The sequence below is a fragment of the Protopterus annectens genome, chromosome 17.part0 (genome assembly GCF_019279795.1).
Source record: "Protopterus annectens isolate FY-2018-M chromosome 17.part0, PAN1.0, whole genome shotgun sequence".
In the NCBI taxonomy this organism is placed as follows: Eukaryota; Metazoa; Chordata; order Ceratodontiformes; family Protopteridae; genus Protopterus; species Protopterus annectens.
Window position 1 is genome coordinate 638,221,161 of NC_056751.1, and position 144,179 is coordinate 638,365,339.

At 39.7% G+C, this 144,179-nt stretch overlaps 1 protein-coding gene across 1 annotated transcript; it reads left to right on the forward strand.

Annotated features, from left to right (window-relative positions):
- The first annotated feature begins 5,957 nt into the window (after nucleotides 1-5,957).
- LOC122791484 (extracellular calcium-sensing receptor-like) lies at nucleotides 5,958-114,523 on the forward strand. The gene is made up of 5 exons (XM_044059227.1): nucleotides 5,958-6,059; nucleotides 9,809-10,645; nucleotides 29,059-29,286; nucleotides 38,233-38,356; nucleotides 113,328-114,523. The coding sequence occupies exons 1-5, from the start codon at nucleotides 5,958-5,960 to the stop codon at nucleotides 114,221-114,223; spliced, it is 2,187 nt and encodes a 728-aa protein (XP_043915162.1). The 3' UTR covers nucleotides 114,224-114,523.
- The last annotated feature ends 29,656 nt before the right edge of the window (nucleotides 114,524-144,179 follow it).

Consider the following 144,179-nt stretch of genomic DNA (forward strand, 5'->3'; position numbering starts at 1 on the left):
TGTTTGCTGCTGCCACTGTCCCCCTACTTTGTCTCTGGAGGTCTAGTCCCAGTGTGATTTATACCCCCACATTCTTTTTGTTCTCTTTTTCTCTCAGACCCTTCCTCAGTTAATATTTAACACCAGGACTCTTGTGGTGCAGGTGCTGTACTTTGCATTTTCTGCATCACAGGTCCCAAATGTCCATGACTATGAAAGAATGACCCACATTTTTACCCATATTGTAGACTGTTCTAAATAAAATTTACATTTTTTATATAATAATAATAACAGACTTTTGGGTTTCAGACTTCGTGTCCTTCAGAAAATGTATGGTAATGCAAAACCTATTATGTTACCAATTTCCTAAGTATATATTCAAAATCTATTCCTGATTTTTGTACCTTTATTTCTTATTACCTTTGCCTTTGTCCCTGGTTCTTGAGTTAAGAGGTTGAAAGTAATGGCCTGCACTTTAACTCAACTGCCTCCTTTCTGCATACTTGGTTAGACTTTAAAATCTTTCCTTAGAAATTCTTATTTTTCCACTTGTGCAAGTGATCTATGTCACTTTTAGACCAACAATGTGAACCCTCCCTCCTGTATCACTGCTTGTCCCTCCCTTCCTGCCTAGACTCTTTGTAGTGTAAAGTAATTCTATCCAATCATGCTCCAAATCACCCTTGTTTATTTCTCTGTTATGTTTTGCTTCCTTTTTTCCTCTATCTCATGCCTGAATACTTACCTGAACTTCTGCTTCTATGATATTATACACTCACTTGTGTCTTAGTTTAAATGTGGAGACTTTCATATATCTCTGCATCCCACAGCTTGTTGTAATTTGGAGGGGGGGGGGGAGCTTACATGAAATCTGTCACTGGAATTAGCTGGTTTGTCTAGCATGTCTTCCCCATCCTCATACTGTTCTAAGATCCTTCTCCCTTTTCCAAAGGTCATTCTCCCCAGCCAGTCATTTTAATCCCTAACCAGCCTTTCCTCAGTGTACTTGCTAATCATAAAGTATTACCGCTTAGAATGCTATGTCATACCCCCATTTCTCTCAACACTCTGAAGTTCTTTGGCCTTATTTTCAACCACCACTGCTGTCTTTTCTGACAGGATATTGATACCTACATGCACCATAACTTTCAACTAACTTTCCCACTTAATGATAGCCTTGATCAGTTCTTCTCACATCTTATTAGGTCTAAGGTTTCAGACTGGTTTCAGTGTAATTTGATCATAGGATCATAGGAGGTTACTAGGCTAATGGCCCTGGAGCCCTTACAGGCATAGCCAAGAGTTTATCCCCAAAAAATAAACCTCAGTCATCACCTGTCACTCCTGTCAATGAGAGACACAGGTGGAACCCCTGAGACAAATTTGTGGTTTCCCATCCACTCATCAAGGTTGAGCTTGAAGAAGGTTAGTGAGGTACTCTGTTTGACATGTGTAGGAGGAAGTCTATTCCAGAAACAGGGCAGAGACAAACCTGTCTCTCCAGCAGGTTTTGTTGATGTTGCATATTAGATTTAGGCATTTTGGATGGGTAATGCACGAGGAGTTAGACTTATGGATATAGAGCATCTCTAGTAGGACAGGGTCCGATATTGCCTTGTAGGCAAGACACAGGTCACCTCTGAGCAATCTGTTCAATACCAAGTAGAGTGATAGTGATTTGAGCCTGTCCACATAGGACAGGTGTTGGAGGCCATGGGTTCTCTTTCTGAGGTATTTCTGAGGCCTTTCCAGTTGGTGCAGGTGTTTGGAGAGGTACATACCAAATGGAGCATTATACTCAATTATTGGTCTAATGAGGGAGAAGTAGAGAGAGGTAATAAACTCCTTTTTACTGGATGCAATCCCTTTACTTATGAGATGAACCAAGTAAAAAGCTTTTTTGACCATTGCCACTACATGATGGTCAAATGTGAGATTGTTGTCAACCTGAGTACCTAGGTCTCTCATTACAGGTTGTGTGCTTAGGGGGTTGCCATTGATGTGGAAATCAGTAGGGGCTGTGTTTTTTGTGTTTTTGCTGAATGGTATGATAATATATGTTTTTGCATTTAACTTAAGGCCATAACTTTTTCACCCATCATTTTTTGCTGTGAGACCCACTTGCAGTATGTTAACATCATTTGGAGAGTCAATGACAGCACCCAAATTACAGTCATCCACAGACTTGGTGAGCCACAGGCCTTTTGTCTTTGCCTTGACCTCAGAGAAATAAGATGCCAAATAGTATGGGTCCCATGACTGATCCCTGAGGAACCCCACTAGTGACAGGTCTGCTGTCAGAAGTGGAGGTGACTATTTTGGGTTTCTATCATATGATCAAAGTCTTACAACTTCGAATCACTAAAGAATGAACTTTAATGATCGAAGTTGTAAAACGTTGAAGCATATAACGGAGATTGCCATAGAGCACGGAAAAAGAAGATTTCCCCTCACTGCAATGTACGATCTCGAAGTTGGTATATTTAAGTAGCAGGGGATGTAGGGGGTGCAGGGGGGCTTGCCCCCCTGCATAGAGCGTTTTTTTTTTTTTTTTTTTACTCTTTTTACTTTTTTTTTATGTGTGTTACGAGACTTCAGTCATTAAAGTTCATCCTTTAATGATTCGAAGTTTTAAAACTTCGATCATATGATATAGACCCCCTATTTTTACCTTGTGGGTCCTATTGGTGAGCCAGTTGGCCATCTACCTGATGAGATAGGGATTTACGCCAAGTTGTGTTAGCTTTTCTATGATTCTTGAGTGGGGGATTGTGTCAAAGGCTTCAGTGAAGTCAAGGTAAGCTGTATGTACTGACCTTTCCTCATCCAAGGCCTTGGTGACAGTCTCAAAGAAGTCAACCAGGTTCAGCAGGCAAGATCTGCCCTTGACAAATCTGAACTGGGTGGGGTCAAGTGCATGGAGATTGCCTATGTCCTTGTTTATGAGATCCATAATAATGCACTCCATGGATTTGCAGATTGTACTTGTCAAGCTAATGGGGTTTCCAGGGTCGGTAGTGGCACCACCTTTGTGCAAGGGGATGACAATGGCATTTCTCCACTCTGCTGGAATCAAGCCTGTACTTAGGCTTTGGTGGAATAGGGTGCTCAATGGCAAAGCAAGTTCTTGCTGGAGATGGTGCAGAATACATCCTGGGGTACTATCTCGTCCCATGGAAGCTGTGTTCTTTGCCTTGGATAGGGCCTTTAATGCTTGATCTATAGAGATGTGAGGTGTGGGACAAGTATCGGGGATGCTGAATGGGTCTTTAGTGAGGGATAGGGGGTTGAATTTTGCACTAGACCTATCTACTATCAGGTTATTTAGGTCAACAGGATCAGTGTAAGTGGTGCCATTAAGAACTAATTCAGACCAACACTGAGCTTTGCCATGGAGGCTCCTGACATAACTGAAGAAGGCTTTGTGGTTTCCCTTTGTTTTGGAGGTTAGTTTCAATTCATAATTGGCTTTGGAGGTTTTTATTAGTGAGCTAATTTGCTTGTTGAGGCTGAGGAGGGAGTTTTTCCAATTTGGAATTTTTTTCTGTTTTACCCTTGGACAACGGTTTCTTCCTTTTGTTGTAAAGTCTGTTGATAGAGGATGTCTACCAGACAAGTTTGCATTTCCTTGAGGAGCATGTTTTAGTTCTATTGGGTATGGCTGAGTCCATGCAGTTTACAGGTGCTTGTATACTGTATTGGCATACTGTTCAGCATAGTTGTCTGCACCCTCTGAGGGGGGCGGTGGTGTGAAGCTACTGATACCCTCCCTTAGGAGGTTGTAGTCAGCCTTCAAGAAGTTTTTAGCCTGGCTATGGCTGGGGGGGGGGGGGGTTGGGTGTCATTGAAACTTCAGATGAGACAGACCGATGATCTGATCTCACCAGGGAAGAACATACTATGGGAATGGTGTAGTGGTCGCCCATGTTGATGAGAACCAAATCCAGAATTTTATCTCCCCTTGTGGAGGATGAGATGAGCTGGTCTAGTGCATTAGAACTGACGAAGTCAAGGAATCATTGGGTAAGTGCATTAGTGCAGGAGTACTTCACCCAGTCTACGGCGGAGTAGTTAAAGTCAACAAGGATTAGAGTGTTAGGGGCTACCTTGATGAAGTAAAGTAAGTCCAGGTAGGAAGAGTGGGTGTTTTGAGTCATGGAGGGGGGTCTAAAACTGGCTATATCTTGGATGGGTGTCTTGCCAACTGTCAGTTGCACCTGGGGTAATTCCAGTGCATCATGCCAGCAAACCAGTCTAGAGGTGTGCCTGTCCGTAATGAATATAGAGACTCCACCACCCTTAGTCTTCCCGTCTTCATTTTGGGGTTAGAATGTGTGGAATGTGGTATAGCCTGGTAAGGCAGCAGTGTTCTCAGCAGCCCTGAACCAAGTTTCTGTGACCTCACAGACATCAGCATCTTCCAGTGCAAGGAAAGCCACCAGTGAGTGTATTTTCAGGTTAAAGCTCCTAGCGTTAAGCAGCATGACCTTCAGGTTGCTTTTTGACAGATCTTTTATGTTGGAAGATTTGTCTTTGGGACATAGCCTAAAAAAAGCACAATGGGGGAGGCAAGACCCTTGGCCAGGATCTGGAATCCCAGGTGTAACAGGTGGAGCCCATCTCTGGCAAAGCATCAAGGCGTGTCAACCATGTCATCCCAGGCAGACAGATACTGGATCCCCTTGGAAAGACACCAGAAACTAAGGCAATTGTTGAAGTCAATTATTTTTTGTTGGTATTATGGTATCATTCTTGGTGGAGGTAGGATGTCGCTTAGGGCTAGGGTCATATCTGCCTGGGATACATACTCTGAGAGTTCAATCATGTCTCTCTTCATATATTCCAGGGAAAGTACATCCCAAGTCATTCACACCAACATAGACAATAATAGAACTATACTTGTACCTGTTATAGAGAGACTTAACTCATATCTGCCTGGGATACATACTCTGAGAGTTCAATCATGTCTCTCTTCATATATTCCAGGGAAAGTACATCCCAAGTCATTCACACCAACATAGACAATAATAGAACTATACTTGTACCTGTTATAGAGAGACTTAACTGTGTGCGTGATGTGGCAGATTCTGGCACCTGACAGACAACTGACCATGACCTTCACCTTGTCGAGCCTGGTGAGGGGGACATCGGTGTGTCTCACAACTGAGTCACCAATGACTAGTATGTTTGGTTTATTTTTATGCCTTATGGGCTACATTGGTTTATTGTTATGCCTTATGGACTGTTTTTGTGAAACACTGGTATATTGTCTGCTGTGTGTGATATGTTTGGTGTTGTATGTGGAATGTTTATGAGTGTGTTTTGGAGGTCTCTGATATTTTGATAAGTTTTTATTGAGGACCTCTGCTATGTGATGTGGGTGGTGTGGTGTTTGTTCTGGCAATCTCCCCTTTTTCAGGAGTATTGACTGTGGTGTGAGAGAGTATAAATTCCAGGTTACTGATGTAGATGCATTTCTCACAAGTAGAGGAGTTATGTGCTAGCAGAAGAGGGCTGTCAGTGGACATGAGGCAGTTGCTATGCTGTCTCAATATGCCCATGTTGACCAGGCTGGCAGGAGAAACTGATGGTAATTGTCCAGACATGATGTTCTGAATATCTGGGCAGACTTATGGAGAGAAGGTTTTGATAAGGGTTTGTCCACAAGAGTGTAGACCACAAAAACCTTCTTAAATGTAAAATAACTGGCCTGAAGCACAAGTGCTAAAACCAAAACTAAGATGCATAGAATAGCAGATAAATTTAATCAGGCTACTAACATACAGTAATAAATGCAGCAGAATAAAAGCACACGAACACTTAGAGCACACAGCAAAGAATAAGTTAATAAAGTAGGAAGAGCACAGTTAGAGTAAGAGCAACTGGAAAAGTGTAAACATTTTTTTTTTGTTAAGTGGAGAGGGAGGAAACAGAAGATAATTCAAGATTAAGAAACTAAGGGGGGTTGGCCTTCCCAAATGTACTCTCTGTACACATTAGACAGAGATGATGAGATGGAACTGGAAGAAGTGTCAGAAATGAAAGAAACAAGGGGGCAGTCCTTCCCAAATGATCTCACTGTACTCACTTGAGTGAACAAATGAGAATGTGCTGGGAGGAGTATCCAAAAATAAATTTACAGCAGGGGCGGGCAATAATATGCATTGAAGCTTCCTTGACATGGAATCAAACCCAGACTGCAGCGGTGAGAGCTCTGAATTCTAACCACTAGACCACCAGGGACTCCGCTATCCCTCCTTTCTCCTTTTTCAATTCATAATCCTCTTTCTGATTAAATCTCCATTCAAAAAAAACTTTTTTTACCAGTCCTTCAAACAGCTCTCACCTCCTTCACTTCTAGTCTGCACTTCTACATTCTCCTATTTATAGTCTTTTTTCTCTACTCCTACCACCTGCATCCCTAACTGCAGTCAGTGTTAGTTGAGTCATTTCCTGTGATGCATATAATTCCTTTATTATCCCTTCTGTTCTCTTCCTACAAGTCACATTCAGTTTTATATTTTGCCCTCTGTGCCCTCTCTTGTGTTCCTCTCAGTACACTAATCCCTTTTCCTTCCATGTGATGCTGGCTCTTGTATGATGTTCTAGGCTCTGGCTCCTCCTTATCACTCGTCCTTTCCTTTGCATCATTGCTACTGTCTGCACCAGCCTTTTTACCTTGGCTTATTTCTCTGTCTTCCCTTGTCTGGCTGCATCTCCTAATTTCTTCATCCATCTTACTCTGCGCCACCTCAATTGTTTATGATTCCCTTATAGTCTCTGCCCATGCCTTCCTGCCTTCTGCTTTTCTGCCCTCTACTTTTGACCATGGCTTCTGGTATCTCCTCATCTAAGAGATAATTTAATCCATTCTCATCACAATTATCTCTAGCTTCTGTATGCTGGGCACATCTCAAACCTTTATCTCACTCTCCATCTCTGTTCTGCGTTCTGTGCTGCTAATCTTTCTTTTGAGTTATAGGAGATATAAATGTTTAAATAACTATTATCTTAGAGATTAGCTGATAAATAAGGAACAGACTATGTGGTCCACCTGGTCCTTACCTGCCACAAAATGTGTGTTTTTTGTTCAACTAAAGAACAAATAAAGTAAAAAAGTCAACTAACAAGAATGGTTAAACATCTCTTATTGTTTTCAGTCTTATACAAATTATTTAGGGGTGATGTATGTAGGTTTCATTGTACTAACTGATCCATTTATTTTTGAATGCCTGTTATATAAATGACAATTCCCATTTTACCAAGACAAAGCATCTTCAAGGCTACTGAATAAAATGTCATGTACAAGACATGTAATAGTTTAAATGGCATTAAAACCTTCTTGACATTGATATATATGAGACAGAAGGTACAGAGAAGGAGTGATATCTTTCTGGCTTCTTAATGATCAAAGTTCATAAACTTGAACTAAAACTGTAACACTTATGGATAGCCAGTGTGCTCAAAGAAAGATGAACAAAGCAAGAGCTTAAAGTCTGAATATATAACAGATGTTGTCAAGGTTTTACAGCTCAACCTTTTAGTGCAAGAAATCTAGACAAAGTCTAAAATAATAGGGAAAAAAAGGCTTAAAAATATGGGCAGGTTTTAGAGATTGCTCTTATAAATTTAGAAAGTTGCTAGAATAACAGGATTTGTGTTAGTATGCATTTTCTGAAAGACATGAAGACTGAAATTCAAATGTATGCCATTATTTAGTAACTTCAATCGACAGTGATTTACATCAAAACCGCAAATTTTATGAGGAAGAGATCAAACATATGATGCAAAAATCTGGACATTTTGCAGAAATCTGGACATTAGAAAGTTATGGTCAGGGTACACATCATATTTTTTTCTGTAGATGTTTGAGTATAAAAATAGGTCTGAATTAGAGAAAATTTGGAGCTGTTAATTGGCTAATGGCTTGTGCTGTAAAGAAACATGATTCAGTCTAGCCATTATGTAGGGAATTTTATTGATGTAAGAAGTTATTAAAGCTGGGAGGGATTGACTAAAGGGAATACAAGTGCAGGGAAAGAAGGAAAACAGAGGTGGAGAGTGAGGGAGTCAGTTGTGGGGTCAAGTCATTGAAGGCTAAAGTAAGAGAAGGGTGGAAGACATTTACTGTGCAAAGTCAGAAGTTTTGGATGAAAAATGACAGCCCTACAAACACTGAATATGTCTGGAGGAAGGGATGTCAGTGTGAATAACAGAGACATGGCAAGACAATAGGAAGGACTGTGCTGTGGAGCCAAATGTTAAGGTCTCCATGAAAGAATGAGTATAATGAAAATGGAGGAGAATGAATGAAATATACAGGGAAGTACGCAGGAGGAGATAGGGAATGTAAGTCAGGATACACCAATGATTGAGTACAATGCCCCATTGAATGTATCTGACCCATACACAGGTTAAAGTCAGCTACCTGACATTAAGGACTGGAAGGAGGAGAGCAGAAACCAGATGCAGAGGCCATTATTAATTCAGCATTAACTGCATTACCCAGTGTAAAATGTGTTATGCTAAGTTGATCACAGAAAGGAAAATGAAATGTAGAAATAAGAAGATGGAAGGAATATGTAATTAATACTATCAATGTAGTACATCAGGAAGGATTCAGTCAGAGGGCAGAAGAAAAAGCCACAGGGGAAAGGCATTATTTTGATATAATAATTGCACACTGCAGCAGGCCCTTGATATGCTTCAAACAGTTCACAGGTGAATTATAATCTAACTGCCCTGAAGGACAATTTGAAGCCTAACCGATAACCAGAGGTTAGAATCAAATCTTGTACTTTGTGCCTTTGAGGTGAAGATCTTAGCTATTATATCAAACCCATATCCAAAAGGAATGCATACATTTCCACATAGGTGATTATTCCTCATTGCCACAAAAGAAGTAAATGATAACATTATCCCATATTTGGGACACAAATCCAAGACCTCCAGCGCTGGTGTCACAGCTAGTGGACCAACAACAGCCCCTGCTGCATTCAAATCTGGAATTCCTTTAGAGGGACAGGCAAGTTAAAATGACAGATAAGGTTCAAAAGAAAGACAACAAGGGATAAAGGGCTTAAGGGGGCAGCACAGCTTGATGCTTTGCATCCTAAAATTTAGAGGGACAAAAAGAGGAGGAGGTTGATCTTTGTGCACAAATAGTTCACTTGGAGTGCAAAGAGGCTAAATCAGAGAGAAAGGAGGAGACATATGCTGCTGATAAGAAGATACAGTTTAGCCTGGACCAGCATAAGTACTTCAGTGAAAGGTTGGTGGGCAGATGGGATAAACTAATGGAATGAATGATAGGAAGCAAATTCATGGATTATTTAGGGACTTGTGGAACCAGTGGAGTTAGCAGGTAGAAACAGGTAACTGGAATACACTTTCATTTGTTTTCTGCTAGCTCACATATATCTGTGAGCAGGAAACCCTTAATGTTTCAGATCAGTGTTCTTAAAGAGGATTATCCAACTGCTGAACCCAAAACATCAGGAATGCAAACATGAAATTAGCTCATGGAAGCACACAGTATGAAGCATAAATAATTTTCAGTATAAACTCAAGTCACACCTTAAACATTTGTATTATTTGCTCTAAATCTAATTACATTGAAACGGTCTAGATATTATTATTTTTTTTTTAAATGTTGCAACTCACTGGAGATACATAAAATAAAATCATTTAGCGTATTCATAAGAAGATAGTTAATTCAAACAATTTAAACATTTACATCTTTATTTTAAAAGCTTATTTTTTGTCAACTGCATTCCTAAATAATTTAAATTAATGCAAATTATTTGATCATACTACACTTTTCTTTCAGCTTAGCTATGGTTCAACTGTTACCCTTCTGAGTGACAAACTACAGTTTCCATCCTTCATTCGTACTATCCCTAGTGACTATTTCCTCTTCCATACTATTGCCCAGCTGGTTATTACATTTAATTGGACATGGGTTGGTCTCATCAGTGAGGACACAGATTATGGCCGATCTGGCAGCCAAATGTTAATGCAACAGTTTGTTATTGCTGGTAGGTGTATAGCCTTTTCAGAAACTATTCCAGCAACATTTTCTATTACTAAAATCCAGAATATTGTTTCTGTAATCAAGGAATCCTCAGCAAAAGTAATAGTTATCATTGCATCTGATGAAAGGGTAATTCCACTCATGGAAGAGCTTTCACAGCACAATGTGACTGAAAAAGTCTGGATTGCAACTGAAGGGTGGGCTCCAACTCCAATGTTTTTAAGGAAAGACTTGTCAAATGTTTTAAATCTCACTATAGCATTTGGAGTGCATAAGGCAGAAATGCCAGGATTTAAAGCATTCCTTCTAAAGATTCATCCTTCAGACTCTCACAACTACATTTTTGTAGATTCATTTTGGAAGGAAATCTTTGGTTGCCAATGGTTACATTATAACAGAAGCGTTGAACCATATGCTTCATATTTTAATGACTCAAATACCTGCACAGGGAAAGAGACACTGAGTGCAAATGGCATAGCATTTTTCAATGGCAATGATTTAAGATATGAGTACAATGTTTATAAAGCTATATATGCTATAGGGTATGGTCTACAGAGCATGCATACATGTATTTCAGAAGGTATAAAGACAAATGGAAGCTGTGGAAATATCAGTGACTTTAAAGCTTGGCAGGTAAGATGGACTGATTTTTTATAGCTAATTTTTATTCTGCCTCTCTTGTTTAATAACAAACAACTAGTTTCTGAGATCCGGCATTAGAATTACCAGTGAAAATCGGGAGTGTTACTAGTGAGGAAGGTGATCACTCTCCAGTCACAAATGAGCTGCACTTTGCTCTTAGATAATTAGGCACCTCATACAGATTCAGAATGGAGAGTTGATAAAATCAGCAAGAAAAGTAGATTGCTAGGACTGAATACATCCTCATGTCTTGGTGAGTACCTTTATGAGGTGGACCCTGTTTTTACAACATCTCACTTTTATATATATATATATATATATATATATATATATATATATATATATATATATATACTGTATTTTTATAGTATATATGATGACAGAAGTAAGTTAAAAAATAAAAAGACTGCTTGGTGCACAAGTTTCAGGATCAAAAGGTGCTCGAGCCTGGAAGTTGGACTGTTACCAGGACTGGAAAAAAATGACAGTGTAGAATCCTCAAGACACAGAAACATTCCTGCAATGGGGTTAGGCCAGACTCAGGGGGAGGATGGTGCCCCTGTTGTAGAAGGAATTAGAGGTCCACAAAAAAACACAAAAACTGACAGTCCAGAAAAAAAGCCATACAGATGACAGAGTAGACTACTGAAGATGAGAAAGAAAGAAAGAGAGAAAGAAATGTATTGCTACTATTATGTAAAAAGCCCAGAATTTCCAGATAACAGACATTGAAAAAGAATAAGAGAGAAATTAGTGTAAAGAAAAATACTTGCACAAGAAAAACTGCCAAAAACTTCAAATGCAAATGTGTGTTCATTAATACAAAGGATCCATGAAGAACATTATATAGACCTAAAAACTTTAGGCTGTTTGGAAAAAAGAAGCAACTGAGTAAGTGTGAAAATGAAAAGTAAAAATTCAAGAGATTTTTAGAAGTATAAAAAAGAAACTTGGGCATGGGAAAAATAGATCTGATATGGTGCAATATTTATGTAAAGGAGAAAGCCAAACTAATCAATACAAAAAAGCAGTTCTAAAGATATTTGAAGAGAAATACAAGTAAAGACACACAGATATAGAAAATGTCACAATACAAAAACAAGATCACAAAGGGGGAATGTAGAACCTAAGATTAGTAATGTAGAAGTTAAACAAATAGATACTGAAGTTATGGAATACCTGTGATGTGACTGGTTCAGTGTTGCAAATCTAACTCTAATAATGTCACAGCATGTTGGAACAATGAGTCCCCAAAGTAAGGAGAAACAGGTGGAGTGGGAGGCATCTGAAGAAGAAATATAGACAAGGGAAAGAAAAAGAGATTTGATATGGTGCAATATTTATGCAAACAAGAAAGCAAAACTAATTGCCACAAAAAAGCAGCACCAAAGATATTTGAAGAGAAGTATAGGCAAAGGCATCCAGATATGGAACATGTCACAATTCAAGAAAACAAAATGTGAAGTAGAAAAGAGGATTAGTAATTGAGAAGTTAAAGAAACAGAAACTGAAGTTATGGATTACCTGTGAAGTGAAGGATATAGTTTTCAAAGTCCACCTCTGGTAACATCACAGGATGATGGAACAATGAGATCCTGAATTAAGGAGAAACAGATGGAACGGGAAACATATCTTCAAGGGCCACATGAAGATACTCTGTAACCTTCAGTAAGAAACCAGTACAAAAATTCAGTTGACTTGCACAACATGGGAAAGAGCAAGAAACTTTGGCAACTCTGATGCAGTCAGTCTTGTGGAGTGATAGGCCATTGAGTTCCCATATGAAAGAACACAGGATGGTGCTGGATGCAGCTGAAGAGAATATTTCACGGGTCGATATCCTGGATCTTTCTGTAGATCTTTCTCCTATCCACAGGAAATGGAGAACAAGAATGTGCCCTTAATTTAGAATAAAATGATCTAAGGGAAGAGTTGCTTGATTTAACAGAGATGGATAGACATATTAAGATCAGTGAAAGAAATAGATTACAGAATGTCAGTAGGACTCAAAATGTTAGAAGTTTGATAAAACAAATGAACACAGTAATCAACGTTATTAAAAGAATTCATGTTATATGACAGAAGTAAATAAGATATATTACTGTGGAGCTAAATTAATAACAGATGAAGTCTTACCACAAAAACACAGGGCAATAAGGGAGAGGAAGGAAAGAAATATAATGCCATTGTGAAAGTATTGAACAGAGAAAATTATAAAGCAATTAAGAAGTGTCATTGTTAGAAGAGTACAGAAGAGGAAACAGATCAATGAAAATACTTAAAAAGACAGGTGTGAGAAAAGCAATGCATAGTATCAGAACACAGCAGGATCTATTGTACACTGTTGCAAATAATAAACTAAAGATATCAATACATTCAGAAAAACATAGAAGATATGCAGATAAATTTAAAGGAAAAGTACAAAATAAGTAATTCATCAATAACCCCAAAAAAGTTTTATAGAGTACTGGGAAACAAGGCAAAATTCATAGAAATGCCACCAAAAAAGAGGAAATAATGAAAGTTTGGAGAAATGAAGATACTATTGAACATAACAAAGATGCTGAATGGATAGAAGAAGTAAAAAGCAGCAGTAAGATGTTCAAGTGTACAAGATATGAAATGGGATGAAGTAATATCCAGAGAAATTGAAATAAAATTAAGAAAAACTCCTAACTGGATGCAGTGCCTAACTTCTGGGTAAAAGTATTAACATTGTTACATACAAATTTAGCCTTGAGTAAGAACTACTTATGTGCACACCCCAAAGAGATAACAACCTGGTTAACAACAGGAAAAATTATACTCCTCCTTAAGAGTGAACCTGCAAGGTATCTGGAATTGATGCTGATACAGTTTATAGTCATTTAGAAGAAAACTCAATCATGGCAATAGAACAAAAAGGTAATAAAATAAAGTCATATAGAACAAAGGATCATTTGTTGTTAAATAAAGCCATAATGAAGAATTGTAAAGGGGAAGAATCTAAATATGGCATGGATAAACTACAAAAATAAAATTGACAGCATCCCACATTCGTGGATAAAGGAGTCCTTTCAGATGTATAAGATGGGTCTATATTACTTAGCCAAAATGGTATTCTGGCGAACACCTATTCATCGACACCTAATCAGCAAAAATTGCTTTAGCGTTTTATTGAATTTACTAAGGGCAAGGAAATACTTGCTCACAACACAATGGACCAACATCTACATAAAATTGAACCCACCCACCCCCAACTATATATACCAACTCCAAGATCGCTCTACAGTGGAGAAAAAGGCAAAATTCTGTTGTTGGCCAACTACATCTTTGCCCTTAGTAAATTCATTGAATCACTGATGCGATTTTTGATGATAAGGTGTTGATGAATAGAATAGGTGTTCATTGGAATAACATTTTGCTGATGTAATATAGACCCATCTAAGATGCACCCTGCATTGATTGATTATATTACAGTGATCATGAAACAGTGGCAAACCACTCTGCAACTAAGCCATGATAAAGGACAAATTATTATCCCAGGGATAAACATTCAAAGAGGGATATTTCAGGGTGACTCCTTGTCACTGTTGCTCTGTTGCCTTGCTGTTAACCCATTAAGCTGTCTACTTAACAGATGAGGTCATGGTTACAATTTGGCTCCCAGAAAACAACAAACTTCTGTTTGTATATGGTTTAAAACTGTATCGCTCATTAGATCAGTACTGAAAGCACAACTGCAAGCAGTCAAAACTTTCTCAGATTATACAGAAAATGTCATTTGGGCTTAACAAATGTCAAAAACAACCTTTAAAGCAAGAAAGCTGCAGCACCGATAAAATATCAGCCTGGGACATGAATGGGATATAAAGGAACTTGAGTAAGAGGGAGTGTCTAAATATCTGGGAATTGATGAAGGATCAGCAATTAAGGATGAACAAATGTGAACAAAACTTCATAAGGAATATTTTATAAGAGTAAAATTAATACTGAAAACAGCCCTGAAATCCAGGAACAAAATCCAAGCTATAAACCAATTTACTCTTCCTGTTCTTACAGTTTTGGGGTGATTGACTGGCCCCAAAAAGTATTGGATCAGCTGGACATGAAAACAAGAAAAATGTGTCATGCTTTTCAAATGATTTATAAAAATCAGTGTATACCAAGATTATTTATTCCCCATTCTGAGGGAAGTATGGACCCCACAAAATTGATTACATGTATAAATCTGCAATCATAGGATTAAGTAACCTCACAAGTCCCAAACATAGTGAAAGTTTTAAAAAAATGAGGAGAAAAAAGTCTAAGATGATTTCCCTTCTTGGTTTAACAGAAGCATATTGGCGTCAAGCAGGAATGTTAGTTAAGCCAGAAGTAGACAAACATCAGGCAGCAAATAAATGTGCAAAAAAGCAAAAGAAAGAATATAAGGTGAAGGATCAGATAACAATGCAAGAAATTTGGAAAAAGAAAGTACAGAAAACTCCTGGAACAACTTCATGATCTGACAGAGGAATGGTTAAGGAGGTATGAATTTAAACTTAAAGGTGAAGGGTTAATACTGGTGGCCCAAGATAGTGGGCTATGTACACGTTGATTTACAAAGTCCATTGAACATGTGGGAGAAACAGACAAATGTAGGTTTTTATAAAACAGAATTGGAAACAGTTGCACACCTTGTTGCTGGTTGCGACATACTAATGGCAGAAGGACTGTATGCTGAAAGGCATAATAATGTGGCAAGACTGTTGCATTAGAGATTGTGCAAACATTACACTACTGAAGTAGTTGAGAAGCATTAGAAACATAAGTCACAAAGCATTACAGAGAATGGTGAAGTTTATATTATATGGGATCACATATTATGAACAGTTTAAAAAGTAGATGAGAGAAAACCAGATATAGTTGGCCATAGATTCATAGATTCATAGATTAGTACTAGGCTAACTGTCCTCAGAGGCCATTTTAAGCCTAGCTAATTACCCCATGTGAGAATCAAACCCTGCACCTTGTGTTTCTAAGGTAAGCACTGTAATCATTACACCACCCTCCCACCCCTTACACCAACTTCCCACGCCATGAAAAGAAGACAAATGTAGCATTGAGCAATGAAATTGCTACACCTAGTAATTACAATGTCTTACATAAAGAGAGATAAGAAGTCATAAAATACCAGAATTTGCATGCAGAAATGAGAGCAATGTGGAAGAAGGATACCCATACAGTTCCAATAATAGTAGAAGCAATGGGCCTGATAAAAAGAATTTATAGTTATATAGTTATATTTAGATGTGCTATCTATACATGAGTGTGAATGGGCCTTAAATCATTCCTCTAGAAACATACACGCACACTCACTCACACACAACTTTACATTTGACAGGACTGAGTTTACAAATGCTACATGAATACTTATTTGTACTATAGTGTTACACAGTTATCACAAGCACCACAGACACTATAGGGCTGAGGGCTACCAAAAGGAATGTCTACAGTGATTGACATCAGCACATCATGTGATATAGGCCAATGGGATGTGTACTGGTTGGGACAGCCTCATAATGGAATTTTCTCTGTCACTGTCTCTCTCTTCCCATCTCTCTGTGTGTATATGTTTGACATATTATTGTCTGTTGGCCTTAGATATGTGTGAGTATTCCTATCCAATGTGTGTGTAATGCATACATGGTGTACAATTTGGTGTGTGTGCACAGACATCTGCAAATGACAGATATGTATAGTCCACTGTGTTGTCAGACATGGGCTTCATTTCTCTCTGTGTAGGAGCATGCCCAGTATGACCTTCTGTATTGAGTGTGTGAATCCATTCCAGGTAGGGTTGTACTCCAGTCCAGGGTTTGGTGTTTTACACCTACAGCTAACAACCTGTTTCTGCAAGATAACTGTAGATAGGTTGACAATATGGAGTCACAATGGGTGATAGATAGGGGGATACTGTAACTATTGCTGTCTGTGCTGCTTGTGTTACATTGTTGTTGTTAGCAGTTATTCAGACATATGTACTGTTTTACACTGTGATGTATTATGTCATCAACTACCATATTTCCCTTAAAATAAGACCAGGTCTTATACTTTTTCCCCCGCAGAAATACGCATTAGGGATTATTATCAGGGGATGCCTTATTTACCACCCCCCCCGTACAACAATCTACATTGATTCATTTATTCATGTACAAAAATTGACATTTATTCATGTACACAAATTGACATTTTTTCATGTACACAAATCAACATTTATCCATATACAAAAATCAACATTTATTCATGTACACAAATTGACATTTATTTGGTACTTTTCCATTATTAGGCAACAGTTCTAGGTAACATGTTAACAGTTGTGTGAGAATTCTACATAATCAGTGCAACAAACAATTCAACTTCAGAATATCTATACCTTGGCTTTCACAGTGCAATATTTCGTGCTTAACAGAAAGTGCAGAAAAATCTCAATACATGTATATTGGAGGAGGGTAATAAAACAGGTGAATAACTGCCACTTTTTGAGTGGTGATGCTTTCTTTATTCCTTACCCAAACCATAAGAGAAGAATGATAGAAAGTCATTAAAATGAAGTCTGGGAACTAGTGGCCTTTACTTTGTAATTACCCCTTGATAATAAAACATTACCTTAATACAATAAAGTCAAAAAACTGACGAGCTTACTGGCAGCTGAAAGCAGAAGCAATCCATTTTGTTGCCCCGATAATGGAAAAGTTATTCAAATACAGTCATGTCATCTTCTTCTGGAACATTGTCGTAAGTCTCCAACCCCCGAATTCTGGCCTGAATTTCTTGCGACTCCATTTCCTGTAGAACCACTGGCCCCAATCTGTCATGCCTAGCAATAGAGCTCTCCTTAAATGAGCACTGCTTGTCTATGTAGCCTGCTCATAGTGCATTGGCAACACAGCTGTCAGTGATTTTATCCCATGAATTCTTCATCCAAGTCCTGAACTCTTGCAGGCTAGGCTTCACAAAGTTTCCATGCTGATTTTTCTCCATTCTATTTTCAATGTAGTCATTGAGTTCCATGCACAAATGGCTTGTTTATTGCAATATCAAGAGTCTGGAGATAGGCAGTCATTCCTGAGGGAATCATTCTTTAATCTATTTATGTCTGTGCAAGGAATTTCTTCATGTCTTTAGCATGGTGAGTGCTGGCTGAATCCCAGACTAGCAGACCTCTTTCACCACCTTGCAAAATAAGTGGCAGCATTACATCAACCCACTTCCTTATAACTGCTTGTGTGCACCAGGCTTTTTCAGTTTCAAGAATGTAAATGCCGGAAACATGTTCAGTCTTATCTTTCTTGCCCTTACTAATGATTAGAGGTGGGGTTTTATTTCCATCTAGATGAATTGCCAAAATACAGGTAACATGTGCACTTTCATAACCATTGGAGGAAATGTAGATTGACGAGGCACCCCACTGATCAATTGTTGTTTGAGATCCTTGGCCCATAAACACTGCAGTTTCATCCATAACAATCATGTTGGAGAGTTGGTATTTAGAAAAGTCAATGCCATCAACAAAGGACTTGAATGCAAGTGCATGCTTAAAAACTTCAGTATCTTCCAGCTTGAACAGTATTGTTGATCTTTTTAGAGACAATTCATATCACTGAAGGAAGCCATCCAGCCAATGTTGTGATGCTTTGAATTCTTCTGGGGATATTTCTAACTGTGATGCCATTGCAAGGACAAATACTTGAATATCAACCCTGCACACAACCAAAGTCTTTTCTCTCCTGTTAGCAATCCATTCACAGATGATGTCTTCCAGCTCAGGATATAATGGTTAATGACCTGATCCACACTTGCACTTCTTAACATTTCCCTCGTCGGCCTTTTGACTGAGGTTATCGTACGCTGCTCACCATTTTTGGACCATTCGGAGATCCAACTTCTTCTCTTTGCAAAAAGCCATCAGATTCTTTCCCTGGGAGTCCTCCATAATTCCTTTCTTGTACTCTATGGAATAACTCTTTCTTTTTGCACTCATCTTGTCTGGGGGAGGGTTAATTGAAGACTTACGAGACAATGAACAGGTGTGGTTGTGTCTTCTTAGTCATTGCCATTTTGTGTTGCCACTCCTATCAAGTGCTCACGTTTTACGTGCATTGTCTGTACTTTGACCAATCAAAGTACACTTGCCAGTGTTTATGGGTCAAGGATCTCAACCATCAAGTGTGAGTGAGGATTAGGGTTACAGTAAGAATTGTGGAGGACTCCCGGGGAAAGAATCTTACAACTTTCTGCAAAGAGAAGAAGTTGGGTGTCTGAATGGTCTGAAAATGGTGAGCAGAGTATGATAACCTCAGTCAACGGGTGTCAATAATATTATTGTTTATAATTACACAGGTCCGTCGTGTGTTGTTGCCGATCTTAACTGGGGCTTATTTTTGGGGTAGGACTTATATCATGACCACCCTGGAAAACCATGCCAGGCCTTATTCTCTGGTTAGGTCTTATTTACGGAGAAATACAGTACTGACAGATATAATTATTTGCTCACAGTTATTTACTGGGAAAATACAAAATGAATGAAACTGAGTCCAGTATTGTGGGCTGCAGCTTACACATTCTTGCACACTCCTGCCATTTTGGAGGGGTAGCTACAGACACTTGCTGATGGGTCTGTGTAAATGGTCCAGCACCTTGGTAGTATGGTGGCTGAGGATCCCCTTCTTGTACATATATTGACTTAACAGAATGGCCATATCCTGCTGTGGCCATACCTCTCAGCCGTACAGATTCACTCAGGTTACCTAGAGGCAGGACTCATATAACTGGTCAGTTCCCCTTCATATTGTGGTTTACAAGCAGGTTTGTAGCCACCCATTAATGGGTTTGCAGGCAGGAGTAGTATGGGTGCACATCAGAGTTTCAGACTTCACACACTCCATGACATCCACGCTTCTACACCCCCCTGTTATTCTATCCTCTTCCTAACATTATGCAAACAATATCTGAGAAGTATCCCTATAGTTGGCCCTTCATCCCAGCAGTATTTATAGACTGGTCCACAGTTCTTGCAGTAGGACATGGGGGGCATGCTAGTGGGATTTGTCAGCATGGCCTTGCATTTGTGCTCTGTTGACTGTGTTAGATTGTTAGTTAGGACCCCATGAGATACCATACATTGACACTATGGGTGATGCACAGTCCTTTCACATAAGACTGTAGGCTATTTGGTAGTGATGCGGCCATCTGTAGCAAGCCAGTGCATTCTATCACTCATACATTCCCAGGCTGCGAGCCAGTGGATTCTCTTGGGGTGACAGGGTAAGTTGTGAGGTGTTACTGGCAATACTTCCTGTCCATATTGATCCATTAGTCTGGATGTAGGCAGGGTGCTGCTTACAGCTAGGGATACACCTGTATAGGACACCTCTTCAGCATGCTGCATTCTGTAGATATTCCCATACAGAAGTGGGGTCATACTGTACTCATTCCCAACAGCAAGGATATGACCTGTGATAAACCTGTGGCTGATGGTGGGGTGAGCTGAGTGCATGTGTGATATAGAAGCTACTGGCAGCTGACTCACAGATATACCTGGGAAACTCCCCTTATGTTGCCTTGTGCATGGACATAGGCAATCTCTCATTACTTTATAACTGCCTTTTGTGGTCTGCCAGTGATTGGCCAGACTACACTAGTATTCCGTACTACATGGACAACTAATGCGCTGCTAACAATTCCAAAGTTGTGTGCAGTTGACAGATACATTATATGCACTCTGTCTAGGATACTTCCACCTGTGTATTGTGTGTATATAGGGGCCCACATTCATGACATGTCCATCTTTCAGATGGTGACAGATATTGACATCTGGACAGTGAGTATGGACGACTGCTAACATGGGTATCACTGAGAAACATTGTGGTTGGCACTGCAGTTGTCAGAACATGGCCCTGTCGACCACAGCAATGCCCATAGGCCACTGAGACAACCCTCCAGGCCTACATGCTGACCACTTCCAGACAATATTAAACACACAACAACTTACCACACAGATCCCTGTATACTGTACACATGCAGCAATCTATCCTGTAGATTGGGGCAGCTCGGGCAATCTGTGCTCCACTGATATTACTCCTCACACTTACATGCTACTGCATTTCTACGTAAGATTGTGGGGTGGGGGGCACACCTGATGACCTTAAACATTTACTATGACTGTACTGGTATTTGAGGTACTCATCTTAGGTTTTATTGACCTACATTTCAGTTTCAGATTTCTTACCCTTCAGAACTAACATACAACTGCCAGACCTGTTGTAGTCTGTGTGTGTAGGAATGGAGAGGGTCTGTTCACCATTGCCATAATTTGGAGGCCTTAGCCCAGCCTTTCTTTATGGTTGTCTACACCTGTCCTGCTGGCTGAGGCCGGTGATGGGTATGTGAGCTTCACTGACATGCATGTGTGTGTCCTATGGACACCCACAGTTATTTGGGCCACCACATGTACTGAGGTGGGATTTGTTACCTTGTCTAGTACTGCCTAGTATGTTGACACCAGTATTTGTTATGGAGTTCATGCTGCCCATATAGGTGTCCGCTATCTACTGCTATCCCATTCGGCAACCCGATTCCCTTGCATGCTTGCGTCCATACCATAGATACAACTATCAGAACATACTACCCTATTCAGTAATTGATAGGAAGAGTGACTTACTTTGTGGCTGGTCCAGTATTGAGGATGGCGCTGGAGGGCTGACTATGTCAGATGCACATAATACACGCCCTATACATGGTAAAGCACAGGTAGTGTCATGTTTGGCATCCATTTTACTGTATGTGCTAATCAGAGAGAGGTATCAGTCTCTGGGCCCTTACAGTGTCATTGCGTGTGCTCTGCATTGCCTCTTTGCCAAGGCCAGGGCATACTGTGCATGCCTCATCTGCCTACAGGGGCAGGGTCAGGATGTTCCTCCTCCAAGTCCCACTGTGCCTGTTGTGGCCTTGGTAATGGTGGGGGTTGGCCCCTCCCCATTTTGTTCCTGCTGCAGCTGTTTCCACAGGATCATATTGTGTAGCATGGCACATACTATGAACATTTGTCCACATGTAGCTGGAGAGTACTGGAAGGCTCAACTGAATATGTTGAGGCAGCAGAACCGTGACTTGAGGATCCCAAACACATGCTCTACAATGATCCTGGTTTGTACGTGTGCCTAATTATGGTGTTCTTGTTCGGGTGTGTGTGTACTTCTGATGGGTGTCATCAGCCACAGCTCCAGTGCATAGTTAGCATCCCCCAGTAGATGGCCATATGAGATGTTCCCAGTGGCAAACACCTGATATAGCTGTGAGCAATGCCAGATGTGGGAGTTGTGATAGCTTTCAGGGCTGCCCACACACACATTCATGATAATACCCTGGGCATCGCACACGACCTGGCAGTTGATGGAGGGGAAGCCCTTGCGATTTATGTAGACCCTACCCCACTCACCGGGTGGTGCTTTGATGTGGATGTGCATGCAGTTTAGAGCAACAACTACATGAGGGTATTCTGCTATATGGTAGAAAAGACGCATACTTCTGGTCAATGCCTCATGAGTGGTGGGGAAATAAATATGCTCATTGGCATGTGGTGTCATGGCATCCAGAAACTGGTGGAGTACCCTGGATGCTAATGCCTGTGAGACCCCCATGATATCCCTAGTTGATCTTTGGAAGACACCTGTGGCTAGTATTCTTAAGCTAGACATACCTTGGTATCCACTGGGATGGGTTCCCCTCTATTAGTTCTGTGTGTGAGGCGTGGCCGGCACAGCTCACCGATTTGCAGTAGAATGTCCCTGTCCACCCTATAGTGCTCCACTATCTCCAGCTCATGTAGACCCTGGTAGGTTACTGGTCTGTACACTTTTCCCCTCCTCCTAATTGTGGGTCAGTTGTCAGCACTCTCCTCCACACCACCCTCAGTCTCTGGCACATATTGATGGAGTAAAGCAGCAGCAGTCTCTAACATTTTTAGTTTTGCCAGTTGAAAATCTTTCATCTGTGTAAACCAGTGGTGTAGAGTTTGTGGGCAAAGCCAGTCTGTAGGGTGTTTGTATGGTTTATAGTATTGTGCTGGGCAGTTGCATGTGTATTTGGCTGATTCTGATACATTCCACCTGCCAGCTATGCTAGTTCTCCTGGATTGCCTTCCTCCTGCTGTTTCCCCTACATCCAGTCTGTAGGGTGTTTGCATCATTTATAATAGTGTGCTGGGCTGCTGCATGTGTATTTGGCTGATTCTGATACATTCCACCTACCAGCTATGCTAGTTCTCCTGGATTGCCTTCCTCTTGCTGTTTCCACTACATCCAGTCTGCAAGGTGTTTGCATGGTTTATAGTAGTGTGCTGGGCTGCTGCATGTGTATTTGGCTGATTCTGATACATTCCACCTGCCAGCTATGCTAGTTCTCCTGGATTGCCTTCCTCCTGCTGTTTCCCCTACATCCAGTCTGCAAGGTGTTTCCATGGTTTATAGTAGTGTGCTGGGCTGCTGCATGTGTATTTGGCTGATTCTGATACATTCCACCTACCAGCTATGCTAGTTCTCCTGGACTGCCTTCCTCCTGCTGTTTCCCCTACAACCAGTCTGCATGGTGTTTGCATGGTTTATAGTAGTGTGCTGGGCTGCTGCATGTGTATTTGGCTGATTCTGACACATTCCACCTGCCAGCTATGCTAGTTCTCCTGGATTGCCTTCCTCTTGCTGTTTCCCCTACAACCAGTCTGCATGGTGTTTGCATGGTTTATAGTAGTGTGCTGGGCTGCTGCATGTGTATTTGGCTGATTCTGATGCATTCCTCCTGCCAGCTATGCTAGTTCTCCTGGATTGCCTTCCTACTGCTGTTTCCCGTTCCCATTTCCTCCTCATTTAAGTCCCGAGGTGCACTGCACATACCCAGCGTTCAGATGTGAACAGTGCTGCTGTTTCCTGTTTTTTTAAACCCAGTGCACGGAGTGCACACCCATTTAAGCAAGGAAAATAGTGCTCAACAATGTGAGACACTCCTCCTTCTTTAGCTGTGCTTAGCTAAGGGCAAACACGGGCCACAGAGCTCCAATAAGGTTACAGCATGCATGACACAGCCCCTTATGAAGTCATCCACTTCTTCTACTTATACAACCGTGTTGCTGCACCTACAAGGTTGGGTGCAATCTAACACTGAGAGGAAATCTGTGATTCAGTATCAATCCCCTCATTTGCATAGACCAGAATGCTAATTCATAGTTACCACACTCACACTGAGCCTTTCCTCTTAGCAACTACTATTCCCTGGTATTGTTCTCTTATGCGTGCCATTGACTATTATGGCAAAATGCAGATTTGGGTATAAAAACTTATTTCCCTCTTTTTTTTATTTTCATGATGATCCCGTTTGCACACCACTGCCCTATACTTAAACGGCTGAGATTGGCCAAAAAAAATAAAACTTGTTTTTTATAAAATTTCAGCTATTTTTATGCCAATGGCCATTGGCATGCCTACTACATAGAATACATGCTTTCTTTTGAGCTGTCATCCCTCTGTTTTATAATTTGCAGAAATGTATTCGGTTAGTAACCGACTATTCATGCACAGACACCTGCCTGCTTCCCGGATCGCTAATTCACCTCATTTCATGGTTTTCACCTGCAAATGAGGTAATTAGCATGTGGCAGTGGTGTCCATGTTGGAATAGTGTAGGGGTGCTCATTCACATCTCCAGGGCTCGATCCTGGATCGCTCATTGGCCATATTGTGTGCAGCAGCTCTGGCACTATTCAGACACTCCGTGCACAGCTTGGTGAATCCTGGGGTATGTGTCAGTCTTGGTGTCAGAGGTGTAAGACATCTCTGGCAAAATATGAAGTGTTACCTATCATCTTATCCCAAGCTGACACATACTGGATTTCTTTAGAATCCCACCAACTACCTAGCAAATTGTTAACACTAATTATCATGTCTTTGTATCTGGACATCATTCATGGACAAAGTGTGATACTACTTATGACTAGTGTATTCCCTGATCACAACACATGATGAGTAAGTTTTACTATGTGTCTCTGTATATCCCTTATTTTATTTTATGCTTGAGAGTCTTGCTTGTCAGGGTCAACTGATGCTGACTTCAGATTCCCCTTTACATACATTTTTTTCAATCTCCTTTGAGCCATTATGTTTGGGCACCCCGATATCTCCATCTTATGGATGAGTCCCATTTGTCTAAGTGAGAAAATATACTATTTGATCATGAAGACTTAGATTCCCCATGAATTGGAAGAAGAGAAGATGTGCAGGGGGTTATCATACTCCATCTTGCTGTTAGGCACTTTTCTTGGTGTGCCACAACTTACTTTATCTTGCTGTTTAGTGGAGAAGTGTGAACTCTGCCAGTAGACAGGATGTGGAATATTCTATAATGCTCAGCAAAAGAAGAGGATGTAAATGTTTTTGAAAATGGGTAATGTTGTGCCAGTCATGAATAAGACCTTAGTGCAGTTGATAATAGAAAATGTATAACCCTACTAGGGTATACAAAAATAGTATTGAGTGCTACTGGTCTACATGGGAATAATGGCCAAGTGAAACAGGAGTCACTGCTATGGCCTAGTAAAACTGAACACTGTATTAAAACCTAATAAAATAGAACAGAGTATTATGGCCAAATAAAACTAAAGACATGGTTATGCATGGATATGTTGACTTTTTAATTGGTTCTCATCACTCTTAATGTGAATAAATGGTGGAAGCTGTACCTGAGGACAAATAAGTCTTGCTACTCCACACAGAGGAGGTTAAGTTAAATAGGCTTGAACCTGACCCATGCAGAAGGCATGTTCTGTGAGAAGCAAGACATCATCTTGTTTTGGCTGTTCCTGTTAGGAGTCATCACAATGGATCATCCGTTTCTATTTCTTCCTGTTCTCTGCATCTTGCTCTGTCACACCAACCACCTGCATGTCCTCTCTTACCACATCCATAAACCTTATCTTAGGCCTTCCTCTTTTCCTGTTACCTGGTAGCTTCATCCTTAGCATCTTTTTCCCAATAAAGTCAGCATCCCTCCTCAGCATATGTCCAAACCAACTTAATCTTGCCTCTCTCGCTTTGTCTCCAAACCTTCCAACTTGGGCTGACCCTCTAATATACTTAATCCTAATCCTGTGCACCCTTGTCACGCCTAGTGCAAATCATAACATCAAACTTTTAAAAGTCAAAAAACAAACCACAATCCAAAAATCGGCCTTGGTTGCAACAAGATAAAGAAAGATAAAAAATTCTTAAATAAGCAACTAAGAAGTGCTTACAGCAAGAACTTTAATTTAACAAATAAAAATAAAAATAAAAATAAATCAGATACATCCAATGAATCACTGGATGTATCTGATTTATTTTTATTTTTATTTGTTAAATTAAAGTTCTTTCTGTAAGCAAATCTTAACATCTTTAACTCTGCCACATCCAGCTCTAACTCCTGCCTTTTTGTCAATGCCACTGTCTCCAACCCATATAACATAGCTGGTCTCACTACCCTCTTGTAGACCTTTCCTTTCACTCTTACTGGTACTCGTCTGACACAAATCACTCCTGACACTCTTCTCCACTCACTCCACCCTGCCTGTACTCTCTTCTTCACCTCTCTCCCACACTCACCATTACTCTGAACTATTGATCCCAAGTATTTAAACTCATCCACCTTTGCCACCTCTACTCCTTGCATCCTCACAATTCCTCTATCTTCCCTCTCATTCACACACATATATTCTGTCTTAGTCCTGCTGGCCTTCATTCCTCTTCTCTAGAGCATATCTCCATCTCTCCAGGGTCTCCTCCACCTGTTCCCTACTCTCACTACAAATCACAATGGCATCTGCAAACATCATAGTCCACGGGTACTCCTGTCTGATCTCATCTGTCAACCTGTCCATCACCATTGCAAATAAGAAAGGGCTCAGAGCTGATCCTTGATGTAATCCCACCTCCACCTTAAACGCATCTGTCATTCTGACCGCAGACCTCACCACTGTCACACTACCCTCGTACTTATCCTGTACCACTCTTACATACTTCTCTGACACTCCCGACTTCCTCATACAATACCACAACTCCTCTCTAGGCACCCTGTCATATGCTTTCAAGTCTACAAAAACACAATGCAACTCCTTCTGACCTTCTCTGTACTTCTCCATCAACACTCTCAGAGCAAACATCACATCTGTAGTGCTCTTTCCTGGCATGATACCATACTGCTAATCCCTAATCATCACGTCCCTTCTTAACCTAGCTTCCACTACTCTTTCCCATAACTTCATGCTGTGACTGATCAATGTAATCCCTCTGTAGTTACTACAGCTCTGCACATCACCCTAGAAGCCAGACAAATTCACAAAATCACTTTCTATTGAGCCACAGCTCACTAATAGTAAATCTGTGTCTGAAGAACGTTATAGAAAATGGCAGCCTTGATGAAGAAGAGTTTTCTTACTTCTCTAAAATCCTGTGACCTTGGAGTTGCAGTAATCAGTTAGGGAAGGAGTGGATTAGTAAAGCCTTGAAGATGGTCAAGAATGTCTAAAATTTATTTTTAACTGTATTTTGTCAAATCATTGAAATGCCAGTTCCAAATGCTGCTTTGTGCAACCTGCATTATAGAAAGGTAACTCTGAAAGTGTTGTGAACCCGTGTGGAATATGGTGATTGGGAAATGGGTGAAGGTCTTGCAGTCTTAATTGAGGGCCTCTATGTACCTGTATACATTCAAAGTAGGAGCGGGTAGACAGCTTGACAATGGGAACAATATGACTAATCTATTTAACCTTTTGAGTGAAGATGCAAACAGTGAGCCATGAGCAGTTAAGTGGCTAAAAGGAAAAGTGAAAACAAAAAATCAGGAAGGTTTAACATGGCTCACACAGTTGGCAAAGTTTAGATGGGTTGACGAAAGAGAAAGCAGGCTGCAAGTTAAGTTTCCGTACTATTATAGAACTGAATGGTATGGTTGAAAGGGAAGAGAGAGCATCTGAGAGTGTTACAGTGGGGCATGAAAGTCTGTATTTCTTCTATCCTAGGCAGGCCACAAACTGTCCACAGGACCAATAACTTTAAAAAGTAGTCAGAGAGTATGTAAATGTAAAAAGTCAGTGTTTTTTTTTTCTGTAATGCTTTGCTGCATATCTTTTGAAGTGCATTTATGTTTTGTTTTATATACAAAATATTGTAGTATTAGAAAAGGAATTAGGTGTAGTATTTCATTTCCCTTTATAGTTGGGTTTAGGATTAGGGTTAGGTTTAGGTTTTGGAATAGTTGTAGGTTATGTAATGATGTTCTGTCCCATAACTTGGTCAGTGAGGATACCTTCTCTAAGAAACACAAAATATAATTCTCTGTATTTATTTATTTACTTGCTTGTTAGTTTATTTTTTGAAAAAAAAAATGGTTTATCAACTTTTTGACTGTTTGATTGTTGCTTCATGTTGCTAAGAAAAAAAAATTTCTTGCACAGACAAAAATGTTCGTCTCATCAAAGTTCAGTTTTGGTCAAAAGTAGCAATAATGACAACTTATGATGCCTGTGTGCAGATAATTACAATTTTATAAGCATACATTGCAGAGTTTATGGACTTGAAAATAGCATTCATTGTAAAGGTCTTATACTGATTTACCTATTATAGCAGCCTGCAGCTATTGCTGAAAGTACACTATATACACTGCAGTGCATTAATACACATGCTAGGTACTATGAATAATATATAATATATAGATATTACTGGTAAGCACTAAACAACTTCAGTACTAAAATTTAGAATAAACAGCATTTTCAATAACAAATGCTCTCTGATTTGCAGGTGACATTTCCTTTTAATTAATCAGTCCTGGAAAGTCTGTCCATATGTGTATATATATATATATATATATATATATATATATATATATATATATATATATATATTTATTTATTTATTTATTTAACGTTGTCTTGAGTCAATGTCAAAATCATTAGCTGTGTTATGCCCATTGCTTGTGTGGATTGGCTGTAGGACAAATGAGAAGTGAAGCATGAATGAATGTGTAAGCAGGTACATGAAGGGAGCATTTTTCCCTACAGGAGTATTGGGGTGGTGGTGAAATGTAGCTGTGAAGTTATGTGGTAGTAGTAGTAATAATGAAATGTGAATGATAATAGCTTACTTTTTTCTAATTGAAACTAATGATTCATAGCTAGTATGTTATCCTGGATTTTAGCAAAGTATGATCACACACACACACACACACACACACACACACACACACACACACACACACACACACACACAAATACCCACACAAAAACGCACTTACATACACACACTAAATCATTCCTGGCATGCAAGAATACAAAATTGTTCTTACTCATTGCATCACATTTACAGCTTCTTCATCATGTAAAAAATGTTCATTTCCGAACCAGCGCTGGTGAAGATATGTACTTTGATGTGAATGGTAATCCTCCTCCTATATATGATATAATTAACTGTCAGCTGAGCTATAATGAGGCCCCAAGATATATTGAAGTTGGAAAATATGATGCCACTTCCAGTCCAGGCCAAGAGTTTAGTATCAATGAAAGCTTAATCTTATGGAGTGGCGGAAGTTCAAAGGTGAGACTTTATTCCTTATGGTGATGGTACTGATGATGATGAAGATGATGATGAATGAATTGGGAACAGCTGATGTAATAAGGTGAGATGTTTGGTAATGGATATTGTGCATGCCACTATCTTTTTACCTGTCATAAAGATCAGATGGAAAGTCCAAATATTGCCTTTTAACTAAGTTCTCCAAACGGACAGGCCATAATAGTTACTTTTTCATAACCATATGCATAGTGAAAGTTATTGGTTAAACGTATAAATGTTCTTTATTTACATTTCAGGATCATTTATACCATTAATTTATAATAAAAATGCATTTGCTGATTAGTGGTGTGACATGCTACTTGGATAGTCTTAGAAATTGCATTATTCATTGTAATTTTAAGTTTTGTACCAAATAGAAATGATAGAAAATGACACCAGGATATGAGCTTTACTAATTGTAATATTTAGCCTACCCCAGTGTATAACACAGTCTTGAAATGTGCTGCAACCTTTGGAATCATAAATCTTTTTTTCTGTTTATATTGGAAAATCTGTGCCATTTCCAGAGTATTTAAGATGGCACAAATGTGAGCCATTGTTCTGTGCATTTCCATTCAACTATTGTTTCTCCTATGAGATTATTTATTAAATAGTAATACATGTGCTGCTTTCCTGTTACCTGTTTGGAAGATTCCTACTAACATGGTGATATCCCAATGCATGAGTGCACACTTGTACTGTAGGAGTCAATCACTGTCTGTACATAAAATATATTAATTCTCTAATGTCTCATCTTGCACTGCACATAGTGGTTACAGTAAATTATATGCAAACCGAGCAAGTACTGTTTCACTGCTAACATTTCATCAAAACAGCACCTTGATAATAACATAGCAAACAGAAAAAAATATTTTCTTTAGAGTCATAGCAGAGCATATTCATGCACCTGCTGGGATGGTCTCCCTGCACCATCAATATGATCAGGTGTGTGACTGTCACATTAAGAAAAGGCCAAAGTCTACAACATAATGAGTATGGAGATGTGTAGTTACTGAGTTGTGGTAAATGAACTACATCACCAAACTGTGACTTGACTATGACAAAATGCCATGTCCACTATGTAGTGTTGTGTTAGTTCATGTGTGCATCTTACATGATTGTATCACTTTCTTGCTATCTTACCACATGGCTCTTGTATTCAGTGAAGATAGTCTGTCTGCATAAGTTCTGCTGACCATGGCTGTGCATTTGTACAATGTCAGTGTCATCTTCCTCTTTCAGTACTCAGTTATATAATGAGAATGGCTCTCATACAGCCAACATTGTTTCATAAAGTCTGTGTGCTCTGTGCTACCAGACCTTGCCATATACTACACATAGGAATTGCATTCTACATTAAGATTTCGATTTAAGAGAAATGATTTAGTGCAGGTATCCAATGAACAGAAAAACATGCTACCAGAACATACCTCTGGTGTGTGTAAGTCTGTGAATTCACTGTGTGAGAAGAATATCCTCAAACTGTCAACAGACAAAACATTACTTAAATATATAAGTAAACCTGGGATCAACAAACACTTCTACACATTTGTGCATGATGAAAAAACTGTGATTTTTTTTATTTTAGACTCATTTTAAAATCAGACAGAAGACATAATACTATACATATCCATGACAACTTGAATATCATCCAAGGAGCAGAAGCAGAATTTACAATGCAGTCTGCAGTTTGTTTTTTTTTCCCAAATTTTTTATTGATTTTCCAATAACAATCATTTAAACAACAAATTATAATAAAACTATATACAAATTTTACAAAGGCCTCAAGCACTATATAAAATGTTATAAATGAAAAGAAGGGTACAATATTCATTCATTCATACTTTCAAAACGACTAATTTGATGAAGACAAATCTAAATTCAATGACTGAATAAGGGCTGAAACTTTTGTCCAGGGGTTGTTAGTCCATTTTCTGGGATATATTCTTGCTTCTTTAACTTTTATTTCCATTGACGCTACTTCAACCAGGAGGATCTTGAAATCATGTAAGGTTGGAATGGAGGATGACTTCCATCTTCTTGTAATACATTTTTTGGCTACTGCTAGAATTGTCCAAAGAAGATACTCATTTTTGTTATTCAATACAATAGATTCATTTACATTGAGAAAAATTAATGATTTTGATAATATAAAGGAATCAGTAAAGATGGCTTGGAGAAAATTTTCAACATCATTCCAAAATTTCTTAATGCAAGAACAATCATAAAAGATATGAGACCAATCGGCCTTGCATTTTAAAGAACACCTCCAACACATCTCCTGCTCTGAGGAGCTAAATTTAGCAATCTTACTAGGCGTGTAAAAACCTCTATGCAAAAATTTCCATGAGAAAATTTTCCATATTTGTTAGTTTAAGAGAATGTAAAATTTTTGATTTAGTCACAGAAATTAGGGACAATGTGCAATCTTTAGTGATAAAATCCCAAAACCTCTGACTAGGAGTAGTCGATGGAATTCACCATGAAGTATTTCATTCATAAGAGTTATGCATTTAGGTGGAGAACTAAAGGAAGAACTTTGTATTGTTCTGCATAAGTCTTGAGTAAATGGAAGCAGACTATTTTGAACTAGCCAGTCTGATGATGGTAGGTCATATTCTTTTATCAGAATTTGTGTATCTATGGTAACTAAATATTTTGTACAATGTAACCAGCATATAATTTTTTTTCCTTTCTCAATAGCTGAGTCTATCTAAACTTATATTATCAAAAAATTTTTTTGTATCTTTAAAGGGGAATAGAAGCTGGATCCATATTTTAATGTCAGTATTGTTATTTACAAAGCTTCTAAAGGACTTATAAATCCAATTTAAGTAATCTAGATTAGTGAATTTAATAGTATTATACTGTATATTAATACAAAGTACATACCAAAGCTTGTTACTTAATTCACTTAATTGTAATTTTTTTATTAGTTTATTTCATTTAGGATGATACTTGTATGTAGCATTTTCCAAGCCGAAGAGTAGTTGGGATCTATCCAATTTAATATTGTTTTTAGGTTAGAGGCATTGATACAGGATTCTAAATCTGGAAAATTTATTCCTGCAAGCTCCCATGGTCTGATATGATTGGTTAGAGCTATTCTATTTTTTGGGGGTACCATAGACATTTTAATAGAGTTTTGTTTATTTCTTTTAAAAAAAATTACTGGGTAATACAGAAATAGAAAGAACTATGTAATTTATTTTTGGCAATAAGATCATTTTAATTAATTGTAATCTATCTTCAAATTTTAGATGCAATTTATTCCATTTTTCTGTGAGAGTTTTTAGTGAGTTTATAATGTTTTTATAGTTTGTGTTTAAAGTTAGGTCTATATTTTCACATAGGTCAATCCCTAGATACTTCAAAGAAGAAACCTGTTTCCCAATTATTTCATTATTGGTTGAATTGGTATTATCATTAGAATTTTTTTATTCAATATCATATGATTAGATTTAGAACTACTAATTTTAAGGCCAGAAATATAGTAAAATTTTTTGACTAGTATATCTAATTCTTGTAAGGATTCTTCGGAATTTATTAAACTAAGCAAGATATCATCTGCAAATAATATTATCTTGGCATTAAATTGATTATTTATATTTAGGCCTATAATTTTAGGATCTGACTGAATTGCCAAAGAAAGAGGTTCTATTGCTTAAGCGAATAAAATCGGAGACAATGGGCATCCCTGTTTGGTACCTTTAGTAATTTTAATTTGCAGTCTGCAGTTTGTGAAGACAAAGTGAGTGAGATAAAAAGTGGAAATGAAAGCTTTAAATATTACTGCTGTCAACTCTGGTTGTGAAGTATAACAAGAATATAACTGGTACTGTTATTAAACATTGCACAAAATGGAGTAGATCTGGTATGCAGTAGAACTAAATACCAAAGCCCTACATGACTAATGGGAATTGGTACAAAATTGGGTAGCACACTATACAGAATCTAACCTCATTTTGTAGGCATAGTACTCCATACATAGAGCAGACAAGTAAATTGCCCTCTCCAGGCCAGTACACTAGTTAGAAAGATTATACCACCTGCATGTGGGCTGCTGCCAATGGGATAACTTTTGAAACTTAAACTGTGTTCCTATAATAGTGTAATGATTGGGTCTATGTCAGTTCTGTGTATGCTGACATTGCTGAATGGCAGTGCATCAAAAATGCAGTATCTTGAAACCCCATACCCCCCTGCTAACTATATACATCAACTCCAAGATCACACAACAGTAGGGAAAAGGGAACATTTCCTGATACCACCATAATGCAATCTCCATCAGAACGGTCCAAGATACTGCATTTTCGATGAAGTGCCATTCGGAGATGTCACAATTTGCTGAATTGACATAGACCCATAATGATCATGTCTGACTGAACCCTCTTCCTCCCTGATGTGCTGTTCAGCTATCACAGCTGTGTACCAGGTGGGCAGCTAGTGTGCAATGCATGTGAAGATTAGCTTCACAGGAAAACAACAGCATTCTCACACTTCAGACAAAAGTACGCTGTGTCTGAAAACAACAGCATTCTCACACTTCAGAGACAAGTACACTGTGTACCAAGACTGTTTGCTGGCAGTGACAGAGGTGCACTAACACAGTGGAGTTAATTGGTCTCCTTTGCATACATAACTTCAAATCCTGTCACTGCTACTCTATACAACAAGGTAAGCTGCACATATGAAATAATACAACAGAGTACAGTACACTTGGTAGTTCTCATATTCAAGCTGCCATCTGTTGATGCAGTTCACTTAAAGGAATGCACCTGTAAATTTAAGCCGCAATTTCAATGCACACACACACACACACACACACACACACACACACACACACACACACACACACACACACACACACACACGCACGCACACACATGCAAACAAACATGCATGTGCACAATAATACACATTATCACATGTCGAATGACACACACATATACTGTTAGATACATATGTTGATATAGATATAGATACAGATATAGGTTGTCCTTAAGGACTCATTTGCATATTGCACATGTGCCTCCACTGCAGGAGGTTTAATATATTACACAGTGAAGACTCTAGCTTGGCTTGGTCGTTCTTGCAGTTTCTATTAAATGGTTTGTTTGTATGACCTTTTTAACCTTTGGTTTGGTTATATGTCTATATAGATAGATATATAGAAATATAGATTGATATAGATTCAATAAATATATATCTATATTAACTATAAGGATTTCCAGTGCTCAATGATATAAATGAAGATTATTGAAGTGAGAGCTTCACCAAGGCAGACCAGTTTCACTAAATTAGCATTATCAGCATTATCTATACATAGATAAATTGATGTGTGTGATTGATTTTGAAATATTTTAATGACTCACTTCATCTGATTAGAGGAAATATAGTAGTCATTTTTTTGTATTACTGATATTTGTTAGGTCCCATAGTCAGGTATAATTTGCCCCAGATATTAACTTTCAGATAATACTTGCTAAGTTATTGCCTTAATGTTGAATGACACATCTATGCACTGTATAAGAAACAGAATCTAATGACATATTTTGAAGGTTTTCTGAGTAATTCAGGTTTCCATCCCTGTGATTTTTCTATTAAGGAATCATAATACCTTTTCAAATTGTTTCAGATGGAGTACAACATTGAAAAGAATTGCAGAATAGAACAGTGAATTATTAAGAGTCTAGAGATCTATCTGGAGTAATTAAACATGCCCTTTTGAATTAGATATGTTACAGAATATGCTTTAATGTCTTTTGCATGTTTTATTTATTTATTTAACATCTGTTAACTGGGAAAGTCCGACTTGGAACAAAGCCAATTTTCAACAGAGGCCCGGGGAGAAAGCTCCAGATGCTTGGCTTTGTAATGTGGGAGGAAACCCACACAAATGCAGGGAGGACATGCAGACTCCACACAGAAGGCACCCCAGCCAAGAATCGAACAGGAGAACCTGTTGCTGTAAGGTGACAACGCTACTGCTGCACCACTGCGACAGCCACACCAGTCAGTGTTTAAACTGTTGCCTACTATTTCTCATGAGCTTTATTGATGGTGGCATTTTTACTTCTTGGCTATTGGTTTTGTAATCAGACTTGATCTATAAGATACATACTACAATCTGCAAGATACTCAATGCACATGCACAAATCCATGCAATCCTCTTGCCCATAGGGACTATATATTGGGTAAAATCTAATTATATTGGTGAGGCTTGCAAGGGCCATTAAGCCTTTTGCCTAGTAATCTTTTATGAACCTATGAACTTTATGTCCTTTGTTGCCAAGTACCTCAGTTCTAAATAATTGGTACTGCATTAGCTTTTTTTTTTTGTACATTGTCTTGGAGATCTTTAGAATTTTTATTGAAATAACTACATTATCCATTTTCCAGTCATTAAAATTGTGACACTGCCAGCCCGGCTATCTAGAATTTTGTAAATAATTCTATGCCATTTGTGAATATTGATATAATTTATATAGAACAGTATATGCACTGAGCTTAAAAAATGTAACCACAGCATACCCTGCTGGAACACAGAAGATTAACTTGCAAAGATTTAAGAAAATAAGTTGAAATTAAGTTGTTTTATGATTGTATTTCAAAGTTAGTTTCAATGCAGCAAGGAGACAGGATGTCAAACTAGGGTGCCTTCTGCATTTTTTGTAAGTGTTTTATTTTTTATGACTTTCAGGATTTGCAAACTTCTGAAGGCTATGTATTCTCACAGAGAGCTGTTAAATTCTGTTAGTTTTGACAAAAGGGGTTTAGCTTGGAAACTGAAGTCAGGTGACAAAGAGTGATGCCATCCAAGCTAACCCAGCAGTAATGTTTGATATTAATTTAAGAACTATTGTGAATTTGATATTTTGACTTGAACCTAGCAAGAACATCCACTCATCATCATCTGCACTTGCTTTGCTCTGTAAGTAAGTTATTTAGGGCATGGTGTCTCATTTAGATATAGACAGAAATATAGTAAAAATTAGTTTAGATGTTTTCTGTGTTTATTTGAGACTTGTCCTGCAATGTTGTTTTAAGATATTTCCTGTGATTTTGGACTCTGAAGTAACTATGTTGGATTTACTGAGTATTGTCTTGTTCTTTTACTATTTATTATTAAATATATTTAAACATGTCTTTGTGGCTGATATTTGTGAGACATATTTAAGCTCTTAGAGTACTTGCATATGTATTTGGTGACATTGTACAGACCACTCCTGACAGCCTGGCACTTGGTCAAAGCTACCATTTGGAGTATTAGTAATATTACATAGTAGGATTGGATACCCTTGGTTAAAAGCCTAGAGTAGCTGATAAGAGTGGTTGGTGGCAGTGATAACTACCTTATAGTCAGGGCTGTAGGAGGCATAGCTAGTAAACCTGTGCCAGCCTTTCCAGGTGTGTGTGTGTGTGTGTGTGTGTGTGTGTGTGTGTGTGTGTGTGTGTGTGTGTGTGTGTGTGTAAATCAAATCTCAAAGTGTGTGTGTGTGTGTGTGTGTGTGTGTGTGTGTGTGTGTGTGTGTGTGTGTGTGTGTGTGTGTGTGTGTGTCAGCTACTTGGGCAGGGACATGAAGCACTGGTTGGACTTAGAGGGTGCTGGGTTTTTGGCTTTACCACTCAGCTGAGATCTCAACCCTATAGCTGTGCCAGTGGGGAGTCTTACTGGGGATCTGGAGAAAGAGATAAAAACCAGACCCAGACTAACTGTGGTCTCTGTGTGCTCTTAAGGGAAATTGCACTTTAATATTTGTGTACTTGTCATCCTCTCATTGTGTACATCCCTCACTTTTGCCAGTGGTGAGGATTGAGGATCCTTGATTACTGGACCAGTACAGGCGCATCACAAACATATTTGGTTATCCACATGCCATTTTCTACTATGTGTGGGATTCAGACAACCACAGGCTGATGCCCTTTCCAGTTCATAAGCAGACCCATTGCAGGGATTCTATACACTCTGTATCACCATGGTGATCCATCTCCATGGCAATGACCAGACAACCAGTAGCTGATGCCCTTTCCAGTTCATAGGCAGGCCCAGTGTGGTGATTCTACACACTATGAATCACCATGATGGTCCGTCTCTATGGCTATGCCAAGTGATAATAAGGCATACTTGGGAAATCAGTCTACAGTAATTAGCAAGATGTTGTCTCCCAGAAATGTCTGCAGTAAGGGATTTATGCCTGTGAGTGATTTAGAAAATTCTTCAGACATGTAAATTAGCACAGCCAGCCATGACAATTAACACATAACACAGCCAAAATGCCAGGTTCCTTCATCACTTTCATTGTGAAAGATCACATTAAAGATAAGAATCGGGGAGCTTAACAAATATGTAGTGATAGTGGGGTATGAATGGCATTGTATGTGTATGAGTGAGTGTGTGTGTGTCTGTGCGTGTGTGTGTGTGTGTGTGTGTGTGTGTGTGTGTGTGTGTGTGTGTGTGTGTGTGTGAGCTGTTAAGCCTCTGCGAGCCTTTAAACATCAATCAGCCTATTATAAATTAGAGAAAGAAAACTATGCCACCTTTTTTTGCTTAATTCCAGCTGGAAATCCAACTAGATTGATTTAATTTTGACACAAGATATTTATGCTTTTCTAGTTAGCATCTTTTAAAATCATTTCCCCATTCTTTTATTGGGTGCAGTACAGGCAGACTGTCTTCTACATAGTTTAAAATATGTTTGTGCTTTTTTCACTGCACTTAGCTTTTAATGTGTATTAATTTACCCTTCATAGTATGTTGCAACTTAACTCTTTCATTGATGATGGAGCTTGCATATCTCTGTGACACCTGTACAGATGCTGCTGGTGTAAATCCTGTAACAATGCAATGAACAGCAGCATATAAGGAGTTCTAAACTCAGATTACATTGTTCCTTAGTATGTGTTACTCTCTTGATTGCTGTTTAGGTTCCCAAGTCTATATGTAGTGAAAGTTGCTCAACTGGATATAGAAAAGCCACCATGGAAGGAAAGCCTATATGCTGTTTCCTCTGCATTCCATGCTCTGAGGGGGAAATCAGCAATGTAAGCGGTAAGTAAAAAAATATGAAACAGCTGAAAACATCTATTAATGTAGCAGAAAATTGCATGTTTGGTTTTCGCAGTTTAGTTTGCAGAGTAAATGAACTGATGAACAATACATTTACTTCTGTACAGCTCATTTGAATTTTATAGATATACATTTGCAAATGCAGTGACACCTTTTTCCTCCATTATCCTACTGTTAACAAAGCTTTGAATTTCATTTCCTTTTCAGTCTATTCAGAATGCAGCAATTAAGACAATTCTGTCTCATTCATTTGGATGGTCAGATTTGGTATTCATGATCATATATTGTTTCTTCACGCTTTCTCTCTCTCCCTCTTAATCCATTACTAATAACCTTCTCTCCTGTCTTTCATCTCTGTTTCTCCCACACTTCTTACCTCTACTGCTATCTCTTTCAACTTCTTAAACCTTCCTTACCCATAGTCTTCCATTCATTTTCTTCTTACACACTGTAACTTCTGCAACATCACTGCTATACCCTCTTAAAGTCTTTCCTAACTCTAAAGTCTTTGTCTTTTCCTTAGCGCCATGCATTTAGATTCAACCATATTATTATGTCAACTATAATTATACTATATTGTAATTAGTTTATCATGTGTGTAATAAGCATGTGTATATAAGCATTTTATATTCACCCAAACGTTCCACATCAACTATAGTTACACTACATTGTAATTAGTTTATAAAGTGGGTATCAAGCAAGTTTACATATTCCAAATGTACTACTGTTAACAAAGAATGATTTCCTCCATTTGCGCAGTATATACTCAGTGTGCCTTGTGATTTACTATATATTCTATTTGTGTTTTCTTGTGGAGCTTTTCTTCCCGGGCCTCCACTGAAAATGGGCTGCTCTGCTTGTACCAGTGGACTTTCCTGGTAAACAAATGTCAATAAATAAACAAATAAATAAATATATTTCTAAATGTGTAATTTGCCAGTGTAAGTCTTAGAATTTAGATAGCAAAGTCTACATGGAGAAACTCATACTCAGTAAAAGAGATGTAAAAGATGGAGTGAGAGTGAGGCTGAAAGAGTATAAATATGTGGGCAGCATACATCTCAATCTCTTATCCCAAGAAATCTGGGCAAAGACTGGTTCTTAAGACATCTAGATATAAATAGGTGATTGTTCCATACTGACACTATACAAAGATAAAACAAGTATTTCTTCACTACTGACATTATACATAATATTAAATTCAAAGTATAAAACATTTAGTATGCAAATAGTTAATGTACAATATCGCTAACAAACAAATATTAGATGAGACATAATACATGGAAAAGGAGGGATTTAATAAAGATGCTAGGAATAAATAAAATTGAGGCATGCTGTGAGAAACATTAGTCAGTAGGTAGATAATAATTAAATTTCGAAGAGGAAGAGAGTCATTGTACAGGTGATGAGTCAAGGATAGTGAGTGTAAGAATACTGAGGTACATACTGACATAAAACCTGGTTGTAAGAGAGTGGTGTAGTGTATTTGAAGGAGAAGGATAAAGTAAAATGGTTAGAAAGAAACTGAAATGTCACGTGGTGATTAAGATAGGAAGGTAAGTGAGAAGGACTAGTAGAAGGGCTTATTATGTAGAATGGGATGGGGATATAAAGGGATGGTGGTATGAGCTGACAAAGAGAAATGGAGTTTCTCGTGTAAGAAGTATATGCACAACCACATGTAGTTTAGGTGTTTTTATTTATTTATTCATTGCATTTATTTATTTAATTATTACATTTGTTTACCAGGAAAGTCCACTGGGCCTAAAAAAGTACATTTTCAGTGTAGGCTTGGGGAGAAAAGCTCCAACAAGGACATAGATACAGAAAAATTAAACATTAATTGATACATAAGTAGAAACAGTGTTACACATAGTGATTACAGTAATATATACAGAATATATACATAAAAGCAGGAATTTAGTTGGTTTGATTACAGTAATATATATATATATATATATATATATATATATATATATATATATATATATATATATATATATATATATACAGAATATATACATAAAAGCAGGAATTTAGTTGGTTGCCAGATGAATTCAATCAGAGAGGTATACATAGAGATATATCAATCAGCATTATTATGCCAGTATCAACAAGTGATGAAAAATAATAATTATGGACAAAATATCATCAGCCAGCAGAAGTAAAAAGCGTAGGAGTTTAGTTATCATATAAGAAGAAAGAAGAGGTTAGGTTATATAGCATGTACATATTCAGGAAGAGATGAGATCATTTTCAGTATTTGTTTGAAGGTGGTAGTTCTGCCTGAGTTTCTTAAAGAAGATGGAAGTGAGTTCTATACAGTGGCGGTGAAGGAGTAGAAGAGTTGACCAGCAGGTAAGGTGGGCTTTTCTACTTTTAGACGTAGATGTTTTTCAGATCTTAGTTGCCTGCTGGGTTGGTATTTGGCAAGTAGTATTGAGAGAACAGGATAATCTGTGGGTCTGTAGATTATTTTGTGCGCTGAAGTTAGTTGGATGAATGAGAGATGATGGGGGAGTTCCAGCCAGCCTAATTGTTTCAGTGAGCTACATTGGTAGGATGAGAATTTGGCCTCAGCTATTCTGCTTTAACACATATCAAGTTTGGATTTTGTAGAATTTTGGATATTAGCAAGGAGAAGGTGCCATAAAGGAGAGAGGCTAATAAAAAGGTGGTTGCAATGGTTTGTCTAGTAGAGAGGCTAAGAAAGCATTGGTGCCTGTAGAGCATACCAAGCTTTTGTTGTGTTTTTTTGATGATACTGTTTATGTATAGGTCAAAGTTAAGGTTTTCATCTATAATAATTCCTAATAGTTTAGTGTGTGAGACACCTTCTATGGTATTGTCTTGGGCTTGTATAGTGACAAGTTTTTTTTATCTAGGAGAGTGGTTTTCTTGGATGTAAAATGTACGAGTTTAGTTTTTTTCGGATTTAGGGCAAGATGATTGTTAAGCATCCAAGATTCAGTAGAGGTGAGGGCATTCTTGGTGATTTGTTGTTCAGAGCCAAATTTGCATTGCATATTACAGTAGAGTCATCAGCATACTGGATTACTGAGCATTGTGGAAGAGTGGAGTGAAAGTTGTTAATAAAGATGCTAAATAAGAGAGGACCAAGTATGGAGCCTTGTGGTACCTGTATTAAGGAAGGAGAAGAGGGCAGTAGTTGTGCTGTGTCCTGGTCTGAAACAATGCTGACTGGGTGATAGAATTTGGTTTTCAAGCAGGTGGTTGTGGAGTTGGGCATGGATGCATTTCTCCAGTATTTTAGAAAGGGGTGAGAGAATTGCTATGGGCCAAAAGTTTGTGATGTTTGTGTTGGTGCCACCTTTGTGTAAGGGGAGAATGAATGTTTTTTTCCAGATGTCTGGAACAAGGAATTCTTTAATTGATCTGTTAATGGGTATGCTGATGTGATAAGCTATACAGTTTGCAGCTAGCTGCAGGAAGTGTGGGAGTAGATTGTGAGGGGCTAGAGTACAGGGATATAGCTTAACTAAAAGTTTTTTTATTGTGGTGGTAGGTATGGAAGAGAATTTTAGGTTGGAGTCGAGGGTAGGATTGTTTTATGGGATGATTTGGTCATCAGCTGTCTTGGTGGTGGTGGTGTTAACTGTAGGAAAGGTACGTTAGGTTAGCTATGGTGTCAAGTGAAGTAGGAATTGAAGAGGGTGGCAAGTTCGGCTGGAGTTTTGTGTGGCTCAGGCGATGGGTTGCTTTGAGAGCCTGGGTGTAATGGTTGGTTAATGGAGGACCAGAATTTTTTGGGATTGTGTTTATGTTGGCTTTGTAGATGGTGGTAGTGAGCTTTTTTATCTCTGGTTATTAGATGTATTGCCTGATTAAGGAGTTGTTTGTATTGTAGTAGAGTTAGGGGGGTATTTGTTTTTTTACCATGATTTCCAGATTTCATCCCTTGTGGACATAACTGTTTTGGTGGATTTTGAGAGCCACCTTGCATGGTTATGTTTTATTCATTCTTGCGGGTGGGTGCTTGCTTATGTAGGATGTTTAGGAATGTTGAGTTAAAGAATTCAGCAGCCTTATTTAGTGGTAGGGATTTGAGGAGTTCTCAATTTACTTAACTAAAGTTTCAATAAATATGGATGGTTGGAACTTAGTCAAATTTCTAGTTGATTTGTATTGGTGTTGGCCTGGGGTTGGGGTAGATTTGCATACAATATATGCTGGGTGGTGGTCACTAATGGTATTAGGTAGTATGCCTGCAGTGGTGAGATTGTTAGGGTGGGACACTAATATCCAGTCTATTGTGGAACCAAAATTGTTATTTTTGTGGGGTCTGGTGATGTCTTGAATTAGTTTGGAGAAGTTGTAAAGGTTTATGCTTTTTGAGAGGTTGTTTTGGGCAATGTCTAGCCAATCAATGTTAATATCACCTAGGATTCTGGTTTCATTATCTATCTTTTGGGATGTCCAAGCAAGTATGTTCTCTAATATTGTTATGTTGTTTCCTGGAGGAATATACAAAGCAATTATGCAAATGTTTTTATAATTGTTAAGTTTTAATATAGAGATTAGTACTTCGGCTGAGGAGAAGTTAGATGTTGGTTTTGAGTAGGGAATTAAAGAATATTTGCTAGGTAAGAGTATTGGTACTCCCCTTCCTCTCTTGTGGTGCCAATTGGCTGTTAGGCATGAGTAGCCTGGGGGGGAGAAATTCAGTCCTTGAGATTCATTAAACTTTTTTTCTGTGCAGGAACAGTGTAGCCGCTCCTGCATAGAATATGGCCACCGAGCAATTCAGGAAACAGCTAATCTGATGTGCACGAGCCTGCCAGCACTGTTTCTGCATGGAAAGGCATGCAGAATGCTAATTACCTCATTTGCTAGTGTAAACCGTGCAAATGAGGTAAATTAGTGATTCAGGAAGCAGGCAGGTATCCGTGCAGGAACAGTGCTAGTTGCAGAAATGTGTTCGGTATTTCTGCATATAGCAAAATGGAGGCATGACAGCTCAAATAAAAGCATGTATTATAAACTTTACGCATGCCAATGGCCAAATATAAGGCCATTGGCATGGAAAAGTGTTTAATTTAATAAAAAATCAAAGTATTTTTTTTTGCCCGATCTCGGCCGTTTAAGCATAGGGCAGTGGCACACAAATGGGATTTTTCCAAAAATGCAAAAAAAAAAAAAAAAAAAAAATATGTAAACTCAATTTTAGGGGAAATCTGCATTTTGCCATTATAGTCAATGGCATACAGAATCAAAACATTACCAGGGAACACTTGTTGTCAAGGGGAAAGGCTCCATGTCAGAGACATAACTATGGACTAAGGCAATGGGGTATGCAAATTAGGGGAAAATTACTGAATCACAAAATATTCTAAGTCTACACACTGCACTTAACCATGTAGGTGCTAGAACAGGATAATGTAGGCAGGAGGAGCAGCTAACATGAAAAGGGTGTGTGTCCTGTTTGCTGTAAGCACATTGGAGCTCCATTGCCCGAGTTTGCACTTAGCTAAGCACAGCTAAGCAAGGGTGTGTGTCTGAGGCTGTAATGTCTTACATCATGAAATGAAGACTGAGTTTGTATGCAGTGGACGGCCATTTCTCCTAAAATGTGTTTACCTTAACTAAACGGGTGTGTGCAGTGTGCACTGGGACTTCAACAAACAAAAAAAAAAAAATGGAAAGCACAGCAATGTTTACATTTAGGCAGCAGGTTTGCGTGCCGCACCTCAGGGCTTAAAAGGGGTGGAAATGGGAAGGGGGAAAAGAAAAAAAAGGGAAATAGCAAAATACAGCCACTCAAATACAAGTAAAATAGCTGGCAGGTGGAATGTCTCAAAGTCAGCCAATCACACAAGCAGCATCTGCAGCATGCCACTATAAACTATGCAAACACCTTCCAATCTGATTTTTCCCACAAACTCTGCACCATAGGTGCACACATATGGAGAAATTTTAACTGACAAAACTAGCAAAACATTTTAGGGGCTGCTGTCACTTTGCTCTAGCAGTATGTGCAAGAGGCCAAGGGCGCAGAGGAGGATAATGTTGACAACCAACTCAGACCAAGGAGGAGAAGAATGTTCAGATCCAGGGTAACTTACCAGGGGCTACATGATCTGGAGATAGTTATAGGTTCATAGGTCCATAGGTTAGTACTAAGCTAACTGCCCTTGCGAGCCATTGTAAGCCTAGCCAATTATCCCTTGTGAGACTCAAGCCCTGCACCTTATGTTTGTAAGGCAAACACCTTAACCATTAGGCCACCCTCCCATAGAGCTCTACAGGGTGGACAGGGACATACTTCAGCAACTTGTTAAGCTGTGCCAGCCTTGCCTCAGACCCAGAACCAGCAGAGGGGAACCCATCTCACTGGATGCCAAGATAAGTGTAGCCTTAAGAATGCTAGCTACAGACCAACTGGGGATATCATGGGTGTCTCACAGGCATCTGCATCCAGGATACTCCACCAGTTCCTAGATGCCATGCGACCACATGCCACTGAGCACATTTACTTCCCCAGTACCCGTGAGGAGAGGACCAGCAATATGTGTCTCTTCCAGCATATAGCAGAATACCTGGAGGTACTGGGTACCATAGACCGCACGCATATCCACATCAAAGCACCACCCAGTTACCAGAGTAGGATCTACCTTAACTGCAAGGGGTTCCACTCCATCAACTGCCAGGTCATGTGTGATGCCCAGGGCATTATCATGAATGTGTGTGCTGGCAGCCCTGGAAGCTATCATGATTGCAACATCTGGCATTTGTCACAGCTGTAGCAGGCATTTACCACTGGGGACATCCCATATGGCCATCTGGTGGGGGATGCTGGCTATGCACTGGAGCCGTGGCTGATGACACCCATCAAAAATGCAAACACACACCCACACAAGAACGCTATAATGAGGCACACATACACACAAAGCAGGATCATTATATAACATGTGTTTGGGATGCTCAAGTCATGGTTCTGCTGCTTTGACATATCTGGTGGAGCCTTGCAGTACTCTCCAACCACATGTGCACACATGTTCATAGTATGTGCCGTGCTACACAATATGATCCTGCAGAAACAGCTGCAGCAAGAACAAAATGGGGAAGGGCCACAGAGCACCCCACCATTGCCAAGGTCTCCACAGGCACAGAGGGACTCAGAGGAGAAACATCCTGAGCGTGCTCCTGTAGGCAGAATGAGGCATGCCCTGTATGCCTTGTCCTTGGTAAAGAGACAACGCAATAGCACGTACACAGCCACAGTAGGGCCTGAGGGACTGATATCTCTCTCTGACTCTCACACACAGTAAAATGGATGCCAGACATCACACCACCTATACCTTCCATGTATAGGCAGTGAACTGCATGCATCCGACATAGTCAGCCCTCAAGCACTGTCCTCACAACTGCCTCAAGCACAAGGTAAGTCAGTCTTCTTAACAATAACTGAATGGATAGAATGTTCTGATAGCATGTCTATGGTATTGATGCACGCATGCAAGGGAATGGGGTGACTTACTGGGATAGCAGCAGACAACTGACAGCTATGTGGGACAGCAGGAAATGTATGCCCAGTACTAGCTTACCTACACTATGCAGTACCACCCTAGCTGACAAATACCACTGCAGTATATGTGGTGAGACAAATAACTGGGTGGGTCATAGGTCACATGCATGGATGACAAAGTGGGGGACCCATATTCACCCTCATCCTCTCCCAGCAGATCAGCTGTAGAACACCATACAGAAATGTCTGGCAAAGGTCTCCACATGGTGATATCCACAAAATTTCCACCTACAGCCTTACACAGTGATATCACAGCAGGTCTGGCAGTGGCAGTATGGCTCTGAAAGGTAAGAAGTCTGAAACTAAAAATGTGTATGCTAGAACAATCTGACCTGTGGTTGATACTGTTATGCCTGTAGTCTCAAAGATAAGGCATGCCACTATGATAGATGGGACCAAAATGTTAAGCAAATAGCAGCACAGTCTGTGCTAATGTGTATTGTGTGCATATGTGACACCACATAGTCCCATAGAAATGCAGTAACATGTCCTTAGCCTTAAGCAGCATCCAGCTGTCAACTAGAGTAATGGCTCAACATGAACAGAAGGCAATTGTCAGTAACACCCAGTCAGCTTACTGGTGCCATCCTAGGGGCATCCACTGCCTGGCAGCCTGGGAACATATGATCATCAGAATGCACTGACTTGCTACAGATGGCCTTCATCTGTCACACCTGGCCTACAGGCCTCTGGCAAATGCCCATGACTCACCCACAGAGCCCTGTTAGGGAGTGAGGATAACACCAGCATAACACAGTCAACAAAATGCAAAGGATGGCCATGCTGCTAACTGCTAGGAGCAATCCTGCCAGCCTCAGAGAGCCAGAAATCTGGACAAATCCATGAATAATGGAGGTGATAAATGTCCAAAGAGAAGGACACCTTTGAAATACTGCTCTAATAATGTTAGAAAGTTGATAGAATGATTATATTAGCATGGAATGTCTGAAGGGTAGGAAGTCTGAAACTGCAATGTAAACTGTCAGTAACATCTGACATCAACCCTGAGTGACTTGAAAAACACTTTTTCTTGAAAACCACACTTGTTTGGGTAACCAATCAGATATATGAGTCATGAATCTGGACATTCTGTGATACTCTGTACAGTCGACAGGCAGGGCTAGGAGTCTAAACATGGGAATGCACTCATTGCAGGCAGTCCTAACCATGGATGATAGTGACATGTCTACACCCACAGACCTCAGGCCTACAGCCATGGGGAGTAACACACCCTTCCCTGATCACTCATCCTATGCAACATCCTGATTCCAAAATGTGGCCAGCCAAGCCAAATGGCATGGGCCATACATATAGGCGAGACACACACATCTCCAGGCCGTCAAACAGTCTGACACACACAAGACCCTTCAAGTACAGTCAACCTTTGAGAAGACCCCTATGCAAAGTACTGGTAGCTATAGGCCAACATATCTGACCCAGGACACCCCCCGCCCACATATATTATCCCCTATAAATCTACCTGGAGTCTGTCTGTCACCCTGATCCTGCCTGACTTATATTACCCAACAGTGGACTGGAAGTCAGACCATGCCAGAACAGAAATACACAGAGATTCCACCATTGTAATATATCACCAATGTGCTGGACCATTTCCACAGCTCCAGCAGTCAATTGTTTATAGGCACACCTCTCAACAGGCTGGATTGTGTAAGAATGCCTAGCATTTGGCCCATAATATTGGTGTGAGCATCATCCATCCTGTATTCCTTTGGTAAATCACTGTGATGATCTGAGGAGGTATGTCATGAGGTACTGAAACAATGCATGACATTGTCAAATGTCATAGCTGTCAGATGTCTGCTAAAACAAACCCTGTAACACCAGCAACCCATACATTACTAAGAGAAATAGTCACAATCACCGTATGGCCCATTGTCTCCCCATTTTGATAGGCTATATCCAGATATCCTGAACCAACAGGTTGAGAGGTATGGCTGTAGCACAAAACAAACTGGACTGGAATACAACAATCCCTGGAATGTAGTCCCACATTTACTATAGAAGGTCACACTGGGCATGCTCATAGAGAATTGTCAGTAGGATCTGGAAATTAACAAGCCATTCCCACCCGGTGCACTTCCCATTGCCCTATTTTAGCAGTCACGAAGATGTCTGTCATCATAGAAGTACCTTTCGTCAAGCCTCAGCCTTATAAGCTCTGTGGCATGTATGATAACTGTGTAACACTATAGTGCAAATAACTAGTTAGGTAGGAGTTCTAATCTCAGTCCTGGCAAATGTGTGTGTTCATAAGTTAAAGATCTTGGATCCATTCCCACCCAGTGCACTTCCCATTGCCCTACTTTAGCATTCCTGCAGATAACAGTCACCTTAAAAGTCCATGTCATGAGGCCTCAACCCTATAAGCTTTGTGGCTGGGTCTATATCATAAGGGTGAATGCTTAGTTTGTCGAATACAGCATGATCAACACCTAATAAGTGAACTGCGAGAACACCGAACACTGGAAACCACGAAATTTGAAATCCCGATTTGGCATAGTCGGCCCTTCTGTGGTGTAGCTCCATAAGGTAAGTGTTCGATAGTTACGGACCTTAGGGTTATGGTGTGGGTTAAGGTAAGTGCATAGATAGTAATGTGTGTAAGGGTTAGAAGTAGGGTTTGGTTAAGTGTATGTGTGTGGATTATTTATTTTGTTTGGGTATAGCATATTAAGGTAAGTGTGCGATAGTTACTGACGTTAGGGTTAGGGTGCGGGTTAAGGTAAGTGCATAGAAAGTAATGTATGTAAAGGTTAGTGTAGGTTTAGAAGTAGGGTTTAGGTTATTGTATGTATGTGGTTTATTTATTTTGTTTGGGTGGGTAGTATGTAACAAGCGGTGTAGTGGGAAGTGTGTTTTGTTTTCCTTAGTGGGTGGAATGGTGTTTGTCAAGTAAAAGTATTTGATGATGTGTTTTTTCTGAGTTGTGAGGTTTCGCTGACTTGTGCGTTTGCTGAATAGGTGTCGATCATGTTGTATTCGACAACCTAAGCATTCGCTCATATAATATAGATCTTTGTGGCATGTGCGATAACTGCTTAACACTATAGTACAAATGCCTAGTTAGGTAGGAGTTCTAATCTCAGTTTTGGCAAATGTAAAAGTTTGTGTATGTATACACTTCCCATTGCCCTACTTTAGCAGTCCTGCAGATAACATTCACCTTAGAAGCCCCTTTCATCAGGCCTCAGCCCTATAAGCTCTGTGGTGCGTGTGATAACTGCATAACACTATAGTACAAGTGACTAGTTAGGTAGAAGTTCTAATCCCAGTCCTGGCAAATGTGTGTGTATGTGTGTAGTTTAAAGTATTTTGTGGCTTCTCTCACCCAGTACATCACCCATTGCCATACTTTACAAGGGCTGGTGATGTTCTTCACCTTAGAAGTACCTTTGGACAACCTTGACCTTATAAGTGCTGTGGCACGTGCGATAAATGCGTAACACTATAGTAGCAATAAATAGATAGGTAGACATTCTAATCTTAACCCTGGCAAGTGTATGTTTGTGTGTGTGTGTGTGTGTGTGTGTGTGTGTGTGTGTGTGTGTGTGTGTGTGTGTGTGTGTGTGTTCAAGACCAGTCTCCTTCTGTGGGGGGGTTGTGTTTGTGTGAGAACCATATCCATTGGAGGGTGGGTTTCACTACGTTTTGCTGTTGCCCACCCAGTACATGTCCCACGGTCCACATTATAAGGCCCACAGTTGTCATCCACTGTAGAGGGACCTCTAGACACGCTGCAGCCCTATAAGCATTGTGCCATGTGCAATTACTATGTGACAGTATGGAATAGATAACAAGATAGGCAGCCCGTGTAATCATTGAATATCGCTCCCCACTCAGGAATCATACACAAACACACTCGGGTAGGCAGTAACCCCTACATCAGTAGGTGGCCTGCAAACTGGCTCACAGATAGAGCCCTCAGTGTGAAAGCAGCGCACTCCATCTCAGACTGTGGAACAGTCACGAGTGGAGTCCCACAGGTTGTGTAACTGGGTCCCCTCATGTTTGGGATCCATGCATCTGAGGCCAGCCCAATAGGAAGGTGCCTTGGCTGACAATGTTTGCAGATGACTACAAGGTGGGTGCTATTATTACCCCCACACTTGAGGTTGACATCCTTCACAAAGGCCTTTCTGAAACCTATGACTGTTGTCAGAACCTTGGACATAAGCTCAGTGCTAGATGATGTGCCGCCATCCTCTTTGGATATGACATGGTTCCCATAAAGTAATAGATTGATGGTAGTCCACTGAACACTGATGTTGGTATAAGGGAATTGGGAACACAGGCTGACAGTGAGCTTTCTGTTGACCACCACAGTGCCACTGTCTTCTGAAAGTCCTTCCGTGGTTCACTTCTCCTGACTAAGCATGTTGAATCCAGGAAGTAAAAAGACAGTGTTTCCCTGTACTCTCCCCTTAGTAGGCCAATCAATGTGTATTATGGCCTATTTGCCATGTACCCCACTGGACACCTGCAACAATGGGAAAGGCTGCAAATATACCTCACAAAGAGGATCTTAGGTACTACACACTTGATCCATATGGACAGACTCCAACAACTCCAATGAATCTCTGTCTCATATTGGCTACTTAGTTGTGATCTCTGCCTGACATACACAGCCACATTGGACCCAACCCTGTCAGGAATGCTACATCCAAAGAAACCAATCTGTCCACACAACATGTCCCAGATACCTCAATGCCATTCTCACAATCAACAGAACATGCTGGAGGGACAGGTTCACAAGCCAGAGACTGGCCACACTATGGAATAGATGTCACGTACATGTCAATCAGAGCACATCACTGGCCCTCTTCAAGAGAAATCAGGAGTGGATGGGGAACAGAATACCCACCCTGGGGATCACTCCAGTGACTATACTCAGTAGACACACTGGGTAATATTGTCAGGTGGCATGATGCTAGTGTACTCCCATGGGCTAGCATTGTAAAGTCTCCATGGCCCTTTGCCACATACACACCTCTAAATCTTTGAACCTATGGATCTCAATACTGTAAAATATGTGTGTGTGTGTGTGTGTGTGTGTGTGTGTGTGTGTGTGTGTGTGTGTGTGTGTGTGTGTGTGTGTGTGCATGAGTGTGTATAAAAGTGTTTGTGAATGTGTAAACATGTGGGTGAATGTAGTTGGTGGCCCACTTCACCCAGTACAACTACCATTACCATACCTTACAAGTGCTGTAGATGTTATTCACTATATAGGTACCTTTGGACACTCCCCAGTCTATAAGCTCTGCGGTGTGTACGGTACATACCACATACTAAACTACTTGGCATACTCATTGATGAACTAAAATTCAATACCCGTATCAACAACTGCATCAAAAAGACCCACCAGAAAATGGGATTGCTTTACATGAATAAAAACTTCCTGACCCAAGAATCCAAAGTATCCCTTGCCCATGCCAACCTCCTTCCTATCTTACTTTATGCTGCCCCTATTTTCACCAACCTCCAAAAGAATCTCCTAAACAAACTGGAACAAACTTATAATAAGATTGCTAGATTTTCCACAAATCTCCCCTGTTGCTCACACCACTGCCTCTCTTTAAAAAAACTAAACTGGCTATTGTTCCATAACCAACTCTTTTCACCTCAACTTCACATGATAGACTCCATCTTACTACAATCCCAAGCTTCTCCCTCCTTAACAACTCTCATCTCATCCTACAATCCCAACCATGAGCTTCAAACCAACACCTACTCCACATCTCCAAACCAAATAAATCCATAGGAAAAAGTCTTTATAGCCATGCAGTCTCCACACCCTGGGACAAACTTCCTCTCTCCATCAGATCCCTCCCTAACTCACTCAACTTCAAATGTGCCCTAAAGAAATTCCTATGCAACTCCTGGTCCTGCACCTGTAAAGACCCTACTTGAAAGTTTCCTCCTCCCCTATCCCCTTCTCACTTCTATCCACTCCATCTCTCTTTTCTCTATCCTAACCCCCCCACCCCTAAGTTTTTTTTTCTTTTCTACCTACCTCTTCTGTTAACCTATGCAATCAGTCTCCTAAATACTCTCTAGTTCTTTTCACAACCTCCACCATGGCATCTCCTGAACTTATCTTGCCTCCCTCACAGTTTTTCCCCCAAATCATCTATATGCTACAGTTACAATCCTGCATGTCTGCCAGGCCCTTCCTTTCCTTTTTCACCCATTCCTTTAACACTCAACTACTTTTTAAACTACATGCTATTATAAAATATGAAATTACATCTCCTTATGAATGGTTAACCATAGTCTATATCCACATTTTTGTATTTGTCTGGCAGTACTATTTTACCCCCATTTTATGCATATGTAATTCACTTTTGTAACTAATTTTAAACATTGTAACTTGGAGCTTTTCTCCTCAGGTCTATGCTGAAAAAGGGCACCTACCCCAGCCACACTAACCAGGTTAACAAATGGCAAATAAATAAACTGCTAAACACTATAATACCAATAACTACATAGCTAGGAGTTCTAATATGAGTCCTGCCAAGTGTGTGTGTGTGTGTGTGTGTGTGTGTGTGTGTGTGTGTGTGTGTGTGTGTGTGTGTGTGTGTGTGTGTGTATGAGTGTGTGTATTATTGTGTGTAAGTGTGTATATGTGTAGGTTGCAGTATTTTGTGGCCCCTCTTACCCAGTACATCACCCATTGTCATAATTTGCAAGGCCTTGTGATGTCACTCACCTTAAAAGTACCTTTGGACAAGTGTCACCCCATAACCTTTTATGGCACATGTTATAAATGTGTAACAATGTAGTAACAATGAATAGATAAGTAAAGGTTCTAATCTCAGTCCTAGCAAATGTGTGTGAGAGAAGAGTATTGTGTGTGTGTGTGTGTGTGTGTGTGTGTGTGTGTGTGTGTGTGTGTGTGTGTGTGTGTGTGTGTGTGTGTGTGTGTGTGTGTGTGTGAGAATGACATCCATTGTATGGGCATGGTTTCATATGTTATGCCATGGTACTCACAGTGCACATTCCTAGGTCTACTGTATGAGGTCCACTGTTCACATCAACTGTAGTAGTATCTGTACACACTCTTCAGCTCTATAAGCCCTGTACAAAAGTATGTAATACTATGGTACGAATAACAAGATAGGATGGTCTGTTAATGACAGTAGTGGCAAGTGTGTGTGTGTCTGTGTGTGTGTGTTTTTGTGTTTTTGTGTGTGTGTGTGTGTGTGTGTGTGTGTGTGTGTGTGTGTGTGTGTGCACGCACATTGGTGTGTATAGCAGTGGTTGTGAGTGTGTAGTCTTGTATGTCACACTATTATGAGTACTCTCACACCCAGTACAGCCTCCATTGCCATACCCTTCAAGGCTACATGATGTTATTCACCTTACACGTACCTTGTAACACTCATCAAACTAGTAGTCCTGTGCCACCTGCAGTAATTGCATAATGGTGTGGTACCATAACTTGATGGGTAGGGGTCCAAACACAACAATGGCAACTGTGATTCTGTGCGTGCATGTGTGTGTGAACAGTATTCTCTGTGTGCTTGGTTGACACAATATCATCTGGGGTTGAGGCCGTTAACAATCTGAGGTGTACTCCACCCACTACACTTACCATTGTCTACTCTACTAGAGCTGATGTCAACCATCATAGAGTTAGATACAACCCCTCAGCCCTATAAGCTGTGAGGCACATGCAAGAACTGTTACACAGACCTGGGAAATGTGTGCAGATACAGCTGTGCCTTGGCAATGACATGGTTGATGTGTTACAACACTGCCATACCCCTCATTGGTGATGTCTGTGGGGCCACATCCTGCTGACACACAGACATCTAGAACATAAACATAATACAGCATGTGAGAACACATTAACTTAGTGTTACTAACACCAATAATGCATCATGGCTGAAAAGATACACACATACACACGCACACACACACACACACACACACACACACACACACACACACACACACACACACACACACACACACACACACACACACACACACACACACACACACACACACACACACACACACACACACACACACACACACACACACACTGATGTGAACCCATTACAAATGCCAGATGACAGCACCTTGCACAGCACTAAATAGCTACACTCTACTAAAGTCACCCTGTGCATCAGGCCCCTATTAGCATGTCCCCACATCGATGGTATGGATGTCAGGGATGTGGCACAGGTATCATCATATGCACAGGGTGTTGTGTGGATTTACCAGAAGCCTAGGCTGGGCCATACAGTTGACATCATGTGCGTGTGTTTGGGGGGGTGTTCATTAAATGGGCTGTGCATGGGTGGTGTGTGTGTGTGTGTGTGTGTGTGTGTGTGTGTGTGTGTGTGTGTGTGTGTGTGTGTGTGTGTGTGTGTGTGTGTGTATGTTTGTGCGTGTGCGTGGAGGTGACTTTGATGATGATGTGTATGTGTTTCTATGCACACAGTCACGCCATGTGGGCACCCTACAAAGGAGTTTACTGGACAGCTGTGGACTGTACGTGGCAGGGTGTACAGTTCATACTCTCCGGCCACAGACATGGGAACTGGGCCTGCCAAGGGTATCACCGGCATCACCAGGGCTGAGTCCAGATGCAGTACTACACCCCGATGGTGACTGCTGCCTGCTGGATCCGCATCCATGTTGGGACCAGCCAGGATCATGTGCCCATGGCCTGCTGCATCATGGCATGGACAGCACACCCCCTTCAATAGTGCTGGTGGTATTGCCAGTATGGGAATGTGATGATGCATGGCGACATAGACCCTCAGATGACCATGGTGCTGCCCTACATCTATGTGGCTGCTGGCCATCATCCTCCAAACACTGAAGCACATATTTCCACAGTCGAGGAGTGCCAAGGTCTTCCCCCACCATCTATCCATGACCTCAGTATGCTCACAGATGGCTGCAGTGAGTTCACAAATATTGCCACGGACACCAGGGATGTGCTCATCCATGACCCTGCATATATGTCTGGTATTATATTCATTATGTGCCTGTGCCTCCATGATGGCTCGACACATGTGTCTGGTAACTGTTGCTGTGGCACTTGCAACAGGGGCATGATGGGCTGCAATCATCCTCTGAGCACCTCTGCCCATCTGCCTGTATGGGACCTCACCAGCACTCTGGCTATGGCTAGTGCCTGCATCCTCACTTGCCATAGTAACCACAGTAGTCTGTTCCATGCCAACACCCACCAACTGTCTATTAGCTGTGACCACTGGTGACGGGGTATGGTGGGCATTGTGACTGTGTGCGCGGATGGGGTTGACAATAGTGGGATGCCAACTGATGGCACAGATTCAGTCCCTGACAACCCCACCTGTGCCTCAATATGAGTATCATCATTGTCAAAGTCTGCAGAGACACTGACATCAGTATCAGAGTGGGAGGGACCACACCCATCATGTCCACCTGTGAGGGAAAAACAACATGTAAATTAATACCGGCACTATAAGGTTTGCTGGTACACACACACACACACACACACACACACACACACACACACACACACACACACACACACACACACACATACACAGAAAAACACATATACAGGTGAGGTGCCTCAAAGGCATTACACAGACCTCACACTAGCTGACTGAGGGCATTCACGACAAGCAGTCAGACAATAACATACACACTCTGGACAGATCCTCAGCATCATGCAGTGCAGCCTTTCCAATTACCATTACTACTAATATACACCTCTGGGATACTTGAGTGGTGTTAGTAGGTGATGGCCTTTCACCTAGCACACACTGCAGCCATGTAAATTATTGCCGTTCACCTGTATGGCATTGTGGCAACTCCTACAGAACATACCTCCCAACTGTACAGGGTATCACTGAATGTCTACATGTGTGGGTCATATGTTTGGTCTGTTCCTCATAACTCCTATGTTTGTCTGATACATTACTGTTTGACCTGTGGATTGGTGCCACTAATTAATATCCTAATTTGAGGTGCAGACTGCATAACCTGCAGTACATGTATGTTAAAACAAAGTGGGTTACTCAAACAACTTCCCAAGCTTACAGTGGATATAGTAAGTGTACACACACCTGTTAACATGCCAGGTTTGCATGATGTATCATATGAGTCCTCAGAAATCAGATCATAACATTGCCATCATGTCATATGACATATAACCTGTGCAAACCAAGAGAAGAACAAACACATCAGTTACAGGTAACGTATGGTAAATGAAATAGGTACAATAGGCTGGTTGCATGAGTCTGCAGACCCTTAAAGTAATACTCTGTTAAAGCACCTTTTGATTTAATCATGGCATGCGGTCCTCTTGGGATGGTGTCTATCAGCATGGCACATCCTGACTTGCCAATGTTTGCACACTCTCCCTTGCAAAACACCTCCAACTATATCAGATTGCAAGGGCATATCCCCTATGCATGGCTCTCTTCTGGTCACCCTGCATATATCTTATTGGATGTAGGTGTAGGCTCTGACTCAGCCAGTGCTGAATGATACATGTGTTCTGGTGAAGCCATCCTTTTGTTGATTTGGATGTATGGTTTGAGCCATTGTTGTGTGGAAAGGTGGAATTCCTCACCATCCACAGCTATGTAGCAGACAACAGAAGTATTGGAGCCACAAAAGACCGGTGTTTGAAACTGTTCATAATTCCCTCTAACTTGGCTACAGCCCCAGTTCCAGCTGGTGAACAGCAGCCCAAAGCAGGACGCTGCCATCACCATGTTTCACCATGGGGGTGGTGTTGTTGTGGTGATGTGCAGTGGTGTTATTGCATCAAACACACCTGTCAGACTTGTGGCCAAAGAGTTCAACAGTGGTCCCATATTATCATAACAAATTTGCCCACTTGCTGTTTGGAGACCTGATGTATTGTTTTCAGACTTTCACCAGGCCTGGATATTGTTTGGTCTGAGGAACTTCTGCTATCTTCCAGCCCTACCCTATAGGTAGGACATATGGAGACCATGGAAGATTGTTGTGACATGTAGTACACACCCAGTACTTGGAGATTCCTGCTACTCCTTCACTGTTGCTATAGGGCTTTTGGCAGCCTTCCTGGCCAGTTTTGGTCTTGTATTCTCATAGGCTTTGGTGGGATGTCCACTCCTTCACAATGTCACTGTAGCCCCATATTTTCACCACCTTTTGACGACTGCCTGCACTGTGTTCCATGGTATGTGCAATGCTGTGGAAATGTTCTGGTACCCTTCTCCAGGCTGATACATCTCAAACATGTGGTCTCTTAGCAGCTTCATCAACTCTATGCGAGGGATGGCTGTTGCTGTAGCAGGCAACTGTTAATATGTTAGGATAATCCTGGTAGGACAGCTGACCATTATTTGCTGTGTATCACAGGGTCTCTGTAATTGATGGCAGCTGTGTACCCAATAAGATGTACTGCTGCAGTTATATCAAAAGCTGACTCAGCACAGTAGTAGCTTCAGCCTGTGCACACATATGCATCTAGGTTGTTAACTTATTGTTATGTGTCATTATTGTTGCCCTGACAGGTTTGTTTCCTTTACAATTGAATTGTACAGGTTATAGGTCACATAAAAGGTTGGCAGTATTTTGAACTTGTCTATTGTGCTCTCATTTTTGTATATCACAAATACCTAGAATTCTAACAGGTGTGTTTACCATTTATATGCACTATATACCACTAATTTATACAATATGACCCTACTTTTGGGCCTTTGTCCCCATTTTGTCAGTCTTTGTCCAGATGTCCTGTAATGACAGGATGTGAGGTATGCTACAGATATGTGACATCTCCTGAAAATAGGCCCCTGTGATGACCACCATGATGCAATCCAGTAAACACCACCACAAGTGAACATGCATATATTGCCAAATGGCTGAGTGTAACAGTTGTGTGCATTGTCACATGTATTAACTTTAGCATGCCTGGGGTACTGGTGAGCCACAACAGGAAAATCCCATATTTGCCACCTTCAGGCTGCTGTACCATGTGCAGACCAGAGGGACCTATGTAGTTGTGAGGGAGAGGTATCGTCAGCAAATTCACATTAGGCAGTGGTACAAGACAAACACTACATTTCTGCACAGGTACAGTACACACCATGATATTACACAAATTGCTGTCCTTCACCATAGATGTGCACTTGTGAGCATTACTAAACCCCACCCATTAATCCATTTTGCACTGACATATCCATCTAGAGAGTCTATAGAAGACAGTTTAAATGCTACCTCATTACATTGATGTGCACATTGGCTTTACCTGGATGATCCTCACCTGTTGTCTGGTTGCCACCCACCTCCAAGGCTGCTGTTGCCCGTGTTTGAGTTTGTGTATGGGCTACCCTAACATTGGCAAGGAGCTCCTCTATCACCATAAGTGGGGCATGTGTGGCTGGCTCCCCACCGGTAACAGTATGGTCCCTTGCTACAGCAGCAGCCCTTTGCTGGGCATGATGTATCAGGTCAGTTACTTTATGCCTGACCTGATCATATGTGCATCCATGGCAGTCCAAGATGTTCACTCTGTGGACGATCTCATCCCACAGGGCAGTCTGCTCCCTCAGATTTTGCTGGCTATAGCCAGAAAGGATGGTGTAGTCTAAAATTACAGCTTCTGTGATGACTGCTGTCTCCGCATCAGTGTAAGGTGGTTGCTGCTGCATGGCACCTGGAAGACATAAACAGGAAAACACATCACAGAACCTCAGACATTGCCCAGAGTTCTTTACAGAGCCAGCACATGAATATGGATTATCATTAGCCACCACTTACAAACACATCATACCCCTGTACCTGGCAGCACTGTATAAACATGCATTGTACTCCTGGTCCTGATGTGCCATGTTCCACCCAATGAGGGCCAGTACATTGCATAAACCACCATTCAACATGCACATTTATGTACAGGGGATGACAGTGGCTGTGTTCCTTGCAGATGCGATGTCAACACCGCTCAGGCTTTGCTTGCATATAGTGTGTAATGGAGCTGGAAGCATATGACTGGGTTCATGTAGGATGCAGACAGGAATGTTATCAGGCCCCAAGGGGACTTGCTTTTGTTAACTTTGATTAGGCAGTTTGCACCTGATCTATGATAATGAGGGGAAGGGTGCATGTGCTGTGTATATCCACCTATACTGATGGTGAGACAGGGGGGTGATGTTTGCCCTAAACTTGTCTGTAGCAGGTTGGCTGTAGCTATGGTGTGTATGTATGTACTGTGTTGCCTCTGAGACTGCAGACATATGTGAAGATGGCCTTGTGATTGCTCCTAGTGGATGTCCCACAGTTGGCCACCTCTATAATTTCAATGTGATACTCATGCTTATTATCCTACCTATGTCTGTGTCAGGGCAATGCCACAACCAGTAGCGGTAGAAGTGTAACTCTGTTGGATGCACAGAAACTAAGGTTACACAAGTGTACAACATGTACAGCTTATTTACCTGATGTTTTGCATCCCGTGTCAGTTGTTATGAGGCAGCCAGGTGCACCTACCCATACATACATATGCACAGGTAATACTTGCTATACATTTCTGTTCTGTGTCAGTATGGCACACTGTAATTACAGTCTTGCTGCTCAGTCATGTCAGCTTGTTAGGGCAGGACATCTGGAGGACACCTCACATACATGTTGTGCTATGGGCCAAAATTAGTGACACTATCTTCATATCACTGTAACACACATATGTCATTTGATAGTGCAGTAGCCTTTGCATTTACAGACATGCCTTGGAGGATGTCAGACACTCATATGGCAGGTAGAGAGGAGAAAAGCTAGGGGTGTGGTAGTGAGGGTAGGAACTGTTAATGTTGTGAGTATAACTGGCATGGGGACAGAGCTAGCTAATATGCTGGACAGAGGAAATGTGGATATATTGTGTGTGCCAGAGATCAGATAGAAGGGGTGTACAGCTGTGTGTATCAGAGCTGGGTAGAAATAGTTCTATCATGGTGTTTATGTAAAATTTATGTCACTACACTGAAAGGTAGTCTGTACCATTACTCAGTGAAGACAATTGTGATGGTTCAATTCTGATATGACATTCCTTTTACTGCATGCAAAGTAACATCTTGTATAACAATGAAAGATACATATGCAACAAAACCGTACTTCAGCTTACAGCCTCAACTGTAAGAATCAATGTCTCTCATACAAAAGAAGAAGTCCAAACTTTATAGTCTCTTTCTTGCTTGCATCAGCAGTTTAGAGAATTTGCCAGAATAATAAGTCTATCCCTTGAAGCTGGTCTGCTGACAGTTTATTTCCCATATTTCAAACATTCCGTTCCTGAAGAATAACTCCTCGGCCTTGCTCTTATCTTGCACGTCCTGTTGACGAGACACAGCTGCATACAAGAGTTTGTTTTGACCTGCTTGTAGATAATAAATTTCACAAACTGCATAGTTTATAAAGATAAAATATTTTACTTCTGATTTCTAATAACAATGAATGCCAAACTATATGCCTTTTGCCAGGAGTTTAAACTATGTGCACTTTTGTACTACACTAAAAATCAGAGTATTTATTTTACATTTCCAGACAAACCCACTGAAAGCCATTTTTAACTTGTTCACGGCTGAAAGCAGAATATTTAAAATCTCACAATTCCCTCTTTTCAATTAAAAGGCGGAAAATGAATGTTCATTTTCAACATCAGTTGAACACATTGAAACCAGTTCCAATTTATTCAGGTTAACCATGATGATTTGTTGGATTCTGTAAGTTTTTTGCAAATGACAACTTAGATAGCAATTCCAGATAGTTAATATGATTATAATGCCTAAAACTACAACTACAGGATGTATTAACCAATTTAACAGATTTTTCCTGATGTGGACCAACCTGTAATGATATCCCACCAATTGTGAGCAGTGTCTTTTTGCTGTTTGTGAAATGTATTATCTACCAGATGTTGCTTTGGAACTGATAGCATTGCAGGAGAGGAAACTCACTAGTTATTTAAGAAAGGTAAGCAATTGTTTTCTTAAATAATGCCATTGAATAATAGCAATAATCCACTCCTGGGTGTGGTTATATCAGGATTTACCTATGGCTGGCTTTGTTTGAAGCCCTCGTGATCAAACCACACCAGCCATGGGTAAATCTTGATATACCCACACCCAGTTGTGGATTATTAGATAAATATACAATCAGTGTGTTTGCTTATAGCCATGCTGTTTATCTTGTAACTAACAAAACCATTGCATTTATAATTGTACTCCTTTTGAAGATACACCATTAACTGCAATATTATTAAAATTTATTGATGCTTTTGTCTGTGTTTTGTGCATTAAATAGATCTGCAGATGTTGTGTGCTGACCACAAAATAAAATATGTATTTTTGCATCAATCATAGTGAAATTTCATGTTCATTTTCTTGACTATCTCAAATGGTAGACATTTAAACATCTGTGTAATACATTTTAATGTTATCATATCAGTGCAGTGCAAACTTATAACACATCAGTTTCTTATTCAGTTGTTAGTTGCAGCAGAATACTGTGCAATTTATAAGTATTTTAGAGTCATAGATTCGGTAACAATTTATTTGCCTAATGGGCTTCTAGAAATGTGATGTTTGGTGTGTCAAGTAAAACTTGCATGTATCCATGTATTCATTAGTATCCTTTTCAGAAGGTATCAATATTATTTTAAGAACAGTGAAAGTTTGTTACAAAAGCAAGATAATTGCTGAATGATGAAGTTATCACATTTATTGCTATTGGGAATGGATGTTTTAATATTGACTGCATGTTTACATGCACCAGCCCTTCCAGTAGCATATACCAAAGAGAGAAAGCTGGGACAGATTTGCTACAGCTACACTTAATGTTGTCTAAAGATTACTGCATTTAAAGTGCATTACAGCTGGCCATTTCTGCATTTTCAAACTCTTCAGTTATTTAACAGTTACATGACTGCTACATCATTCATTGTCCCTTAATAGCATTTGTTCTGTCCTTATCTTGTAAATTCCACTTTCTTTTTTTTCTTATTTCTTAAGTTACTTATAACAGGCAGTTTTGGCCAAGTGTATTAGCCATTGAGACATTAGTAGTTGTTATTCTGTGGCAGAGGATAATTATTGCTTTTTCTTAAGAAATAGCATAATTGGGTAGATAATTAGCTGTATTTCTCATTGGTTAGTTTATTTTCCTGGCTTGGTTATAGTGAGCAGAGGGATGACCAGCTGTCTGTCTTTATATTGAAGAATTAGAAGGCTGTGCTCAAGGGCACACATAGCGGGAGACGGAAAGTTGGTTTCCCAACTCCATTGTATACCAGAAAGCAGAAAATACTTATTTTTCAGCTACACTTTTCATCAATAGGTTTCTGTATTCAAATTGTGTTTTCAGCTGGTTATTTCACAATTTTCAAACAATTTGCATAAATTACTGTGTAAATGCAGTCACCTGGCTGCTACACGTTTCACTGCCCTTTAACAGTGTTTTTCTTTTTTTCTTGCTCTCAAGTTGTAAATTCCATTTTCTCTCCAACGTTACTGATAACCAACAGTTTTGCTATCAAAGAAGTTAAAATATACCATCAGAAAAACAAAGTCATCTCATTTAGGCTAGCATCAGAAGTTAAGGATAACTTCAACTCATTCTTTAGTTACATAGGCAGACTAAGACATAACACCCAGCATTATGCAGAACTGATTCAAAATGGCTGCACGTACTCTGACCATGTAGACATTGCCAATATAGTAGCAAACACACTCTGTGCAAATTTCACCCCAGAGGCAAGTATACAAAGCCCAAATATTCCAGAAGATCTCAAACTCACAATTATCATCATCAAAGATCATATACTGAAGGTACTAGCCAGAACAAATATTACATCTTTCATGGGACCTGATATTATACCAGGCTGCCTAATACACAGTATCAAACAGTCACTGATTGAAATATTTAGGAAACTATTCAACATGAGCTACTGGCTTTGTCCCTGAGGTCTGGTGTATAACAGTTATGATGCTACTCTGACCCTAGAAATGATAAGCATATCTGTAAGAGACTCTCTGCATTGTTGTATTGTTTTGTTATTTTTAAGAAAAAAAGCATGCTTGTGTGGCGCAGTGTGGAGTAATTATTTTTGAGGTACAAATTATGCAGATTATTATACATTATGGCCTGCTGCACTTAGCTAAGCTCTGTTGAGACCTGCTAATACCTGCTAAGCACTGCATAAACATGGTAACGTCTGCCAATGTTTATGCACTGCTTGGCTCTGCTTAGCTGGTTTGAGTACTGCTAGGCACTGCTGAGCATATCATTCTGCGAGTTTTCACACTGCTCAGCTGAGCTGTGCTGGTTTGCACATTGCTAAGTGATGTGGTCCTTTTTTTAATGTTGCCCAATGATTTGTAATGGTTGGAAAACAGCCTAAATTAAGCCCAATATGTGGGAATACAGCAGAATCTATTGGAGTTCTTTCTTTGACGGTTACTATGGCTGGTGTTGGTGAAGGTACGCACTTTTGGGTGTGGCAGTGGGGCATTCTGGAGTCCAGGGTCATGGTTGGGCTCCTAGTTCAAAACCATGATGACTGGCTGCTGCAAGGAGGCTTCCAGGTCTCAGGGTGCAAAGCGGAGGCCTGGGAAGGAATGGCCAGGGATCTCACCAGTGTTACTGGTATCCCCCACACAGGTGAGCACTGTCGTCATTACCATGACAACCTGAAACAACATAAGAGGGGATTCTTGCACACCTGGGTCCAAGAAGCTTGGACACGGAATGCCCCGCAAGTATGTAAGCACTTTTTCCTCTGTTTTACCAACATGTAATGTGAATGTCTGCAAAAACTGGTATGCATAATGGTGTGCTTCTCTCCCAACAGCTGCAGCTGAGAGGGCTCGCAATGTCGAGTCACATGTCGGGTGCTTGGCTAGATTGTGTAGTGAGTGTGCTGAGTATGGATGTATTATGCTAACTGTAGTCAAATAAGCAAGAAAGAGTAAAGCATTAACTGCATTAATGTATATACAATAAAGTCTGTAATGCAATAAATGTAGAATTAGAACTGTATTGCAATATACGAATAATTCCAACTGTAGTGCAATAAAAACATGAAACAACACCAGTAACTGCATTAAAGTATATACAATAAAGTCTGTAGTGCAATAAATGTGGAATTAGAGCTGTATTGCAAGAAATGAGTAATGCCAACTGTTGTGCAATAAAACATGAAACAATGCCAATAACACCAAGGAAAATGGTGTATATCAGGATTGTCTTGCTGTATCCATTGCAGTAGAGCTATATGCTTTCTGGCTAAAAGGTAAGGTGCTGCAGTCAAGTATAACACTAATAGCTGTAGAATGCAAATCTAATGGAAGCAAATTATATTGGTTAACTCATATAGTACTGTTCAAAACTGCCTCTAGGCCAGTATTGTTCACATAATGCTCTGTCATCCACAGACATCAGGTATTAAAGACAAATGGGTGAGGTAGCCCACTCCATAAGCTGATATTGTTTGTTGACTTCACAGATATTTCAAACCACTAACAATAAATTGTGTACACCGGCATTCTTTATACTGAGATATAACTTACCTCCTATCTGTGTTACGCTTGTATTTTATGTATGTTTGTTCTAATGTCACTGCAGTAAAGTATAACACTGTAATAGTACTACCAGGTCATATTTTGGTTCCAGGTGAGCTCTAGGTAAATATCAGTCAGTCAGTAATCAGCAGTGACTCAGCAAATCAGTTTGTTAAATGCTCTGTATATAGGAAATTTTTGCCACACACAGACCAAGGTTCGAATCCAGTGCTATGTAGCACTAACTATTACAGTAGAGGTCACATAATGGTTACACATTCTCTCTCCCAAGAAGACAGTGGATTAGTAGCAGAGTGGAGAAATACAAACCAAAAGCAGCTTCAAGCAAGAAAAAAGTAATGCTCCACACCGTCAAAAGTTTAAATAAAATGACAAAGCTTTCAGATACAAATTATCCTTCTTTAGTGTCTTACATACAAACTCATAAAAACAGCATTTTTAAATACAAGCTAATTGCACCTCATGACACAGTCAACCTCTCAAATTACATCAGTTAGAACCTACAATTAGTCTCCTTAAAGAAAGTCATTTATAAAAGATGTATTACATCAAAACATTAAAAATATATGTATATAAAGATATACACATAAAAAACTATCTCTGCTTCCAGTCGAATGATCCATTCATACTCCTTAGTGTATATATTTTTAATTACATCACCACGTCTTAACATTTGGATATATAACATGTATAGCTCTAAAGCTAAAGTGATGTGAATCATAATTCTCTTCTATATGTTGAGCTAAGTAATTAGTTAGTATCTTCCTGCATATCTCAGACCTGTGTTCTATTATTCTATCATTTAGCCTTCTTATTGATTTTCCAACATAGAAGCCTGAACATTTTTTGCATGTAGCAAGATCGATAATAGAAGCTGTACTACACATTGCAGTACAACAGAGTATAAATTTCCTGCCACTAACAGGATGTTTAAACTCCATTGACTGATTTATACTAGGGCAGCATGAGCAATTGAGGCAGGGGAAAGTTTCTTTTTTTATTAAATACGTGAACAGATTTCTTATTTAATGAGAAGTCTTTATAACACAAAAAGCATTTTTAAATTATTACAATTACGATAAGAAAATAATGTTTTTTTGGAAGCCACTTCTCATGGCCAGGAATGGCCTTTAAAATATCCCAGTTGCTTCTAATAACATATTCTATTGTTTTGCTAGCCCTACTAAAGGTCATTAAATACCTTAGAGGTTCTGAGCGAACCAAGTTCACATCTCCAGAAGTAACATATGGGTGAGCTGAACCCACATCACCAAGGTTAAAATTTTCCTGAGTGGAAAAATAAGGTCTAGCCTTTGAACCTCTCATTTGTAATGCTTCATTTCTAGTTAGTTCTATTTCATCTCTACTATAACCCCTTTCCAGAAAGTTATTAGTCTTTTCTTGCATCTGCATTTCACAAGCATCCAATTCAGTATTTAGTCTGCTAGCTCACAGATACTGACTCTTTAGTACACTTTTAAAAGTTGTTTTTGCATGCATGCTATCTTAATGCAAATACTTATTCGCAGACTGTTAAAATCAATAGCAAGAATGTGAAAATACAGCAATGTACAGTCAGAAATAAAATGTGTAATCTTGGTATGGCTGTATGCCTGGGGTGTCTGTTAAAAGTTGCTGCAGTCAATTAATACATTCCACATAGATATCCCCTGCAGTCACTGCTAATGGGTTCTATTACCATGCCTGCCAATCAAGGCATGACTGCTGTTTAGTTTCTGTATTGTACTCATACATGTCTCTCAAGTGTCACAGTTTCATATTATGTAATTAGCAGTGTGTAATCCATCTGTCACAGGATTACCATCAAAATAATTACCTAGATTGCAAAGTATCACCTCATTAGCCCATACAACATCTTGGTAGCTATTTAGGTCCACCTGATATGCAAATATTCTGTGTAGTTGCATACCTGTAGTTGTTACTGCTTGGCCCATATTGTCCCATGCAAATAGCTTGACAGGTATGTATGTATGTGCTACATCCACTATAGGGGGACTCGTAGTCACTGTACACATAAAGAAAATACAGACCTGTAGAGTAGAGAGTAGTACTATCAAGTAAATAAACTATAATGGTACTAATAGACTGTTTTTCTCTCTCTCCCCACCCCTTATCATCATTTAATTATGATTGTTATTCATTGGTGATGGTTTGCTATTAACATATGTTGTTACATTAACTGTGTATGTTGGGTCATGTGTTTTATTATTGCTATGTATTATAATGGTTGCATATTAACATATCTTGTTAAATTACCTATTTTGTTGGCTTTATGCTGTAATTGTTACTGGCATGCTGTTAACATACTGACTGTTCTGTTATTTATTGTTGTGCTTCACATAATATGCATTGATATGTAATTGGGTTATTTCCACTGTTCTGGCATGCTGTTATTACTAACAATGTTTTGTTCATAACTAACCTATACTTATTGCTATACCTCCATCACCACAGCAACTTGCCTCAACTGGCTGTAACACCAGGTCCTAGCACGTCTGGGACTCAGACTGGTGGTGCCCCCTCTGCTGTCCCCTTCACCACCTGCGGTTTCGGGTGGGACCACTTCAGGGGACAGGGCTCGGACTCCCCCTGGGAGTGGTGGCAGAGGGGGCATTGTCACCCAGGATTAACTGCCGTTCATCATGCACAGGATTGTTCTTTGGAGCTATGAATGCCACCTGCAATGGATTGAGGGTATGCTGACCAACCTGGTGGGGCAGCTTCATCCTGGTACTCAGCCTCCAGCACAGCCACCCATGGGGCAGTGAAGAAGCAGTGCTGATAGTCCCATGGGTGGGGTCGTGAGTCACACTGCTGCTATCTGGTGGCTTATGCAACTTAAATTCCACAACTGCCTCCCCATCCAAGGTATTTACCCACCCCATGTGTGACACATCCTCCTGTCTGCTGTCTTGTCTGTCTACTAATTTATCCTCTTCTACCCAACTTACCTCCTCACATGTACCTATGTCCCTTTCCCAACATTCCACTCTCACCTTAAAAAAACAAAAAGGGGCACCTGTCCCACAAAAAAATATGGCCCCATACATAGCTCTCCATTTCGCACACATGACTCGATACAAGTAATATGGCCCATTTGGCTTCACAATGCAGTTATGTTGTCCTCACCCCTCTCTCTGTGGTTTGAGAGTCCAAATTCAACTACAAAATCTGACAAAGTGCACAGCTGTTGTAAAACAAATGGATAGCTATGGTTCTTTCTACACCCTTCCTGCACATCCCTTCCTGACGTTCACTTTGTTTTTCCCCTGCTTGCCCCCATTTCACCAGTTTCCTATCACTCCCTTTTTCACAGATTTGCATGGATTTGAGCAGACTGGCATGGTGCGATTAGTCGTGCCACTACGCTTTGCTTAGCTAAGTTTAAATTAGCTTTAATGATTACATGTGTTTATTACATTGTTAGTCACATGTACAAAATAAACACCTCTGCCATGTTTCAAACCTGGGCCCCTCTCAACTACCACCTACTGCATTAACCCGCCATACCACACAGATCTTAATTAAAACAGGTGATTCCAGCAAAACATACTGATTGCCACTTACAGGCATTAGGCATGTAACTGAAATAAAAACTAGGCATGTAACTGAAATAAGCACTAATGGTAGAAATGGGAGTACACCTGGGACTCTGGTGCAGCAATACACCACTAGACAGCCAAAGACATAATAATGGATGTAAGTGAGGCCTGTGATAGCAGATATATGTGCCTTGTTATCAGCAACCTGTGGAAAGACACCTGCTGTTAGATTAGGGGCTTCCATTTTAAAGTAGTCAGATCAAATAGGCCTAGAAATGTAGTGTCAGAATTGTGTTTCATTTATGCATACATTTTAGAAAAGACAGTTAAGCAGAAGGGAAAAATAACCTTGCTGGTCAAACATGAGAGATAACTGTTCCTAAGCAAAGGCTACAGACTGATATTTTTCTGTTCCTTTCTCAAGAGAAAGATACAATCTTGCCAACTGCATAATGTTCCTTTCTCAAGGGAGAGATATAGATAGCAATGGAATGCTAGATAAAAAGGCACATGCAAGATCAGGCTTCAAAACCAAAGTAACCAAGGCTAAGGAGGTGTATAAAGCATTATAGACTTTCAGAATTATTAAAATATATGGCAGATACAGTTAGTGAAGTCAGTTAGTTAGTTCAACCTGACAATCAGAAAAGATTAAATATCCAGCATTCAGAAAGGAGGCTACAATGCAGACACTTCAGCCTGAGTACAGAAGATAGGTCAAATAAAGACTGTGTCAGTTTACATTATTCAGTGCATACATGCAGAAACTTTGGAGCACTGTTATTACTAACCAAAATCACAGCATTTCTACAGACTGTTATTGTTTATCAGCACTGTTAATGAAGACAGTATTCAGATATTCTGAACATCTAATAAAGCCTTATTAAATGAACTACAGTGTTTGGCAAATTCATTCTGAAAAGTACAGAAGGCTTGACCCATAAAGGAGAAACTGGCACCTGTTCAGCACGAGCTTGGGTAATTAACAGATAAAGACTTTTGTTCCAGTCTCATTTCAGTTGTTTCCAGTTATTTTCAGTATAGTACAGTCTCATCGATTCTTTTACCTGCTAAGGCAGCAATGGCAAAGTGCATGTACAAGTGGGACCCTGGTGCAGAAATACAACCATATAAAGCCATGCACGTACTGATGGAAGTAGAAATGTTTCTCAAAGCCTGTATATGTGCACATATATCTTGCAAATACACATGCTTCTGCAGTGACTCAATAGCTCAGTCTGTTAAATGCCTTGCATGCAGTACATTTTGCCACACACAGCCTTGGGTTCAAATCCAGTTTTGTGTTGCAGTGCAGTTACATTATTGTTGAAGACAGCAAGTAATGTCTGAGTCATGCAATCGTAATCCACATAGGTTACTGCAACTTAATGCACTGCTACCCATTTTTGCAAGTCAAAGGCCTGCAGGTAGGGACACACTGCACATATCCATATAGACTAACTATATTTTGCCTACTACTCTGTTTTTGGCACTGTTGCATAACAGACATTCCTTAATCACATGCCTCTATTGGACTGTACAAGGTAGTCTTAACATGGCTCTGCCATAATGACAGGGCTGACACATCTGCCACAGTTACACATACAGCTTGCTGTCCTGGAAAGTGTCCACACTCACCCCTATGTGCGCGAGGCTGCAGCAGTAGCTGCAGTCTGTAGCAGACACAGCTGTATGTAAAGGTAGCTACTATAGACCTACCATACCTCCCAAACCCCAAGAACAAGGGTTCCAGACAAAACCATATGTAATGGTATGGGCAAAGGCCCAGAGATAGGTACATGTGAAATGGTTTGCCCCTACAAAGATAGTTATTTGATAGAATAAAAGCTATTGCATTAGTTTGCATATTCCTGATGGGTATGAAGTCTGACAGTCAAATGTTTCTCTTTCCTTACTGATCTCAACCTACAATGTTTACCAGTGAACTGCCAAATGACCACAATGTCATGGGACACTGACCACACATATGAGGCAAAACTGTGAACATACTGCATAAATCTATACAGCTGACAGTTATGGTACCTACCCTCTGCAACGATGTAGTCTTTACACCTCAGTAATGTCCATCTTAACAACTAAGAAAGTAGCCCAGGGCTGCATGAAGGCCCTATATCTTGCACTGTGGTGGCATTTCATTGGCTAATGATAGTGCAATTCAGCTGTGTTGGCCACAATTAGCAATTCTTAGCCACAGATTAGTGCAGAAGCAATTACCTGTTAATGAGCAGTATCTTAAAAGACAAGAAGCTCATTATGGGGAACAGGTCTGTATGAGACTTAGCTCATGCAGCGAGTGTATTTCCAAAAGATTACCAGAAGCAAAGCTCAACAAAGGAATATTGCAGTCCACCAGGTATTTAATAGATTTCTCCATATAACAGGATGCAGATGGGAGGATGGAGGCATGGGGAATAGAGATCACAACAGTAAGTCTGTCTTAGATCTATGGTAATGACATGTCACTGATACTCTGCTGTCCTACACCTCCTCACACATACCTATGTCCCTTCCCCAACATTCCACTCTCACCTTAAAAAAAAATGGGCATCTGTCCCACAAAAAAAAAAAATATCATCCCATACATAGCTCTCCATTTCACATGTGTTCACTGGAGACAAGTAGTTCGGTCCATTTGACTTGATAATGCAGTTATGTTGTCTTCACCCATCTCTCTGGGGTTTGAGGGTCCAATTTCAATAAAAAATCTGACAAAGTGTACAGCTGTTGCTGTACAAGAAATGAATAGCTATGGTTCTTTCCTACATCCTTCCTGCACATCCTTACCTGCCCTTTCCCTATGTTTTTCCCCTGATTACTGCCATTTCAGCAGTTTCCTGTCACCCCCTTTTTCTTTTCTTTTCTTTTCTTTATATTTGTTTAGCATGGATTTGCATGGAGTGGTGTGGTGTGGCAAGCTGTGCCACTTCTCATAGCTAAGCTTAAACGAGGTTTAATGATTACACGTGTTTATTATATTGTTAGTCACATGTACAAAATAAACATCTCTGCCATGTTTCAAACTTGGGCCCCTCTCAACTACAACCCACTGCATTAACCTGCCACACCACACAGATCTTAATTAAAACAGGTGATTCCAGCAAAACATACTGATTGCCAATTACAGTCATTAGGCATGTAGATGAAATAAAAACTAGGCATGTAACTGAAATAAACACTAATGGGAGAAAAGGGAGTTACCTTGGACCCTGGTGCAACAATGCACCACTAGACAGCCAAAGACATAATAATGGATGTAAGTGGAGCCTGAGATAGCAGGTATATGTGCCCTGTTATCAGCAGCCTGTGGAAAGACACTTGCTAAGCCAGCAATGGCAAAATACATGCACAAGTGGGACCCTGGTGCAGAAATACAACCATAAAAAGCCATGAACATACTGATGAAAGTAGAAATGTTTCTCACAGCCTGTATATGTGCACATATATCTTGCAAATATACATGCCTCTGCCATGACTCAGTAGCTCAGTCTGTTAAACGCTTTGTATACAGTACATTTTGCTCCACATAGTCCTGTGTTCAAATCCAGTTTTGTGTTGCAGTGCAATTGCATTATTGTGAAGACAGCAAGTAATGACTGAGATATGCAATCATAATCTGCTCAGGTTACTGCAACTTAATGCACTGCAACCTATTTTTGAAAGTCAAAGGCCTGCAGGTAGGAACACACTGCACATATCCGTATAGCCTAACTATATGTTTCATACTACTCTGTTACTGGCACTGTTGCATAACAGACATTCAACATGCCTCAATTGGACTGTACAGGGTACTCTTACCCTGGATCAGCAATAATGACAGGGCTGACATGCTACCACAGTTACATGTACAGCTTTCTGTCCCCCAAAGTGTCCACACTCACCCCTATGTGTGCTAGCATACACAGCTGTTTGCAGAGGTATCTGCTATAGACCAACCATACCTACCAACTCACTAGAACAAGGGATCTGGACACAGCCATATGTAATGGGAAGGGTAAAGCCCCACATATAGGGGTATATGTAATGGTTTAGCCCTACAAAGATAGTAAGTTGGGATGTCAATCAGATTGGCCAACAGGAGAAGACCTATGTGCAGACCCAATACAGATATGCTGAATGCTGCATGACAAAGGGCAGCTGCTGTTGCCAGGGATCATGCCACCACTTTTGGAGGGCCTGCGATGGAACAACCACTCTTGGCCACATAAGAATTCCTGGCAAACCTAGGAATACCCAATTGTTCCCAGGCATCCATCAGACCACAGATTGTGGTGGCAGTTGCCACAGTCTCCACAGCAGATGAGCATCTATGTAAGCTTACTGTGTTCACCAGTGTAATACTGCATCAGTCCTTGTGGCAGGCTGTGCATACCAACACATGGGTGTCATGCCTATCTGCATTGAGGGGTTGAGGTTTATGCACAGTTGTGCACAAATACTCAGAATGTCAGCAATATAACCATTATCACAGTGGCTACTGTGCATGTGGATATGTATACATATTACCTTGTAGTGTTGCAACATTTGATGGTGCTGACAATACCTCTCCCTCACCTTTTCATAGGTCTATCAGGTGTGTCCCAAGTCTGTAGTCCTGTACCTGGTAAGTGTGATACTGTTTTTTATGGATCATATATAACCTATGAAAGTTAAGGGCTGCCATATTACCCTATGTACAAATGTGCTTAGCCATATTAGAATATTTGTATATTCCATTTTGGAACAGTTAACTATTGTTCATAGATCAGGTAATCACAGGTGTGTATTTCAATGAACATCAACACATTTGCACTTATAGTTATGAGCAGCTACATAGCCTGGTATACATGAGGAAATTACTCCAAGATGCATGTTCATACACAAAAGGCAGATGGCACTAGTACTGGCATATCATTCTCAAGATAGGTGTACTTAGTTTTATGTATAGTTTTATCACGTATAGCATCATACTGCATACCTTAGAGGCAGATTGTACTTGCAAATTTAACTGGATGAGGCTGAAGTGCATGCTGTAAAGGCCTGGACTTGTCTGTGTATGTTGGTGTGAAGTTGTCTGTTGTGCATGGCAGTGGAGATGAGGAGATGTGGAACTGGTAATGCAGTTGTGGAACCTCATCTGTATGAGTCTGCGTGAATTACCATACATAATGGTGCAGGTAGTAATTTATTGCTTTTGCCTTGATTATCACAGGTGAACAGGAGAATTGGAGTCTGTTCCCCTCACAACCTAATGTCAGTGCCTCATCAGACTCTGATGATAATGGTGGCCATAGTGAGCCACAGGTGGGGGTTATTGGGGACTAAATCTGTCCCAGAGGTTAACATCCCTCTTCTGCTCCCATTGTCACTACACACAGTCAGTATGCCCACACATACCCAGTCCTCGGAGGCCACAGATATTGGACAGTCAGAGGGTGGAGACACTGAACAGGAAAGTGTGGCCACTATGGCTCCAGTGAGTGTAGACACTGGCCATAGCCAGAGACCTGCCAAGGTCCCACACAGGTGGATTGACAGGAGTGCTTGTAGGAGGCCTGCTGTCCTTCCACCACCTGTTGCAGGTGTTACATCACGGGTCACTTGGCACATGTTTCAGGCCATCATGGAGGCACAGGCATGTTCTGAACAGAACACCAGATGTATGCTTAGGGTTATGGATGCAGCACAGTCTGACATCTGTGACTGCCTGCACTGCATTAAGAACACCCTGGATAAGTTCACTGATGCAGTGGAAAGAAGGTGAGCTGAGACAGTGTCTGTCTTGGTCCACATATTGTTTGTGCTGGAACATCTGTTTGGAGTTGAGTGTCAGACATGTGGACATAGGTCATCAACCCCATCTGATGAGAGTCCACATGGCAATGCACAATCACGTTCCTGTAGTAACAGTACATCTAGTGCTAAACAAGGGAGTGTGCTGTCCAGGCCATGGGTTTGTGGTCCTGAGTGGTCCTGTGGGGACATGGTTCCAGCAGACAGCAGGCACCATCAGGTGCTAGCACTGCTTCTGACCTTGGGCATGGAGGTGCCAGTGCAACTCCTGGCAGAGCCAGTTAACGTATTTGGGGACAAAGACGGTGAACTGTCCACTCTACCATGTACGGTCTAAAGCTGTCCAACATACACACGTTTACGGCTAGCACTGAGCTTGAATGTGTACGCGGACACACTCACACCACTGGTAAATGCAGGTAACCTACAGACACATACAGCACCTCACCATGGTTGATCTTACATGCTCCCCTTCCTGACTCATGCTGTCAACCATTTGGGCCAGCCTAGGCCTCCTGCACCTCCACACAACACTCTGTGCAAGTGATGATACCTGTCCCATATCCCTGTCATCCTTGCCATCGATGCAGGGAAATAAAGCTATATGTCTGATGCACAGGGTGACTATATTAGTCAACATGTACTTGTGTAATGCAGTGTTGGTTTGCCGTGTCACTTGTACTGGTTACCAACAGATACTGCATGCTGGCATTTGTCATGAGTACGCCACATACTTTTGTGCACCTTATGTTGTATTAAGTTGTATTGGCTGTATAGTTACACAATGACAGGTGTGTCACAGGCCTGTTTCTTTTTCTGTTTTAGGAGTCTGTTGGGATAACATTACGGATACACAGTAGCAATAAAGCAGCACAGGATGACATGTGAGCACAGCAAACATATGTCTTCAGCATGGTACAGCACTATAAATGCATGGCTCTACAGGTTCCTATGTGTATAACAGGCTAACAAGGACAATGGTGACATTCAGCATACTCATGCATCCATAATCTGTGATAAGGTCTGCTACCCTTGATAAGTATCACCAGGGTTTGGGGAGCTAACACATCTACAATCTGTGGGGATGGAGATGACCCATCTACATATATCCTGTGTCCAGTATCGACAGTTGCCCAACATCAGTTATGATTGTTGTGTTTTGCATCCCATTGTGTAACCTGCCCATGATGTGTGTCAGCAGATGTGTACTTTACATGCATGGGGGGCCTGTTTCATGTAAGGTGTACTGTCTGTGTTACATGCTTGTCTCTCCAGCATGTACTATGCATACCACTGTGATGTTATTGGTGTGTAGAACAGGTGAGACACATGTTAGTCCTGTCATGGATACATGGGAGGCACATAGTGGGATCTGACACCTCCCTGTATGGAGTCATACACATCCCCTTCAAAGCATTTAGGAGACAGGCTACACATGTATGGTCATGACATGTTCCATAGGACATGCTATCTACACTGTGTATTGGTGTACCATGGAGCCTGTGTGGCTGCTACAGTTGTATGATATGCCTGTGTAGTGACATGGCAAAGGTGCCATTGCATACAATGATAGGTGTAATTACTGTCACATTCAGTATAGCAGTGGCAGTCTGAGGTTTACATCCCAAACCTGTTGGTATAGGTTGTACAACAATGAATGCATCCCACATCTTACTGACCAGTGAAAGTCAAAGGCTACATCATTCTCGGTGTCCATACTGTCATATTTAATGGCTTAACTGTGTGCTGTGTGCAAACACTACAATATTTTGCAGGGGTGGATGATTTCCCACAGGATAGTATTGTGCAGTCATTGGCAGTTAGTCTTTGTCAGTGACACAGACAAAAACTGACTGTGTCCTAGGCCATCCTGGATAACTGTTGGTACTGTATGGGATTCTGTGACAGCTCCTAATATGCACTCAGCTGCTGATGTACTCAGTCAGAGGTCACTTTCAGTGGTTGTGACTGCAAAGAGGGCACAGCTGGAAGGGTACCCAAATAATGGAGGATGGCGAACTCCACTGGTGACTGGCATCATTGCAGCATAGGTCTCCAAATGCTATGTTCCCAGAGTATGGCCCTCAGACACTTGCCTATCCACCTGCTGAAATAACACTCTGTATGTGACATACACAGTTTCCAGCATGACCCATATGGGCATACACACACACACTCATACACCTTGTCAGGCCATTGTTGGTGGAGTGAGACTAATGTCCCACATCCATTGCATAGTGTGACAGTCAATGGGCTCCACCAGTGACAGTCAGTAGGCACAATCAGGTCTTGTGCAAAAGTAGCAATATTTGGTCCAGTGTCAGTAAGTGTATGATGGTGTTAGTGCTTGTAACCATGCTAACTGCTATCATGGCATATCAGGTGACATGACTCAGAGATCTGGGGGCACCGCTTGGCAGTGCATGCTAAGTGTCCTCTGTGCAAGTAAGTATTGTAGTTACTTCCAGCATGTTGCAACAAGAGAGTCATGCAAGGTGTATGTACAGAGCACAGATATATATGTTAGGGAAGTGTAATACATACAGACTGTGTCGCTTACTCATGCTATGGCTCACCTGCCTAAAGGATGGTTCAAATCCTTACCTACAGTGCTATGGAGCAGTGCCCTGACATCCCCACACAGATAACAAACATATTGCATCATGTGTTTACCAATATAGTGACCCCTACAACCCCCACAAATGTGAGATCCTTCCTGGTGGGATCTGACCACAGATCAGTCTCCTTAGAACAGCCAACATGTACCCACCCTTGGAGACAATATAGAAATATATGTGAAGAAAGCCATTTATTTTCTTTTGTGGAATGGTTGACATAGTGTGACTGCACCTCCCCCTTCAGATGGGACAGGCAAGTATGCAGAGCTTTACACCCATGCATTATGTCAGCAGTATTACAACTGCATGAACTCAGCTGTATGGGACTGGTGGGACACACACTTGTCATGGTTCAGCAAACCATGTCTGGTGGACAACTGCCATTAGCAGGCTGTACAATAACATCTAGTCAGTGCTGTGTGACAGTTGCAATGACTTTGTCCTCTAACATGGAGGCACTGCCTCCTCATCTGAAAGAAGCACATAGTGTTGTTGTGATGTTGTGTAGACATGGTAAGTGACACAATTAGCCACCCACACAAAGCAGAACCACAAGGCACAGCGTAGTTACATGTGTGGCCTCAAAGGACAGGCCCAGGTTGTCGCTGACCTCATATATCATGATGCCACATATGGTGGGACTATACATGTTATACCTAACCTGTACTCCAACACTGTCTGCATCAACTACACTCCTTTGTCTCCCAACACATGTGACACATGACATTCCTATAACCTGTTACATAACTTCGATATTTACAGAGCAGTTTGTAACTGGTCGCTCAATGGAAGATGCACAGCATCTATTGCACATGCTGACAAACTAGCCTGGATCCTCTCCTGTTCGGCATTTACATCTCTGAAGTGCAGGTCAACACAGAAGGTCTTTGGCTAACAAAGTTCGCAGATGACTGCAAACAAGGAGCCATAATAGAATCACCTAATAGGTTCATACCTAGGTACTAGGCTATCAGCCCAAGAGCCTAAGTAAGCCTAGCCAACAAGGTTCCCTGGCATACACCACCCAAGAAAGTTATTTTCCTGTGCCCCTGTCAAGTAGAGCCACAGAAGTGATCCCCAGAGTGTATTTCCTATTTTCCAACCAGTCATCAAGATTTTTCTTGAAGAGTGCTAATGAGGAACGTTGCTTGACATAGATGGGTAGCTTGTTCCAAAGTATGCGAAGTCTCTGGGACAGGAATCTATCCCTCCCTTGTTTTGTAGGGGGCTACACACACACACACACACCTGCACACCAAGCAGCCTGGAGTGAGATTAGATTCCCCGCCTAGCTAGGTGTTATACATGATAGATCTCAGAACGTATCTCAAGCACCACAGCTTAAGTTTGATACTGCACTGTCAGCTTGTAGTCTTAAGGTGGATGACATCATCAGGCCTTATAGAAGAGGGCAGTTTGGAGGCCAGCAGCAAGTTACAAAGCCAAAAAGTACATTATCATTGTTGGTGGTTGGCCCATGAGGGCATATCTGTTGTTTTGTAGGGAGATATACACCCGCCTCCCCACACACACACACACACACACACACACACACCAAGTAGGCTGGAGTGAGATTAGAACCCCTACCTATCTAATCATATTCACTAAAGATCACAGTACTTATTGCATGCACCACAGAGTGAGTCTGTTGCATATGGGATTGCAGGAAGAGTACTTCTGCATTACACAAACAAGACTTGTGTTGAACAGCATCTGTGGCCCGCAGAGTGATATTGCTTCATACTGTTATATGCATTTAGTATCCTAGCAGTGGGATAACTGTTATTAGCCTAGCAGTGTGTGTAGAGTTACCAGCATGGCCATATATGCATATATGGCTGCTTGCAGTTAGATAGGCAAACCTGTGGGCACGAACAATGTGCCCTATCCATACATGGATTGATAACATTATACATTACACCACCTGCTCACCTGTGTTTGTCTACTTGATGACATCCAACAGGCACAGGGATCTGTAGGTAAGTGGATTATGTACTGTTGCACCCTTAGTTTGGATCCTTTGAGCAACAGTATGGCTGTGTGATAGTGTAGAATTACTCACCATTATTAGGGTATCTAGGGCAATACAGACATCCACACACATAGTTATGTAATTAACAGGGTTGTATATATAAATGTAGCTGTGTCTATATGATATGTATATGTTTTATGTAGCTATATGGGGAGAGTCTATGTATCATTGTAATATATATAACTATATATATATATATATATATATATATATATATATATATATATATATATATATATATATATAGGTATATATCTATTTGACACTACATACTGATAGATATACTATGTATGTGAGAGAGAAATAGTTAAAGACAGCTATGTATACTTATATGTCTGTATGTATAGACATGTCTATACATGATAGGTCATTCTGATGACAAGGCAACAGAATAGTGTTTGGGCATGCCCAGTGGGACTGTCAGTACTTACAAAATGACTACAAGCCACACCTACCTGTACTCCAGTCTGGGATTTTGTGTGTGATCCATACCTCTCAATTGTCCAGTTTTTCGCAGAATGTCCTGAGTCTTGGTTCATATTTTTGCTGTGTTCCTCATAAAATTTGTGGTTTTCTGGCAAATCACTTGGATGATATGAGGATTGCAGTCAGGGTTGCCAGTTTTGTAAATGGGCAGGTAGGGACCAAACCATGCTAAGTGAAGACAAAAAAGGGTCTTTAATGCAGAACAGCAGTCAGTCCCATATTAAACTTTTGTTCTGCAGTGAAATCAAGTGACTCCACTTTGCGATTGCAGTCACTGTATAATGACATACATTTGACTTTCTGACTTCAAATCCTTCAGAACAATATATGTTGATACAAACCTTGTTATTCTAGCAACTTTTTAAGTTTATAAGAAAAGCATTTAAAATATGGCCCTATTTTTGGGCCTTTGTCTCCCCATTTTGTCGATATTTGTCCAGATTTCTTGCACTAAGAAGTTGAGAGGTATGTTGCAGACATTGACTAGTGTACATGGAAAATTTCTGCGTACAGGACTGTAGACAGACAAAAGGCACTGTAAAAATGTAGATATATGGAGAAAAGTGGCATTCCACATATAAGTGTGAGTGAAACTATATTCCTGTGTGTCTGAAAATTTAAAGGAAATAGGTTAAATTAAAATGCATTTTTTTTTTAAATATTCTGGACGTGTGCATGGCATGCTGCAGTAAGCAAACATGCTTTATAGATCAATAAAAAATGTAAAAATAAAACAACAATATTATGTGACAGAAATGTATTACAGGACCTTGTGTGGAGTCACTACAATGGTGCTTTGGTGCTGTTGCTAATATGGTAGGACTATGTAGTGTGTAGTTTCCAGGCTGTGAGCATAGATCCCTGTGCAAATGAGGTGGAGTTACTGAAGAGCATAAAGGGGTAATCGTGTTCACATATCCCCTTCATGTAGGCATAGACCCATGTTGGCGTTTACACAGAAGGTAGCTGACATCAAGGGAAGGTGTGTCCACTGACTTTTAAGCTTATTTCAGTTTAGCTGTGCCTGTTTGCAAGGCAAGCCACCATGTTGAGCTTGTCCTTTCAGGGGTGTGTGTGCACTAACATCTAAGCTTCATTTAGCTAAGGGGAGCATTTGCGCAGCACACCTCCATGCTGACCATGGAAGTCTGGGGGTGTGTACATTAAGTGCTAAGCTTTGCTTATCTATGGGGCCCATGTTTGCATGGTGCACCGCTGTGCTGAATGTATCTAAAAAGCCAATGACAATTAGTTTTGACACATGTTTAACTTAAAGTAGGGCCATTAAATGATGTTAATATTCTAGGCAGGTGGGAAAATGCATTATAGTTAGCCAATCACACATTCTGCACCTACATCAGAGCACTATAAAGTATGCATGCACTCTACAATCTGAATTTTCCCCAATACTCCGGACTATTGAAGTACACACTAGGAAGTTTTAACTGAGAGAATGCTAGGGGATGCTGCATGTCTGCTACATCCCTATGTGCTAGATGCTGAAGTCATTGCTGCTGCTGACAATAGGCTTAGACAGAGAAGGAGAAGAGTGTTCAGGCCCAGGGCAACCTTTCCCGAGTTACATGAGCTGGGGATTGTAGAGCAGTACAAGGTGGACAGAGACATACTACAAGAACTCACTGAGCTCTGACAGCCTCAACTCAGACCCAAAGCCAACAGAGGGGAACCCATCCCAGTGGAAGCAAAGGTAAGTGTAGCCCTTAGGATACTAGCTTCAGGTACTTTCCAAAGACCAACTGAGAACATGATGGGGGTGGGTCTCACAGGCATCAGCATCCAGGGTATTCCACCAGTTCCTGAATGCCATGCTGCCACATGCCAGTGAGCATATGTCTTTTCACCTCACCCCTGAGGTGAGAGTGAGCAATATGCAACACTTCTACCATTGTAGCACACTACCCTGAGTTACTGAGTACCACAGATTGCACTCATGTAAACACCAAGGCACCACCAGGTGAGGGGGGTAGAATCTACGTCAACCACAAGTAGTACCACTCTATCAACTGCCAAGTCATGTGCAATACCCAGGGGATTATCCTGAATGTGTGTGCTGGCAACCCTGGCAGTTATCACAACTCTTATATCCGCCACGCATCACAGCTGTACCTGGTGTCTGCTATGGGGGATATCCCACACAGATATTTACCGGGAGATGCTAGCTACACACTGGAAATGTGGATGATGACACCCATTAGAAATGTGCACACACCCATGGAAGAATGCCATAATGAGGCAACAAACAAACTAGGAACATCATAGAGCATGTGTTTGGGCTTCTGAAGTCATGGTCCGGTGTTTTGATATATCAGGTGTAGCCCTACAGTACACTCCAGCCACATGTGCACATATGTTCACAGTGTGTGCCATGCTATGCAATATGATCCTTCAGAAACAGCTGCAGCAGGATCAGCAAAGGGAAGGGATACACAGCCCCCCACCAGTGCCTAGCTCAACACAGCCACAGTCACAGGAGGACTCAGAGGAGAAACTCCCTGATGATCTCCCTATAGGCAGATGTAGGCATGCCCAGTACATCCTGGCTTTGGCTAAGAAACAATGCATAGCCCAGTTACCAACAACCTAGGGCCTTAGGGACTGACACCTTACTCCTACTCATGCATATATTAATATTGTTGATGCCAGACAACCCACACAACCTGTACCTATCCATGTATTGGCTGTGTACTGTTTTCATCAGACAGAGTCAGCCCTGGATTACAGTTCTGTCAACTGCTGCATTCGAAATGTAATTCTCTAACCTCCGCACTACTTGTAAAGATTACCATAATATGGTTTTGTATGTATGAATCTGCTGCAGTTATGCAAGGAAATATAATGGGCTATTTTGACAGAAGTAACATACACATGGGACTACAGATACCCAGTCCAATAGTATGCATTCCTTAATATTCAGTGGGCCTCGTGATTGGAATATTCACTGCATCAGTGAAGAGAGATGTTAAACGGTGGGACCACATGACATTTGGACTACTGTGTAGCTCAGTAGACTATGTGCTGTTGTTCCCCCACCCCCAACATAGCAGTGTTCTCATATAACTGCTTTAACAGTAAGTCAGTAATGATATATCAGAGATCCAGGCAATCTCAGGGCAGTAACATATAAATCGATCACACATTGTATGTCTCACTTAATGCAGGAATAACAATGCACATATTTATGCTGTTGATTGTGTGATGAATGACTCCCGTTTGTCTGGCAGTTTTTGTGGCTCAGTAGACTATGGAAGTTAACATGAGTGATGGTGTTGGTGGTTCTAATCTGGAAGTATTTACATCTTTTGAATGCAAAGTATTATGATGTTGGTGTTTTCACAGACTGTCAGTCTGTGTGTGCGTGTGGTGTACATTATGAACCTCAGTAACATATTAATTACATCTGACAGTTGGGGAATGCCATCGACAATTTGAGTGAAGTGCAGTACTGCAGAAACAGGGACAGATGTCATTGTCTGTAACACACAAATTTCTGGACTGGAGTATAAGTAGGTGTGGTCTGGAGTCACTTTATAGGTACTGACAGTCCCACTGGGGACTTAGTTAAAATGTACACATTTCTGTTGCCCCTTCATCAAAATGATCTGTTATGTATAGATATGTCAATACATACAGACATATATGTATACATATCCAGTTTTCACAGTCTCTCTCTCTCACTTACATAGTATATGTATCAGTATGAATTGTCAAATAGATATATACCAATATATAAAGCTATGTATATTAAAATGATACATAGACTCTCCCCATATATCTGCATAACACATATATATATCATACACACACACAGCTACATTTATATACATAAATATGTGTGTGGATGTCTGTATTCTCCTACATACCCTAATAATGCTGAGTAAAGCTGCACTACCACACATCTATACTGTTGATCAAAGGGTCCAAAGTAAGGAATCAACAACAGCACATAATGCACTTACCTACAGATCCCTGTGTCTGCTGGATATCACTATATAGACGGAAGCAGGTGAGCAGGTGGTGTAATGTATAATGTTGGCAACATATGCATGGACAGGGCACATTGTTCCTGCCCACAGGCTTGCCTAACTGCAAACAGCCACATATGGCCATACTGGTAACTATACACAAATAGCTAGGATAATAGTTATCTCACTGCTAGGATACTAGATGCAGAAAACAGTATGAAGCAATATTATTCTGCAGATGCTGTTCAACACAAGCCTAGTTTGTGTAATCCACAAGTGCTGTGCCTGCAACCACATCTCAAACAGACTTAACCTGTGGCATGTGCAATAAATAATGTGATCTATAGTGTGTAAGACTAGATAGATAGGGGATCTAATCTCACTTCAAGCCACTTGGTGCACGTGTGCGTGTATTTCCCCTGCAAACCAACTGACAATCTATCATGGGCTATCAACCTGCAATGGCTTTGCCCTTTCTGGACCTGTAAGTTGCTGCTGGCTCCAAAATGCTCTCTTCTACAAGGCCTGATGATGTATTCCATCCTAAGACTACCAGCTGCCAATGTAGTATCAGACTTAAGCTGTGGCACGTGCAATAAATACTGTGATCTACAGTGTAAAAGACTAAAAATGTAGAGTTTCTAATAGCACTCCAGGCCACTTTGTGTGTGTGTATGTCAATATGGCATAAATATGATCACCTTGGTAACTTAGAAGTGGGTAAGGTTTTGCAGTATTGTATTTGTAGCTGGTGATGTGGCCCCTGAAATGACTGACCACAACAAGGTCTGCTGATGTCATCAAATATTATATGTCCTAAACTGATAGTGCTAGCAGACATGAGGTGTCTTGCGTGCATAATGTACTGTGATCTGTGGTGTACCATTACATAGGTTCATAGGTTCATAGGTTGGTACTAAGCTATCGGCCCTAAGGCCTATGCAAGCCTAGCCATAACAATTCCCTGGAAATTTCTTCCCACAATATTTACTTCTCTGGGCCCCTGTCTAGCAGGGCGACTGACCTGATCCTCGGGGTGAATTTCCTTCCATCAAGGTTCCTTTTGAAGAGGGCCAATGAGGTGCTCTGCTTGACATGTATGGGCAGTCTATTCCAGAGTATGGGGAGTCTCTGGATCAGGAACCTATCCCTCCAGCATGTTTTGTTCATTGTGATGATAAGGTTTAGATCCCTGGAGTGTGTGGCTCTGAGGGATTGGGATTTCTTTAAATGGAGCATGTCCATGTTGGACATGTTGGACATGCTCCACTTAAAGAAATCCCAATCTCTCAGAGCCACACACTCCAGGGATCTAAACCTTGTCATCACAATGAAAAAAACATGCTGGAGGGATAGGTTCCTGACCCAGAGACTCCCCATACTCTGGTCTAGACTGCCCATACATGTCAAACAGAGTGCCTCATTGGCCCACTTCAAAAGGAACCTTGATGATTGGATGGGAGATAGGAAATTCACCCCAGGGATCATGTCAGTCGCCCTGCTAGACAGGGGCCCAGAGAAGTAAATATTGTGGGAAGAAATTTCCAGGGAATTGTTATGGCTAGGCTTGCATAGGCCTTAGGGCTGATAGCTTAGTACCAACCTATGAACCTATGTAATGGTACACGCTACAGATCACAGTACATTATGCACACAAGACACCTCCATTCTGCTAGCACTATCAGTTTAGGACATATAATATTTGATGACATCAGCAGGCCTTGTTGTGGTCAGTCATTTCAGGGGCCACATCACCTGCTACAAATACAATACTGCAAAACCTACATAGGTAACTGTTTTAATCTACATACAGCCAACTTGCACTACGTGTGTGCCTAGGCTGTTAAAGCATTTTACATCATGTTATTGAACCATATGATGTTTGAAATTCACTAGCATAATGGCCGTACAGCCTTCATAATCTTAGACAACTTTATACCCATAGTTACAGGTTCAGCACATATTGCCCCAGTCTAAGAGGGGCAGATGTCCTGTGTTGAAGCGATGGTCACCCAGCCAATCGTATAGATGACATGTGCTGAGGTGCACTGAGGTGCTCTGTTTTCCATTAGGCAGGGTTCTGTTTCAAGGGGGTGTTTGAGTCTGCTAGACAAATTTCTGCCACTAGCATTTATTACTAACGTCACATATAATGTTAATTTTTTTACAATGATTTATCCATCCACTATGCCTTCTACAGATTCAAGCAGGTCACGCATTGCCCCGTATGCAAGGCACAGATCACCTTTGGTTAGTCTATATGCCGCAGGCTACAATGACACTCATTGCAGATGATCCCCATTGAATACATACTGAAGACGTGAAGTGTCCTTGTGACGTTTCATACTGTTGTATGCAATTGCCAGTACTGCATGGAAAGGCACATTACCAAATGGTCATTCCACTCAGATATTGGTATGCTGAAGTTAGAGTACTTAGAGGTTATGAGTATGTCACTTACAGGTGACTGTGCCTTCAGCTATGTCATATGATTCCTGCCATACCACTGTAGAGACATGGTGATCTGAAGCACATTAGGTGTAAACCTGTGTGGCCAGGTCTGTGTGCCCAGTTCTGTCATCCCTGAGTATGTACATCACATATTGCGACTGATGTGCTATATACCAGATACATAGGTCTTACTGATGGAAATTATACTACATATACACTTGCATGGAGTTTATGGCCATTAGTATGTCAAGAGATATGTGTTCAGCAATGCCCTCTTTCAGGACAGTGACATACCACAGAGACTCTGTGAGAATTTTCAGGCATCAGCCAACATTTTTAGCCACAGTCATTCAGTAGTCATGTGTGCTGTGGTTAAATGGATTCCAAGCAGTAGAGTACCCAGGCCTATGTCATGTTGAACAATGCTGCTTACAGATCAGCTATTGGTGGTGGATGCCCCATGTGTGCCCTCAATGGGCCACTTATTGACCCCTACAATGACAGTATCATGGATGCCTAAGTGGCTGCTTTGTAAATGTTGCCTGAATGAGGAATATAGTCAAACAGCTTGCCTCAGTCTAGAGGGTTATATGCCCTGCCTCATTCTAGAGGGTTGTATGCCCTAATGTACCCTCACCCAGGTCCTTGGTGACTGCCTCGAAAATGTCTACTATATGTAACAGTAATGCTTTCCCTTTCACACATCCAAACTGTATACAGTCAAATGTATGTACATCACATATATGTGTGTTGATCAGCTCCATGATGACTGCCCCTACTGGCATACAGATATGGATACTTAGGCAAAGAGGTCTATAGTGATGTTGGTCAGTGGATGCACTGCCTCTGTGCAAGGGTATAACAGTTTCCGTTGTCCACTCAGCTGTTGTACACCTAGTGGTTTCAGCACAATTGCAAGGTTTTCCCAATGGTGTTAGTAATCCTTGTCAGATCACATGTGGGATGCAGCCTGAAATATTAGCATGTACAATAGATGCTGTGTATCCTCCATTAAGAGGCCAGTTACAAACTTCTCTGTAAATATGGAAGTTATGGGACAGGTTGTAGGAATGTCATATGTCACATGTGGTGGGGACAGGGGAGTGTAGTTGACATAAACAGTATGGGACTAGAGGTTAGCTATGAGTACAGACTCATCATATATGGCACCATTATGTATGAGTTCACTGACAATGTGGGCCTGTCCTTTGAGGTTACACATGTAACTACACTGTGCATTGTGGTTTTGCTTTGTGTGGGTAACTAATTTTGTCACTTACCATGTCTACACAACATCGCAACAACACTGTGCTTCTTTTAGCTGAGGAGGTAGTGCCTCCATGTTGGGTGGGTACTCTCACCCCAACTGTCGCCTGCTATTGTATAGCCTGCTAATGGCAGTTGTCCACCAGTCAGGTTTGCTGTGCCATGATGAGCCTGCATCCCTCCTGTCATGTACAGCCAAGTTCATGCAGTTGTAATGCTGCTGACATAATACATGGGTGTAGAGCTCTGCATACTTGCCTGTCCGATCTGAAGCGGGAGGTGCAGTCAAGCTATATCAACCATCCCACAAGAGGTAATAAATGGCATTGTTGATATATATGTCTGTATTGCCTGCAAGGGGGGCGGGTTGTGCTGGTAGTTCTAAGGAGACTGATCTGTGGCCAGATCCCACCAGGAAGGACCTCACGTTGTGGGGGGACTGCAGTGATCACCCATATTGGTAAACACATGATGCAATACGTTGATTCCCCATGTGTGGATGTCACAGCATTGCTCCAGGGCATTGTAGGTAAGGAGCTGGACTAACCTTTGGGCAAGTGAGCAGCAGCACGATGAAGCAACCCAGTGTATACAGATTACACTCCCCTAATGTGTTTGTCTGTGCTCTGTACAGACACCTTGCATGACTCTCTTCTTGCAACAGTTACTTGCACAGCGGACCACTAGCATGTAGTGCCAAGCGGTGTCCCCAGATCTCTGAGTCATGTCACCTGAAATGCCGTGAAAGGAGTTAGCATGGATATGAACACTAACGCTGTTGTACAACTACTGACACTGGACCAAACACTGTTACTTTTGCTCATGGCCAGATCATGACTACCAACTGTAACCGGCAGAGCCTATTGACTGTTACACTATGCAATGGATGACGTAAATATGTATCAGTCCACCAAACGTGGCCTGCCAACATGTTTGATAATATTAGGCCAGCAGACCTTACTGGAAACTGTGTACATTATGTACAAAGTGTTATGTCAGCTGGTGGATAGGCAAGTGTCTGACAGTCATACTCTGGGAAGATAGCATTGTGAGACCTAAGCTGCAATGATGCCAGTCACCATTGGAACTCATGATTCTTCATTATTGATGTACCCTTTCTAGCCATTCCCTCTCTGTAGTCACAGCCACTGTCAGTGACCTCTGACTGAGTACATTAGCAGGTGATTGCATATTAGGAGTTGTCACCGAATCTAACACAGAACCAACAGTTATCCAGGATGGCCTAAGACACACATTCAGTTGTTGTCTGAGCCACTGGCAAGGACTAAATACCAGTGACTCACAATACTATCCTTTGGGAAGGAAAATATTGTAGTGTCCACAGACTACACACATTTGAGGCATTACTCATGGAGTTATGGGCACAGAGAGTAATGTAGCCTTTGACTTTCACTGGTTGGTAAGATGTGGAAATGCATTCACTGTTGTACAACCTATACAAACAGGTATGGGATGGAAATCCAAGACTGTCACTGCTATACTGAATGTGGCAGTCATCACACCTATCATTGTGTGCAATGGTATCTTTGCTATGTCTTACACAGGCATATTGTACAACTGTCCTATGGAGTCCATGCCAAGACTGTACATGTGTAGTCTGTCTCCTAAATGCTTTGTAGGGGATGTGTATGGCTCCATACAGGGAGGTGTCAGATCCCACTGTACCTCTTGCATATCCATGATCGGAATAATGCATGACTCACCTGTTATACACACATACAGCATCACTGTGGTATACATAGTACATGCTGGAGAGACAGGTATGTAACATAGACAGTACACCCTATATGAAATAGGCTTCCCATGCATGTGATGCACACATCTGCTGTGACACACACATCATGTGCAGGTTACACAATGGGATGTAGAACATGATAACCATAACTGGTGAGGAACAAATGTCTGTATTGGACGCAGAATATTTGTAAATGAGTCATCTCCATCACCACGGCTTGTAGATGTGTTAGTTCCCAAAACCCCGGTGACACTTATCAAGGCTAGTAGACCTATTCACAGATTAGGGATGTATGAGTATGCTGAATCATGCCATTGTCCTTGTTAGCCTGTTATACACATATGAACCTATGGAGCCATGCACTTATAGTGCTGTACCTTTCTGAAGACATATTTCTGCTGTGCTAACATTCCATCCTGTGTTGCTATATTGCCTGTGTGTATCCCTAGGTTATCCCAACAGACTCCTGAAACAAAAACATAAAAAGGTCCATGACACACCTTTCATTGTGTAAGTATACAGCCATTAGAACATCATATAACATAAGGTACACAAAAGTATGTGGCATACTTGTGACAAATGCCAGCATACAGTATCTGTCAGTAACCACTACAAGTGGCATGGCAAAGCAACACTGTATTACACAATTACATTTTAACTAATATAGTCACCCTGTGCATCAGGTACATAGCTTTATTTTCCTGCATTGATTGTTGGGATGATAAGGATGTGGCGCAGGTAACATCACTTGCTCAGGGTGTTGTGTGGGGGAGCAGGAGGCCTGGGCTGACCCATACAGGTGACAGCATGTGTGTGAGTCAGGAAGGGAAGCAGGTAAGATGGACCATGGAAAGGTGCCATGTGTGTCTGTAGGTGGCCTGCATTTGACAGTGGTATGTGAGTGAGTGTGTTTGTGTGTGTGTGTGTGTGTGTGTGTGTGTGTGTGTGTGTGTGTGTGTGTGTGTGTGTGTGTGTGTGTGTGTATGTGCACAGTCAAGCTCAGTGCTAGCCCTACATGTATGTATAATAGACAGCTTTTGACTGTACATGGTAGATCTGACATTTCACTGTCTCTGGCCTTGAACACAGGAACTGTCTCTCCCAGGAGTTGCACTGGCACCTCCATGCCTAAGGTTAGAAGTGGTGGTAATACCTGACAGTGACTGCTGTCTGCTGGGACCATGTCCTTCATGGGAACACCCAGGCCATGAGCCCATGGCTTACCATGTCTTGGTGTGGACAGCACACTCCCCTCTGTAGTGGTGGATGTACTGCCACTACAGGAGCATGATTGTGCATGGCCATGTGGACTCTCAGAAGATGGGGTTGCTGACCTATGTCCACAAGTCTGGTGCTGAACTCCAACTACATTTTCCAGCACAGACACTGTGCATTCCAAGGCAGACACTGTCTTAGCCCACCTTCTGTCCACTGCATCAGGGTGTCATCAATGCAGTGGAGGCAGTCACAGATGTCAGACTGTGCTGCACCCATAATCCTAAGCATACATCTGGAGTTCCATTCAGAACATGGCTTTGCCTCCATGATGGCCCAAAACATGTGCTGAGTAACCTGTGATGTGACACCTGCAGCAGGTGATGGAAGGCAGCAGGCCTCCTACAAACACCCCTGTCAATCTGCCTGTTTGGAACCTTGCCAGCTCTCTGGCTATGGCCAATGTCTACAATCACTGGAACCATAGTTGCCACGCTTTCCTGTTTAATGTCCCCACCCTCTGAATGTCCAATACCTGTGGCCTCTGGGGACTGGGTATGTGTGGGCATACTGACTGTGTGCAGTGACAATGAGGGCAGAAGAGCGATGTCAACCTCTGGGACAGATTCAATCCTTGAAACCCCCACCTGTGCCTCACTGTGGCCACTATTATCATCAGAGTCTGAGGAGACACTGACATCAGGTTGTGTAGGGGACATACACCAACCTCCCAGGTCCCCAGTGATAAGAAAGGAAAAAGCAGTACATTAATACCTGCAAAATTGTGCTGTGCACTGCCATGTTGTGATATATGTAAGGCTCTATATACTGTCTTCACTATTACAGACCTGTTGAAAACCCAACCTCATATAGTAGGACATGAGGATAGTAATCTTCCCACTAACAGCTGTAGTTATTTGTAAATAAAATCTCATTACACAGTAATTGCAACAGTTAGGTACACTGTTGGCATTTGTGTAGACTCTGCACAGTTGACACATGCCACTCTGTAACGTCCTAACAATACTGTCCCATTTAATTGGTGCGGTCACACCTACAAGGCATAGGTATGAGTCAAACATGTGCACAGTCAGAAAAAATGTGTGCAGCTGGCAATCATGCCAACAGTACAGCAATGTAGGCAGCAGGCCTGGATGACAGTCTAGGTATTACATTGCTGTAAATTTACATCTATAACAAAACAGTGTCATGCTTAACAGGAGCAGGACCACTGGCTTGTCCAATACTTGATGGACCAGTGAAAAGTTGGGGGAAAGGTAATGTCAGTACCATTGCATGTTCTACCACCACAAGGTAATATGTCCATATATATCAAATTTACAATAGTTACTGTGTTAATTGTTATATTTGTCAAAGTCTAAGCATGACAGTCAAACTGAAGGTAAACCCTTCTCACCCCCAAAGAAGACAGACCTGACACCCATGTAAGACTACGTATGTCCTGATACACTGAATGCTACAATACTGCAATGCTGTTCATACTAAGCTTACCTGCACACTCCTCTGCCATGGAAATTGTGGCACCCACATCCACAATGTAGGGTGTGATGGATGCCTGGGTGCTGTCGTATGTGCCTAGATTTGCCAGGAATTCCTCAGTTGCTTAGAGTGGTTGTTCCACTGCAGACGCTCTACTGGTGGTGCCATGATCCCTGGCTACATCTGCTGCTCTTCTATATGCATCATTGATCATGTCTATTGCACCATGTCGAGCCTGCTCATATGTCCTGCTATGATGACCTGTGGCATTCCCATCACAAACAAGGTTAGCCTACAATGCCTCCTGTTGTTCCTTGTTGTGCCCCTCCCTGAACAGTAGGAGTTCATAGTGTTAATGGAGGCCTTCTAGTACTCATTCTCTACATCCATGAAAGCTGCATAGTGTCTTCCATACATGTTTACTGAAAGACAATAACATGGGAACACATGTCAGGATCACATACATGGAAGTACACTATGCAGAGATACAGCAAGGACAGAATGCCTGGCAATATCCACTGCTTGATCACACATGTCATATTCCTCAGTGTGCAAACATACTACACGTGTGGATACAGCTAGGATACTAGCGATAGTCAGGTATTGCCATGTGTGCCATGATGAATATTGCTGTATGATCATACAGCTTACACTGGTGTCTATTCTAGTGTGTGCCCTAGGGGCAACCCCCATGATAACATATCAAAACAATTGTGCCAAACAAATAGCAGTGTGCTATTACAACCACTATAAAGGGAGAGTCCCACGAACCCATTGTGACACACTGACAATATACATTCCACTCTTGATGTAGTGCATATCCTCTGTATGTGTAACAAATCAGTAGATCATTGACATGTCATCATCAGAGTTCTAAGAAAGGCTTAATGCTGTAATCCCTATTCCCTGGAAGTATATTCCTACATCTGCATCCTGATGTAAACAAAATGGTTACATACCTGATGGAGTGCAGTACTCCTCTGCTGATATGTGCTGATAGGTAATATTTTGCATACGCATGCTCTGTGTGAGGAAAGTCTCATACAAAATGATTCCCCATAGCCAGCTGCTTGCCTTTTTAACATGCTTCTTATTAGCAGGTAATTGCCTCTTAACCAATCTGTGGTTCTGAAATGCTAATTGTAGCCAACACAGCTGATTTTCACTGTCATCAGCCAATGACATGCAACCACTGTAAAATACTGTATATAAGGCCTTCTTGTAGATTAGGGTCCTTTCTGATATGTTGTGATGGACATTACTGGGGTGAGGAGACTACATCATTGCACAGGATAGGTCTATAGCAGCAACTTGTACATAGAGATGTGTGTGCTACAGGCTGCAGCTGATGCTGAAGGTAATAGGCATAGGCAGAGAATGTGAACACTTTGAAGGATAACAAGCTGTAGGAGTAACTGTTGGAGCTGTGTCAGCCTTGTTGTAGAGACAGAGCCAGAGTGAGGGTACCCTTTCAAGTCCAATTAAGGCATGTGATTAAGGTAAGTACATTAGGCAAGAGTATCACTAACAGAGTACTAGACCACATGTCTGTTGTGTCCTTGAGCAACATGGGGATAAATATAAGAATATGTCCACCATCTGAGTGACTGTCAGGCCATGTGTTACAGTCCGGTAGTAATTTGTAGCATGTATGAGGGCAGTCCTTGTTACAAGCAAGGACTTCAAATGTGTATGTTAGTTGTGCAGCTGTGCTAATTGGCACTATGTGTTTGAAAGGATTGTGTGGTGCACTCTGATATTAGTGGCCCTCATTTGCAGTACCTGAGTTGAACTTCTCTGTGAATGCATATTAATGCATGACATGACAACTTATGCACTTATAGTTTTGCTATAGGGATATGTGAAGTGTATTTCTATCTGCAGGCCTGTGACTTCCATCAGTGAAAACTGACATTTCATTTCAAATGAATTGTGTTCATAAAGAGTGCATGACTCAGTCATTAATTGCTGGCTTCAGAGTACTGTAATTTCACTGCTATACACCACTGGATTTGAACCCATGACTGTGTGCGGCAAAATGTACTGTTTGCAAGGTATTTAACAGACTGAGCTACTGAGTCACTGCTACAGCTGGTGTATTTGCAAGATATATGTGCACACATACAGTCTGTGACAAATGTTTTTTACATCCATCAGTATGTGCATGGCTTTATATGGATGTATTTCTGCATCATGGTCACAGTTGAATATGTATTTTTGCCATTAATGCATTAGCAGGTGTCTTTCTACATGTTGCTGATAAAAGGGCACATTTACCTGCTATCACAGGCCTCACTTACATCCATTCTTATGTGTTTGGCATTCTAGTGGTGTGCTCTTGTACCAGGGTCCAAGGTACAGCCCCATTTTTCCATTACTTTTTAATCAAGTTTGACGATGCAGCGCAACTGTCAGTTGTACTGAAACACGCTTAATGACTGTAACTGGCAATTACTGTGTTTTTTTAAACCACCTATTTTAATTAAGAGCTGTGTGGTGTGGCAGGATAATGTAGTGCTCTGCAGGTGCACTATTCTTGGGTTCAAAATATGGGACAGATGTTTTATTTTGTACGTATGTATTATACATTAAAAACACATATATTCAATATAGCTCTATTTAGCTGAGCTTAGTGAAGCTGCACGACTCGGCAAAAATATAAAGAAAAGAAAATTGGGGAGCTAGAAAAGTGGTGAAATGGGAATGTACGCAGAAGGAAAAACATAGTGAAAGGCAGGTAGGGATATACAAGAAGGGTGTAGGAAAGAACCATATCTATCCATTTCTTATACAGCAACAACAGTGCACTTTGACAGAATTTGTGCATGACTTTGAACTCTCATTCCCAGAGAGAGGGGGGTGAGGACAACATAGCTATGTTGTCAAGCCAATTAGATCAAATTACGTGTGCCCAGTGGACACTTGTGTGAAATGGAAAGCAATGTATGGGACGATATATATATATATATATATATATATATATATATATATATATATATATATATATATATATATATATACATATATATATATATATATATATATATATATATATATATATATATATATATATATATATATATATATATATATGGGAACACTACTAAATCTCGAACTTTTGAAATATCGACTTTCAAAAGCTCGAGACCATGTAGCCGAAACCCCACATTACTGAAAGACCAGAAGCACGAAATTCAAAATCCCGATGTTAAGGGATTTTGAGTTAGCGCTTCTGGTGTTGCGGTTCAGGTAAGTATGTGTGTGTAAGTGTGTTTGTGCAGGGCTTTAGTGTGTGTAAGTGTGTTTTGTGACTGTGGTGTGTGTGTGTGTGTGTGTGTGTGTGTGTGTGGGTGGGTGTGTGTGTGGGTGTGTGTGAGGGGCTGTAATGTGTGGGTGTGAGTTTGCCTTGTGTGTATGTGCGATCTCGGAGTTAAAATATTAAAGTAGGGGGGTTTGGGGGGCACAGCCCCCCACATGGGGTGGTGCAGGGGGGTGAAGCCCCCATGCTTACCTTTAGTGTAGGGTGGTTTGTTTGGTTATGGGGGGAGGCTGTGTGTATGTTTGTGTGTGTGCTGTATGTTTGTAGTATTTTCGCGATTTTGAAATTTGCGGTTTTAATATTTCGGTAATGTGGGGTTTCAGGCTTATAGTCTCTGTATTTTGGGCTTCAGGATTGTGTAATTTTGGGATTCAGTAGTGAATCTATATATATATATATATATATATATATATATATATATATATATATATATTTTTTTTTTTTTTTGGGACAGGTAAACATTTGCTTTTTTAAGGTGAGAGTGTAATGTTGGGGAAGGGACATAGGTATGTGTGGGGGAGGTATGTTGGGTAGGTGAGGATGCATTTGCAGACAGACAAGACAGACAGGACAACAGACAGGGATGGCGTGTGACACAAGAGGGGGTGAACACCTGGGATGGGGAGGGTGTTGTGGAATCTCAGTCCCATGTGCCTTCACAAGGCAGCAGTGTGACTCACATCCCCACCCATGAGACTGTCAGCACTGCTCCATCACTGCCCTGGGGGTGGCAGTGGTGGAAGCTAGGCACAGGGGCAAGGCTTCCCCACCAGGTTGGGCATCTCTTGCATCCAGAGCAAGAGGTGACCAAAGCCACAGTATACAATCCTGTGCACCAAAACTGGCAGATTATCCTGGGTCACAACTTCCCCTCCACTACCACACCCAGAGGGGGCTGCAACACCATCCTATGGGGCAGAACTACCCTATGCCACAGGTAGTGCAGAGGCAGCAGAGGGGGCACCACTGGTCTGGGTTCTAGAAGTGCTGGGACCTGATGCCATGGCCAAAGGAGGCAATTTAGGCAGATCAGACAGTACTGGCCTATGTTGATATGCTGTGGTAGATGAGTTATAGCCATAAGTTAAGGTTAGCAATAACCAAACCATTATTAGTATTAACAGAATGGAACATCATATTTATTAATTCAAATATGTATTAATGTATATTATGTGTAACGCAACATTAAGTAACATAACAGATAGTATGTTAACAGCGGATCTAGGACTATTGAACGAAAGCTCAATAGTCCAAATCTGCAATCACCGAACACACTTTAACAAAAGCGCTTCATCAAAAAAGCGCTTTTGTTAAAGTGTGTTAAAAAAAAAAAAGACAACATACATTACATTTACATTTTTGCAGGGAGGCAAGCCCCCCCTGCACCCCCTTTATATTCTCACTCCAAGGTCACACTAAAGTGGGGAAAAGGAGATTTTCCCTTTTCCCCACTGTAGTGCGATCTCCGCAAAGGCATACTTATGGCAAAGTGCTTCTTCGGTGAAAAGCACTTTTGCATAAGTATGCCCGGCCGTTTCTCATTTGGTGAAATGGCCGCTCGAGCATTAGTCCTAGACCCGTTAACAGCATGCCAGTAAGCATTAAACCATAAGGCAAACAAAATGTTAGCTTAGCAAAATATTTTGATATTTAATCATAATAATACATAACAATAATTAATCAAATTTTAACAAAATATAGTTAGTGTAACAAAATATGTTAATATTAAATCATGATAATAAATAACAATAATAAATGAATGAAGACAAGGGGTGGGGAGAGAGACAGAAAAACATTCCATTAGTGACATTGCAGATGATATCCCTGAAAACACTGGTTATACATACTTCTACAGGTGTGTAGTGTCAGTTTTGAGTACAGTGACTACAATTCTCCTATAGCTGATGTAGTACATACATACCTGTCAAGCTGTTAGCATGGGTCAGTATGGGCCAAGCAATATCAAATGCAGGTACACCACTACACAGAACAGTTTCACATAATGTGGACTAGTGTAACTACCAAGGTGTTCTGTAAACGGATTTGGTAATACATTGCATTCCAGGTAATTGTTCATCTGGTAATCATGTGACAGATGGATTAGACAGTTTTAATTACATTACAAGAAATCATGACACTTGAGAGGCATGTTTGAGTACAGTAAGTAAACTAGACAGCCGTTATGCCTTAGTTGGCAGGCATTGGAATAGAACCCAATAGCTGTGACTGCAGGTGACATGTGAAATAATGTAACAACTGAATGCAGCAACTTAGTACAGACATGCAAGGAAAACAGCCCTACCACAAATATTCAGACAGATTTAGCTAGGAAAACACAATGCTGCTTAACACTTTATTGGTATTGCTGCTAATTCCCTGTAAAATCTAAACACAATATTTGCTCATAACATGGGCTACCTCAACCATGTACCTTTTGTTCCTGGAGTGGAAGAAAATAAGAGCATTATATATGACTGAAATTGGCCTGGGCACAGCCTTGAACCATACTATGAGTTGAGCAACACATGTTACAGGATATTCATTTTGCATTCTGGAGCTATTACAGTGTTATACTTGACTGCAGTGACAGTAGAACACACATGCAAGGAGTACAGCTGTATTGTATACATTAAGACAGATTTATTTAGGAATCAACAATGCTGCTTAGCACTTTATTGGTATTGCTGATAATTCTATGTGAAATCCACACACAATATCTGCCCATAGAGTGGGCTACCTCACAAATATATCTTTATTACCTGGAGTAGGAAGAACAGAGAGCATTATGTGACTGATATTGGCCTGGAGACAGCCTTGGACCATATTATGAGTTGAGCAATACAGTTTGCAGGCCATTAGGCTTGGATTCTCTAGCTATTACAGGGTTACAATTGACTGCAGCAACCTTACCATAGACATGCAATGCATAGATATCTATTACAATTGTTATGATACTACAATCATGCTGTACATCAGTTTGCTTACTATTATTGTTATTGTTTATTGTTTATTGTTTATTGCAATACAGTTGTTGTTGTTCATTTATTGCGCTACAGCTCTAATTGCCCATTTATTGCACCACAGTTTTTATTGTGTATACTTTATTGCAGTAAAGTGTTTACTCTTTATTTCTTACTGCACTACAGTTAGCATAATAAATCCATATTTACCAATCTCATGGTGCAACCTGGCCAGGCGTCCGGTGTGGGACTGAACATTAAAAGTCCTCCCAGCTGCAGCTGTTGGGAGAGAAGCACACTGTTATGCACACCAGTTTTGCATACATTTAGCTTGCATTTTGGTAAAAGAGTAGAAAACATGCTGATATATTTATGAGGCATGCCCATCTTTAACCTCTTGGACTCAGATGTCCAAGGTTTCCCCTTTCTCCTCTTCAGGTTGTCATAATAGTGATGACACTGCTCATCAGTGCAGGGGATGCCAGTAGCATTGGTAAGTTCCCTGGCTCACCAGTCCTAGACTTCTGCCTTACATTCCAAGCCATGGAAACCACCCTGTATCAACCTGGATTCATAATTCCATACCAGAGCCCAACAAAAAACATGGACTCCTGCACACCCCATCTCATTGCTGAAAGCGCACACCTTCTCCAACACCACCTGGTATATCAGCAGATAAGCAGACATCAAAGAATGTTACAGAATTCCCTCCTATTGCTAGTAATATAGGCTGTTTTCCTGCCCTTACACATCATTGAGCAACATTCAAAAAAAGTGTTGCATCTCTTAGCATTGCGCAAACCAGCTAAGCAGAGCTAAGCAGCATGAAAACTCACACAACAGTGGTTTTAGTGAAGCTTAGCACCACACAAACAGTAGTAGCTGTTAACATGTTTAAGCAGTAGTCAACACAGTGCAGCACTGCCATATTTAACAAATTTGTTTTTAAAATTAAACACAAACAGTAAATTAAATTACAGACATGTTATGACTTGAACCCAGGACCTACTAAGCATTAGGCTGTAACTTTACCTATTTAGCTACTTGGATATTATGAAAACTAATTTACCTTCATGTATACTATTAGGCTACCTGTTAGGGTTGCTGAGCATCACCCCACACCATTCAATGAAGCTTAAACATAACTAGAAATAAATAATTAATTACATCCAGTTTCTACTTTTAGATGTCTGGCAGGTGTCGGTTATGTATGTTTAAGCAATGCTCGACCTTGCTGCACTTCATGCCATGCAAACAACAATTAAAAAAATAAAAAATTAATTATAATTAATTAAATCCAGTTTCTATTTTTAGATGTGTTGCAGGTGTCAGCTGTCTATATGTAAGCGCAGCGTGGCATTGCTGTGCTCTGCGCCACACAAACATATAGCAATACAAAAAAAAACAATTACATAATGTAAGTATTCTAACAACAAGCACTTCATAAACATATATCATACATATAAGACACCTTCACAGGATTTTAACAGTAGTGGAGAACATTAGAAGGAACCTCACCCTGTACATAACATCTGACCAGGCATTCACAACCATGGATAGCCTCTGCACTTCTCCCTACCTGATTCAATAGTCCTGTTCATATGCTCTCCCTCAGCAGTGTGCCATCAATAATATGCATGGCACATTGACAAGGAGGAACTGTGGCCGTGTACATTGATACATTCCATGTAGGCTCTACACAGTGCCTACACAGATTTTATTAAATCCTGGAGATTGTTATTTTAACACATTTCAGGATAATTATTAACATAGGCTTGTAAAAAAACATCATGTCAGTCCAAGCTAATTCAGTTTTCTAACTTGGTTATACTTGAGACTGGCAAATACAATATTATTAGATTCACTGTCCTTAATAGTAGCAAATGTAAAATGTTAAACTGTATGTAACTACTTTCCAATAATAGCATCTTTCTATTATGTCAGTTGTACTATACATGTAACTATTTATCTAAAAACAGTACATTTTTGCAATGTCAGTGAACTATAGATAACTAATTTTGTATGTCTCTGCCTGCAAGTAATCTGTGGTTTTGCTGTACTATCTTTCTCTTAACTTCTTTCTATATGTTAATTGTGGAGCTTTTCTCCCTGGGCATCCACTGAAAATGGACCTGGTCCAGTTGGATTATTCCCGGTTAACAAATGGAAAATAAATAAATACATCTTGCATGCACTGACTTTAATAAAGCCTTTGACCAAGTCTCTTACAGGGGAGAGGTAACCAGACTGAAGGAACATGGAATAAAACAAAAGTTGCCTAAATAGATAGAAGGCTGCTTATGTGGCAAGAAACAAAGAATAGAAATTAGAGGTCACCTTCTATGGAAAGAGTTATGGTTAGATGGGTTCCATATGGAGTACTTCTGGTACCAATGCTCTTAGACATCTTTGTACCCCACATGATAATGAGTTCAGAGAAAACATTTAACTTATTTGCAGATTATTTTAAGACAGAAAAGACAGAGGCAAATGGGAAAGCAAGCCTTCAAAAGTGACCAGAGAAGTGGGCTTAGAAGTAGTTTCAGAGGTTTAATGCACATAAGGTTAAGTACTTAAATAAATAAATAATTTACCTTGGCTCTAATAATCCTGACATAGAATACTCATGGGAGTAGTGACCCTTATAATCCCAGTTTAGAACATTGCATATGTTTAGTGACCCTAATAACACAGGTAAGGAGAAACAAGCTGAGAAATGTGGCACTATGGCCAGTTAGATGTTAGGCTGTATCCTTAAGGGAATGGACTTCAATGACTCCAAGCACAAGGAGGTTACATTAACCATCTAGAGACCCATTATGAAGCCCTACATATTCAGTTATGGTGGCTTTGCAATATCAAGCTAGATAAGAAGGTGCAAGGAAAGCTTACAATGTGGACAAAGCAAGAGCTACGTCGATGTTCATATAAACAGAGTCATTAAAGTGTTGACATGATACTGTTGCATAAGGCAGTAAGATAAGGGAGAAGGTGATGGCAAACAGATCAAAAACAAAGCAAGAGGGAAGATTAGGCATGGCTATCATATTAAGGATAAAATGCTCATGGCAGACATTAGAAATACTTTTTCATGGAAAGAGTACTGGATAACTGTAACAAAATTATCTGAATGAGTGGTTAACTCTAAGTCTCATAGTTCTTCCAAAATCCATAGGATTTATGAAGGGTTAAAAGAAGAAATATATCAGGGGATTCAAAAGATACCAATTAGACTACATATATATCTAATGCAATTTAACTAGCTACCAAGGGTTATAAACTCCAGGTACAAAGTTGAAGTGATTGACTGTTGATGTTCATGAAATTGATTTAGAGGAACAGATGTAAGATTGATTGATTGACTCATATTTGATAAAAAGGTATGCAGGATGGTCACCAAGCTATTTTAAGAGACAACTCAGGCCCACAAAGGCAATATTTTACTACATAAATTAAAGATTGCTTTACCTGAGCAGTCATCTTTGTTCTACTGTTCCATTTCAGTGCCACAGGACTCTTTCTAAATGAATAATACACATTTTTCATAGTGTTTTGTTTTTATAATGGTATGCATTAGGACAAAACATGTTTGTATGTTCTCTCTCCCTTACTCTTTATTGGCTTTTGAATGCCATCCAGAATAAATCTGGAGCTGTAAATAATGGTCAGCAATGTAACTATTCTATATGTCTTAACATGATATGTTCATGTAATAAAATGAGACTGTTACTGTTACTTTTACTATTAAAAACAACTATTTTTACATGGTAGTTGTTTTATTCAGTTGTGTGTGTTTGTGTGTGTGTGTGTGTGTGTGTGTGTGTGTGTGTGTGTGTGTGTGTGTGTGTGTGCTCTTTTATTACTTAGTTTGGATTTATTTCACACAATACAGTTAATTCTTTGGGCTTTTTTGTTTGCTTTGCATTTTCTTAATTTTGTTGATATTTTATTACTTTCCACTTCAAGAAAATTATTTTGAAGCTAGGAGTGTTTTGTATTTAATGGACTGTCTCGTGACTGTAATGTACTTTTAAATAGAACACTCATTTTTCCCAGTCAGTCTAAAAGTAGTGTAAAGTATCCAAAAACATTTTTCTGAACAGAAATTCTGCTTACTTGTCTTTTATGAGGCTGGTATAGTGTTTTAAAGTGCTTTTTATTGTATTTTTTTCTGACAAAAGTAACTTTTGTGAACTGGTAGTATTGACTGGCAATTGCTGTTGTCTTCCCCAGGAAAGAGACACAATTTTCTGCTTGACCCTGGAACAGAGTACTGGTCCATGGTAAGTCCTTTTTTTCAGCCAAGGAAAAACATTAAGCAAACAGCTTTTGCCATTAGAGCAGGATAGCAATTTGCCTCAGCCACAGGTAGATGACTCTGCTGTGACCATTTCTTATAACTCAGACCACTCATCTTTTACCCCAGACCCTTCTGGTGTAGCACCTACAGCCACTATGGACAGATGGTTACCCACATCCTCTGTGGCTGCTGGGGTCCCCTCCATGGGTAGAGGAGAGCCATTCTTGTTGGTCCTGGAATAGAGAACAGGGAAGGTTTCCCTGTTGTGTCTGTATGCTATTCCCATCCATGGAGAAACAGTTTCAGCCACTAGTAGCATGGATGGGCTCATTTTTCATGTCAAAAAGAAACAGAAAACCAAACATGTATCTACTCTTCCTCATATTTCTTTGGATAGGAGTGGTTTACTGGGTGTGGCTCAGGGTTTAATTCAAGTGTAAAGTAGTTTCTGATAAAAGAAAGAGTGATTCCTCTTTTTCTGAAGAGATTCAGGATTCAGGATCTAAACGGGGAGATGAAGGGATGTGTACAGTTTATTTTTCTTAGATTTCTGTTTCAGACTCAGAGGAGAGCTCAGTTTCTGATTCTCCATGTGAGGGTTCCTCTTTCTCTGAAACTATTGCTAGAATTTGCCAGTGTTGTTACTGGGAGAGCACTGAGGTTTCTCCGTCTCACAGAAATACTGTGATTTGCTACAGAAGGATTTCAATAACCTATACCCATTCCTTCTATCCTGTCAGCTTTAGAAGGTGTGTATTACCACCTACAATTTTCCTGATAGCCAGCTGCCCTAAAAGTCTTCTAAATTTTTACACACTATTCAAAAACCTGACTCAGTAGGTACAGATTTCATTGATCCTACTGCTGCTGAGCACTTAGTTAATTCCAGTTCAACTCTTTAATAGGTATAGGAAAAAGTGTATACCTCTGCAACTTTGATTTTCAGAATTTTGAGTTGACAGGCTCATATGTTGAACTTTGTTCTGGCAAATTCTGAAATATGACAAATATTTTACCTGCAATTTCTTCTTGCAAGGAAAACTCTCATTTAAATAATGTTGTTTATTCTGTTGAAAAGATCACCACTCATTGTTTGTAATGTGTGTGTGACTCTATTGATACTTCTTCAGGGCCATGGCCACTGGTACTGTTTTGAGGAGGTTTGCATGGCTGCATTCTCAGAACCTACCAGATGATGCTAAAAATTAAATTTTAAATTCTCCAGTTGATAAAAGATTTAGTGTTTGATCATCTCTGATGTAGAGATGATCAAAACGTGTGATGAAAGGGGAAAGCTGATGCAGGGATTTTCAGTCCGTTTTTCCAAATTGTCCTAGAGAGTTTTTTTTCTCCTCATCCAATTTTGGCAAAAACAGACTAAACAGTCTCAACAAAATTCAGGTAAACAGACATTTATGAAGAAATGGCAACAGGGAGGGGTCCAAAAAGAAGTCTTGAACCTCCCAAAACAAAGGAAAGTCCAGCAAGTATGAATGACTATTCAAGAGACCTTGTGACCCTTGTGACCCCCTTCCACCTTGTCCAGTCTTCCAGAAAGTCTGAATCTCGATTTTTCTCTTTGGCAGCAGATGCTTCAGACAAGATCATTCATCAAGGTTACAGATGACAGTGGAGAAATTTCTTCTTTCCAGGGGGTTATTCCTCATACTTCATATCAGACTCTTGTTTTCATCTGTTCTTCATTACACGCTGTCTCAAGGATTAATAAAACCAGTCCCTCCTTCCCAGGTGAGGAAGGATTTTTATTTATTGATGTTCCTAGTTACAAGGAAAGAAAAGGCTTGGAGACGAGCACTGGATCATTCTTTCCTAAACTTGTTAGTTATAGTCCCCAAATTCAAATGATGTCACTTCACAACCTGTCACCTCTTCTTCCTCTTTCAATTGTCCTCATAACACTAAACGTAAAAGATGTTTATCATCACATCCTCATTCAGCCAGACTTCAGACTTTTCTTAAGGTTTGTGTATCTGGGTTACATTATCAGGAATCTTCTTACCCTTTGGACTATCTATTGCACCAAAAGTGTTCACAAAGTGTTTAGCTCCCATTATAGTCCATTGCAGACTACATGGTATACTCATTTTCCATATTTAGATGACTTGCCTGTCTTTGCAAAGTATTTTTCAAAGTGTCAGGAATATCTCTGTTGGGTGAGATCTGTGATTTCCATGATACCCTTGCCAAGATTCCACGTGAGAAAGATATGGTGGTATCTGAAATCTCTTTGGTCCAGCATCAACACCCCTTATCATTTCAAATTACATTGCTGGTATTTGTCAGAAGAGAAATAATTTGATATAGAAAACAGACATACTGAAATTCAGGTTTCTCTTTCCACTTCCAAAGCAGTCACCACAGACATCTCAAACTTTGCATTGGGAGCAGTTTTAGGATGAATAAATGTGCAGGGGGTATGGGACACCAAGGACAGCAACAAGCACATAAATATCAAGGGGAAGCTTACCCTGATCAAGGCACTCACCTCTCAGAGCCATCTTTGGTCCCCAGGATCTCGTCATGTGGTTCTAGACAATACCACAGTTATGTGGTACATAAACAACCAAGGGGGAACCAGTTTGTATCCCCTTTGCAGGCAAGCCATGTTAGCTTGAGATATAGCTTCACAACACAATCTCACTCTACAGGCATCCTACATTCTGTCAGAGCATAATTGTGTGGTAGATAAGCCGTGCAGGTCCACAGCAGACCCCCACAAATGGAAACTAGATAAGAGGATCTTCCAAGATTTGATCCATCTGTGGGTAGCTCCTCAAGTACACCTCTGTGCCACTTCTCTGAACAATCAAATGGTAAGATTCTGTTCCAAGACCCCATGCAAAAAGGCTTGAAGACAGAAGTGAGGGAGTGATATCAAATTAAAAGTGGAAAATCTTGAGACAAAGTGGCAACTTAGGCTAAATGCCACCCCCCCAGGTTTGAATGACAATATTGCCATTCTTTCAGTTTTAAAAGAAAAAGCATATGTTATCTACGACATTTTTTAAACATGCTTTTTTAAGTACAAAAGATTTACATTACATGTTGCAGAATACATTTTTATATTTTTATTTTATTATTCATTTTTCAACTCGGGTTGTGTGCTTTTAAGCATCTGTATTTAGTGTTTGATGATGTCATTTTATTTTATTCTGTGTGGATTGGTCAGCTTGTACGGTGGTTTGTTATTTAAATTGTGAACTTTTATCCCATTATACTCTGATGAAGCCATCTGTTATGGTGAAAGGGCTCAGTCTTTGGGACATATTGTCTGTTTTTTACTTATCATTGTGCCATTAAATTGGTGTTTATCATTTTATTATTTTTGTGTTTGGACATTTTATTATTTTTTGTTGCTAGTTTTTGTTTCATTTAAAGTTTTGGATCATTTGGGACTGTTTTTTTCCGACCAACGATTGACTCCGTTTCTCTGGTTCAGTGATATTTTTACTATGGAAGCTGTCATAGGTGAACTTGCCTTGTCTGTACAGAAATTAACAGCCCTCAATTCCAGAGGAGGGACGGCTGCTCCTGACAGTCCAGTAAACGCTATGCTTACCAGGATGCAAGCAGAACTATTTACTCTACATACGTCACCTATGGATGGAAGGGTGGCTTCTGACCAATCGAATCAACGTCAACCTCCACAAAGGTGGGACTTCAGTGAGTGGTTGCTGATGCCTATTGGGAGTTTCTCGGACTTGAATGAGGAGAGGAACGAGCAGCCGACACTTAGCAAACAACTGGATTTATTCGAAAAGTCTGTCAAGAAATATAGAGGTTTGCAACTTGGCAACGCATTTCTAAGTAAATCATTAACACTGAAACAAGTTCCAAAGGGACTTCGTATATGTAAACTACCTATGGGCATCAAGGTTAATTCACCACCATACAGTGAGTTGGTTGATTTATTCAATAGTACTGGTCTGGAGATGGTCAAAATTATCATTAAGCATAACACTAGCAAGTTGGCTGTTTTGGAAAATGAAATTAATGTTCTCAATCAAAATATAGTTAACGATCTCCTTTTTTCTGAGTATTTGAACAAATATAATCAGGTACTCAAAGATGTTGATAACTTTGTAAAAAATAATACTAACACCAAACAAAAAAAGCTTATCAGGGACTCTGATGATTACAAACATGACCAGGCTTATCCAGTCGATTATAAGGATGGTTACAAAGGTGGTGGGTCTCCATCTGGAACTGTGCAAACAGACGCAAGGGAAGACGCTGAGGCACCTGTTGTAGCTAATGACTATTTTTTGGAGAAGAATGAAGGGCCAAGGAGGTTAGAATGTTTGAAAAACAGGGGGAAAGTGGGCCCATACAACAAAGAGTATGCAGGCCACTTTCCCTGCAATTATTATTACAGGAGCAACAGAGGCCTGGGGCGAATCTGAAGAAACATTAAACAACAATGACAATTTGAGTGACTCTAGTCTTGACCCTGAGTTTAATGCTAACAGTGTTACATCTGTTGAGTCTTTTGAGTGTGATATTTTTATGAAAGGTGATTTCATTATATACAATTACACTGACTTGTTACTTAACCACACTTATCGCATTTTATTGAGTAAAGGCACAACATTTGTTCCAGACTTTACTTTGGACTTAGCTGATGTGTTAACTAGTTTGAAACTGTTTACTAGGCAACTCAATTTGAAGTTGTTTTTCAAAGATAATGCAGACTACAGAGTGAAAGCACCACTGCAGAGAAGTAGTTTGTTTATAGCACCTAACAATGTGGATATACTTTTGTTTGAAAGGTTATGTGAGAATGAACTAAGAAGGATTTTAAACAACAACAAGAAGCACATGACAATTTGACTATTGAAGAAAGAAGGGCATTGTACAGTTTAGCAAACAACCATAATTTGCGGTTGATGAAACCTGACAAGGGGGGTGGTATGGTCATCATGTCACAGTACGACTATGTGTTTAGGATGTCTGAGATTTTGAATGACTAGTCAACCTACAACAGGGCCAGTATTAATGAGATCAACAGGGCATATTCCAAAATTGATCTTTTCTTGTTGGATGCATTATTTCAAGGGACTCTTGATGAACATGAATTTAAGTATCTCTCTGTTGAACATCCTTCTATGCCAGTGATTTTTGGAATACCCAAAACTCACAAATCTACTTCAAATCTGCCATTTAGACCTACGGTGGCAGCAAGGGATTCCAAAACTGAACCCCTCACAGCCTTTGTTGATGAATTGACTACAAATGTATTGGGTGAAGTAGAGCACATCTTGAGGGACTCATGGCACTGTTTGGAGAGACTTAGGGTGGTTGAGGTATCTGAAACATTTTCATTTCTCACTATAGATGTGGTTAATTTATTTTCCACTATACCTCATGATGAAGGTTTGAATTATTTCAGAGAAAGTCTGTTAAGAAGTAAGTCTCTGGTTAAGACCAGGATTAATCTGCTAGTCGACCTTATGGAATTAATTCTGAAGAATGACTTTCTACAGTTTGAAGGGGAAACACCATCAAATAGCAGGGATGGCCATGGGAGCAAAGTGTGCTCCCATGTTTGCCAGCCTAGTACTCCTACATTGGGAAGATAAGTTTATTTTTTCCTTTAGATTCATGTCCAAGATTCTGCTTTACAACAGGTTTTTTGATGATATATTGATTCTTTGGAAAGGGAATGAGCAGGAAGCTAAGGAGTTTTTAGAATTTTTAAACAGTACAACTCCTTTTTTTAGGTTCACCAGTTTTTGGCATCCTAGTGAAATCAACTATCTTGACATACATTTAAACAAAGATGAGGGGATTCTTGAAAGTAACATTTATAGGAAGAAAACTTTCTCTAATTCAATGTTACACTTTTATAGTTGTCACCCCCACCATCAGAAGAAAGGGATCATCAAAGGCCAGATGGTTAGATTGTCTAGTTTGGTGAGCAACTATGATACCTTTAAAGTTGAGTTATTTAAGTTGGTTGGGATGTTTTTGGATAGGGGTTATCCCCTCAAACTAACTTTAAAAGTGAAACATGAGGTATTGAAGAAGAGGGATACTTTGTATCAGCCAATTTTATGTTCTAGAGTACATGACAAAATGATAAACACCCAGAATAACAACAGTGCCACAATGGTTTTAAGATATAATCATCTTGCCCAAGATTTAGTAGTGGCTATTAACAATGCATGGCATTTGGGTTTAAATGAGGTACACAAGAACATACTTGGTTTTAAACCCAGGATAGTGTTCAGTAGGGGAAGGAATGTTAAAAATATTATAGAGAACCCCACCCGAAAGAATCAAGTATCTAGAATGTACAAGTGTGAGACATGCAGCACTTGTAAGTTCATCAATGATGGCTCCTATGTGTCTACCCCTGGTTACAACCGTACTTTATGCTGCCCGCAGGTGAAGGTAACATTACATTAACATAGTATGTAGTAGCAACATGCACCAGCTGTACAAGTTTCTATGTGGGCAAAATTATTCGGAGACTCAGGGAAAGAATAACTGAACATGTAAAGGCTATTAAGACAAATAATGTTCATAATGCATTATACAGGAATAACATAACTTGTGTAAAATTCAAGAAATTTATATTTTTTGTGATTGATAAAGTAACCTCCAATGAGAGAGGGGGGTGACATGAAATTAAAAGTGGAAAATCTTGAGACAAAGTGGCAACTTAGGCTTAATGCCACACACACCCCAGGTTTGAATGACAGCATTGCCATTCTTCCAATTTTAAAACAAAAAGCATGTGTTATTTAGGACATTTTTTAAACATGCCATTCAAACATCTTTTTTAAGTACAAAAGATTTACATTACATGTTGTAGAATACATTTTTATATTTTCATTTTATTATTCATTTTTCAACTCGGGTCGTGTGCTTTTAAGCATCTGTATTTAGTGTTTGATGATGTCATTTTATTTCATTCTCTGTGGATTGGTCAGCTTGTAGAGTGGTTTGTTATTTAAATTGTGAACTTTTTTCCCATTGTACTCTGATGAAGCCATCTGTTATGGTGAAAGGGCTCAGTCTTTGGGACATATTGTCTGTTTTTCACTTATCATTGTGCCATTAAATTGGTGTTTATCATCTGTGTTTGGACGTTTTATTATTTTTTGTTACCTTTTCTTTTCCTTGGATGGGAATGTTCCTGTATGCTTTTCTACCCTTTCCACTAATATCCAGGGTACTTCTGAAGATTCAGAAAGAATTCTCCAAAGATCATTGTGGTGACTCCCTTCTAGCCCAGATGACTGTGGTTCTCCTTTCTTTTCAAAATGACCAGTAGCAGTTACCACAAGTTTCCTCACAGACTGGACCTAAGAACAACGGATGTTTGTTACACTGCATCATCAGTCATCTTCACTCGATTACCTGGATGATAGGGTTTTAATTCCTTTAAGACACCTTTTACTGAGGGCATGCAACAGGTACTTAAGGAGGCAAGAAAGCCTGCTACTAGAAAATGAAAAGGGTTTTCTAGTTGTTGCCAACAACATAATCAGCACCCATTCAGGGCTAGTTGTTCCCCAGTTTTGCAACATTTGTGTGAGTTACTATCCAATGGCCTTTCTTATTTCTGTTTCAAGGTTCATTTATCTGCCATTTCAGCATCTATGATAATGGATCCTCCTCTTTCAATGTTGTCTCATGTCAAAATGTTCTTGAAGGAGTTTTGCATAAGCAGCCTCTAAGTAAACCATTGGCCCTTTCTTGAGATCTTAGTTTTGTGTTAGAGAAACTAACACTTGCTCCATTTGAACCAGCTAATCTGGCTGACTTCAGGTTCTTAACATGAAAAACAGTTTTACTGATTACTCTGATCTCTGCAAGAAGGGTATCTGGGTTTCTAAGCTCTTATGGTGAGTCAACCCTATCTTATGTTCCATAGGGACAAGATCCTTTGAGAACCAATCCTTCTTTCACGCCTGAAGTGGTATTTGAGTTTACTTTAGGCCAAACTATCCATCTCCCCATTTTCTTTCCTGCACCTAAAATTGAGGGAGAAAAGATACTTCATACCTTTGATGTCCACAGACAACTGAGGTACTATCTTTTCAGAACTAAATCTTTCAGATATTCAGATCAATTTTTCATTTCTTGTGAAGGTAAACAGATTGTTTCCAAATGGTTGTCTAAAGCTATTACCTTTTGTTATATTCACAGTAATAAAACTATTCCAGGCATGGTCAAGGCCCAATCTACTAGATCCTTGGCCTCATCATTTTTTTATCTGTACACAAATGTTTTACTTACATGTTTTTCTTCATCTGAAATGAACTTTTAATATTTTTAGACTACATGAATCTCACTTTTGTAAATCATAACCTAGGAATAGAAATGTTCTGACTTTTTTAACAAATTGTATATTATCTCTGTATTTTTCACTGTTCTACTACTTTATTTACTTTTGTATAACTATTGTAAAATTGTCTATATCCTGTGGAGCTTTTCTCCCCGGGCCTCCAGTAAAAATGGGCTCTTCCAGGCCCAGTGGACTATCCCAGTCATCAAACTGTGATAAATAAATAAAAAAAATCTATTGCTTTTTGGAAATGGCTGGATTCTATAAGCATTAGGGAAACTGCTACTTGGTCCTCAGTACATACTTTTACAAAGCATTATATGCTTGATTCCTTCTCTAGGTCCAGATTAAGCTTTGCTAGGACTTTGCTTCCACCTCCTAAATGTAGTTAGCTAAGGTAATCTACCCATATTGCTAAGGCTACTGTAGCAGTGATTTATATGATGAACATAGTACAGTTGTGTATGTTAAACTTACCATAACAGTAGATGTTCGAATGATCACTGTTTAGTAGCCACTCCCTCCCTTCACCCCCTTGTTTTTTGGTGTTTTTTTTTTTTTTTTTTTTATGCCAGGGTGTTGACATTTATTTTTTTGTTGTTCCTAGTATTACCCTTTCAGGGCTCAGCCTCCCTCTCTATTCTGGCAGGAAAGCCCTGTAGGGCTTTCAGCCCAAACTTGACTTTTAGTCAGCCCAGCTGGAGCTGCTTGACAGTTTGGGTACATGGAAGGTGCCCTGATGTTTTAGAAACTGGCCGGTTGTTATAATCTTGGTGGGATATAACCCATAAAGCTGAGGCTACTGCTGCACTGATCATTCAAACATCTACTATCATGGTAAGTTCAACTTGCACAACTGTACTTCCCATAAGAACGGGCTCACATAAGGTGACATACAGGTTGTATTAAATATGGAGTATAGCAGGAAGTGAACACAGACATTAGCAGAGTTGGAGAGAAAAGGGTCTACTAACATTATTTACAACAAAGTAATGAGGGATAGTACAGAAAATGAAATAAAAAAAGTAAACTATCTACCATGAATAAAGGTACTGTACTTGTAAGCGCAGTGGAAAGACAGATTCACCATCATCCTTGCTTGATCATCATGTACAAATAATACCACAAGTCACTGAGTGTAGCACAAGTTACATTCAATTTACTTTTAGCTTTTCAGTGGGACTTACCTTGCAGTCTTGTTAGATTTAGAACAAATAAAAAAAATGACTGACCATGGGAGGCTAATGATTCTGCATAAATCTGCTTGAAGTGATAAATGCTGAGGCTAGTAAGAGTCAAGTGTTCTGGTTCTATTTCACCAGCGTATCAGCTCCGGTAGGATTGTTGAATTGATACAGTTCCATATATCAGTCCAGATAATCTACTTAGACTGAACCCAAATCATCTTGTCTCATTGACTTCGGCAGGTCTTCATTTCATACGTCCTTCTTAGGATACAGAAGACATCAAACTCATAAAGCAGTAAAATGCTTTTTTCTAACAGTATGTTTTGGGTTTCTTTGCTGCAACCTAAATATTTTGAGGAGACAAATCCTGTAACTTGTGCATCTTCTCATGTTATATATCTTTAGAAGAAATAGCTGTGGTGTCAGGGCAAACAATGTCAAAATATCACAATCAGTAAATCCACTGACAGAATAAAAGGTGGAAACACCCACATAACTGTGAAATCCTCTATTGCTCTGATCACACTTCCAGCGCAGAGAGGAGGAAATCCAAAAATAGGTTGGGCACTCTACTTTAAATGGCAGACTGTTTTGAAATTGTCAGAGTCTCACAGTTGGAGAGGAGGAGTTAAACACATGATGCACTAGATTCAAGAGTGCATTATGTTGTAGCTGTCCCAGAAGAGAACATATTTTGCCATCCTGCTAGTGGTGAAAGAGATGGTAATACAGTCATAACCACATCTGTGATTGTCAGGACAATATAGCTTGGGAAGATATACATTAAATCATTTATGTGTGCATTTATTTCATTTTTTGCCTACTATAGTTATATTGGTCTGCTGTCTAGGAGGTAGTTCTTCAGTGACCAGAGCTCTCCTGCATGTGTATCTGTGGTGTGTGTGTAGTCTGGGAAATTGTTCAGTCTAGAGGACACCTGTACTACTTTATGTGATCATTAAGCAATAACCGACGACGTGGTGTGGTATATTGAAGATTTACCCATGGTTGGTGTGGTTTAAACAAAGCCAACCTTGGGTAAATCTTCAATATACCACAACCACGGAGTCGGTTATTGCTATTATACAATGACATTATTTAAGAAAAAAAATACTTACTTTTCTTAAATAATGTCTTTGTATAACGGTGGATTGCTGTTCTTCTGCCGGTTGTGGTATACTGATTCTGCTTTTTGATGTACTGCGCATGCGTATAGAACTTGCGTTCCCACACATACCCAGTACATCAAGGCTTTGAAATGGAAGCAACGGAGAAAAGAAAGTCTCAGTTGCTCCTTTTTCTCTCTCTTTTTTTTTTTATTATACAAAAAAAAGATTTGGGGGCAGTTTATACCAACAGAAAAAGGTCCGGGTGACTGAACATTTTTCCGTTGGTATATTGTGGGATTTACAACGGGCATGTTGGTTGGGCTGGCCAATCAGCGTGCACGTTTTAAAATATTAATAGGGAGGAATTGCATAATTGCAGTTTTAACAGAGTACTATATTGTAATGCTCATTTTGATGCCCTAATGGTTTTGCAGGGCGATAAATCCTGCATATCACTGTACTCCTCTTAACTTTGTGATTCTCATTCCGAAGTCACTGCTCATCAGACAACGTGTAATTATTATTTGAATTATAAAAACTCCTTGCAATTTGTCTCAGATGATGTGGTTTCAGAGTTAGTATATATTACTAGAGTCTGAGGCCACACACATCGCTACAAGAAATAGTGAACAAGCAGGTATAGGAAAAACATTTCAAGCAAACATGCCTAAGGAAAAAGGAAATAAACAGTGATCAGCAGAAGAAGGGAATACAAATTTAGAGTGAATAACTGAATGTTGCAACTATGCATGCTTTTTTTTTTCTTATCTTTTTAGTAGACTTGCTGTCTTGTTTTCATTTCACTGTTCTTAAGATGAACACACACAAAATAAATAAATAGATATATAAATAAATCATCTGCAGAAGGAATGTACCAAGCGTAAGCAAGTGCACTTTACCGTTATTTACAGCCATGCTATTTGGCTGTTGAATTAATTGCATCTCTTTATGCTTTTGCTTTTCAGGTTCCAGTGAATGTCAAAAATGCCAAGTCGATTACTGGCCTAACCAAAGAAGAGACAGATGCATTCTAAAAGAAACTGAGTTTTTATCCTATGAAGAGTTGTTGGGTGCAACCTTGGCCATTACTGCTTGTATTAGTGCAATACTTCCACTTTCTGTTCTTGTAATCTTCATCAAAAATCATGATACTCCAGTTGTGAAGGCCAATAACCGTGAACTGAGCTACTTACTCTTACTTGCACTTATATTATGTTTTCTTTCCTCATTAATTTTCATTGGGCAGCCCACAATGATGACATGTATTATGCGTCAGGCAGCCTTTGGTATAATATTTACATTTTGTATAGCCTGTGTACTGGCCAAAACTATTATGGTTGTCATAGCATTTAAGGCAACAAAGCCAGGCAGTAGTTTAAGAAAGTGGGTTGGACAAAAGCTGCCAAACACTATTATTCTTGTTTGTGTTACACTTCAAATTGTGATCTGTGTTGTGTGGTATAGCAGTGCAAGACCTTACCTGGAAATAAATACAACATCATACCTTAACAAGGTTATAATTGGGTGTAATGAAGGCTCTACTTCTACTTTTTGGGGTATGCTGGGTTACCTTGGTGTTTTGGCAAGTATAAGCTTTGTGGTTGCTTTCCTTGCTAGGAAATTACCTGCATCTTTTAATGAAGCTCAGTTCATCACATTCAGCATGATAATATTTGTTTGTGTTTGGCTGGCCTTCATCCCTGCTTATTTATCCACAAAGGGAAAGTTTACTGTTGCTGTGGAGATATTTGCGATTTTGACTTCCAGCTCTGGGTTGCTGTATTGCATATTTTTTCCAAAATGCTATATTATATTACTGAAACCTAACAAAAACAAGAAGCACAATATATTAACTAATTGAAAAGTAGAAACTAAAGGAACATGATATAAAAATAAAGTATTTTGTGGATTTTCATGTTTAGTCATTTGCTTTGTCATAAAATGTGCTGATTACACTGTTATGCAGACTTAAACAAATGTGATAACTGCACTTTACTATTTTAATAACTTATAATGAAGGAATAAATGTAGGCCATAATATGATTGCATCAAAAAGTGAAGCAACCCCTTTCTTGTTCTGTTTACGTAAATATATATTATCAGCTTCTTCATCCTTTATTGGTAACTACTTTACATTATTAAGGCTGTATAGTTTAATGCAACTGATTAATCAGAAACATGTACAATACAGTACAAATGATATTAAATCAAGCCTGTGTCATCCACATTTATCATATCTACATGGCATTATTGATTCATATTTATGCATGCAGCTTTGTTTTAGAGGGTTGTTTGTTTTTCCAAAACACAAGTGATCAAATCATACTAATTCAAGCCTGGTGTTTTGAAAATGATACACCCCTCTAAATTTCTGAAGATGAGCCAAAGTCAAAATCTTGAATTTTCACAGAAATCAAGTATATGCGTATTCACTGAATAATGGGGTGGTTATATTGAATAACAGTGGGTGTGGGACTTCAACTGCCATGTACAGGTGTGAGGAGTAGTCTCTATGCATACAACTGTTGTAGTGCATGGAACATGGTTATTATGCTCTGATATCCAGAGAAAGACACATCAGTTAAGCACTACTATAGAGTGAGACCCGATCTTAAAAATGTTAAGTCCCCCCAGGGCTCATTGTCAGCAGATGCCCAGGGAGAAACACTCCAGACATGTCTTTGGGGTGTGGGGGAAACCCACATGAACACAGGGAGGACATGCAGACTCCACACAGAAAGCACCCCAGGCAAGAATCAAACTGGAGAATCTGTTACTGTGAGGCAGCAACACTTACTGCTACACCACTGCACCACAGGCTAATCTGCCAGTACTGCCAAACAAAGACAGTGGCAGAATAAAAAACACATTTGTTTCTACCCGCTGTATGTACCAATAATGTGCCCTTCACTTTCTCTCAAAAACTTAGAAAGTAGCTAGAATAACAGGATGTGTGCTCCCCAGCATTTTTTGAAGGATACAAAGTCTAAAACTGAAATGAATTTCATTATTTAATTACTTCAATCCTCAATGATTTGTCTGAAAACCAAATAATTTATGAGGAACAGATGAAATATATAATGCAAAAATGAAGATTTTCTGCAAAAATCTGGACATTTGAGAGGAGTGACAAGGTGAGTGTAAAGATAAAAGTCTATGTTAGACTATTTTGTCGACAGTGCTCACTAAATGTTTTACTTCAGTAAAAGCTTGCAAAATACTTAGTTCTTTTTTGCTTTTATCTTTTTTTTTGTAACTAGTAGTACATGGAGCAGGTAAAGCTCCATGCACTACAAAGAAATATAATTGGCAGAGGCGGATTTAGGCTTTGGCACAGGTCCGCGCTCCTCCTTTTCTTAAAGTCATGCTATAACCTGGCCAATGATGTTGGCAAGCATAAGCTATGTACATTTTAGCATACAATTTGACAAAGCAAGGTGTAGCACATGTGTTGAAAATAAATCCTAGAAAATTTCCCAAATGTCTACTCCCCCCAACGATAACCTTTTTGTAATCGCAGCTGCTGAATTCCCATTAAATACAGCTGCAGTCTATCTCTTGTTGTTGCTGCTGTCCGATGATAACTTTTGGAGTTCCACAAAAGACGGTCTGATTGAAGAGCTGAGCAATTCCTTTTCATTGCAATCCTATGGTGTGCGTGAATTTCTCTGTTGAATTTTAGTATGGTGTGTACTAAATTAACTTGATTGTGCATTCTCTGACTGTGTGCAGCACTACATAGGACAGTCTGCTGAAAAATTGGTTGGGTACTGCACTGTGCACCTTGCCCTATCTTCAGCACACAAGTTATATTCTGTTCTGAAGTTCTTTGGGACAGCTTGTTTCATTTTTTTTTAAGACCAGACAGAAGGCAGGACTCAGGATGATGAGGCAAGTACAGTAATTTTCTTTCACACACACTCATTTCCAACCCATTCCCTACAGCAAGCAGCCAGCCAGCAAACAAAAATTAGCCTGTGCCCTGACTGGGATTAAGTCAATCCAGAATTACCACTCTGCAATGCAGAGAGAGGACAGCTGCAAGGTATACCTTTTTATTGCTGCAAAAAACTGCAAGGTAAATAATAAATGTTGTGTGTGTGTGTGTGTGTGTGTGTGTGTGTGTGTGTGTGTGTGTGTGTGTGTGTAAGTATTAAGTAAATTGGTGTGTGTGTTTTTTCTAGTGTGTGTGTTGCAGATGACTTGAAAATGGGTAAGCCAATTACATGTGTTACATATGGGGCATGGATATCTGCAAAAGAAATTAACTAAAGTGATGTTTTGGTCACAGGGTAGCTGATAATTACATCAAAAGCTAAGCTTATGAAATCGAAAGGCCTAAACTGAATGGTAAATATTTAATACAGCACACAGTGATTAAAACTGTAGATACATTTTAGGGCTAGGATACATATAGTATGGCAAATGTGTAGTTCCATATTTGTTTTTCTAATCTTATCAACCAGTTGGATAATGATAGTTATAGAAGTATACTTTGTATAAAAATGTTTATAAATTCTAGGAAATTGGAAATTAAGTCATTGTTTGTTAGTTACATTAGAACCAAACTAGAGTACGGAATAACTATATGGAAACCTTATTAGGAAGGCATGAGTGAACTGTAAAGAGTCCAGTGAAAATATACCTAGAGCATCAATGGAAGTGAGAATTTAAGTTACTATGAAAGACTAAAATATCTGAACTTGTACAGTGTCTCCAATATTTAAGAAAATACTTATTCAGGTATATAGGGCATTTCGAGACAACTACCTCTGGGAATGTTTGGGGTTATCAGAAGGTAGTAGTGAATCATCAGACAACTTATGTAGAAATTCTACAGGGATGAGAACTGTACTAACTGCTTCTCTAAGACATTAGCTGATGCATGGAATAGACTACCAAATTATATTAAAGCAAGCACTAGTTTAGATTTTTTTCCAGTAATATTTTATTATTTTTATATAAGAGATAACAAGCAACAGAAACATGGCATTACCAGAGAGAAAGGTTCAAACACAGTGGATACATATTTGAAAAGCCTATTGACATTATATACCTCTCATAAACTTGAAATAAGAAAAAGTATTATATACAATATGGTGTTCGAAGTTCTGAAACTTCGATAATCTAATCTAGACCCGATTTCTGATATCCCATCTTTACTAATCTGACTTTGAGGGAACACCAAAGTTTATATGTGTTGCTGCATGACCATAGGATGTGCCATAGATAAACTTGGGGAAAGGAGCAGCATGCACATAATAGGGACATATTATGATTAAATTTATTTAGGGTACATGGTGTGAAGTAAGTATTATTGTTAACCATCAATTGTGTATATAATAGCTTTTTGAAAGGGTAAAACTTAATAGTAGGTTCTATTGCTCTGAGTTTATGGTCCTCACTTAGGTCACTATTATATTGATTCTAATAATTGGAGAATAGCAATACATTTTGGTATTTGGAAGTTGTCAATACTTTATAAGTGCTTGATAATATACTTTTCCTTTTAGTTAGGTTATTTATAATACCTATAACCCTAGATATGTCACTTTCAGTGTTAGGTTCAACTATAATTATTGCTGTAAGAAGTTCTCTGATTTGATGTAGAATAATAGTATATTCCTTCCCAAGTTTCAGCTCATCTCTGAGCTCCAGTAGTGATTTCCTTTTGTGTCTGTATATATCCCATGTGATACAGTCTTTGATTAAGGGGTAATTTGCTAGACTGATCATTTTATTGTTTAGCCTTATATTGGGGTTCATGTGAATTGGTTGGAGATATGGAAGGGCCTTTTCTAACTCCGCATATTTTATTAAATTTTGAAAGATCTTTATTTTTTGCCTCAAGGTGCTATTAATAGAGGAATTACTTAAGCTTTCAGCCGATAGGAAGGGCAGAGCTCTGGGGTTGAAATTACTGTTTTTAACGTGATTATGCCAAATTTTAAACCATAAATGATGCTATGTGTCTTCCTTCAGTTTAAAGTTCGAAATTAGGATAACTCTATTTGCACATATGATTCAGTAATAAAGGCAAAAATCCGGCAGACTTAGACCCCCTTTTGGTTTAGGGCAACTTAGTTTCTGATACTTTATCCTAACAGCTTTTTGGTACCAAATGAATTTGGCCAGTTCCTTATTGATCTTTTGGAAGAAGTCATTCAGAATAATCAAGTTTGAGACATTGAATTGATACAACAGCTTAGGTAAAACGTTTATCTTTATGATTGCTACTTTAGATAATATGGCCAATTTAAGCTGTTGCCATCTATGAACGTCTTGCAAGATGCCTGTCCATACTTTCATAAGATTATTTTGATACATGGACAGAGAGGTATGTTCAAATTGTATCCCAAGGTACTTAAATGAGCATTTAATTTTGAATGGGGACTCAGCAAATAAATGTTCTTTATGGAATAATGGATTAATGGGTAAGACAAGTGATTTATTTTGGTTCAATAAATAGTTTGGGACTTTTGAAAATTTTCCACTTGTATCATTTAGCCTCTGGATATCAGAAATAGGATGTTCAAAATAGATATTTAAATCATCTGCATATGCAGATAAGCTGACTTTAACATTAAGAGTTTTAGGAATGTAGTGAAATGTGGTTTGGGCAATTGTAAGTAACAAAGGTCCATGATATAAGTTAAAAAGGTGAGGAGACAAGGGGCAGCCCTGTCTAGTTCCATTCAGTATTCTGATAGGTTTAGATAATTTCTTATTGATATAGAGATAGGTGTATGTTTTATTATATGAGGTTTCAACAAGATTGATGAAGCCTCTGGGTATATTGAACTGTGACATGGTCGTAAATAAGAACCTCCAACATACTTTGTCGAAAGCTTTACAAGCATCGAGTATTAATCCATATCTCAGGCTCTTATCATTTCTATTGAGATGTAACATGGCATCCAGTGTTAATGTATTATCCCAAGTCTGTCTATTTAATAAGAATCTAATTTGTTCCAGAGTAGTTATAAAAGGCATAACTCTTTTTAATCTCTCAGCTAAGACTGATGATAAAATTTTAATATCCACATTAATTAAGGATATAGGCCTGTAGTTATGTGGATTAGATCTTTCCAAGCTACTTTTAGGTATAAAGATGTTTTTTGAGTTATTTAAATGATAGATATTCCATGTACTATAATGTAATTATATACTTTCAACAAAATTGATGATATGATCTGATTAAATGTTTTATAGAATTCTGAAGTATATCCATCTAAACCAGGAGCTTTTCCCCTTTTCAGTCTACCAATTGCATCAATTATTTCTTGTTGCTCAAATGGAGCCTCTAAACATTCTATATGACTCTTTTTTACTTTTGGGAATGTTATTTTGTTAAGAAAGTTTGTAATCTCCTCTTGAGAGGTCTGTTGGTTATTTAGGCCTTATAATTTAGAATAAATTTGATGACATACTTCTAGTATTTGTGTGTCTGTCCTGAAAACCTTATCTTGATAATGAAATAGTGAGAGTCTGGCTGTTTCTTGTCTGTTTGCAATGATACTGGCCAGCATGCTTGATGGAAGTTGTGCCCATTCTGAATATTTTGCTATGCATCTTAGTTCATACATGGAGTAGTTGTATTGATGTAACTCATATAGTTGTTTTTTTGAGTATTGTTTATTAAGTTTTCAACATTATGGTAGTTTAGATATTTTTAACAACAGTCCGGAACTTATTATGGGAAAAAACTGTTTTGGTACATTGGCAGGCTAGAAGGCATTAGTGCCCCTGCTTGGAATATGTATGTACATATAAAACTTAAAATTGGAGAACAAAGGCCCAGAACGAGGGATAGATTTTAAATATCACTCTTATAAACTTAGAAAGATGCTGGAATAACTGGATATGTAACATGTGTTTTCACTGTTTAGAAAAATATTTTTAAATCCTTTCATGAAACATGGTTAAAAACATTCATCAAAGTTCACATTGTGACTGTGAAGTCTGTCACCTTCAATCCCTCCACCCATGACTGTATTGTTATCAACCAACTTGGGTGGGGGTGGAAAGGCCAGACCATTCTCATAGTATTATGTCTGTTGTGCTGTTTTTCTTTTTTAGCTTTTATCTGAATGACAATGGTATTAATCTTGTCAAACAGAAAAATAGTCAAAGCTTCTGATGGAAACATTAAGTCAGCCTGTAATGAATCACTAATTAAATCAATCTCAGCCAGCAATTTGTCCATGTCCTTAATATTATTCCTGATGAGCACCTCCATCAACACACATGCTTGATGACTAAATAGTTCCACATGCTCATTGGATTGGGGTGAGCTAGGTATCAAACCAGTTGGGTTCTTCCAATATCTCAGCCCCTTTGGAACATGGCTCACCTCAATATGCTCCCTAAAGTATTTGACCTCTAACTGCAGTCTATACTATTTAGAAAGTTTATTTTGAAAAGTCTGCAGTTGTTTATCAAAGGAAACAGTAATGTTAACTATTTCAGTAAAACCAGACTGGAAGAAAGCTTTATCCTCGAGCCACTCCTTCAGTGAAATAACCTGTGGAATTGCAGGTAAAGGAGCTCGACCCTGCTGCCCAATCCAATTGGTGTTCATGCCCTGGTTACTTAGTTGTTGCCCTTGGTGACCCAGTACAGCATCTGTGTTAGGAACTACATTAAACACATCACAGTTTACTCCCTCCATTGAAAACCCTTGAAATCTATTAGGATAATGGAGTAGACTGGCAGCTGCTACACCAGAAACCTCCTTCTGAGCCATAATACCATCCACACTCTGTGACAATTGCTGTACTAACAAAGTTAAATTGTCCAGTGAAGCAAATAAATCCTCCTGTGAGGAGGGTGCAATGGCAGAAGTACGAACCACATCATTTGCCAGCATAACAAGAACAAAGTAGAATAAAACTCTGAACCAACTTTAAAACCAAGAAAAAGGCAAAAAAAAGGAAGTGGTAGCACTTAGCTGTTTAAATCCTTTAATGAAACATCGTTAAAATCATTCATCAAAGTTCACCTTGTGGCTGTGAAGCCTGTCACTTTCAATCCCTTCACCTGTGACTCTATTGTTATCAACCACCTCAGGTGGCGGTGGAAAGGCCAGACCATTCTCATAGTCTTTCTTATCTCTGTCGAGCTTTTTTTCTTTTTTAGCTTTTATCTGAATGGCAATGGTATCAACCTTGTCAAACACAGAAAAATAGTCAAAGTTTCTGGTGGAAAACATTAAGTCAGCCTGTAATGAATCACTAATTAAATTGATCTCACCCAGCAATTTGTCCAGGTCCTTAATATTATTTTTGATGAGCACCTCCATCAGCTCACATCCTTGATGATTAAATAGTTCCACATGCTCGTTGGGTTGGGGCAAACTAGGTATCAAACCAGTTGGGTACTTCCAATCTCTCAGCCCCTTTGGAACACGGCTCACCTGAATACACTCCCTAAAGTATTCAACTTCTGACTACAGTTTACCATATTTAGTAACTTTATTTTGAAAAGTCTGCAGTTGTTTGTCAAAGGAAACAGTAACATTAACTTTCAGTAAAATCAATCCAGAAGAATGCTTTATCCTCAAGCCACTCCCTCAGTGAATGAACAAGTGGATTTGCCAGTAAAGGGGCTCAACCCTGCTACCTAGTCTGATTGGTGTTCATACCCTAGCTATGTAGTTGTTGTCCCTGGTGACCCAGTACAGCATCCATGTTAAGAACTACATTGAACACATCACTGTTTACTGTATCCATCAAAAACCCTTGAAACTCCTTAGGGTAATGGAGTAAACTGGCCGCTGCCACACCAGAAACCTCCTTCTGAGCCATAATGCCATGCACAGTCTGTGACAATTGCTGTACCAACACAATTAAATTTGTCATTCATCTGCAGAGCTTATGGAAGACATCAGTGAGAGGCAGTTGTATGACTACATTGTCGTCGTCATTGTCATCATCATCATCGTCATGTCTGCATTGCCGAAATGGAAAAAAATGCTCAAGTTATTTATTGAGTTATATCCATGGCCAGCACTGGCTCCACTATTTGAGCCAAGGCCCAGTGGTCACAATACTCAGGATATGAATAATCTCCCACTGGTTCTCAGATGGGAAAGAATGCAGCTAGAGACACACAGTCTTATCCACCAATGTTGTGTTCCCCTCCTGTTTGTGTCCATACCCACTCCTGTTGGTTATGTGTCCCTGTCCTCATCATTGTCTTTCCTCTGTTTATCTGATGTCTCACTGATTTTGTTACCCTACACCATGTGAGTCATGTCTGTCTTCCACTAGTACCTAACCTAACTCTTACTTTACTCTTACTTCTATTACTTATTTTCCCACCTTTTCATATTCTTCAGAAAAATAAAATGAGCACATGTTCCATAATAATAGTAATAATAATAATAATAATAATAATAATAATAATATTTCCCTGCTTCCATCCTGCTCATAATAATATTTCCCTGCTTCCATCCTGCTCATTCCTTATTTACTCACATTATGTACTACCAACTGTTTGCTTCCCCTTTTCATCTTTCTTCTCCTTCCATTTACAAACTTTAATCTGGTAAATAATAGAAGAGCATTAGGCAAACTCCACTGATAAAATCTATGATGTTATGCTTCAGATAGAGCTGCTACTTCTGGTATAGGTTACAGTACATTGCCTCCCAATATACCTGTTTACCTGAATATTTAATTGGTGTTCATTAGGTAAATAGTAAATTGAAATTAGACACAAGTACAGAGTACAGTATTATGTCTGCACACAGTTGACAACCATTGTGGGTGAGAGGCAATGAAAAAAAACAGATATGTACTTAGCAACTTATAAATATAAAATAAAACTCCTGTCTCAAATTATAGTATAATTCAGCAAATGTTCTAAGCCAGAACAACAGTGAATTCATAATGACACACCGTTATAAATACATTTTGCATACCATGAAGAACCATAACAATGAAATCCTGCATCACATTACTTATTTATTTAAAAGGTTAGGAAGTTTACTTGGAGAATACTGTATACCTTGCCACTGCTACATTCTTTCAGAATAGTGCCTGCAGCCATCCAGGACATAACTAAGAGAGAGAATTAAAGTAAATGGAAAGGATGGATTCATTAAGAAGCAATTAGAGCAAACATAGTGAGTAAACAGTATGGTTACTGCAGTCATGCAAAAGAAGATTTCCATTTGCATTGATCTACAACATATGAATAAAATGAGTAAAATAGAGAACTACTCATTGCTTATGGTTAAGGATGTGGTCCAACAATGACTATGTTAAGTTTTTGGCATTTCTTAATGTAAATCATGGATTCTGAGAGATAAAGCTAGATGATAAAAACTCTAACTTGTTTATATTTAGTATACCATTAGGAAGGTGCTAATTTCTTAGCCTTCTATTCAAATTTCCTCAGCATAGGAAGTATTCTAAGGAAATGTTGCACACGTAGATGAAAGTCTAAGGTTAAGTCAGCATAATTTCAAGGTAAATAAGAGAAAATATAAAGTAAGAGTGTGAAATGTGTGATTCATATTCTAACATCAGAACAACTCTTCAAATGCCAAAGTCAGAAGAATAGCAAGCATTACAGAGGTTCTATGAATGTTGTAACATCTTTCATGGTTTGCGTCTCATGCATCTAAGACAACAATGCCTTTAAAAAGGCTGTTAGTATAAAAAGTATCCTAGGACTACATCCCTGAATAAGAATTTTAAAATGTTCAAATAGCAAGTTGGATGTATTGACTGAACGTATTACGATATGAATAAGCTATTCAGTAATATGATGCTATAATACAAAAGAGCACTTGCCTATTGGTCAAGATCAATTAAAGATTCATAACTGATATATGCTCATTTAAGTAGAGCAAGAATGATTAGGAATATTGTATGAACGTAAAGAGCTTTATAAATATGTCTGTGATAAAGAAATTTAGATGGAAACAGACAAGACACCATAGCAAAGCATATTTAAGAAAGCTTTGTATTCCAGACCTCCAGGATTGTGAAGGAGGTTGCCTAATCTGCTGAAGTATTCTCTGAAAGTGAAATATAGACCAGGAAAAGAACTGCCCATATATATTGAATAGAGCACATTCATCAGGAAAGCATAAAGAACTGCTAGAAGATGAAAAATTAATGGATCGTTAAACAATATTGCAATTAGCAATGTAGTAAAAAAAATTAAAAGATATCTATAGATGTACTGGCAAATGATTACAAAAAGTTATAATGAACAGTTGGCCTGAGCAACAAAAGAAACAAAAGCTTCACTAAGGAAAGAAGTATAATCTCATTTAACATTCAAGAAAGAAATACTTTCCCAGACATTTATAAATGCAGTATCTGCAACTGTGGTCAAGCCACCACTGTTAACACTGTGTTTGTGACAAGCCCCAAGACTTACTTCCTATACATGCCTCAAGATAATGCAGCCAGATCATGGTAAACTACCTCACAACCACAATGAAGTATAAGCAGCTGTGGTAAGCACTGACAGTGTATGAGTACCCCTAGTAGTCAATGTAAGTACACATGCCATGCACGGGTTCAGAATGTTAATGATACTGCATGGTACAATATATAAATATATATATATATATATATATATGTGTGTGTGTGTGTGTGTGTGTGAGATGTGTGTGTGTGTATATATATATATATATATATATATATATGTGTGTGTGTGTGTGTGTGTGTGTGTGTGTGTGTGTGTGTGTGTGTGTGTGTATATATATATATATATATATATATATATATATATATATATGTGTGTGTGTGTGTGTGTGTGTGTGTATATATATATATATATATATATATATATATATATATATATGTGTGTGTGTGTGTGTGTGTATATGTATATATATATATATATATATATATATATATATATGTGTGTGTATATATATATATACACACACACACACACACACACACACACACACACACACACACACACATATATATATATATATATATATTTGCACTATATAAAAAAATTGTTAAGAACATGTCAGACTTCAAGACAAAATTTACAAAGTGATGAGAAAAATGTTACATTTCTAGGTCACAGAACCCATGATAGGAAAAAAATGTTACAGTCCTGGATGGATTTGAATGCCTGCCTTCATCACACATATTGTATAGGATGGTTCATTAACATGGTTTGCCACAGAAACACTGTAAAGAAAGCTTTTTTTGGGAAACATAGTTCAGTAGAATAGACACAATGATAGTAAGAAAATAGAACATACCTGCACATAACTGAGCCCATGAGTCTTACACTGATATTTTCTGATCTGGAGTATTAGCCAACCTTACCACAGAATCAATCAGAAGCAGTGTGTCAAAATAGCACATTACAGGGGAATGGAGCACATGATATAAATATAAGAAAACACATCCAGATGAGTTTGCACTCCTATTTGGCAATGATATTTTAGTCCAGTGTATTATCTAATAAAGCCACAGAAGATCTCCTAGTGGTGGTGTTATAAAATAGACATTTCAAGGAAGTGTTATAATAGTGTACACAACTGAAACTCGAACACTGGAAAACAACATAATGACCATCAGGGGATGAAACCCTACAGGTTTATTAGCAATGCACAAAGCACTGCATGAGTAAGCGAATCCAGAGAAACTGTCACACATTTGTATTATGCTTACCTCATTTAATATTGGCATGTTAAGTTCTTAATGCATGATAAAGATATTGTGATAACCTTATTATATGGTAGACTTCAGTGTTTTTTGAACATCTGCCTGCTTATCAAACAGACATTCTACAGAGCTGTGTAATATCAAGTGATGTCACAAAAGAGCTTATACAACCAGGGGCAGAAAACACATATTTCAAGGGACTGTCAAAACAATAGTGTTAAATACTGAAAACTGAACATTGGATAGCAACATAACAACAATAAGACAATTAAAACCACATGACACTGTATACAGCACTGCATGAATGCACTGGGACATAGAAATTGTCACCAGCATGTATTATATCTACCTTACTTCTTATTAGCAAGTTAAGTTGCTTGTGCATGATACGGATATTTTGACATACTGGTCTAAGGAAGGCATCAATAGATTTGATCCCCTGACTCTCTAACTAATATTCTACAGACCAGGGCATTATCAAGATATACCACAGACAAACTTGGAGTAAAAGGGACAGAAAACATAAAATTCAAGGGAATGTTAGACAAGTGCACAGTTTTTTTTATAACTCTTGTATGTGCAATTGTGTAGTGTCTATCTATATTTTCACTATCTTGTATTTTGGAAGTGGGGGTATTGGACACAAATGAAAACTGGAAGCAAGCAGTGGGGACAACATAAGGTGAGCAGGATGGATGTGAGATAGGAGCCCATATTTCTCACCTTCCTAGCTCAACAATGGCAGATGAATCTAGACATAAATTAGGTTAGGAAATACCAAACTCATTGGCATAATTTACACATTGATTATAGGAATATTTACTTTTAGAGGAATGGAACAAATGATACCAGTAAAGAAACATACACCTGAACAGAAGTGAACTCATACCATTGTGACTGATATTCTTTAGACTCATTTATTAGTATGGCATGCCACAGAAACATTCTTAGCAAAAAAGCTTCTGAAAATATTTCATGGGTATATTAGAACAGTGCTGATGTGTAAAAACTGCACTTTGTAAAAATACAAGCAGGAGATCAAAATGTTCCATCACTTTATCAGTACAATGATCCATGTCAGGTGTCATTTTTTTATGTTATTATTGAGAAGGGAAAGTTGGGAAGGCAGTAAGGGAAGTAAAAGATAAGAAGGATAGTAGGGCTCAGTGTAGAGTAACACACTCAGGGAGGGGGAATAATGGTAAAGGAGATATCAGATAAACAGAAGTCAGACAATGGTAAGGGGGGCTTGTATAACATACATATTTTGTATATTGCTGTATATTTTTTTTACACTTTTACTTGCATTCTGCTTTTAATTGCATGTTTTAACTAGGAAGGAAACCACAGCTGAGTGTATTGTGAATCACACAGAAATTACATTTTCTACCACCCACCCAGGCACTGTTGTGTTTTTAAACTCAGCTGTCCTTCTAGTCGCTTGCACCTTATGTTACTTTGACCACACATTTCCTTCCATCTCCTCTTTCACAGGCTATTGTGAGCAAAAATTATCATTTTGTGAAATTAATTTCCTTCAGTTATTAAAAATTTATTGGCCATTCCAGTTTATTCCATAGATCCAGAATGCAAAGTGCCAACCCCCGTCAAATCTGTCTTGCTCTTTTAAAATTAGTGACTCTCATAGGTTCATAGGCAGGTACTAGGCTATCTTCCCAAGGGCATTTATAAGCCTATCCAGAGTGTGTCAGCTTTCACCGCCCCATTAATTAGTTAACTGATCTTCTGTCAAGCAACATAGTGATCCCAGGGGTGTATTTTCTGTTACCCATCCACTCGTCAAGGTTTCTCTTGAAGAGTGTTAGTGAGGGGCTCTGCCTGATGTAATTTGGAATTTTGTTCCAAAGCATGGAGAGTCTCTGAACAGGAATCTATCCCTCCAGCATGTTCTATTTATTGTTGTGGCAAGGTTTAGCTCACTAGAACGCATGGCTCACAGGGACTTGGATTTCTTTAGGTGGAGCATGTCCATCAATTCTGAGTTGGACATGGTTTTGTAAGTCAGGCAGAGATCACCTCTGAGTAAGCGATATGCCACTGAGTACAGCTGGAGTTTTTTTCAGTCGGGCTGCATAGGACATATGTTTGAGGCCAGTAATCCTCTTGGTGAGGTACTTTTGTGGTCTTTTCAGCTGTTGGAAGTGTCTTGTGAGGTACATCCCAAGTGGGGCATTGTACTCTATGATGGGTCTAATGAGTGACGAGTAGAGGGGCACTATAACCTCTTTATTTCTTGATGCGAACCCTTTAGTAATTAGATGGGCCACATTGAAGGATTTCCTAACTACTTTGGGAATATGATTGTCAAAGGAGAGATTACTATCTACCGGGGTCCCCAGATCTCTTATTAACTCTTCTGTATTAAGGGGGCTGCCACCTATGTGGTAATTCGTGGGTGTTTTGTTTTTCCCAAATGGGATGACTATGCATTTTTTGGCATTTAGCTTGAGGCCAAGACTTTGACACCAGGTGTCCATCTCAGTAAGGCCCTTTTGGAGGATGTCCGTGTCAGCCAGAGAGTCAATTATGGCTCCCAGTTTGCAGTCATCGGCGAACTTGGTTAGCCATAGTCCACCTGTGTTTGCCTGTACTTCTGAGAAGTATATGCCGAACAGTAGGAGTCCCAGGACCGAGGCTTGCAGGACACCACTTGCGACTGGTTAGAATCGGACCTGGAGCTCGCTATTCCTATCGTTTGAGTTCTGTCTGTAAGCCAGATGGCAACCCATCTCATGTTGTAGAGGGTTTATGTTCAGGCTGGTGAGTTTTTCTGTAATACCTGAGAGGGGAATGGTGTCGAAAGTCTTGGCGAGGTCAAGGTAGACTGTGTGAACCACCTTTCCCTTGTCTATGGCCTTGGTGACTGTCTTGAAGAAGACAACCAGGTTTAGTAGGCCTGAGCTGCCCTTAACAAAGCCAAACTGGGTCTGGTCAAGTGTTTGGAGGTTACCAATGTCTTTGTTAATGAGTTCCATGATGATGCGCTCCATAGCCTTGCAGACCAGGCTAGTCAGGCTTATGGGGTGATAGTTAGAGTCAGTTGTGGCCCCTCCTTTGTGGAGAGGAATAACCATTGCTGTGTACCATTCTATGGGCACGTAGCCTGTGGAGAGGCTGAGGTTGAACAGTGTGCTTAGGTGGGGGGTTAGTTCATTCTGTAGTTCATGCAAGACACAACCTGGGACACCATCTGGTCCCATTGACGCTGTGTTTTTGGCTTTTTAAAGGACTGTTTTCACCAGTGCGTCTGTGATTTCTGGGGCACTACACTTTTCCGGTATTGTTGTGGACCCTTTTGAAGGTGAGAGGGGGGTGAAATTTGCACTGAATCTATCTGCCAGGATGTTGGCAATATCAGTAGGTTCAGTATATTTTGTGCTATTTTGCACTAGTTCAGTGCATATCTGCGAGTTGCCACTTAGATTCTTAACATAGCTAAAGAAGGCTTTGCAGTTAACTTTTGAATCCTTGGCTATTTTTCTTTCAAAGTTAGCCTTGGATGATTTCATGAGGGACCTTAGTTTCTTACTGATACTGATCAGGGATGTCTTTCCTTCTTGGGATTTGCTTTTTTTCTGAACTAGTTTCCTCATTTTATTGTATAGACTGTTTATTGCAGGGGTCCACCAAACTTGTTTCCTTTTCTTAGAGGAGTGAGTCTTGGTTTAGCTAGGGATGGCATGATCCATGCATCCTTGTAGGTGTTCATAGAGTGCATTTGTAAAAGTTTATACATCTTGGGCAGTGTTATCCTTTAGCATGGGGGCTGTGAAACTTACCACCTCTGTCTTAAGTAAGGTGAAGTTTGCTATAGAGAAGTTTTTTACTGTGGTTTCCTTAGTTGGGGGTGGTGGTGGGATGCGGGCATCCAGACTGATTAGTTTATGGTCTGATCTAACCAGTGAAGGGTTGAACTCCGGTGTGGAACACCTGTCACCCATGTTGGTGTTGACCAGGTCCAATATGCTTTCACCTCTGGTAGGGGAGTTTACCAGCTGATCCAGGGCTTTTGAGTTGATGAATTCCAGGAAGCGCTCGGCCTGGGAATTTGTACTCGAGTAGTTTTCCCAGTGAATGGTAGGGTAATTGAAATCAGCAAATATCAGTGTGTTCAGTAGGGCCTTCATGTTTTCCAGTGTCTCCAGAAAGGTGGAGTGGTGGTCCTGGGTCATGGAGGGTGATCTGTAGCAGGCCACAATTTGCATTGCAGATTTGCCCGATGTTAGTTGCACATGGATGATCTCAGAGGTATAATGCTGCGCCACTAACCTGGAGGTGTAGGTATCCTTGATGAATATGGATACAGCCCCTCCTTTTGTGTTTCAGTCCATGTCGTGTGGCTGAAACGTGTGGTATGAGTTGTAGCCCAGTAGTGCTTGGGTGCTCTCTGGAGCCTTGAACCAGGTTTCAGTAACTGCACAGATGACGTTCTCCATACTGAGGAGTGCTTCGAGCGTGTGCATTTTGAGATTTAAACTCATGGCATTTAGTAGCATAACCCTCAGTTTTTTGTTAATTGTTCTGTTTACGGAGGTGGGTTTGACTTTTGAGCCTTTGCTAAAAAGGCACTATGGGGGCAGCAAGAGCCTTGGCCAGTATTCAAAAGCCTAGGGGTGACAGGTGCAAGCTGTCTCATGTGAAGCAACGTGGCTTGTTGAGCATGTTGTCCCAGGCTGACAGACACTGGATCCACTTTGAATGATACCAGAAGCTTAGCCAATTGTTGAAATTGATCATTTTTTCTTTATACTGAGGTATAATTCTTGGTGAGGGCAGGATGCTACTCACGGTCAGGGTCATGCCAGCCTGGGCTGCATGATCAGAGAGCTCTTCCATGTCTCTTTTCATGTAGTCCAGGGAGGTACATCTCAGGTCATTCACACGAACATGAACAATGACAGAGTCATATTTGTACTTGTTCTGGAGTGACCTGAGTGCTTGTGTTATGTGGTGGATTCTGGATCCCGACAGGCAGCTAACAGTAACCTTCTGCTTGTCCAGCCTAGTGAGTGGGACATCAGTGTGCCTGACTATAGAGTCACCTATTACTAGTGTGTTAGGTATGTTATTTTGCCTTAAGGGCTGTGATTGTGCAGCACACTGATTTTGTGTTTTAAGTGTTGTCTGGTTTGTGATAGGAAGTGCAGGTTGTTTGGGTGTCTGCTTTGGAGGTCTCTGATGCTTTTGCACATTTTTATTTAGAGCCTCCGAGTATGATTTTGTGTATTTATGTGTATTTTTTGCCAGTGCTGTTTTCGTAGGTCTGTATGCAGCTGGATGTGTGGTGCAAGTGTTAACCTTCTCCTCTTGACTGTCTGTTCCAGACTTGGGTGGAGACACCTTAGCTTCCAGTTTGGCTGTATAATTGCATCTCTCACATATGTTAGTGTTTTGTGGTAGGAGGAGAGGGTTGTCTGTGTACATGAGGCAGTTGTAACATTGCCGCAGGATACCCAGATTCACCAGCTGGACTGGAGAGTGCACCTGAATTTGCCCTTTGGTCGTGCCTAAATAGTAAGGTGAGCTGCTTAGGGGTGAATAAAGAGCCTTGCCCTGCCAAAGTGCCAACCCCCTTCAAATCTGTCTTGCTCTTTTAAAATTAGTGACTCGCCACTTAGATTACTAATGCTTAAGGTACCCCCCTCTTTCATGTCTAACAGCTTAGTGCACAATGCAGCTCTAAGGATATTAACCCATTTCTTACCTATAAAATCTGTAACATCTAGTCCAAGACCACCAATTATTGGGCAGCTCACATTCTGCCTCTCTGTACTCATCTTAGGATTAGTACTGTTTTGCTTCTAGTGAGAGAAAGAGCATATATACATCACTTCCTGAAGACTGCTGACCACTAGAAAGCTTCATAACTGCATCATAGATGCCACCTTGGAATTTGTTCTTATATTTTGCTCCTGGTGAGAGAAGGAGCAGAAGGCATTGATACCTCACTGTCTTTGATTGGACAGCAAGTTTATGTGTTGGACCTTCCTGATTGGTCTTGTTGATATTCAAGTCATCTACCAGGAGAAAGGTTACAACAAGCCTACAGACCTCTGCATTATCTGAGACAAGAATGTTGATCACCAAAGAGCATGTGGCCTGCTTCTCATCTTGAGATCAGTGCTGTTGTTTTGTATTTGGTGAGATAAGTAAAAGAACATTGTATCCCAGCAGTGTGAAGCTGTGATGAGACCATACCTAGTAGTAGCAGCTACTGCTTGATTAGCTGTTGTCTAACTTAATTTCAGAATATATTAAATACTTCATCCATAAATCAACAAAGTCAATTTATTAACTTCCCCTCAAGTGTTTGTCAGTGCCCTGTATATATGCATACACCATGGTTAATTGATATTTTTCCTGTAAAATTACCCTTGAAATTTCACCAATACCAAGTTGCACACAGGGCAACTAGTTTGCAATGATAAGAACTGCCCCCAGTGTTGCAAACCAGATACTCCTGACATTACTTTATATCCTCACTGCAGCCATCTAATCAAGAAAAATGTCCTGTTGAAATGGATATGAATTTTTCCAATCTCTCTGTTACCAGCTTGGTGGATATGAACATCCTGAGGCAAAGCAGAAATTCCTTATGTTTACTCACAACCAGATAAGTCTCAAACTGATATGATATGTGAGAGATGTATTTGCACAATACAACTGAAGGCAAAGCTCTCACATAAAAGCAATCCTAATATCAATCAGGTTGTCAGTAGTAAACATGCTGTACCCATTACACACAGTTCAAAGCAAACACATAGACCCACATACGCTGAGGCATATAAATGTAACCTTCCTAAACCTAAAGACCTTCTAAATGAAGTACATGTTTCAAATACCTTCAGCAGCACCCAAATGCACTCTTTCAAAACAGAATCCACATCAGCATATACAACAACATCTCATGAAGCCTGTACTTCTAAGTCCATAAGGCAAACAATCACACAATGGAACATTCTGGCCATTGGCGACTCCATTGAGAGAGACACTGATCTCTCTCTCACAAGACTGAGTAAGGAGAAAATCACTGTCAGTTGCCTATCAGGGGTCAGGATCCACCACATTATGCATACACTCAGGCCATTGGACCACAAGTACCAGTATGACTCAGTTATAGTCCATGTGTGTGCAAATAACCTGAGCCACACCTCCCTAGACTATATGAAGAGAGACATCATGGAACTCTCAGAATATGTGTCCCATGCTGGTATGAGCATAACACTGAACAGCATTTTACCTTCTCCTAGGATATACAACATTAGGAGCAGAAGATGACTAACTTTAATAATTGGCTTTGTATCTGGTGTCATTCTAAGGGGTTGCAGTTTTTGCCAGCATGGAAGAAGATGGTTAACAGAGCATGCTGCTTTTCCAGGGATGGCCTGTACCTCTCCCCTCTAGGCTTTTAATTATTAGCTAAAACATTGTCCTACCTCATAGTGCCTTTTTAGGCAGTGTCAAACGGAAAGCACTTCTGACATAGCAAATCAAAACCAAAAAAAATCTAAAGGTGCTACTGATCAATGATAGGAGTCTAAACAAGAATCTCCACTGCCTGCAAACTCTTCTCAACCTAGAGAATGCTGACTTCTGTGCAGTCACTGAGACCTGGTTTAAAGCCATGGGGAGCACACTGGCAGTGCAATGCTATTATGCCTTCCATGCATTTAGACCAGCTACTACCCTGAAAGGGACTAAAGGTGGAGATGTCTCAGTTAACATAAAAAATAAATATACTTCAAGGCTACTGTCATAGGACAATAGACTGGAGCTTCTCCATGTTCAAATCACCATAGGCAAAATCCCACACCACTTTCTTGCAAGCTATGGGTACCACTCTGTGACACAGGAAACCCACATGTATTCAAAGTTATTAGAAACACACATTATCCATATTCATGGGTGACCTTAATTACCTAAGTATTAACTGGGAATCATATATGACACCAAACATGCAGGCACAGAGATTCCTGACTTTTGTAAAAAACTACCTGGACCAGATTGTCAATACTCCGAGCAGAGGTATAACCACACTGGATCTGGTATCACTAATATAAGAGTGTGATGCACACTCCCTAGTGTAATGTTTTCTCTTTTAAGTTCAGACCACAAAATGGACTCCTCTGAAGTAAAAATAAAACCTGAAACCCAAGCTAATCCTAGAATATTCTGAAGCTAGTCTATGGCTAATGTTATACTATTAAGTGATAACCTGACAAAATTGCAAGCCCCCAAAAAACCCAGATAACACTGTTGCATACTCATAACTGTTGTCAGAAATCCTATACAAGCATGTTAGTAGCTGCATAGCAGCAGCTTTACTCACCAGGAAGAAGTACAGATCTAACCCAAAAACAAGCCACCCTGGTAGAATCACAATATCAAGAGGCTGTATAACAGAAACAAGAAAATTGTGGCAAAAATGAGGAGGTACAGCACCTAGCAAGATGAAAGCATTCTCATTAAACAAAACAACCAACTCAGAGGACAAATACATTCTCCCAGACTAAGGACAACCACAAGGCAACCTCAAAGAAAATACACAATTGTGTGTGGAGCTCATTGTTAGTGGAGCCACCTATACTGAGCCAGAAGATATAGCAAACCTGCTGGTATTCAAATGCATCTCTAACTTTACCGCACTTTACCCCACTCTCTCACTCATTTCCCCTCAGGAAATGCCATCAAATATAACTCTCCCTACTATCGCTTAGGAAAAGGACACTGCTTCATTGGACCCAGACAATATCCCAGGATGCCTTCTAAATACAATGAAAAATGACCTATCACACCCTCTGGAATTTCTATTTAATAGTAGTCTCCAAAAAGGATTCATGCTTCATGAATGAAGAACAGCAACAGTTATCCCCCTGCTCAAAGTGGGCCATCAACAGATCATGGAAACTACAGACCCATAAGTCTCAGTAGTCTCATATATAAAGCTATGGAAAGAATTATCATGGAAATGATCAATAATGACATAGGACACCTCCTCCTTCACTCTACCCACCTCAGTTTAGTTTTGTCAAGGCCAGGTCATGCCTACTCGACCTGGTAGACTTTGAAAAGGTCACCAAAGCAATGGATGAGGGCAGACAGGTTCACACTGCCTGTCTTGACAGGGAATTTCACGCAATACTATTTCATCTCTTTTATTGAAGTTGTTTGATAGAATAAGCCATTTTTATTTCAAGATGAAAAAATAAAACAGACCAGTTTCGGCCTTCATCAGTGAAATACAGAACAACAATAAAGATGGATTTAATTAATAAAGTCCCCCTCTTCCATTGTTTGATCAAAGATGTTCATTCAGGCCAGGTGAGAATAAACTTCCCGATCTGATAATCCAAGACTTCTCTTTATGGTTTAACATATTATACCACCATAATTTGTTATTGCTGTTATATGTAATTCTATCAATAACTGTAAAACTGAATTTAGCTGTAGGATGGTTTTAGTATGCTGAAGCAATGCATTAGTTATACGACCACATTTAATATCACTCATGTTCAGATATACATGCTTTCAATGGACGAGATGTCTGGCCTATATAAAATGCTGAGTAGTAGGTACATGTAGCCAAATAATGACCCAATCAGAACTACAATTATCAAAGATATAACTAAACACCCTTGATGTATTTTTAGAAGTAAACTGTTTTGTTTTACAAACATATCTACAAAAAGAGCAATGCCCACATGGTTGGCAACCCTTCAGAAAAATCACCTTTTGTGGAGGTTTGATGTAAGCCAACCAGATGATAAGTTTTTTGTAATGATTGAACTAATTACCCAAAGGTTTGTCTGTTCAAAATTCACTTAAAGTGTCATCTGATAACAAAGTTCCACAATATTTCTGTACTATGTTAGTAAAAAATGAGTGTTGTCATCATAATTGGTAACAAATCTGATTTTACCATCCCCAGTTTTCTGTATTTCAATAAATGGGATCACTCTACATTGACCACTGATTGCAAAGTGTCTAATACTGTATGATAGTCATACCCCCCTCTTGCAAAATCTATCAAAAAGATGTCTTTGATGCTGAACAAATTCATTATGCTCTGAAATCTGAAAAATTTGGATTTGGGAATATTATGGTTTATATGTTGAGGATGACAACTGGTAGCATATAATAATGTATTAAATTTAGAGTATTTCCTATAAACAGTACTATTTAAAATTCCATCATCATTCACTAATGATCCAAAAAAGTAATTTGTGTTAAGTCAAACTTAACTGTGAAATTTATACCCCATTTATTTTCATTTAAATAATCAACAAATTCCTGTAAATAAACCAAATCTGATTTTCAGACCATCCATCAGTCATCCAGGTACCTGCACCATATATCAATAACATCCCAAAAAATGTCTTGAGTGCTATTGTATATAATTTCTTCCTCTAAAAACCCCATAAACAAATCTGTATAAATGGGGACAACAGAAGCCCCCATAGCTGTCCCTTTTAGTTGTAACTAGAATTCACCATTGAAGTGAAAAACATTCTTCGTCAAAACATGTTCTGAGAAACATAAGAGGAATGTATTGAACCCTGGGCTATATAAAGAAATATGATTAAGCCAGAATCTAAGAGACATAAAACTAGACCAGTGTGGAATACGGGTATATAGAGCAGATACAGCTAATGTGCACATATATCATCCCTTATCCAACTGCATATCTTGCATAATATTAAGGAACTAGGTAGTATCCTGGATATGAGAAGGTACCCCACTCAATACAGTTTTTAAATACTGTGTTAAATAAACCAATAAGTCAATGATCCACTGTTGGAAACAATTTGTCTACCATGAGGATGCGTAATATTTTTATTAATTTTTTACAATATATAAAAAGATTGCTTGGCAAGATCCTTTACTATTATATGGTGAACAACTTCCCTATAAATAATACCCTTTTCTAAAGCAGGCAATAAACAAATTGTCTATATCAGTTTTGAATGTGGGTGGTTGGATCCACATAAATTTGTTGATAAAAATGATGATCAGAAAGTTGTTGTTGAGCCTCTGCTAAATACATGGCCCAATCCGAAACTACCACAGCACCCCATTTGCCAGCTGTATTAATTACCAGCTGTTTATTATTTTTAAGAGTTTTCAGAGCATTTTGCTGTGGTTTAGACAAATTGTTTTTATTTCGGAGGGTTCTGTTACATGAGCTGAAATTAAAATGCTCTTTTACATTTACCTGGAGTAGAAACTCTTTCCCTATTGTCAAAAAATGTAACTGCCTTTTTAGTCCTGAAGGGTTTAACATGAGCATAATCTCTCACATCCATTTGAAATTTCTTAATTTTTTGTTCATTGATCTCTTTTTCCACTGAAATTAACTCTTTAGTAAGAGACACAAATTGCTCACGGAATGATCTGCGCTGCTCAAAAGATTTCACTATATCACAAAGTTTGAAAACCTCTGTAATTGATATAGCTATGCTACGTTCATAAAACAATGTCAATATTTTAACAAATGCCATCAATGCTGTTTGTTGGGTCTCATGCCATTTGCTGACCAGTATATCATCAATTTGTTTCACATACGGTTGTAAATGACCCTAAGGCCCCATGGTGCCAAACCTTTCAGGCTGTAAACTTTAAACAGCTTTAAATGCCAAATGTTAGCTCTGAAATCCTTCATAGCTGTTGATAATTGCTTAAAAGTATTAATACAAGGGGGCAAATAATTATTTACAGTACCTAAATTAGATTAAAAAAGCACCCGTGTTTCCTCAAGAACACCAATATCATCCTTTTGTGCTGCAAGTCTGTTAAGAAGATTGATAAGATCCATGTAGGTAGAATCGCTAATAGAACCAAATGAAACAAACAGCCCAACAAATAATAGGACATCCAATATAGATTCTTCAATGCTTCACTCAATGTTCTGTTGTGATATCAGGCTGGAATTCAGTATGTTTTACATTTCCATTATAAGCTCATGACAAAAACAGTACCTTTCGACTGAAGGTTACAAACCCATAAAATTAAACCAGTAAGCTTGTCTATCATATAATACAGATCCAAGCCGCTAGAGTAGTTTTGTAAAACAAAAATTGTATAAATGGCCTGAAACAACAGAGACAGCCTTTCCTAAATGCCAACCAAACCAACAGCATGGATAATAAATCCAAATGAAGAAAATTTCATGCAAGTACAGTGGTTACCAGTGTACCATTCTCTAGTTGAGGGCTACCTGATGCAGGTGGTGCAGTTAGGGCAGAATGTGTGGAGGCAGCTCTGGCAGGATGGGTCCCTGATGTACTTGATGCCCCCTGGTGGTGGAGGTGCTGCTGCTGCAGACTGACAGAAGAGGTGCTGACACATGAGTAAGGCAACAGTGGAAAGACATATGACAGAGGATGGACAAGCTGTGATGGGGAGGACTGGATACAAACTGGCTCTGGGAGTGAAACATATGGAGAAGGAAATACAACAATATGCGATAGGAAAAGATACAGAGGACCACTCTAGGGGTAACACACTCAAATGTCAGTCACCTACAATAATTGTTGTAGAGTATATTTGAGAGTATGTCTGCCAGTATGGTGTCAATGAGGGCACAGCTGTGAGGAATGCAAAAAGCTAGAATGCATAGTTGCTTTGCACTATTTATTTAGAGTACTGAAGACAGATTTTTCAGCATTTGAGAAAGAGGGGGCTGAATCAGAGTAAAGGAATATTTCATTTTTTTTCTAGTTGACAATGGCTATGCTGGTCTACTTCATATGACCTAAATTTCTTTTGACTGAAATTCATTTGACTGAGACCAAAACACTGAAAGTTCAAAAGACTGAAAACTCATTTGACTGAAACTCATAACACTTACACATTAAAGTAAAAGGTATATGCCCTTTTCCCCTCTATAGTGCAATCCTGGAGTTAGTATATATAGTTAGGGGGGTTGTGGGAGGAACGCCCCCCCCAAATTAGGGGGTGTGGGGGGCAAAGCCCCCCACATAATTTAGGTAAATATTGTTTTCTGCAAGGAGTTATTCATTGCAGTTATAAATATCCATGTGTATGGTTTAAAATGTATAAAGTATGTGGGGGGGGGGCACTCACTCAAATGAATTTCAGTCAAATGAAATTTAGGTCATATGAAGTAGACTCGGCTATGCTGCCACCTTTTTAGTTGGGCAGTCATGGCAGGAAATACTATATGTTTGAGGAAATATTTTGTTTCTGGTACTAAAGGGATTATATCACTATCTCTGTTAAAATTAGCACATCAGGTCAAAGAGATTGCATCTGGGAATGAAAGAGGGGATTTGGTTGCATGCTATCTGGCTATTTACGTTAATTAATTTTAAGGCAGACTATTTAAGTGTGTTTTTATTGGGGCTGTTTGCTGGTGAGGAAGTATGGGACCATAAGTTGCGCTGAATGTATTCAATAAGAAAACTATGGGAAACAGAATATAGAATTAAGGGAGGGGATGGGGGCAGTGTCTGTACTATGTGGTAAATAAATACTATGCTGGAATGGTGATAAGAGATTATGGATCAGGAAGTAGGCTTGTAGTCACGAGCTGATGCATTTCTCTAGTCCTTATGCATATTAGAGGAGTTATATTTGAACAATATTTATTTTTTGGTTACTGGATTTGGGAGGACTAGAACTTTATGGGGTGAAAGACAGAGACTGTGAAATTTGAACAGACACAAAAAGGAAATGCTGTAAAGGTGATGGAAGATGAACAAAATGCTCTGACAAAGATAGCAGAGTTAAAAGTTAGCCTGTTAGTTATGGATGCATTATATAGGGGGTAGTGATATTTGGAGAGTAATGTTGGATCAAGAAAATGTGTTAAAGGAGCTTTGCAGAATCATTATTTTGTGATTTCAGCGTGATGCAGAGGATAAGTTGGGTATATGATGTTAATCAGACTTCTCCAATGTCCCTGTTTTGAAAGAATGTTTATAGTTTTAGGCCTGATTTAGGATGTCCTTATTTTTTGGAGGTATGTCCCTATTTTCAGTTTTTTTTATCCCTTCACACAATTTTCTGTATCTCCCTCTTCACATGTTATTTTTCAAGCTGTTTAGTACACAGAAAAACACACTATATGGCCAACATGCTGATGGCAACAATAACTTAAAGTAAGAGGACACGTCACACATCCCTTTTTCTGAAGCAAAGATAAATGACGTTGCGTAGTAGAAATTCACCACATACAGTTCATTAAAGTTGATAGATTTTACAGAGTCATTTTGATAATATGCTTATTTTTTTCCATTATTTCTATCACTGTCTGTTTTCAAACATACTTTGAGTAGTATCCCAAATTCCTACTGGAAGAAGGAAAGGTTACATGCTATTTGGTATTCAAATGTTATGCTAATTTGTGGGTCAGAGGTGATGATATTAAAGTATAAGAGTGATCTGTGCAGTTTCCGATAATTAGTTGGAAGCTTTGAGTGTGCTGGGATTTGACTGGGTATTATGGATGAGAAGGAGGTGCTGCTTATGATAAAGAAGTGTAGAGCAAAGGATGATGGGAATTGGGGAAGACTAGGAGAGTAAAGGAGTGAGTTTGCCCCAGAGGGATAATACTAGTCACATTTAGCAAAAAAAAAAAAAAAAGTTTATTTGGAGAGTAAATACACAAGCACGGAGATTAGCTGGATTTCATGATAATGTGTCAAGCACTGTTCGCCATTTGCACACTGCACCACCTAATGTGTGTTTCAGTTGATTAGCGGCTAAGTCTTTGCTGGAAAATAGTGCTAGAAATAACAGCAAAGCTGGCTGTACAAAGATTACCATATAGGGAGAGTACTGATTATAGTTGCCACCTTCACCTACTTACACCCATAGCCGACCATAGGCATAGGCCAACTAGGTGGCCACCTAGGGCTCAGCTCTAATAGGGGTACATTTCCAGTAATCCGGATAGTGTAGGTAGACCAGGATGGGGCACTGGGTGGTGTGTGTGGGGGGGGTGCTGTGGAGCCATTTTTCCTAGAGCACCAGTTGACCAAAGGCTTACACCAGTGACTGTTTAACAGATCAATGACACAGAAATATTATATGCAGATATGTAATCTTACATTGGGTGTTTTACAAGTAGTAAAGTGTCCTTTGTTCTTAGTTAAACTGAAGAAAACCTTCAGGCACAGTTATCTTGTCCATGGAAACCCAATCTTTCTGTGGGAGTGGGGGGAAGTAGCACTTGGTAGCTGTGTTTTCTGAAAATAGAAATACTTTCTGGTGAGACAAAGGACTTTGTAGACTATGCTTATGACTCCTAATTACATACTTTGTAAGGCAGCTTTTGAGAATTCGTAACAAGTGATAATTACTATAATTAGATGTGAAAGGCATGGAGACTTATAATACAAAAAGCATGAAAGCAAAGGGAGAGGGATACTTAGGTTTGCTGGATTACGTGAAAGAAACAAAGATAGCAGGTACAAATCATATGTGAGGGTAGAACTTATGAAAGAGCTGACAGTAGTGGCAGTGTCAATGTGAATGCGGGACAAGACTGGAGAAATAGTGCTGGGGAAAGTATAGAAAAAAGGGTGAAGGAATGGATGGTCTCAGAAATAAAGTAATAACGAGAAACAGTGTAGAAAAAGAAATACTCCATGTCAAGTAGTAAGGAGACAGATATCCTGTCAGAGACACAGCTGCCAGTGTGCATTGGGAATCATTAATGTAGCAAAAGTACAAGAAAGGAATATGTTTCAGAATGAGACCAGGCAGCAACTCAGGTGTTGTATAGCTAGGGTATCAGCTGCTTGCAAACCTAACTTGCAGAGAGGATGGCCTGCGGATAGTAGGAAAGCTAAATGGACAGTATGTGAGTAGGGTGAATACAGAATGAGGGAAAAAATACCATTTGAGGCAACTATTTCAGGAAATATCTGAGCAGCCACATTCCTGTTCAGTAAGTACAGGGGTAATAGGAAGGAGAACCAGTTTACCAGACTGTGCCCCAGGAGGCTGGAAGTCATAACAATTACAAAACATGTTTTTGAAGTGAGAGGGTTAAATAAGGACAGATGACAACTACAGGTGGGATAAATTTTGTTTGTATAATGTTGGTAAAAAAGAGAAAACTTTTTTAGGGAATTGAGCAGTACAGGGAATACAGATAAAAAAGGGAACAAGAGTCTGTAGCTATAATCTAATTGCCTAGTTACTTCTGTTACTTGTACTGCAGAAAACAAAAAGCAATCCAATGTGCAAAGCAACCACTTTGAGAACAGTTAATCACATTTAAATGGAACAGTCTACAAAATAGAAGGTTGTGCAACAAAAGTAGGACACCATCTTACAGAAATACAGCAAATACTACCATGGCACTGTTAGAGTCCATTTATAACTTATAGCTTGTTTAGGTACACATACTATAAAACCTAACACTAGGCCTGCACATTCAAAATAATGTAGAACCCATTACAGTGCAGATTGCAACTATAAAAAATATGGTCCATTCCTATGCATATACTGTGACCTTGTACATATTAATAAAGTTCAATAACTGGGTGGAGGTGGTGACCCATTGCTTACAACTGGGAGAGGAGAGGACTGACTGGAGTTAGTTATCGGTATGGAAGCAAAAAAAAAAATCAAAGGCATCGCCTTCTGTAATTTGAATAGGACAGGAAATTTTCTTTTTTTTTTCAAAATGTTTTTATTCATTTTATGACACAATAACTTAACAGTATAGTAACAAGAAAAAAACAAATAAGCTATGTACAATGTCCAGAACAACTAAAAAAGCAATATATATAGGAGAATACTTAATATTTCTCTAACAGATTAGACAATTTTGTCCAAGCAATTAAATGATGAGTTGTGTTGTTAGTCCTTGCTTTTATAGTAGCAATCTCATTCTTACACATTTATTTCACAAGATGAATAAACTCAGCTTTAAAGACAGGAGTAGATCGTGATTTTCAATTTTTAGTAACAATTTTCCTTGCTATAGAGAGGATAGACCATAGTAAAAATGTTTGGTTTTTAGGAATGACTTCAGGAACTGGAACATTGAAAGGATAAGGGAGTCAGAAATTATACAGTTGTCATTACATAGAGCTTTACAAAGATATTTAAAGTCTAACCAAAATGAGGAAATTATTTTGCAGTTATCAACCATATGTATCTAGTCAGCATCAGGGTGTCCACATTTCCAACATTTCATTTAATCTTTCTTGTACATTATTGCTAGTCTATGTGGGGTGAAAAAAACATCTATGCAAATATTTTCATATGTATACATGACAGAGCAGAGAAGATGTGGATTCTTTCACCAACTATAAACAACGTTTTTTTTATCTTTTTCTGAGAATATTTGTCTATTAACTTCTTGAATAATTCCAAAAATAAATATCTGTTTTGCTAAAGTCATTTCTGAGAATTTTATAAATAACAGATATGTATGAAGTGTTCTTCGGTGAACTATTAATAATTGCTGAGATAAAATCCAAGATTTTTAAGTTACTCTTATTGTATGCTTCCAATGAGGGTACAAGCTTAGTATGTATAAAATCCATGCAAGCTTGGATGTCCAACCAATTGCAATTTTGTAACTACATCTGCTGATCAAATAGTCTGCAGAACTTATTTTATTAACTAAGAGAAATTGATTTCAATAGAATAGGTCACCCTTCTTAAATTCTAACATTTTCTGAGTTTCCAAAGATATAAAAAAATAATTTGTGTAAGCAATAGGAAACATAATTATTAATAAATTCTTAATTAATTGATTAGAAAACATAAGCTTTTTAAACAACAGCAATATTTGGTTTATAAGAGCTGTGAGAACAAGTTTGGACCTTTCACTTTGAATTTATATTTTTAAAATCTATATAAAGATGTTCGTATATATTTGAGTATATGGTTCAAGCAATGTCCTATTACTATTTAGAAGTAAGCTTTTGTGTATTGATTTCCAATATGATGTATAAGAAGTATTATTCCAAAGCAACACTGTGTTAATAAATGTGAAGTTTAAATAAAAATCAATATTTGGAAACCCTATACTTCCTTCATCCCAGCTTGTGGTGTGCCAGAGAACATAAATTCTTTTTTTTTTTTTTTTTTGTGTGGGGTACCAAAGGAAGTTGAGTAATACGTTTTTTATTTTTTGTTTAATTTTGGCAGGTGGGG

What these genes read in the sequence shown, in the direction of transcription:
- LOC122791484 (XM_044059227.1), top strand. Translation starts at nt 5,958, where the DNA reads ATGTACTCTCTGTACACATTAGACAGAGATGATGAGATGGAACTGGAA. An exon ending in CCTTCCCAAATGATCTCACT is followed by an intron (nt 6,060 to 9,808) that starts GTACTCACTTGA and finishes CTTTTCTTTCAG; the next exon opens with CTTAGCTATGGTTCAACTGT. An exon ending in GTGACTTTAAAGCTTGGCAG is followed by an intron (nt 10,646 to 29,058) that starts GTAAGATGGACT and finishes TCACATTTACAG; the next exon opens with CTTCTTCATCATGTAAAAAA.